This window comes from Nesoenas mayeri (genome assembly GCF_963082525.1).
Source record: "Nesoenas mayeri genome assembly, chromosome: 3".
Classification (NCBI taxonomy): Eukaryota; Metazoa; Chordata; class Aves; order Columbiformes; family Columbidae; genus Nesoenas; species Nesoenas mayeri.
This window is the reverse complement of record NC_137544.1, coordinates 111702418-111804831: the sequence shown is the minus strand read 5'-3', so window position 1 is coordinate 111804831 and position 102414 is coordinate 111702418. Positions and strand designations below refer to the sequence as shown.

Below are 102414 nucleotides of genomic sequence, written 5' to 3'. Positions count from 1 at the left end.
GGGGTCTTTCCCGGGAAAGTGGGGGGTAGCCTGGCACCAACGGAGCACTCTGTGCCCTTTGCTGACTCAGTTGCTGGGTTCTAGCCACACCATGAGCATGTGGTGCAGCTCTCAGACATAGGGACAAGGTTTTCTAATCCCGTCTGCTAGGCTTTTTACACCCATGAGAATAAGACCGGTATCCTGAAAGGTTTAAGGACGTGGTGAAGTCACCCCAGCAATCCTGTGTTTGAAGAAGGTGCTCTGCAAATCCCATAATGACCCTCGTGTGGCATGCTTGATCTGTTTCGGAAGAGACACTTTCCAGGCCCAATTCTAAAAATGCACTTCCAGTTTTGAAACATAAAGCTATCATGATGACTACAGATACCTGCCTGCATGTTGTCATTCAGCCTGGATTAGTTCTGGTTGCTGTTGAATTAAAACAAATTTCCTGGTCCTAGTCTTGGCTTGTGCAACCCCTGCTTCCTTTTCTGCCAGAATACTGGCAAAGCTCATCTATTTTTAATTGTAGCACTCAGCTTTAATGTAAGGGCTGTGATCATCCTGGGAATGCAACTTATAATGCTCTTTGATGACTATGGGAGATCACTTACACACATGCTGTCACACATCCTGTGAAAAAGAACCAGAAGAGCATCTGCAGGAGCTGAGGTGGTTCTTGTGACTTGTGTCAGGGCCTCTTTGGCAAGCGTGGCCTCTGCAAGGGGAACAGTGAGCTTGCCCTTTCCCAGGTGCAACAGCAAGAGCTCAAGACCCTGTTTTGCTTGCAGCAAACAGCACTGTGCGAAACCAGCTCGGTATGTGCTATCACACAGTAGCGTACCCAGTGACACAAGCTGAGCTGGGGAAACACCGATGTGTGCGATTGCACAATAGCCAGCTGCTTCAGCTGTGCTGGGTGCTGCTGGTTGTCAGTCCGGACTGGTCTCCTCTGAAAGCAAAAGAGTGGCAGATTTAAAGCACAGAAAAAGTGCTTTTATTCCTTCAAACCTAAGTGTCCCCTTGGGGACATGCATCCCAGATGCAGCCTCGTGGGACTGCAAAGGACAGCAGCGGGACTGGTGGCTTTGGATGTGCCTTGGGCTGTGCATCAGTGCAGCCTTTTAGGGAGCAGCATTAGCCACAAGCCCCTGTGCCTGCATCTTTACGTTCCTGCCTTGATCACCCTGAAAGCTGCTGCCCATATTCTTCCTCCTCTCTCCAGCCCTGGCAGGTACAGTCCTTCCCATGTGAGCAGGTGCTTCGCAGAAACCAGCCCTGTTCACCTTGCTCAGCACTGGCTTGTGTGGGATGAGGTCAGGCACTGGCTGGGGCTGCACCCTGCTGAGGCTGAGTAACTGGAGGCCAAGTGCCAGCTCTGGCAGTCAGGAGCTCCCTGCCTACCCCAACTCCAGCCCACCACCAAGATGTCCCTTGTCTCTTGGTTGCTGCTGCGCAGAACAATGGAGACTTGTCAAAATGAGGGGATGGTGGCAGGTCCTGGCGTGGAAAAGGGAGCTGGACCATCAGCCTGGTATCTGAACCGTAGAGCAGGAGAGCTGATGCTGGTCTTCCCGCATGAAAAGCATTTGGATCCAGAGTAATTGCTCTTCCATAAAGCAAGGTACATCCAGTTCCACTGTTTGCTTTCCAGTGGTGGATGTGTGTGCCTGGGAGGAATAAGAACAGGACAAGCAGATGTGATGCTGCCCAAGTCTCATACAAGTTGCGGTTCAGAGACTTTAAGATTAAGAGGTGTCATCCTTGGATTTTTCTTCCTTTAACCTAGCTGCATTTGAGCTCACATAGGCTTCCAGCACATTAAATTCTTGCGGGAAGGAGACCCAAGGCTCAGCCGCACACCGTGAAGTACCACGTGTTTGTTTTGAACCTGTTGCCTGATGACTTTATATGAGATTTCTTGCGTTACAAGAGGCAGTGAATTACCATTTCCCATTCCCCTTTATCTGCTGCTCTTGATTTTGTTGCTCATGTGCCCAGCTGTCTGTCCTTGTCTTTCTGCCCCGTAATGTCTGCCTGGCTCTGCTGGCAACAGAGGATGCGTTTGTGGCAGCAGCAAATGCACCAGCAAATACTTGGTTCTGCCACCCCTGCTGCGGGCGGGCCCAGCGCTGCCGTGCAGGGGGCTGAGACATCTCACATCCTCTGCGTGGGCGCGAATGACCTTACAGATCAACTAGAAAAACGCTTTGCTGCTGGCAGAAGCAACTCCTTTGCAATTTAGCAATGCCTGCAATATTATGATGTTTTCATTTCGAATGCTTTTGCAGATTTATTGTCACTTAACAGATTTGAGGCAGGAGTAAATTATTAATCTGCTCTGACTTCTTTCCTCTACCCTGTCTACATACATAATAACTCCTCTGTACTGAGATCAATACTGATCTAGTCTTTTGGAGTGATAACTCACACCAGGATCATCTTATTTTAATTCTTCCTAGTGGAAAGGTCTCATTTAAAGGTTTCCTCTGGGCAGCACTTGCACAGCACACGACGTACTCCTAAGGATTCCTCGTGAGCGTGATGCACAAAACACAAGCGGCATGGAGAGAGTAGGTAGGAAATGTCCGAAAATGTGAACTATCAGTAGATGAAAGTGCAGTACACGGTTAAATCATTTGCAGTGAAAAGATTCCTTATGTGTATTCTCTACTAATAACTCCCAAGATCATCCTGTCTGCATATTTATAACTCATTGTCTTTGTCCTTGTATTTGTTTTTGCTTCAACCCTCCCCCCCGATCTCCGCAGTTGTTTTATCTGACTGTTTCTCAGTCATGTTTGCTGTGGTTATTATTTTTTTCAAGATGTTTCTATTGAAATACATGACTTCTAACGCATTGAACCACGTTGGCTGGACTCAGGCCCTACAAAATGTGGTTTGGGGTTTTTTGGTGATCTGTTCTTCAGCCGAGATAGGGTAACCCTTCGATTTCTCCTGGAAAATGATGGAAATGTGAGCTGGTAAAGGATGAAGGAGGAGCAGTGCTTTCCTGGGAAACAGCCACAAGAAGGATGATGCTCAGATCTCATGAAGCCCCAGCACCTCCCATGCCTCAGCACTCTGATACCTGTAAAATAACTTTTTAAATACAACTGCCTCACAAATGGGATCTACCTGTACTGTTGCTTTTGGTTGGCTGCAATTTAGGAGCTGAATGAACACAAAGCCTTTAGTGCTTCCATATCCTCTTCTTTCCAAAACAATAATTTTAGCTGATCCCAGAAGGTTTTAAACAAAACAAATGCATGCAGCGATATTCTAAACTTGCCTGGATGCAAAGCTAAAAACTGCAGCTCGCTGTCATGCGCTCTGTAGCAAAGGAATTGAGTCAACTCATCCTTTCCAAAAAGCCCATGCTTTTTTTTTTTTTCCCTGTTGTGTGGGAGGAGAGAATTAGTTATTCAGGGGAATGAGGACAATTAAAAGCAAGCACAGCTTCCAGTGATGCCATCATCTGTTCTGTTAGCCCTGAGCAACACACAGACAACCTGGCTTATTAATTGGCCTCTTTTTCTCTCTGGCCTGTGCTTCCAGTTGGCACAGTGGCTAACATTTCCAAAAGTCTCTGTAGGACTGCAATGCAGGCATGCTTGCTTTCATTTTGTCTGGACAACCACCCGAAATGTGACGTTAAAGGAAATGAAAAGCTCCAAATTGCAGGGGATTTGGATGTTATGGTCCTACCTCCCCAGCTGGTCTTTCTGTGGAGTGTTGCCCTGGACTGGTGACATGTCCATGAATCCCATCCTGGGATGAACCTGTGATGCCACCCTTCACCACTGCTGCAGGACAAGCTTTGTCCAAGATGGGTTGCAGGGATGCGGGTACCTCCCGCAGGCTGTGGTCACAGTGTCTGGCTGGGCAAAGCCAGTCTCAGGCTTCGCAAAGTTGCTGGGGCCTCGGTTCATTTAATTTGCTTACTTTGCATCTAAAGGGGAGCTAAATCAATCAGAAGGTCTTTTAAATGCCACAAAATTACATGGAGCATGGATATTTAATGCTTTTTCACTTATTCGTGTTAAAAGTGGCTTCAGAGCAGCTTTGCGGAGAGACAGGGTAAGCGATGCCCAAGACCTCGGCTGCACCGTTGCTCTGGGTGCTTTCAGTGTTACTCAGCAATTCTGCCAGCGTCACTCTTTATCACTTGGAAATCTCACTCTGCCTGTTCTCGAGCAGGAGAAGCAGAAGGTGTGTGCGAGCGCCTTTGGGCGTCGATGAATCAGTGCTCATGTCACACTCCTTGGCAGCTCCTGGCAGTGAAAGCCACCGCCGGAGCTGGGCAAAGCACCTTTGCAAAAGCGGGGCTTGACTGGAGACCGTGCCAGCCCTGAAGGAAGAAACATCCCAGCCTCTCTGTCCTTGAACCAATATTGCCAAATGCATAGATTTTCATACTGTGGGGGCCTGGGTTTTAGTGGTCCTCACAACAGCATGAATATATTTATAGACCATGTGTGTCTGCATTTTGTTGTATTTTTATCTTCATGGGGCTAACAGTTAATAAAGCCAGGCTGTATTTATGTTTCTGCAATGAAAGATTTTGAATAGTATCATGCAAGAGGCTCTGCTGGCCCAAAACAATCTTTCAGGCTGTAATTTAGGGGGCTAATTCACACTACAGAAGTATAAGCATGGGATGTCAGAGGTTGGCTTCCCCAGGGCACAGCAGAGGAAGAGAAGAGCAGCTATGGGAGGCCCCAGGGCAGGGGTGTTTAACCCATGTTTGCTCTTGGTACTCAAACAAACCAGCAGTGCATCGAGCATGTTCTGTGCAGCAGCAGTTTCTAAATGACTTTCCAGGGCCGAGCTTGCCACCTGGCTGATCCTTACATCCTGTATCTGTATTGTCAGCGATCACCTCGTGTTTGCTCCCAGATCCTGAGTGGCAATGCGAAGTGCTGTCAGGTCCAGGCGCCTCCCGGGCAGTTCTATCCCGTTCATGGCAAAGCCTCCACCAGGGAGCCGTCAGCTAATGCATTTAACATGGCCCTTTCTGATAGGGGAGAGTGCTAATCTTTTAATCATAACGTCATTCTGTACTGAGTCAAATGTCTTACGAAACTCCATTGCCACTGCCCTTTTTCTGCCAAACTTCTTATCTCAGAGGAAAGCAGGTTTGCCAGATGTGAATTTTTCTTCCAAAAATACCCACGTTGATTGGCATTATGTTATTTGTCCTTTACGTGTCAGCTCTGATCCACTTCCTCGTTATTTTGCTCAGTATAGGTGTCAGATGAGCTAGTCTAAAATTGTAGTTCTGGATCTCTTTTGAGTACCAGATCTCAGTGCCTCTACAATTTCCCTACTATTTCAAGGGAAAAAAAGAAAAGGAAACCAATAAGGGTTCCCAGGTCATATCAAACTTGTTTTTCATGAGTTTTAGATGCAAGCTTCTTTGTATCAGCTGATTTCAAAACGCATTGCTTGTAATCATGGATCTATGGAAGTCCTCTCCCACCTTAGTTTGCCCTATGGCAGAGTCATTTCTATCCAAATCCTGTTTGTGAGTGTTCATCTCCCTCACCCTTCCAAAATCTGCCGATTAATGGAGAATATATGACCTCTCCGGGTGGCCTATTCCTACATTCAACTATCCTCCCAGTGAGAAATTGCTCTTCATCTTGAACTGAGGGCCCCTCAGAATGAAAGTTTAAGCAAATTACTGCTTGTTGCCTCCCCAGAGGATGTGGAGACAATAGTTTTTAATTACTCGTCCTAGCAGCCTCTGAAGGCTGTGAGAACGTCTCTTCTCAACCTTTTCTTCTCTATGCCAATGCAACCTTCTGATCTTTCTTTGTAGGTTGTGCTTGGCAGACTTCTAGGTCCTTGCTTTTGTTCCCTGACCTGTCTTCAACTTTGCCATGTCCTTCTTGAATCCCTCTACTCACTGAGTGAAGTGAGAAGGCTCCTGCCCATGTCCTGCATGCTGTATGCCTCTCCAAAGACTGTGTTCTCCAGTGGGGAAAAGTATCCTGACAGTTCTTTGTTTCAGTACATTTCTGCCTAATTGAGAAGCATTTCAGTTTGGGGTGCCTGAGCCTCAAACGCTCGACAGTTTGGATGTTCTACAGAGTCCTTCTTTCAGATTTTAACCACAAGGTGAGAGGGATTGCGCACACCAAAACAATCCTATGCAAGCAAATATTAGTCCTGCTGGCAGCATCATTGCTGCACCCAGGAGTGGGGCCGTGCACCCCTGCAATGGGGGTAGAGCAACTGCTGCCCTCCAAAACATGATGGAGAGGCCCCCTCCCTGCCACAGGCTCCTGTGCTTCCCTGGAGCATCCTCAGTTCACCGCTCTTCTGCATTAGGATCGGGCCTACGCAGGCTTTACACAGCCAGGCTATTCCTGTCTTCCCCGTGACACCAGCTCGCTGATGGAAGAAGCCAGAACTCATCAGCTCCCACTCTAACACTCTAATAAGTTAAACTGAAGAGCAAGTTGAGACCGAAGACTGACTTACCATTTGGGGGTTGTTTTGTTTTCTTAAATTAAAAAAAAAAACACAAAACAAAACACAACAACACAGCCCAACACAAAAGATTTTGTATTCTAAGCACTTATGCACAGTTTGGAAACAGAGACATTACAACTTTCTGCAAAAGAAACACCTGTTATCGACCGATGGCTTCCCCTGCATGACACCAAATGAACTCGTCCAACAAATGGACCTAGACGGAAAAAAAGGGAGGAAAGGTGCCTAACAAGCCTTAAGCCTCTGCTATTCAATTTATTAAGATTTAATGATGAGCTATTAATAATGAATGCAGCCAGGAAGATGGGCAAGCTGCAGTATAATGGCCTCAAGATTTCTAGTTAGCCAGACCTGGGCTGGGAAATAAGAGGGCAGCTTTTAAAAGGATGAAAAGACTCCTCTGAGGGACAGATATAAGCAGCAGTCTGCAACAGTCTCTGCAGGCTGGGTTGATTGTCAGAAGAGTATTTTAAGTGTTTCTTTCATTAAAAGCTGCACTGGAGGTGGGTGGTGCGCATGTCTTGTAAGGAAAATATGATCATGAATGCCAAGACTTTGAGTATAACATAGGGAATTGGGGTCATTTCTTGCTGACAGTGATTTCCTGTGTGAAAGTAACTCTTTCTCCCTGCATCTTCCATCCCTGTACACACACAGAGACGCACCCTCCTGCCTCTTCACCCAGATTTCGGGAGTCAGTGTTCCCGTGGTGGTGGCTGTCAGGGACACACCGAGCCGGGGATATGATGAACATTACACCTTGAGCATAAACAAGTCACTCGCATGTTCACCTTGTAGTAACATTGTCTAGACTGTTTCCTTTGGTGGCTGCATGAGCCGGCGTTATTCAAGTGAAGATACAGCACATGTGTCACTTCCCTTTCCTAGCTGCCAGACCAGCTGCCTTATCAAAGAGAGAAATGGAGCTGGTTAGACATGGCTTGTTGCTGTAAGCCCACAGCAGTTGCTTTAGGATCATGTGGGTCTTTAAGATTAATTAATGCTGTATTTGGATGTCCCCCTAGATACTGATAATAGGTTCTCCAGTCCTGTGGGACCTCTCCCGTCTCACGGAGTTTATGAAATTATTCACTGGCAAACGTTTGATTGGTTTCTTGAAGGCTCCGGAGTAAATTTTACTCAGCCTTGCTGACTCTGAATTCCTCTCATCTCTCTTAACTATTGTTTAAGCTGTTCTTTTCCTCATCTGGCCTGTATTTCCTGTCTCTGGTTGTTAGTATGAAACATGTTAATAAGCATCTGGATGCTATTAACATATTTTGTGAGAACAGAAGCAGGATAAAAAGTAGAAATTGAAGGTAGAGCCTACATAGAAGTAAAGCTGTGTTCTTCTGTGTTTGCATCAGGAACAATCTCCTGGAAGAAAACCTCTTCGCACCTCTCTTGTCCTTACGAAACAGAGCACCAGGACTGATTAATACCAGTCGTGTAGGTATAAAAAATACAGTATGGACAAGGGAGTTGCCATGTGGCGACAAGAGATGCTTCCACAGGGTGTAGAGGGCATTAGAGCTTGCTGTGCCTGTGGTCGTCACAAAAAAACCTAATCCCAGTAAGCATTCCCGTTCTGGCCCCAAGCGCAGGGCATAAAAAGGGCCAGGACAGAAGAGTACTGATCACTTCTCTCCTTGCTTTTTAGGGCTGGGTGAATCCACAGAGCATATGTAAGGCTCTTTTGAACAGTCACCAGCAGATGAAGTAATTTGAGGCCTCGCCTACACCACAGTTTATTCAGCCAGCTGCTGTAGGTCTTTTAACAGAGGTGCTTTTTAATATGACACGAGCATCTTATTGAGTCAAGCACTGAAAAATGTCACTTTGATTTTGACATACTACCCACAAAGCATGATGTATTTTCTGTATATGTGTTGTTGTCAAGGTGAAGAAATGAATTAGCGTGGATTTTTAATTACTGTGATCTTGAACTCTGATATGAGTTGGAAGGGAAACATGGTCCTAGATGAATAAAGAGGTGGTGCAACAGCTGATCAGACCTCTGATGAGGAGCCAAGCCCTGCAAATCCAAGGAGGTGATTTCAGTCTTGTTTCTGTCTCTAGCTTTGCTCCAGTTGCTCCATTCCTACCAAGGCTTCTGCTGGTAGCAAGCAGACAGTAGGAGACAAGAAAAGACATGTATTGTTGGAAATCCAGGTACTCTTCTTTTCTGGAAATCTGGGGAAAGGCTGCCATCTGCTGTAATACAAAGCTGTTGCTGGAAGTAAATCAGGCCTAAATTAAACCTTAATAGTCATGCTGAAGCTGTGTTAGGGTAGAAGCAAGGTAAGACAAGCGAAGATGAACTGTGTGCTTAAAGGCACGCTGATGCTTTCCATGCAGATAATGCTCCTAATAACAGCTATTACCTGTTTCTACAAAATCATGCCCTTACAGGAACAAAAAAAAAGGGGGTCAACAAAACAAAAACAAAAACAAAAACAAAAACAAAAACACCAGACCTTTGTGGTCCCTATCTGCTTTAATCCCTGGTATTGCCAGTCAATGTCAGTGATGGGCAGAGGGGGACTGAGGCAGCAATGTGTGCAGCACTGTTCAGGCTGGGGTAGCTTGCTGTGAGGTGACCCTGTGCCACTTCCTCGATTTAATCTACATGCTCATGGTACCTCTACAGCTGTAGAATTTTAAAATGTACAAAGGTTTGTGATATCTAAGATTGCAACAAGTTATCTTAGCCACTTCTACATTACTTGGTTGGGATTCCTGTGGCTGCACCCCCTCTACTGGTGGACCTTGCAACCTAGAGCAGAGCGAAGTCTAAAACCATCTATAATTCAGGGCCTTTATCTGATTTTTGAAATGAAATCTGTGCTGAACCCTGTGGTAAAACTAGAATCAAAATTATAAATCTGCACGTCCCTAAGATCTCTGCCCTGCTTGCTTGGTATCTTCTTTAGACATCACCAGCTCACTCTGCTTTTTCTGTATTCTTGTCTTTTTTCTCACTTCCTGTCATCACTTGCTTTGAAATGGCACATTTTGACTCACAAGTAATCTCAGAAAGAAGAGCTTTTAGTTTGCCTGAGTAAAGGCAGACTGAGAGGCCAGAAAGAATTGTTCCAGATGGAGGTAACATGGAAAATGGTGGGAGTACAGGACGGGAGTTTCTGACACCCTGTTTTGTTTTATGAAAAGAAATTTATTGCATGGCTGTGGGATGGCAGCTCCAGCAGACACATGTTCCTGGAGTCCTTTAAGAGCCAAAAATCTCCTCTCACGCATGCTCAGATGAAAAGGATGCACTTAGGAGATGCAGTTTTTAAAACATTTGGGTTGTGTATTGTCTGCTTGCTTGCAGACACAAAACTCCATTTGCCAGACTGTGCCTAATACACTAAAATCCAGTAACCTCAAGATGTTTTGCTGCTCCTGGGACACGAAGGTGGTTGGAAACAGTGAGGTCTGTGAAGGAAAATAATTGATTTTTGGCCGTGTTTTGCTACAGTGGTCAGGAGGTTTAACATCAAATACTGCTGAGGAGCTGGTCAGATCAAGATGGTAGGTACTCAAGCCTAATGGTGGAAGCAGACAGGGAGAGGGATGTTACTAAAAGCGATGTAAATATTTGTCAGCAGTACAAAGGTGTGGGTCAGACTGGTGAAGACACTCAGGGTGAAAGGCAAACAGAAAAAAGAAATGAGAGAGAGATTGGAACTTCTTCAGAAGTATCACAAAGAGCAACAGGATTAGAGAAGGAGTCTACAGGTTGCAAAAGAAGAAGTCTTACTTACACCTAGCAAAGCTGGAGGCCTTGATAAAGCATCTTAATGCCCATAGATGATGTAAATAAATGCTATAGGTGAATTCTATACATATTAGGCCTGGTCTTTACACTGTGGTTCCTTGTTGCCAAACAGGAAAATCTCCTGTTGTGTTTTTCAATAGCTTCTTGTGTCACCATTTAATTTAAAAGCAAAGCTCTGTTTGAGTCCATGGTTGATGATACTGGAGTCGCTTCTTGGACCAGACTCATTACGCTTCCCTGAAAGCACCCCACTAGAATCCCTCCTTTTGTAATGTCGGGGTGGCAGTGGCCGAATTCAAAGGGAGCACTGTATGTAACAAAGCTAGCCTAGAAAGCTGACATAAAAAAGCCAGAGCCCGTGATGACTCACGTATTAATGTACTCCATCAGAATAAGCTGCTATCTGATAAAAAGTGCTCACTCCAGATACAGAAGCAAGAGCTTTTAATTTTATGCAGAGTCTTTAGTGGAGGCTGGCAGTACCAAGAAGAAACTGGGTTAAATGCAGATATGTCTGCAGCATGTGCTCAGGAATGACTTAAAGCCAGGAGGAGCTCCACTGCCATTGCAGACATAGAGAAATAAATGCCTTATCATTTAAAAGCAAGGGGAGATATTTCATATCCCTCTTTTATAGGTGTTCCTTACACTGTGGCAGTGTCTTGATGGAGTCTACAAAGAAACTGTCCTAGACAGAGCCACTGACGTCCCCTACTCTGATCCAGCCACTTTTCCTTCCTGCAGGCCCCTTCTCACACAGGCAGTAGTGGCCTGGCTCATTCTCACCTTCAAAGGAAAATGTGGATATTGCTCTCCAGGGTCAGATCAGACACCCATCCTGCCCTGTATATTGTCTCTAGCAAGGTTACAGCATGTCAGGTGGTGGCCCATGAGTGCAGAGGTGGGCCAGTCATCTGTCTTCTCTTCATGGCTCTGATCCTGAGCTATGTAGATAGCTAGTAGATAGCATTTGGTTGACATGATAAAAATAACCTTCAAAATTGTTGTAAGTGTTCATTTTGAAAGCTGCTAATGTCACCCTATAAAACTGCCATCCCATTCTGCATCTTTCTAAGCTCCTGTCTTGAAAGGCTTCTTGTGGTATTGAGTGCTATGCTCCACTTACTTACACAAGGCATTGAAATGTTTTCCCCCACTATTGGCATGAAAAATTCAGTTTTAATATCCCTTCGCATCACTGAAAACAAGGAGAGCAGAAACTCTCAATCTGCTTTATCTGCAGTGTTTATTATTTTACATATTTATTTTATATCCCTTGCTTCCTCCAAGGGTTCCTGGGGGACCTGCCCCTCTAATTGCATTTAATCATTATTTTCCTCGTATTCCTTATGGATCCCAAAATCTTCTTCACTTTTCACTTGTAGTACAAGCTGAGCAAGGGTTTTCTCTGAAAGTTTCTGAAAGCTGGTGGTACCAGGGCTCTGCAAGCAGAGACCTTCTAAAGCACTACAGCATCCAAAGAAAGGAGCCCAAATATTACTAGAGATTACCCAGCTTTTACAGTACTCGGCTACTAGTTCTGCCACCGAGCAGTAGTAAACATTTCCTTACTTTTTGTTTCCTCTTGCATTCTCTCATATCTGGGAAAATGTTGAGCTACTTTGATCTTTTTACCGTTTTTCTACATCACAAACTCCACTGTTTCCCCTGTTTGTTTCCAGGAAGACTCCACAAAAGATTCCCAAACCAGACTGAGTGTAGGAAAAAACCCTGTCATTCTTCTGTTATCTTTCAAGAATGCCAGTTTAACTCATGTATCTGAAAAAGTAGTGGTAGAAAAAGTTTCCTGGCTGAAACTACTGGGGATTGGAGTTGTTTACCTAGGAGACTCTTCGTAGGACTATGTCCCATATGCACAGGAATGCTTGTCGGTTGATGTCACTATGTATAGTGTTATGGCACTATACCACACTGGCAGTGCTGAGTCACATTCTCCTGCAAAGCCAACGTGGCCCTTGGCAATCAGTCAGAAGCAGAGATAACGCTACAGTCAGAAGACTTACCGTAAAAGCATACTTTACAGACATAAGTTGTACTCAAAGAGGTAGATAGTCAAGTGAACTATGATTGACTGACTCACAATGTCCCCACCAAACACTACTGGTAAAGAAAAGGCCATTCTTATCTGCAGAGATCCATCAGCGTGTTCAGGCTGTGAATACAAGAGTTCACAAGACCAGCCATGCTGTGTTATGGCTTAAGCCAGCCTTTCTTCTCAAAGTCACTAGAAATCACTCCCGGAGTATCCTACAGTCTGACGGGAAAGAGATATCAGGCTGGTCTGGCATCGTTACTACCACTGTGGTGTTCAACCAAAAGATGACAGTCAGAAAAACACGCAGCAGGAGGTAACTGCACGTCTGTCACCCTTTCCTTCTTGTTCATAAATATTACAGAGCATTAGTTTATTCTTCCCAAGCAGAACAGAGGGCTTTGCTGATGGTAGAAAATGCAGCAGAATAGTAACAACATTTAATTCAGAGATAACGTCAATGAAGCACAAGGTAGAAAATCAAACAATTAAGGTAGAAAATCACACAATTTTTTACTTACCCTGTGTGAGCAGATAACAAGACTCTCTTCATTGCAACTGAAAAACATTAAAGGTCATGGGAAAGTGCCTGGCTAAAAGGTCACTTCGAAGGTATGGCTTTCCCCTGTGTCTCTGGCACAATTAAACGTTGTGCATTTGAATGTACCTCTCTGGTGAAAAAGAAACACAGAGCTGAGGTTTTCAGCCAGATCAGTACTTCCTGGGCAAATGTCAACTGAAGGGTAGGTCCAGCTCCACATAAAGGTCATTTCATGCTAAGTGAGTGATGCATAATTTCTTTCTAAAGCTGCTCTGCGCAACTGACTGAGATTGATCTGGCAGGACATCTGCCCGTTTAAGGTGAAGATGCTTTGAGACTGGAGGTCTGAACCCCAGCAGCTGAGCACTGCTGCACAGCTGGACTCAACTCCTGCTCAGTTTACAGCCCACGACCAGACACATTGCAGCAGCAAGTGTATCAGCCCTTGGCTCATCCAAGGGAGGCACAGAAAATGGTACCCATGCTGCATCACTCACCTTCAGCCTCAGGCTAACCCATAGGGCTAGGGAGGAGAAACTCAGCTTACCACTGAGGCTGTGGGAAGGGCTTTCCCTTCTCAAACAGCTGCTCCTCTGCTGTGGACTCCCTTACTTTTTGCCTTTCCCCTCACTTCCCATCTGTCACTTTGCCAGTGGAAAGTGGTTATGTATGTACTCCCGGGTCCTTTTCCAGAAAGTCAGACTACCGACAGCAAACAATGGATTTGCTTTGGGCAAACCCAGATTTTCCATCTCAACTTGAGAGTGCTTGAAGGAGCCATGGGGACACCCTCAGCCAGCCCTGAGCAATGACAGGCAACAAGGCAGGAATGCCATCCTCAACCCACATGGCCAAGGAAATTTGTCTGAGACAAGGGTGAGTAACACAAACCTGAACTGCAATGGGGGCAGGGCTAACACAGCCTCTGTCCTTCCTCTGATGTCATTAACTTTTTCCACAGGAGTGAATTCTGCAGACTCAGTTTTTCTGCAATCTGCATCTATATCCAGCAATCAGTTTTACATTATGCTCTCACTTTATTGCAATTGTGTCATGTTTTGGGGGTTAGAAGATAGATAGACTCCAACTAGTGTGATCCCCAAGAAAATAAACAAACAAACAAAACTAAACCACGACTTTTTCACCATGAAGAGCTTGTCAAAAGTGTGCCTGCAGTCTGAAAACGGCTGAGGCTGTTACAGACAAAGAGATTTCTATTTCTGCCAGGTAGTGGAAAAGATGCTATGAAAATATTGTGAGTGATGTTTGCAGGTTGCTGCAGGGAAATTCCCTTTGGCTTATTAACAAGCATTTAATATTTAACATTTTTTTGTTGGTTGGGGTTTTTTTGGTTTGTTTTTGTTGTTTTGTTTTGTTTTTTGTTTGTGTGTGTGTGTGTTTTGGTTTTTGGTTTTTTTTTTTTACTGCTTTTGCTGTTACAGCTTCCAATAAATGACTGTTAGAGCCGTGCTGAGCTGATATTAATCCCAGCACCTCAGAAAGCCAAAGGTGGTATTTTGAAGCACAAGAAAGTACATGTTTATTTTCTAAAGCATGTCTAGGAAAGGTATAATGCACGCAAAGAGAGTGTGCCAGTGGTGATGATGATCACTGACACTGAAGCCAACACTTGAGAAGTAACAGTAATAGTAAACTAGTACTTTGTTCTGGTAGTGCCACACTTTCAAGTCTTAAACTCATTGTATAAATCAGTCACCTCTTGCAGGATGAGAGAGGAGATCAGGTTTCATTGCACCTTTGCATGCAAAGCAGCAAATGGTGCTATTTCAGCCTATGTCAGCATCTCCCGGACTGTCACGCACATGGGAGCAACTATCAGTGGGCCAGGCTGAGTAGCCAGCACTTCCATCCACATAGCTGCATGTCAAGCTATGCTTTCAATAAGCTTTGCAACAAAAACCTCAGTGCTCTGTGAGTTGTGAGTCACAAAGCCGTTGTAAAAACTGCCAGGAATATTCTGATGCAAAAAAGCTTGGGATCCGCAGCAGTAGGTTTAACTCTCCAGGCGTCGCAGCTTTAGGGTGTTAACTTGAATCAACAACAGCAACAACAAAAACACTCAAACATCCACTGGGGTGTGAAATGCCCACCTCCAAAAAGAGGTCTGGAACGTTTTACTTGTTGGAAAACAGCTGTATTCATGCTGTAAATAAAGAGGGAATAGAAGTTGCTCCCCCTGCCCTCAATAAATTGCGATGTTGCACAACTAGGGTTGCCAGATGTGCAGGCTGGGGCTGTGATCATCTCAGGGAAGGGTCCTGGGCTGATCTCCACCATGTAGACTGTCTATGAGTTTGTTTGGCTTTGTAGCATCAGGCTGGCCAGGGCCACCAGAAAGGTAAAGTAATCACAAGATAGGCATCTTAAAATCCTTATTTGTGCTCCATGACATTATGCAATATTTCATAATTTGAAACCTGGGGACCCATGGATGCATCCATATATGTGGTGGCCTGAGAAACTGAAATTAAGCAGTGAAAGCAGGAAAACTGCAGCCACAAATTTCCACTGGCCTCTGAGGCTAATTGCTAATCCTCCTACCTGCATCTCTCAGGTGTTCCTTTATGCAGTGTCTTAAGGTCTGTAGAGCTAACAGCTGACTTGAGCTCCACAACCCCACATCTGCATTGAGTCCTACAAATACTTGTGACCAAGGACGTTCCGTATTTGGGTCCAAAAGCCACAACTTAGCCTAGCGCTCAAGTCCGTGCTAATGCAAGGTGGGAGAGTAGTCCCACTGGAAATGGCAGCCCAGGGGTGTGATATCAGCAGCAACGTTCAGGTGTGACTACCTGTGCCGGTCTTGCTGCTGGAGACAAAGCACAAGCAAAACGCAGCCTTAAAGTGACACAGACACATGCAGTTCACCCTGTGAGCACAACATCCACATGCATGAAACCATAGCCTCTGCTGGGGGATGTACAATGGCTTGCTTGCTTACTTGCTTGCTTGCTTCAAATGTCCTGAATCTGGTTATCCTTTGAGATAAGCCTTTCACAGCCTGTGGTAGCAATGCCAGTGCCTATCTTTAGCCTGACACAGCCTTTTGCCATGTTGCAAACTGACAGGAGGAATTAAACGGGATACTGCAAGCAAAACATGCATCTTCCCCAAGACAGCCAGTGTCTGGAACACAGCAAATAATGTCCTTAATGCAGGGTTGTGTGGAGGACAAAACATCTCCCCAAGTCTCTTGTATTTTCATCCTTCCGTTTATTTTTCTTATGTGCATATGTATGTATTTTTCTCTCTTCTGCATCTACAGCTCGTTTCTCCTCTTGTAAAAACCCCAGCCTGCTGCACCAGTGACAGAGGCTGTAACAGGTATCAGCAGCTTTCTGTTGCCTTTAGTACATGTGGCAAGAGAAAAGCTGAAGGCAGGAGCCTGCTACTTGGCAGAGCAGCGTCCTGAGCCAAAGCATCAGGTCAGGCATGGCTCTCACAGGAGCCACCTAAGAGTCCCTGTGACCCCTAGGTGCCTGACCCCAGTGATTGCTGCTTGGGATTTCCTGGTCCAGAGCCCACAAAAAAAATTGTATGCAACAAAGGTCTGTCAACATAGACTACCAAGGAATGAAAAACATGTTTGGCCCAGCTGAGGAGACACCAGTCTGGTGTCAGTGCAGGGGCACACCCAGAAATGAGTTAGTCAGCAGTGAGCCAGAGTGTGAACCTGTGGATTTCCACATATGTGCATTTATAGGGCCTGTGGCCATGTGCTCATGTGCCTCTGCTCGTTAACGCAAATGGAATTCCTGCTATCAATTAATTAGAGCCTCCCTGTGTTTTGTTACCTTTTGCTGACTGCCGCAGTACTACAGCCGAGAATTTAAGTGTGTTTAAGGCACGAACAGGCATGAGGCTGTTATTGCTTAATTGCTACCTAACGTGTCGCTGTATTTCACCATCTTTTGTGGCTTGATGAAGAACTACAGGCTGAAATATAAGTCTGAACAAGTTACATAAGATGCCTACCTTGCAAATACTTCCCTCTCATTTCCCTACCTGCGAAGCCCTGGCTGGCCTGATGCTACAAAGCCAAACAAACTCATACACAGTCCACATGGAAGCATGTGAACATGGTGGAGATCAGCCCAGGACCCTTTCCTGAGATGATCACAGCCCCAGCCTGCACATCTGGCAGCCCTAGTTGTGCAACGTCGCAATTTATTGAGGCCAGGGGGAGCACCTTCTATTCCCTCTTTATTTACAGCATAAATACAGCTGTTTTCCAATAAGTAAAGCATTCCAGACCTTTTTTGGAGGTGGTCATTTCACACCCAGGTGGATGTTTGAGTGTTTTTGTTGTTCATTCAAGTTAACACCCTAAAGCTGCAACTAGCCAGGGGACTGGTGGGTATGATGCCTGATTTAAGTCTCTGAGCATGACTGTGGCCACCTGGCACAATTTCCCCTCCGCTGCGCGGTGCCGCAGCCATGGCAGGAGCAGCTGCAGTCACAGACCCTGGCTGCTGCGGCTCCCCTCCCCTCCCCTGCCTGCTCCGAGGGAAGCCATGAGGCCTCCATGGCCCTGAGACGACCCTGCTCCCCTCAACAAGGGCACTGCTGGGATGCACTTGTGTGAGCCCGTGCACTCCAGGCTGGCAGCACCTTGGCTGTGGGGCACTTTGTGGGGACTCCTGTCCCTTGGGATGGTGGTGCTGGAGCTGTGGGGCACTTGTGGGGTAAAGAGAAGCTGCTAAATTAATGTATACTGTGATTAAGTTACATCATTAACCAATTGACATGATAAAAGCTTTCTGACCACCTGCAAAACGAGGGGATATTTTCCAAGTTTCAGATCCTTCTGCATGACAAGAGGGAGACAGAAGATTAAGTGATATATTGTTTACAAGCTGTTAAGTTTATTTCTCCATTTCAGGGGATTCTCAAATGGCAGCACCTTGGCTATGGGGCATTTGTGGGGCCTCTCAAGTGATGGTGCCTCTGTAACAGCGGCACCTCAGCCGTGAGTTACGGTGTCCCTCGCACCCCAGGATGGGAGTGCTGTAGCTGTGGGGCACTTGTGGGGACTCCCACATGGCAGCACCTCATCCACGGGTGAAACAGAGAAAAAAAATTAACAGCAGAGTCAATTATACTGTTAAGCAGCATTCGTTATTTTCTCAGTGCTGGGGAACACTGGGGATCATCCTCCGTAAGTGCTCCAAAGACCGGATGCTCTTTTGTTGCTTATATTCACGTAATTATTACATATGCATTACAATTTTTGAAAACTTTGGAATACAGAACATCTATACTAAGAAATAATTGATAGTGTTAGTTACAATTGTATAGTTTCTTACTTACAGTACCTCTATTAATGATTAGCTAAATACAAACTAAGCACTCTGCTTCTAAACAATGTATCACTTAATTTTCTGCCTCCCTCTCGTCATGCAAAAGGATCTAAAACTTGAAAAATATCCCCTCACTTTGCAAGTGGTCAGAAAGCAATTATCTCATGTCAATTGGTTAATGATGGGTACGCCCTTTATAACTTAATCACAGTATACGTTGATTTGGCAGCTTCTCTTCACGGGCCCTGCCAGCTGGCAACACCTTGTCTGTGGGGCACCCACGGGCCCGTCGCACCCTGCGATGGCAGTGCTGTGGCAGTGAGGCACTTGTGAAGACACTGAAATGCTGTAGCTGTGGGGCCTCTCAAATGGCAGCACTTCAGTTGTGAGTCACTCACGGCGCCTCCCACACCCTGGAATGGCAGCACTGGGCACTCATGGGGACTCCCAAATGGCGGCGCCCCCGCTCTAGGACACCGCGGGATGGCACTGGGAGTCCCCCCCAGTCCGGCTGTGGGTGAATACACCTCCGCTCCGAGGCCGCCCCCACGGGCCGTCGCTGCTCCTGACGGGACGGAACCGCAACCCTGAGCGCGGGCGGGCAGGGGCAGCCCCTTCCGCCGGCCGCGGCGGCGGCTCCTCCCCCGGTCGGCGGGGAGAGGCGGTGCCTGGGCCCCTCCCGCCGCCTTCGTTGCCGCCGCCCGGGCCGCTTCCTGCGCCGCGCCGCCCTGCCCTGCCCTGCGCGGGGGGGAGCGACGTGTCGCCGCGGAGGCGCTGGCGCCGCGGTAGGCCGCGCCGCCCGCCCGGCGCCGCAGGTAGGCAGGGGGAGTTCCCCGCCCGGCCGGCCACCCGCCGCCAGGCCGCCGGTGCAGGTGCCTCCCGCCTCCGCCCGCGGCCGCGGGGAGGGGGATCTCACGGAGAGCGGCCAGGAAAGTTGAATTTTCCCGGGTGCTCTTTGTCTTTGCGGCCCGGGCGCGGTGAGGGGCGGCCCGGGGCCGTGTGAGGGACAGGAGGGTGTGAGGGAAGGGGCGCCAACTTTGAGGCGCGGGGGAATGCTGCACCGTTCTGCGTTTTTTTTTTTTTCCCCTGCAAATTTAGGTTTTGTATTTCCATGGTAACCCCCCGGTGGGAAACGGGTGGTGTCTGAACTCCGTGCACATCCCTGGCGGGGAGGCGCTGAGTGTGTGGAAGTGCCAGGGTTAAGCCAGGCTTTGCTGGGCTGCCCTGAGCACGGCGGTCGCCGCCGTCCCTCATGCGGGCTCTCCCCTGCAGGTCACCGACGTGCCGTCCCCCCAGCTCCCAGGCCAGGTGGTTTTCCGTGAGATGCGACAGGGAGAGATATGACGACGGCCTCCCCGAGATACGCCCGGCGTGTCCTTGCTAAGGTACGTCTGGCTCCGTGCGAGGCAATGCCGTGCGCGCCAGGTGTGGGTTTTGTGAGCAGCTGGTGCTGGTGTGGGAAAGTAACGTTTGGGGCAGGTGTTTGGGTTTTCTGTCTGTAATGCTGGCATGTGACACCCATGTTAATGGCGACTGGGATGGGGAGAGCTAAAGGATTTGTTGGTTCCAAAAAATGTTTTTTAGGATTGTGGTGGTTCCTGGGTTTATAGACAGTCCTGAAACTGTGTGCATAGACAAATGTAGTTTCTTACCTTTCCTTACTGTAATTTTTCAAAGACGGTATGTCATGATTAGAGAAATACCCATATGTGTTTGTAAAATACTGATCTCTTGCACTTTCAACAAAAAATTAACTTTCTCTCTATTTGACTGTCCAGTTTTGGACATAGTATTTTATTGATTCTCCTTTCCTTCTCCATTTTTCTTAACTTTTATCAGTACTTAGGATTTCTGTTACAGACCATCGAGTGATCCCAAACATTTGAAGTACCTCTTTTAAAGTAAATTAAAATATTTAGTTGCTTACTGATTTGTATGTATGCTTTTGAGAGTTCTAAGTGCAGGTGGTGTCCTGACTTTACCGTCTTACTGTATCTGATGGAGTCCTGACCAAGAAGTCGTCCTATGAACTTCTGTGCAGCTGTGCTCCTGTGCAACCACAGCTGCTTTGTGGCCCTGCGAAAAAATACTCTTACTAAAAAAACCTGACTGCAGTATGTTAATTGTTGTTGTGGCTGCAGCAGTTGCTACTTCAGCCTGAGAGCCAGTGTGACTCTTTCCCAAACTGTAGTGTAGACAAAAGCTATAGTTCCCTTGAAATCCTCTGGGCATAGGATGGTGCTTCTGTTGGGTAGGAAAACAATGCCTAAAGTGAACTAGTTGACAGGAGATCTATGGCTGTCTAAGCAAAAGCTGCTGTGAATCGTGTGGGCAGCCTCGCTAGTGAGGTCTGAAGGCATGCTGAGGAGCAGCTCTACCTCTCCCATCCCGTTTGCTGGTAACAGGATCCATCCTGGGTGTCCCTGTGCATTCAGTACTGTCTTTCTCTGTAGTAGGAGTTGGCACATGTGGAGGATTTTTGCCTTCATGTTGGCAGCACAAACTTCACAGGAAAGGAAGCGGATACACATTTCCAAGGTCGAACAGGAATATTGTTTGCCTGAGAAGTGTAAGGAGTCACTAGAGAGAGTAGAGAAAGCAGACCACAGACTTGCTTTTTGTCAGTTTGAGTGGCAAGAAGTTGGGAAATGGAATCATGTAGGTATCATTTCTTCTTTTGGGACAGCAACTCTATGTAGAGGCCACTTCTGCTTTCCTTCTTCAGACTTTGGGAAAGATGAGGACCTGCGAGTTTTTCAAGAAGAGTGAAGGGCCATGAACATATTATCTGGCTGGCTGGGAGACTCAGTTTTCTTTTGGTTTCTATTTTTTTTTTTTAACACTTTATTTTGCTTATTCCACGTTTTATTTTATGAATATAACATAGAGAAAGGGTGATCATGAGTGTATGTTCTACATATATATGATTAAGTCCAGAGAAATATTTACCAGCATGTCTAAGACTTGTCTTCCCCATATTTTTAACTTTTTGTACCCACCTTATTTAGGTTTAAAAAAAATATCTAAGTATTTTTTTTTCAAATGGTAAAGAATCTATAATGTATTTCTGATGTGCTCCAAAATGGCAGATTCATTTATAGATCAGATGTTCCAAAATATTCATCTTTGGATAGAGAAAAGGTAGGGTATTTCAACTGTTAATCTAGGTCTTAAATAAAGGAGCCACTTTGGACATGGGAGTGTGTTAGAGGTTGTTAGAGTTGGAGTAGCATATCTGGTGTTTTGTAATATGACAGAGTTCCCATCAGTTTTACACACTTACTGTATGCAGCGGTGTAAGACCTTCCTATCATTTTTTGGCATTCTAAATTACAATAACCATACTGTCTTTTGCGTTTATAGGAATATTTATACTTCTTGGAAATGGAAGCTATTTGAGGGATGTAAAGGAAGTGAGGTGAATAGGGGTGATCTGTTTCATGTGAGCTTCTGTTGGGCAGGTAGTAATACCACAAGAACTATCAACAGACATGGGTGGTACCCTCTGGTGCTCACTGAGGTGATGTCTGGATGGTCTTGTTTGCTGAGTACTGGCCCTGCAGAGTGATTTACTGCCTCCCACCAGTGGTCTGGCATTCTATGTCAACACCGCTTGATAAAACTTGGTATGAGATATGCTGTGCCTGCTTTTGGTTAATGCCTGGTCTCAGCTTTTTGCGTAATGTCAGAACTACTAAATATTTTTATCTGGCTCTTTCAAAGCTACTTGCAGTTTTTCAGGGCTTTGGTTAGGCTTTGGAAAGACATGATTCTCATGAAAAATTGCATTTTTAGAAAATTAGTTTCAGATTAACAGATTGAGCCTAACCCCACTAAAGACACCAAGTGGAGAGCCTGCACAAGGAAACTTGCTGTTGATGCGAATTGCCACCAGCTTCTGTCAAACCCCTGTTTTAAAATCAGGACCTTAGTGTTACGATTTTTGCTGTGGCTGGTGCAGTTCTTCTGCCTTCTCTCAAAATGTCACTACTATGCAGTCTCTGCTTTTGACAGACTTCTAGCTGAAATGCCTGACAGGGCTTCTTGATCTTTGTTCAGATGCATGTACTTCTGTGGAGCTATACAAGATGCTCATATTTCACCATTTTCCAAGGGGATAATGCACACTGTAATGCTGATGCCTGCAAAAATGAGTACAAAGTAATTTCTCATCTTGTGTGATAGTGTGGGAATCTAACCACAAGGCACTTTCTTTTCTGACATATATTTTTACTGCTTTGTTAATTGTTTCTGCGTGATTCTGCCACCCCTGGCATGGAAGAGCTTGGCGCATAATGACCTAAATATCTGTAGGAAGGTCTGTTCCTCCAGCACAGAATCTGCCTTCCAATTTCAAATTACTGTTCATCACTTGGAAGTTAGGTTTCCAGATGACAGGAAGTGCATTTGGTACATTGGGTGTATCACAGATGTTTCATTTAATCATTTTATTCAGTACCTGAATAAAAGCGAAATACTAGTTTTAAGATAGTTTGTCTATAGCGAGATAAATTGCTTTCCAATTTTTGACAAAGTGTTTGTGTGTTGTACATTTGTAAATTATTCTAAATAACGCATACATGCATTCAGATAATGATATGTTGTTCAGTGATGGGGCTTTTTGGAGGGATTTGTTTTCAGAGGATCTGATACTTGTATTTAAAGAAGTGAAGCTCAGCTAAAGTTTGGTGTGTAGGTTTTGTTTGTTTGTTGGGGTTTTTTTTAAATTTAGTGCTTGGGTGACTTCAGCTGGGGAGGACAAAAGAAAATGGTTCAAAATACAATAATACGAAAATCTGATGCTGTTTTACCATGGCTGTTTTACCTGGTAGTTGACCCACAGTGCTTTGCAGTGGGCTTGCAACTGTCTTGTTCTTTCTTTGTATTCAGATTACTTTTTTCTTTGCCTATTGCCCTGTGTTGAGGAGAGGGTTTTGAGATGGCATTATGAAAAAGTCAATATAAGGGGAGAGTGGTGGCATTACTCATTCGGCTCTACAAGTGCTTTTGCTTTTTCACAGTCCCCATTATGCAGTTTGCTGAGAAAGTAGCACAGTCTGGCTCAGCACTGTCCAAGGAATTACAGGGTATGCTGGATCGTAACAGCGTGTGTGGCTAAGTAGGGCTGATGAGAAATTGAGGTAACTCTCATATACCTTCTTTGTGAGGTTGCTTTCATCCCAGCAAGGCTCATCTATATGGTCATCACTCACGTTAACTTCACAGACAAGGTAGAGCCTCAGCGTGGGGACACAAGAATTGGGATACTATTAAAAGATGTGCAGGATGCACTGAAATACACACGTGCTCATGAATACAAATACATGTATACTTATGAGGCTTTCAGATTGGCCAGGTATACACAGACTTTTCTCCAACTTGTTTAAGGAGGTTTGATGTTGAAGAGTGCACTGAATGTAGATGGCCTGCCATAGGGGCAAGTCATAGCTGTCCTCCCACTCGAGCCTCATTGTCACCCTGACATTTATCTGCTTTCTGCTCTGAAACCCCAGGATGAAAATAGATGTTCAGAAAGAGCTTGAGTTAGCAGAACAGCTTCCGCAGCTTTAACCTCATTCTCTGAAACTGCTTAAACATTTCTGCTGAAAGCTAACCTTCTTGGCTTCCCTGCTGAGAGAGGGATGTCTGTCTTGGGCCACAGGGGCAAGTGTGGAAATTTTAGCCTGAGGAATTAGCTGGTTGAAATAAATTAAAAGCTTGTGTTAGTCCAGGCTGGTTCACATTGTCTTACAAAGGGGGTGTGTACTTTGCTCATACCATGGTTTCCTTGTTACAGGGTTAAATCCTGCTGATTTAACAAAAAGATCTGTATAATGGTAGAGTGGGAAACCTAAACTTTTGAAAGCAGATTAAGTATATTAGACCAATAACAGCATGTTGTTGGCTGTCGAGGTCCTGGAAGGAATCCCTTGTGCATTTTTCTCTCTTAGTTATGTTTAAGGTGTCCTTTTCCTTAGGAAGTATCTCTGGTATTTACCACTTCTAGAAATCGTGAAATATTTTGCTGTAGCATGACTTGTGGGTGGCTTCTGGTGGTTTTCTGTTTCAAAGGGTGTTGGGTAACCAATACAGTACTTTAAAATGTTTTGATGTCACTCTGTTGTTCCCAGACAAAGCCACAAAAAGAAGGGACTTCAGCATGCTGTTCATTTTGACCAAGAAAAGCTCATTTTGACAAAGAAATATCTCCTTACCTTTGGGATGCATAGTATACCTCTTGAAAAGTACATAGTATCCAAGTGTGGCTCATCATGTACTGTGTGGAATCCTTAAAGGAGAAGTTGCTCAGTGTTGTGTGGTCAGGTGGAAGCCCTGGGCTCTTTCCTCTGGGTGCTTAGTGTCTCTTCTTAGATGTCACTATATTTGAAGCCAAAATCAAGTTTGTAGAGCAGATTCTATGAATTAGATGAGGGCTGGAGCCAATAAGATCCATGTTCCTGAGTGCCCCTTGTAGTACCAGCTGACTTATCAAAACTGTCAATTGGTTCAACTGAGTTGAAGGTATTACTAGTAGCTTGTAGATTTATTTTCCCTTGTGAGGGAGATAACAGAGAAAGGAGAAAAATGGGTTTCTTTACTGTATAAATTGAGACTTACTTCAGGCACCTTGCAGGGATGATGCTGACTTAATAAATTCTGATTTGTATTGTTAATACTTGTTACAGCTTTACAATCTGAAGCGTGTGCACATGAGTATTTCCAGTAAAAAAGTTTAACTCATGTAAATCTGTTATCTTAAGTAGGAAATACAAAATTGGTTGATAATGCTAATGAAAAACCACCCAAGAATGAGGAAATATGTCGTTAATACCCATGAAGAGGTGAGGTTTCGTTTGCACCTTCTCTAGTATCGTGTTCATATAGAGATAATACTGGTTGTTTCAGTAGCGAGGACTTACTATCTGAAAAACAAAGTGTGCAAGTAATGCTCAGAATAATGGAAAGGCAGTTTCTAAAGAACTTTGTGCTAGTCTTGATACTTGAAAAACCAGGCATATACTCAAGAGTTGTAACTGTCCTGTGCAATGACTTCTATGTTGTTGTTTGTTGTGGAAATTTCTTCTGACTGCTGAAGCCTTGAGTGTGAAATGCAAGAGTCAGACAGTAGTCATCACAGAAACAACTCCTTAAAATTAATGTGATTAATACATTACTAACTGCGCAGATCTTCTACTTTGCTGACTGTACAGTATCCAGGCATGTGGTTATTACCTTTGTCATCACAGACATTTTATTGCATCCTGTATATCGTGCAGTTGTGTCATATCGTAGTTGCTAAGTATGTTCTTGAACAAGGATTTTTTTTTTTTAAACAGAGGAAGATGTAAGATTGTATTTGAAATACTAATCTTCATTTGTTCAGAATGTAAGAATTGTGCAAATTCAAATCATCAAAGCTGTTTTCATTGTTACAATGGTTCAATTTTTAAAAAGTTTTTAGATGTTATTGATGAGCAATATTAAGACATTACAGTGACAGTGTAATGTCATTTTTTTAACTAAGGAAATTAATATTGTATGTGAAAAAAAGATTTAATATGTTGAAGGCACAATGCAAATACAGCTATAATCTTCTAAGTATTTCCATCATTACTCATGTATCTAATCCCTAATGTTTTCTATTGTGTTAGTTTAATACACATTGCTAGACAAAATGTGAGTAAATTATGGGGATTACTGGAGAGAACAGAGTTAATCTAACCTGGTTTTAATTGTATATAATTTAAATATTGATGTCATTAAGTTACATAGTTGCAGGTTCTTAATCTTGCCTGTATGCTCTTCTAAGTAGGAGGCTCAGGGGACTCGAGATTTTATAATTCATTCTTCATAGCTTGTGTAGTTAACTACATTTACCTGCATTTCACTTGCATTTAAAGTGGAATGAGTCAAAATATTAGCAGTTTTGTTCTATATTAACACTGAGTTTCTTTTTTTTTTTTAGTATGTTTAAATCAGCAAGTTTATATGTTGTCATGTTTTTAAAAATGCTGATTCGGTGGTCTATAAAATGTAGTGTAGCACAAGGAACAGCTGTTCTGTTGGGGAATGAGTGAAGTTTTTTCAGTTGTCTGCAAGGTCCGCATATGCAGAAGGGCTCAGGTGTAGGGCAGGATTTTTGTCTTCGTGTAGACTTGTCGCATATTCCTTTGTAATTTGAATTTAGTTCAGGTAATTCTGTTTAGCTTTGTTTCTCTCTGAAGCTATACTTACTTGGCTGGTTTAAGGACTGCAGTTTGAGGAATGTCTGATTTGAGGCAGTACAAGTGGGTTTATTCCTGTGCAAATGGGGCTGTTCATTGAGGTTAATTATCCATAAGGCTCTGACTTATGAAGCTACTAGAATAGCTGTTAACTATGAATAATTTAGCACAGCATCATATTGCATGCCATTTAAGAAGGCCTCTGCCTGTGAATCCTTATATCTTGTTGAAATCTACTCAATAGTGTGAAGGTTGCTGCTTGCACTGATATTTTGTTGTACTCTCTTCATTCTGTTTTAAGATTTGTCATTTTACAAAGGCAATGTGAATATTTCATGGTGGCAAGTAATTACCTGTGCAAGAGTAGGTATAGTTTGTTTTCAAAAAGCTGAAGTATTGAATTAGTTTTCAGTGTTAAATTGTCTTTAAAATTTATTTTATATCTTGGACTGGCATAATGTAGTTAGCATTTTCTTCACTGAGATTTATGTAGTTGAGACAATTCACATCTTGAAGTATACTTTTAGGCAATACTTCATTGTGGGGGGTTAGGCTTGCAAGCAAGAGTGCAAGATTTCAGTGCTTTCTACAAATCGCCTTAGTTGCTCATACATCTGGCTAGAGCAGACTGTGTCATATTACAGAGGCTTTTTCAGGAGAAAAACTGCAAATACAGAACTTTGAAGCAGTTCCAAAGGCAGATAAATTAACTGTATGCCTTTAGGAGACTTGATCATTGTAACTTAGTACGGGATGTGTTTTTTAAAAATGCTAAAATATAGTGTTTTGTCATTATCATAAACTAGATTTTTCACAAGAACACCCCAAAATATAAGGGAAGAGCTTAATAAAGGAAGTAGCAGCTTTGGAAAGCGGCCCTTTAGAAAGGGTTCTTGTGTATTTTCACCCCTTTTAAAAGTCCCTTCTAAAAATGTCATTGGAAGCACATTATTGTCCTTGTCTTGTGCATTGTCAGGCAGAGAGGCAAGTGACCGTTAGCAGTGGCACCTGATGGACAGAATGTTGGCCACAATACATGCTCACAGTGTTTGTTAGTCTTTATGGGCCTGTGCACTAGGGTGTTCTATTACAGCTGTATGTATCTTAAGTCATCTTTAGGAATGTTTTCTAGGATGTGACCAACCTGATTTGGAAAGCAGAACACTTTTTTTTTTTTTTTCAATTGAAATTTCCTGTAATATTTGTGATGCTGTTAGAAGCTGACAGGGTGACGTACAGTTGTTCCTTGGTGCCTGCTTCAGCGATTAAAGATAAAATAACCTTTTATCTTTTTGTGCTCCTTCACAGGGTAGTAAGTAATTTAGGTCTCCCTTAATGATTGGTGGTTAAATGTTAAGATCTTACTAGATGTGTTTATTTCTCTTCAAAGGCAAGGGTTCAGATCAGTCCCTTTGAACAGGCACTCTTTGAGCTGTACATTATGGGTCTCTTTTAATAAACTCTCAAATACTTCTGCAGTTTACTACTGATTCAACTGATACTTTGATGGAAATGCAGCATTGTTTACAGGTGGAAAGAACTCATTATGTTGCTTAGCCCTGCTGTAAAATTTTTAAGGTTGGTTATTTTCAAATTGGGAGCTTGAAATTAAATGGAAAATTAGTGGGACTTTCCTTGCTCCTGAGATTTTTGATCTGTGTTTTAATTGTCATCTTTCTACAATTGCTTTTTATGTTGAAATAAACTATATTTATAGACAGCCGTGAAAAGCTGAATTGCCATTTTTCCTGATTCGAGTGATAAAAGATGCCTGTGTTCCATGTATGGCATGCGCTCATGCTTTTCTGGTATTCGTGGTATGCTGGTATTCTTCAGATTTTGACTTGTCTGAAATCTGATGATGATTTCAGTTACTATAAATCATTAATGATATATTCTATCTGCGGATAGCTGTTGCTGGGCTTGTCTGAATCGCAAATATAGGTTGCGGACCTCCTCCTTTGGAAAAAGGAGTGGACCTCCCGTTGCTGAGGTCCTGGCTTTTTTTTTTTTTTTTTTTTTTTTTTTTAACCATATTTTTTTATTCATGCTGTGTGCAAGAACAGGCTATCCTCCAAACCTAGGGGCGTGGGAGGAACCAGACTATAAAATTATATTCTGCCTTTTATGTTGGCATTTAAAATAAACTTTTCCCTGTTGCTGTTGAAATGTGTCAGTTAAAGTGTTGCAAGTTACAAAATACAATGTAGCTGATGGAGTGCCATTGTTTTGATACAATCCCTAACCAGAACTTTATTAAAGATGTTGTATTTATTGTTTCTTACTTAGCTTTTACCAAGTGGTGATTTTATGCAATGGCATCAAGCCACAGTTCTTCACCAGTGCCTCAGTCAAACAGCAGTGATGCTTTCTTCAAAAAGGAAATGGACACCACCAAACGCTTTCGACCTGTGCAGTCACTGCCTGATGTGTGTCCCAAGGAACCTACAGGTAACATCGGTCTCAAGGAGAGTGAAAATGCAGTTAAATTTGCTAATGCATTTACAATTGTTCAGTCAAATTTTCTCGTATACTGCCTGTAGCGTACTAAGCCATGGTCTTATTTCAAAGTGTGCTGTAATTCTACTTTATACCACCCTTTGTAGCAATGGGAGAGTCTTCCCATTTGCAGCTTGTTTTGACATGTCCACATTCTAGCTGGAATCTTGTTTGTGTGATTCCACAGTATGGCTATAATCTGTAGTACAGACAAGAAGAGAGTATATTCTGTTAGAGCCTGTAAAAATCCTGTCCAGTGTGCTTGGAGTCCAGCTGCATCACTTCTGTGAAACACCCCAGCCCTCACTTACTGTGGGAAATAAGACCAAGACCTGTCTCTAGCACTACCGTAAAACCAGGTTTTTGTCACAATTGTAGCTGCTGTGGTATACTAAAGCTTAGTTTATAAAAAGGGGTAGGTGGGGTAGGATCTTAAGAATTATGAAATATAATGCTAACAAATTTCAACTGTCATTCTGATAGAGTTCAGATTATTGAAAATAGTTTGTGGTTGGATTTTTTTTCTCTTCAGTACAAGCTAAGGATGTTGAGCTAAAATTTTTAATGAGTATGAATACAGCACTGTGTTCAAAACTTGTGTTAACCAATCTCGTAGAAGAAATGCAAGTTGAAGTGTTGCAGAAGGAGAATATTATGGGTCTTTTGCATTTTTCGTTGTGAAAATATAGTTTGCTTAAGAACTGCATTTTAGCAAAAAATACAACTTTGTTTCTCACCTTAACAAACTATCTTGTCTTTTGTGCTGCAGGCGATTCCAGTAATTTATGTGACAGCCCATCTCTAGTTGCGGATCAGCACAGATGGACTATTTATCATTCCAAAGTCAATCTCCCAGCAGCACTAAATGATCCTAGGTTAGCAAAAAGGGAATCTGATTTCTTTACAAAAACATGGGGAATGGACTTTGTGGACACTGAAGTCACGCCTTCATTCTACCTCCCACAGATCACCAAGGAACATTTTGCATTATACCAACAGGAAATCGCTCCGGTAAGAACCCAAAATCAGCTACACATAGTACTAGGGTCCAGAAGGAGGTCTGAGATCCTTCTGTTTAGAGATTGTCCCTGCTAGTAGTCCGTCAAACAGTTAGCTGACAATTAATTTACTCTTCAGTGCTTGTTGAGTCTTCATTAAGTATTTCTTGTTTTAAAATCTCAGTATTTGTATTATGGAAAATGCTATCTAAATTCTTTCTAGGCAGTTTTTGTTGTGTTGTTTGGTTTGCTTTGTTTGTTTGTTTGTTTTTTTGATTTGTATATCTGAATACTGACCTCTGTGCCAGGGCTTACAGTTCATATTTATTAATTCTGATTATGAATTCTTTTTCTGTAAGGATTATTTGATTGGACTCTACAGCGCAACATAGCATTTTCAGGCCTTTGGATCAAATATAAAACATGACTATGTGCTGCAAGTGTTGGAGAGGTTTAAGAGTCTCTGGTGTAAACATTTATATATGAAGCTCGTAAAACTATGAATAGGCCTATTATCTCAATGGCTTCTTTTGTAACAGGAAAATTTAAGCTACATCTAAGGACACCAGGGCCAGTAGGAGACTTCTACAAACTCTTAAAATACAGGTGTCAGTAAGTATGTAGTATTCTTTTTTTTTTTTTTTTTTTAACTGAAAGAACATGTAGAAGTCTCCCACTGTTTTCTGCTTCCTTGGTTTGTAACTTTATAATTTTTTTTGCTTTTACAGGATTGGCTGCAGGAAGTGTTACTTGTTTAAATCATAGTTAAACTGTGTGAAAGGGAATTGTCTAACTGAACTGTTGCCATTAGTTCACACATTCAAGAGCTAAAATGTTTAAGAACTCATCTGTTAACATTACTGTGTGATGCAGTGACTGCTAAATTTTGGGATGAGAGAACGGACCCATGATCTAGCTTCTAGCAGAGATCTAGCTGTTATAACATTGGTGTTCTTTAAAAATGTAATTTCTTACCACTATGGTCTCTTTGTTGCTTACACCTGTAATTAAAAAAAAAAAAAAATAAAATTTGAAGCTCAGCATGGCAAAGCAAGATGTGTGGTTTCAGCAAGGTACTCATTAGTAAGATGTGGAAGCAATTTCCACTTTGGTCTGATTTAATTTAGCAATGAAAAAGCATTCATTGCGTGTTAGTGCAATTTCTAGATTAGACAGCAAATAAATGTTTGGATACGTAATTGCAATTGATCTATGGTTATATCTCATTATGTAGACAAGTTATTACACCTCTTCAGTAACTTTTGTGTTAATATTCTCTTGATATATAAAGATGCAGAAGAAACAACATATTGGCTACAAGTTGAAGTTTTTGGTACCTTTTACCTGGACAAACATCATCTGAGCTTTTAAGAGGAAAAAAATACTATTGTGAACTTGTCAGAATTATTTGACCTAACAGAGTTATGTTTCACTGAAAATGTTCTCAGTGTACTGATTCAAAGAAAAGTGTGCGCTTTTTTTAAGCCTCAGAATAATTCTCTAATATATTTTCTCTTTTACAGAGAGAGAAGGTTCATGAAAGATGCAAGAATGTTTGTACTCCTAAAGATACCTTTGAGGGGACACTATTACACACGCACGGTACAGTCATAGCCTTCCTTTAGTCATTAAAATGTAGTTTCTTTTTTGCATCAGTATATTATAGCATTCAATAGTGAATACTATGATACACTGATCATCTCCTTTACGTGCTGGAGTGCTCCATGTGCAATAACAACTGCTGCTGCTTTAACAATAATTGAAATGGTTGACCAGAAGTATGCATGACCACTGCTAGTATTTTATAGGTCAAAATGCTTGTGATACCTGCTTTTAAACTTTCCTTGGCCTGATTGCATTCATGGCAGGTCATTATGTCTCCAGCAGTATTTTCTTTAACTTCTTTTTATTTAAGATCCATTGAAACTGTTGCATCAAATTTTTAGCAGCTGTTGACTTTGAGATGAAGAATGATGGTGGTGGGCTCTGTCTTCTTTACACTCTCTCATCAGATATTTAAAACCATTGATAAGATCCTCCATGAGCTTTTCCAGGCTGAACACTCATCTCCCTCGGACTCTTCTCATAGTAAAAATGCCGTTGTCTCTTAATCATCTTTGTGGCCCTTCACTGGGCTTGTTCCAGTACATCTAGGTCTGTCTTGTACTGGGGAGCTTGGAACTGGCCACACTGTTCCAGATGTCTCACTAGTGATGAGTGGAGAGGGAGATCACCTTCCCTCAACGCGCTGACAATGCTCTGCCTAATGCAGGCCAGGGTGCTTTGCCGCAAGAGTGCACTGCTGGCTCGTGGTCAGTTCGTTGTCTGCCAGGACCACAGGTCCCTCTCTGCAGGGATGCTTTCCAGCCTCTAGACCCCTGCAGTGTTCTGGTGCCTGAAGTTATTCATCGTTAGGGGCAGGACTTTGCATTTTTCTATGTTGAACTTCATGAAGTTTTGCTCTGACCAGTTCTCTGCTTAGTATTTCTCCGATTACTGTTAGCAAAGACTACTCGGCAAACTTCTTTTGGTGTTCCCAGCTGTAGCAAGGCTGAATTTTGAGATTGTTAAGGAAGTAGTTCAGCTAATACGGAAGTGGACAAAGGAAGGCTTTTGATGCAAAATCAAAAGATAAGCAAAAGGAAAAGAAACGCTCATAACCTGGAACAAACTTTTAATACTTAATCTATTTTAATGTATTTTCACAAAAATATTGGCACAAAAGTGTTCATTTGCCAATCACTGTTTGATCAGACTTGTCTATCAATGTCCACAGGTAATGCAGCAAGAAGTATTCAATAGTTTACTCCTTTTGATCAGGTTCTTTCAATCACTTTTCATCCTCCTTCTTTGTGCAAAAGGAAGCCCTTCTATAGGGTTTCTTTGTACTTGGTGTTATTTTGGAATAGCTGTTCATGAATGAGTCTGTTGGTGGCACTTATTGCAAAATGAAAGTTCCTTCTTCAGGCTTAGCTTAGTCCATTTTGAAAGACACTTTTGTTTTCTAAAAAGATAAAATTACTGTGTCACCAAAACAACAGTGAGCTTCTTGGGTAGATGGACATTTCCTAGTAGAAGCATCATTTGGTAAGCTGAAGCTCTGTGTTTACTGTGGTTTATTTTGTTAGTGTTGCTTGTCTAACTCTACCCCCTATGACCTGGCCTTTCACTTTCATAAGAGCTGTTCTGTCCAAAGACTGAGGACAGCAGGATGATTCCTAGGTTGCTTTTTTATTTCATTACAAATGAAGTAACAAGCAAATAAAATAGGAAGCAAGGATGTAGAAGTGTGGGAGATAATGCTGATGAAGCATTTAACCTGTTTGTGAGGGATGAGTAGATTGTCCAGCTAAGGGCATGTTGTTTTGAAATTCCTCACCTTTTTTGGCCTCAAATGTGCACCTTCCTTCATGATGCACACTAAGTTAATGAGTAGGGAAGGAAAACGGGATTTCAAGTGAACCTCAGAAGTTTGATTTTGCTTTTTCTTCAAGTTCTGCTGGAGCGCAACAATGCATCTCTTTTCCCAGCTCAACTGTATCATCCTCTGCAGTTGTCAGGTCAGCTTACTTCATGGCAAGGGCTACTTCTGTGCTACTTGCTCAGCATGCCTGGGACTGTCCTCAGTCCTCATTCATCCTTCTTGCCAGCCTTTGTGCCTCCAGGTGTTGTGCAGAAGTGGTTGTATGGACATCTTCAATCTGGAACATTAAAATTGGGGTGATGTTAGAGGGACATTTTACTGGCCGTTGCCAGCTGCTTGAACAGCATATTAAGGAATGTGAAGAATTAAGTAGATTGCTTTGTATCACTGACATTTTAACTGTCAAAGCAGCCAAGTGTGAGCACCTTTGAATACTCTAAGCATGAGACCTAAACCACAAAGAACAACAGGGTTTCAAAGAATTAGAATATTTCAGGTTGGACAAGACTTCAGAAGGTCTTTACTGAAACTGCCATCTCAAAGCCAGTTTAGCTATGAGGTCAGGCCAAGCTGTTGAGAGCTTTATCCAATAGGGCCTTTAAAAACTCTTAAGAATGGAAAGTATCTAGCCTATCTGGGCAGCCTGCTCCAGTGCTTCGATGTCCTCATAGTGAAAAAGGTTTCCCATGTGTTCAATCAGAATCCTTCATTTTAATTTATAACCACTGTTCCCTGTCTGCCCCCAGTGAGGAACCTGGCATCATTGTCTTGGAAAGTTCCTCATAGTGTTTAACAGTGTTCAAGGTAATTGTTTTCCATTGTTTGCTCATGAATGACTACTTGTATTTTGTTTAATTTTAGATAAATCCAGGACAGATCTGGAACAAGTCCCGAAGGTATGGTTCCTGTGCACTCAAAGCTTTTATATAGGATTTCTCACATGTAGTCTTGAATATATGAATGTACTCTGTTCTTCGCAGAAATTTTGTCCAAGCTAATTACTTGAGTGGATTCTCAGGAGGGTCTGCAGTGCTCAGAATTTACAAAACCTAAGAACAATATGTTTTTCTTTCTTCTTGTTTCCTGTGATCTTGATTTTTATCTTTCTTAAAGTAGAATACAAATGCCATTATTTTTTTTCATCTTTACTAGTTAAAACCTCAGAGCTGACAAAATTAACCACTCTGTGCTGAAAGAGGAAAGGGAGACTGAAGAGTTTGATATAACCTTGGATATTGCATAGTGTACAATTTAACAGTAGGTTTAACTCCTTGAACAAAGCCCTCTTGCAGATATGCTTGCAGCATATATGATGTGGTTTCTTTGTGACAGGTTGACAAAAGACATAACTCCAGATTCCATTTTAGTCTGAATATTTTTTTCTAGGTACATTAAGAAGTCAGAGTGTTAATATGGGTCAGCATCTCTATGCCAGTCGTGTAGGCTGTTACTTGAATAGCTGCAATGTTTAAAGTCCAGGAAAAAGAACCTTTGAGTGTGGTGTGATGCTATAGTCTCTGTTGAACCTTTTTAAACTACACTTCATAAATATAGGGAAAAGGGTACTAATGTCTACCTTGAAGCTCAAGGCCTGTACGAGTTTTGTCAGGTAAAAATAATGTTATCAGAGAGTTTTAGATTAATGGTTCTCTGAGATGTGTAGAGTTAATGTTACATGTTACTCACTCTTTCTGTGACCAGCATGTTTGCTGCACTGTGCTAAATGAGATCAGCTTGAGGCTCTGTTCCCTGCCCAGCAACAGTCACTACACTCTGACAGCTGCCTGGATCCCCAGTCTGGTAGAAGCTGTGGCCCCAGAAATGAACATATAAGCCCCTGCTATTGAAGAACGTTTGCTCTGATCCTTTAGAGGACCCACCTGTGGTTTAATGCTGCCTACATTTTCATGCTCAGGGTGTTCAGATTATCTTGGGTGCCTGATAACCTAGGTAATTTTGGAGCTGCGAATTCCACTTTTAGGAAGTTAAGACTTTGTCAGATCACAAAAACATTTAAGGCATAAAGTAGATTGGTTACAGGATCTGGAATGAATGTGTTTGCCTGGATAAATGAAAATTTGGGTTTTGAAAAATCAACAAATAAGGTCTCTGTTAGCTTCATGAAACAGGAGATGCGTTAAACTGGGGAGGAAAATGTAGAGGTGAGAGAGGTGCATTTATTTCTTTGTTTTTCTGTTTCAGATTTTTATGAAGCCAGATTTTGCCTTGGAAGATTCCTTAACGTTTAATGCCGTTTTGCCATGGTCTCATTTTAGTACTGCTGGTGGAAAAGGAAATCGTGATGCAGCTTCCTCTAAGTTACTTCAAGAAAAGGTATGATTTTGATACGAAACGTCATTATCCGTTGCAGCTGTTACTTCCTATAAAGAAACTCCACTGCTGCTGTTCTCTGCTGTTTGTTGAGACATTGCTGTTGTGGGCTTTATCTCTCATTTTACATCAGTCTGCAGATTGTTAATAGTCAATGCAAGAAGCATCTTATTGAAAGAGAACTTTTTTCCTTGCTAAATAAATCTATCAAATCATGTAAAAAAAATGACAATGAGTCATTTCTGTAGTACAAATAGCTGTAAAATGCCTGTAGAAAATCTACATAATTTTGGAATCTGTTTTCTAACTTTTAAGTTTCCCTTCTGTTTAACCTACTAAAGCTTCTAGGAAGTAGGGGGAGGGAAACAAAACCAAACAAACAAAAATGGGGGGGAAAAAAGTAGCGAGGTGAGGAATTTAAAACATTTAAGAAAAAAATAACATGAGATCTTCTGGAAGATGTTTCCAAATTTCTAGTGGTTAGTCTTCCTGCTCTTTCTCCAGATCAGGAGGAAGAGACAGACTGATGGAGGATAATTTGATCCTTCTTTGGGTTGTCCTCCACATCTAAAGTTGAAGGAATACTTCTTTGGAGTTTCTTGTGACACTTACTGTCTGAAGGTGAAAAAGCAGTGTCTGGCATATGCTTTAAACTCGTGAAGTGAGCCCAGCAGCAGCAGGATGGACATTCAACATGGACTTTGAATAAGGGAGACCCAGAGCACTCTCTGATGTAGTGGATTGAAAATAAGCCTTTGGATAGCTGTGAGCCACAGTTCTGTTGCCTCTGAAGCCACATGCCTGATAAACAAATTATTATTTTGCTTCCTGGTACTGAAATGGGCCCAAATTTGTTATTTTACTTTTTAAGACTGAACTGCACAAGGTTTACATTTACCATGTGTAAATAGGCACCCTGCTGCCATAATTATCCTTACCTCCAGTCACTGTTTTACAATAGAATTTGGAAAACTCTGCCTTAAGCACACATGTTTAGGCTCTTACTGCTTTTGCACTGCTGCTGACCTACTTGAACAATTTCCCTCTGACAGTTTTTTCTTCCTTACCTCCTCCTATGTCTCAACCTACATTGGAACTGTAAGCTCTTTGAGGCAGGTACTATAATTTTGTTCTGTTCTTCTACCTCACTTTGCATAATGGGGCATCTGGTTGGTAAAATCACATAAAGAAATGATCGTAATAGCCTTTTCTCTGATCCCAGTGTCACAGTCTGTCTCAGGTTTTCCTGTGGGCCAGGTGTGTCACAGCTCGTTGGCAGAGGATGTTTTGATTAAACGTATTACAAAAAAGACGAGTTTGCATATTGTATAAATCTCCAGTGTTAAATATATGCAGGTTGAAAACAACTATAAGAAGGAAACATTCCCCAGCTGATTTTGTTTCCATCTTTGGATGGGCCTTTTGAAATTCAGCATGAGGTTTGAGTGCTTAATGCCCCTTAGCAACCAGGTCGTCTGAGTATTAACATTCAGCTGAGTATCCTAATGCCTCAGTCCTATGAGTTTGCATATTCAGCATAAGCCAGAGCACAGCTTTTACAGCTCAAATAATAAGGCCAGTCCAGTGGCCTGGTAACTGTTCAACACAGAGAATTTAAATTTCAGATTCTAAACATGTAGGAATACTCTGGGAATCCTACAGTGTCAGCACACAAGAAATACATTTAATAGGAACTCCAACTGGTTGGCAAAAAACAACTGCAGCTGGTGATATCCTGAGGATTTTTGTACAGAGAAGGTGCTGCAGCCTTTTCAATGAATAGAGGCAATCCAAAGCCACATCATCAAGTATAGCTAGGCTGCATCTTCAACAACTGCAGTGACCCAAAGTATGTAGCATATATGGATGAATATATTGTTCTTACTTGCAAGCCAGTATCTAGAGCTGTCTCCTGGTTAATGGCCATATTTAACAGGGCCAGCGTGCAACCATGTGGTACAAAAGCTTTTCTACCTTGTCATTTTCAAGCAGGAGAGGCATCCAGTCAGCTGTCTCAAAGTGATTTTGAGTTAATTTAAAAACAAATTATCAAACCATGAAGGGTAGTTATTTGCTTGCTAATCTGACAAAGGGTTTTAATTTTTATTAGCAAAATTTCCTCATGATACAAAAATACAAATACCTTGAAAGTAGATTTGCATGATGCTAAGCTTTCCCAGTCATAACAACACTGTTTTTCTTCCTCCATCTTCTTTCTAGCTGAGCCATTATCTGGACATTGTGGAAGTCAATATTGCTCATCAGATTTCTCTGCGCTCAGAAGCATTTTTTCATGCAATGACCTCCCAGCATGAGTTGCAGGACTACCTCAGGAAAACCTCCCAGGCTGTAAAATTACTTAGAGAAAAAATTTCCAAAATTGATAAAGTAATGTGTGAAGGATCACTTCGGGTTTTAAGACTGTCCCTCACCAGAAATAACTGTATAAAAGCATACAATAAACTGAAGTTAATGGCTACTGTACATCAAACACAGCCCACAGTACAGTTGCTGCTATCTACATCTGAGTTTGTTGGAGCTTTGGACTTAATAGCAACAACACAAGAGGTGTTACAGCAAGAGCTTCAAGGCATTCACAGTTTCCGGTAGGTAACCACCTAGGAAACTAATAAATGCAAAAAGAGCTAGAATGTGTTTAGCATATGATGTTGGCTGAAGGTGTTTGTTTTACCTTTGTTTGTTCATTCTTGGAGGACGTAGTACAAAAGGTACAAAGTGTAAATGTTGGCATAAGCAGTGTGACTAATGCGTGTACCAGAGATAGATGTTTTTGTGGTGGTGTGGTTTGGTTGTTTTTTGGAGTGGGGGGGAGGAGGATTGGTTGGGGTTTTTTTTGTTTGTTTGTAGTTGTTGTTGTAACCCACAGCTGAGAGTTGGTTTCCAGGTGGTGATCTGCAGTCCTTATGCATGTGGCACAGTTCTTGCTACACAGCTCCACTCCAGGCCTCTGTCTTTAGCTACTGACCTGCGTTTGTGGTGTTACAGGAATATGCGTGGACCATGTGTTGAATAGGTCAGCCTCCAGCCTGTGCTTGTGCTGGAAGAAGCTTAGCAAGCAAAAGCTTGTGCAGAGCTATCAAAGTGTGGTCTGAGGTTGATGACTGGTCAGATGGGACTTGTTCAGCACTGTCTGCTCTTGTGGAGAGCTGTATTTACAGTGGCCCAGGGGTGCCTCCCATTGCTTTGTCTGACTGACTCCACTAGATGCAGATCTCCAACAAGACTCCATCCCATTGACCACAACTCTCTGGCTTCTTTCCTTCAGCCAGTTCACAGTTTATCTCACTACCTGATCATCTAGACTGCACTTCCTCAGTTTAGCTGTGAGGATGCTGTGGGAGACTGTGTCAAACGCTTTACTGAAATCAAGATGTTTGTTACAGTGATGGGAATTACTGAGTCCAGGGTCCTGTGCTGGCTGCTTCTGTAAACAGTGGATGCTTAGAGCTCCACTTGGGAGATGTCTCTGGACCGGGCAAGGTCCTCTGTGATACGCAAGAGTATTAATACAGTAGAATCCTTTTCGCTGATGTAAAGTAGGCTATCATAGCCATCATATACAGTTTAAAAGTGTGGTATGCAAAGCTGCCATTGTGGTATGATGCTAACAGGAGTATGTTAAATCAGCTCTGAGGCTTGCATCAACCTGTTGTGGAGTTGTATACTGAGTTATATATATATAAGTTGATGCTGCTTTTGTTTGCTTGTTTGTTTTGATAAAGGTTATGGTGGTTCCTGCAACCTGGTGGTTCCCAGCTTGCATCATAAAAATATGGTTGTTGCTCAGTAATTGTAAAATGAATATTCAGAACTTTATATGGTTGCTACTCTGGTGTGTCTGTTCTGATGAGCTTCTCTTCTAAAACCGCTTCTAGCTGGTTTGGAAAAAGACTCAAATTTTATGTAGAAGAGAACTCAGAAAAAGTCTTTAAAAAAATGGCTTTTTACATTAAAAAAATTAGAGAGCTAATAAACTATTGGGAAGAAAGTTTTTAGAAGCTGTTAGTCTTTCTTTTAGCTTAGATTGTCCACCTTCAGGCACCTCAGCACAGTTTCTTTCCTCTTTATTGTTTCTGTTCTCAGCCACTCGATTATGGTGCACAGCCCTTGTCTGAGTCACATTCATATTACCTTGATGTAGTGAGCGTACTTCTGCAACCCTGTGACAGCATCAGAATTAGTTGCGTTTTGTGATCGAGTAACCTACGTACTATATCAGCAGAGTGCAATTGTGTTGTCATCGTGATTGGTATACATGATGTCCCAAGAATGTGCCATTATTTGAAAATTGCAGTCAGATGTGGAATATATTTGCATGTAAATAGTCATCTTGTCTGTAAAAAGTGATTTCTTGAATTATGCTTTATTGGTTGGTTTGGTAGAGTTAAAAATAGTGATGGGAGTGGGAAATGTTCCCTCTGCTTTGGATATTGAAACTTCAGAAAGGTGAGTTAAATGCAGCTTAAGTCATCACCCATCAGAGATGGAAGTGCAGCTGAGGAACCCAGCATAGTTGTTCCTAAGTCTCACAGTGGCCTGCATGTATAGTGTGTCTGGAGAAATAACGTGCAATTCAAAGATAGATATCTTGATAAAACTTTTCAGTAGAATGTTGTGGTTTTAAAAATAAATCAAATTTTAAACATTTAAATTGATGCCATATACAAATACTCCATCTTTTTCCAAGAAATGTCAGTTGAATGTTGTTGCTCTGCTGTAGGCAAGAATTATGCAATTTTCAATAGAGTTAAATACCTGATTTATTTTAAGAAGGGGGTAACTTCTAAATCAGTATCTCGTTTTTTTCTAAACAATTAGTATCTCTTTTTCCTAAATAATTTGTATCTTATTCTTAAAAAAAATCTTGTTGCTTTAGTGTTGTGCATGACAGCTTGTAGAATTTGCTTGTGAACTGACAGCTTTAAATTGAGTCATGTCATAGAATCATTCAGTATAAAGCAGTAAGAAAACTACTCACATCATCCATATACAATAACTTTTCTCTTCTTGTCATGCTATACACAGAAAAAATGTCATTTGATTCTAGCTCTAGCAAAAAAATGAAAGCACCTTAATGGTGCTTTGAGATAATAAATTGGTGTCTTTAATCTAGATTAAATATCCCCAGTGATTATATGTATCAGTCATAACTGTATGGTTATTGCTTGCTAGTACTATAGGGTAGAGTTAAAGTTTTACATCTCTTTAACCTTTTCAAGTTCGTCTTTATAGTTACACAAAAAAATACTTAATGTGTTAACTAAGTCACAGATCTATACTGCCAATTTTTACATTGTTTTCACAATCCTTGTCGGGGTGATGGAGATACGGTAATTTTTTTCTTGCACAGGCATGCTGGCGTACCACAGACACCTGGAAAAAATAGTTCTCATCTGTGTATTTTAAAAGAGGTTTTTACCCTACACTCATAATTTTACATAGCAGAATTGTAGTATTCAGTCATTGAAAGGACCTGATGTGTGACTGGTACCTCTTAAGAGACCATTGCCAAGGTGTTTTGCTGGAGTATCAATGAAGGTTTGAGTTATTCTGGTGTGTTTCAGGGTGGAGTGATTTTTATTGTTGTTAGGGGCTAGAACATCTTCAGCAAAGTGGTGGTAGTGGGTGCTGGGAGCTCTTGTTGGATGTTTCCACATGTGAGGTTTGAGAAGGCAGGTTACCTTGTGTTTCAGGGTAGTTAAGCACAGTTACAGAAATATGTTACCAATGAGTATCTTTGTGCTTGCCTTTGTAAGAGTTTTTGTCTTGTGGGTATTAGTCCTGCAGTTAAGTTTTGCAACTCCAGTCATTACATTGCAAATAATAATCTTTAGTTTTTTTCTGTTGGGTTTGTTTTGAAATGTCCATGATGCAACTGGCTTGGATTTTCTAGAAGCCATTTTTGCTTAAATTAAATGTCCAGTTTGTCCATTCCAGCCAATTCTTGACCAACAATTTCAAAAGCAGGCACATCCCTGGTCATCTTAAAATTAAAGAAAATTAATGTGTTTAACTCAGCTGGTCCAGCTGCACCAATGCTAAATTAAAACCAGTGAGCCATGTGGGTTCATTCTCTCTATTTTGTATATGGGTTTATTTAAAATATTGCAGCTCCTGTTAATTCTTATTGGCAAGGTGTCTTTTTCTTTTTAAAAAAAAAGACAAAGCAGTCTGATTTTTACACATACTTGGTGCTGTCAGTGGAAGTTGGAAAGCCTGAAGTGTTTGACATCTTTGAAATTCCTACTTTTACTCTGGTAAAAGTTTCTCTAGCGGCACAGCTTTTAAAGACTGGTTGACATTTCTGATGTGAAAAACTTTCTTGTGGTTTTGTGTGACAACAGTCTGCAAAATATGGTTTAAAATCTGCAATACATGGAAAAAAATATTTTTAGTTTAGAATAGCGTAGAAATAGCAAATTTGAAAACTATTGTGTGTTCTCTGAAAGCCATCCTGTCACATAAAGCTATTACTGTGTCTCAGTCATGGGAACTGAATCTGTGACCACATTAAAAGCTCCATTGTTTGAAGTGGAGGAACTTGTGGACTGATGAGCTGAGGACCTGGACAAGCAAAAGAAGTATTGCTTCTTTTTAACACCTGTATACTGACAAGCACCAAGTGTTCTTGGCTCTGTTTCACTTCTTTGGGAAGAGAAGGTAATTGGCACCTTCTGAAGTGGGGGTAAAAGAGCCCTACATCCAATTTTTACCCTCCATCAATATTCAAGTCCACGTGTTTTGCTGCAAGGTGATGATGCCTCTGAACAAGGCATGATTTCAACTGCTCTAACAAGTGGAAGATTTGAGACCCCATTAAGCCTGCGTTGATTGCATGGAAATTACCTGCTGGGTGGTTATTTTCTTTAACTGTGAACTAATGATTCGTTTTCAGGTTGATTATTTAGCTCATATCTCAATGGCTGTTTTTCTTAGGCATCTTGGCTCACAGCTTTGTGAACTGGAAAAGCTGATAGATAAAATGATGATTGCAGAATTTTCAACTTATGCTCGCAATGATTTAAATAGACCCTTAGAAGATGATTGCCAAATTCTAGAAGAGGTATGTCTATTATTGAAATAAACTGTCTGATGAATATGTTTGAATCTTTAACATACTTAATTAGCATCGACTAATTCGCTCAGGTCCCTAAGCAACATTATCATTTTATTCATTTTATACTATTTCTCTTTTTGTCTAGACTTCCCCCACCCCCTGGCCTTTTTTTGAGTTTGATAAAATTAAATAATTGTAACTAAACTCATGGAACTGCAATCCAGCCCTACTTATTTTTTTTCAAAATAGTAAGTTCTTCTTTTTTCTGATTAAATGTATACTGAGTTCACTTCATGACTTCAATGTGTAAGTGGAGAAGAACATGGGCTGTTATCTACTTGACTGTAAAAATTCAGTTTTGCAGTGAAAGCTGATATTTACACATTGCTCTCATTCTGTCTCCCTGTGTGGGTGTTTACATCAAGCATATGGTTGCCCTGAATATGTGCTTCATTTGCAGTATATACTCCTCATTGCTTTCAAGATCATAAACATCTGAAAATTAGGCTATTATGATTGCTTTCTAGCCAGGAGAAGATTTTTCTGGATTTTGCCTGTACAATTCTTGAGTAATTGCTAGACCCTATTAACTGTTTAGTCTTGTTTCATCCACGGGTTTCGTGAAATTTAGTGAATGACAGTAGCACTTAAATCTTCCCATTTCTGCCCTATATTTTCTTCACACCCCCATGCTGCCATCTGATAGATTCTTATTTATGCTGGTGCAGTTGTATTTAGTGTCATGCTTGCTCAGGGTAAGGAAACTCTTTAGTCTGTAGAAATATCCATGTTTTTAAGCACAATTGGGTGAGCACAACTGAGGAACCAGGCATGAAAGAGGATGGGAGGGACTCCATGAGTTGTCATTGCTACGGGGAGCTTTGCATAGTTAAAGCGTGACAGTAGTCTTGAAGTGCTTTGCTGATTAAAATACTGTTCACCATATATTAGATAGGCAAACTTTTTTACTGCTGTGCAATTTCTTTAAATTCTTTCTTGTCCTCACTTTGATATTTTAGTGTGTTTTATTTTTAATTTTTTTTTCTTGATAGGAGAGACTTGTATCACTAGTATTTGGACTTCTAAAACAAAGAAAGCTGAATTTTTATGAAATATATGGAGATGAAATGATTGTTACTGCAAAGAACATCATTAAACAGGTAAGCCAAACACTTCTAACATAACTGACAAGGTTGCTTCAACCGCTTACAAACTATTTTGAAAGCAGTTAAGAACAACTCTGATGAAGTTTTTTAGTGGCTGTTGGTGTCTTGTTCAGAGCAGCTGATCTTGCAGACCCTAAGGACTTCCTGAAGCACAGAGGTCTGTTTGCAGAAAAGACCTGGAAGGAGTATGTAGCATTAGTACAGCAGATCACAGCTTTCTCTGTGCAATTACTGTAATTACCAAGGTTGGAAAACATCCTTGTCTTTTTCAAAGAGAGCAAGGTAAAGTAATGAAGATGGTAGAAGCGCTTGCCTGTAAAAATTATTTGAAAAATGAACCCTTGTCCACGTTGGTATTGTTATTTGAAAAGATATCCTACCCTAAATGGCAAACCAAAAATCTTTGTAGATAAAACGAGCTAAAACTGACAGATAAACCAAGTCTAGATGACTTCTTTGGGAAAAAATGCATGGAATATTTTGGCTAGCAACATGATGGCTTTTGTTTGCAAACAGAAACTCTAGACTGAACTTCTGAGTGTGTGTTTGGTACTTTTAATTTTACTCATATTTTTTGTTTGCATACATATATGAGAATATTGTGCAAGGGGTATTTTTCCTCCCCTAAAGCTATGTGATTATTTCAAGAGTCACATTCGGATATGTTATGAGCCACCTCTGATTTGTATGTCGAAGGCTGGGAATCAGGTGGCAAGTTTGCCAGCAGAAGACGACAGTTTCTCCTGTCCTTGTGGTACAGCATGCTGTTCAGAGCTGTGCTGGGAACCCAGCTTTTACAAGTCTGGAGGAGGAGCAAGATATTGATGATTATTATTATTATCATTAATTATTGTTAGGATTTTGTTTTAAGCCGGATTGGCTCCCCCAGTCCACTTCACATTGCAGCACCCTGGTTCTGTTGATCCAGTTGTGCAGGGTGGGTTTAAATCAACACAGTCTGATGTTGCTAGTAAATATTGTGGCAGAATTAGAAGACAGACAGTGATGCGTGGAACTGCAGCACTACTCTTGTAAGAACTTAGCAATTGTGTGAGCTTTCTTACTTGACCCAAACACAATTTAAATCAGGTTAAGTGCTCCTCCCCCCGAGCTGCTTGTTCTCTCCCCACCCAAAAGCGATGGGTCATTCTCCTGATCCCTGAAAGACTGGCAGAGGATGGGAGTGAGCACTACTTTCTAGTCATGCTGTATTACTCTAAGCCAGGAGAAACAAGAGCATACAGCTATGTGCAGCTGCTCTGGGCCTTCACATGAGGTGTAACACACACACACACACCCCCCCCCCAAAAAAAGAAAAAATAAAAGAAAAAAGGCATGAATACATAACACCAGGATAAAACTCTTCATCTGCCTGTCAGTCTCCAGGCTTTTCACTTGCCTGTGTTGGCAGTCATGAGGAGACGTTTTTTCCCTTAAATTCTCTGTTTAATTGGAAAATAGGCAAGTAGTGCTCCCTGTTTTCCTGCTCATTCTTGATCATAAAGTGCTTTTTCCATTCTGCTGGGAGTATTTGCCTTTATGTTGGATTCTTCAGGCATCACCTCTGCTCGGTAATCGACAAGATTCAATCAACTTCCAATGTGATTTTCTATTGAATGGGGAAAACAGGCAGGATCATAGTATTTCTGTGTGGTGTGTGCAACATGTTTGCATTGTGGCCTGTTATCTCAACTCTTAGAAATATTTTTCCTTATTAAAGGAAACTGTTTCCTTCCCACATCTCAAATGTGCTTCCTGCTCAATTGCGTTGCTGGTTAGTTTTAGTCAGGACATTAGTAGTTGCCAGGCAGGTGAAAGAGCAGAGGTTTGTACACACGGGATACACTGTGTAGTTCAGGAACAAGGATCTGCTTTCAAGATGCTTCTGTACTGATCACTGTTACTCAAAATGCAGGTAAGATCCATGTAGCTTGAGATGGTGGCTGTCAGTCACCATTTGGATTGTACATATTTACTTAAAGGCAAGATGAGTTTGTTCACTACTGACTCATTTGATCAGGTATTGATTGACATTTGGGAGAAAACTGCGATTTTAGTCTAAATTGATTTGATTTGTATCTAGAGTAATGTGAAAAGACATCACTGAACAAATTGCTGTAAAGCGATAGATATTTTTGAAATGAAAATCAGTTGTTCTGGAGACCTGAAGAAACTGGTCAGTTTTGTATGTACCAGTTGAAAAGCAAATGTCCTTTGAGGAAAGGCCACACCATAGCAATAAAGGTGTGGAAAAGTCTCTGGACAGAGGCAGGTGGTGCCCTGGAGGTGAAGAGGAGGACAGACAAAGAGCAAATACCATGTCTGCTAGGAGAGCAGTTGAAACTGGGTCTGCCTTCACACCTGAAAAGACAGGATGGTAGGTGTGTGCTTCCACACTGCCCTGCAGCTCTTCATTCCAGTTTAGGTTAGATCCCAGGTCCTGTATTTGAAGCTGAAAGAGGTTGTCAACCAGCATCTTACAAAGTCAGTCACTTTGGAAGGGGGAAGAATATGGATTCTATTCTTAAGTACGTGACCTGAGAGACAATTTTCACACAATGCTTAGCATCCATCCTCAGAAAAGCAGTTCCTTTTGAAGTGGAGCCTGTGTGCCTTCAGAGCTTAGTACACAGTTGGGAATGTTTTGATCATCTGTATTTTGCAAACAGATGTTTGGAGGGTTGGATTTGGGGGTTTCTTTTGGGCTTTTGTTTGTTTGTAGAGAAACAAGTTGTTAAATGCTACAAATACGTGTTTTCTTTATTTTCCTTTTTTAACTTAAGGATTGTGTGTGTTATGAAACTTGGCAGCAGTTAGAAGGAAGCTAAGATCTTGTTTTGTTTTGTTTTTTCCCCTTTAAATTTGACAGTGTGTGGTTAATACGGTATCGCAGATAGAAGAAATAGATACAGAAGTGGTTGTTAAGTAAGTATACAGTCAGATTTTTTTTGGTGGTGGTGGGTGGGCATAGGAGATGGGTGGTTTTTAGCATAGATAAATTTATCATTCTAATTTTTGCTTAAATTTCCCTATAATTAAGGGTTATCCCTCTCTCTCACCTTAAGCTTCTGCTCCTGTCTGCCTCTGTCAGAATATTGTATAATTCCTTTCTTGTTCAGATTTTAAGGTTACCTTAAATTAAACTTACCTTTAAAATAAATACTGAAATTCTGTAATTTTATGCATCTTATTGCATGAAGTATAAACTACTGTATTTAGGCATATATTTTTTTAACTACATGAAGGCATTCCCTGTTGTCGTAGTCTGGGATTTTGTATTAAAACGTGTCAGTAATTTCAGTACGTCCCCTATGGATGAGAATAGGAGCTATCCAGAGAGGAGACCAGACAACTTCAGACCCAACAAGTGGGTAGGCAGGAACCTCACAAAGTGAAATGACAAGTTCTGTGTCTTGGAAGAAGCAGCTCTTTACAAGAGGAGAGGCAGGAGCTGCACTGGCTTCAGAGCAGCTTTGCAGGGCAGGACTTGGGGGTCCTGGTGGAGAACTGGTTGTCCATGGATCAGCGGCGTGTCTTTGCAGTCGCAGCCTGAGCCATGTTCATGTAGCCAGCAGGTTGAGGGAAAAGACAGACATTGAGATCCAGAAGAGGTCACTGGGTTGGGTGAGGGCTGAAGTGGGAAATGTAGGAGGAGCAGCCAAGGGACCTCCAGCCTGGAGAGGGGAGAACTGCCCACAACTACCCCATGGGAAGGTTGCAGCAGAGCTGTAGACAGAGCCAGGCTCCTCTCAGAGGTGTGCATGGAAAGGATGAGGGCGAATAGGCACAAGGTGAAATGCTAGTGGAATCTTAAGAAAAATATGTTCCCTGTGAGGATGACCAAACACTGCAACAGGGGCCCAGAGAAGCTGTGTAATTTCTGTCCTGGGACACAGTCAAGCCTTGCCTGGTCATGGCCCAGCAGAATCTTATCTGTTTGGACCTGCATTGAGCAGGAGTTGGACAAGGCACTTCCAGAGGTCCAAGCTCCAGAGGCCCCTGCCAGCTTCTGTGTTTCTGTAGCTCTGTGGTTCATTTGGCTCAGCAAAGGGTTACCCCAATGTAAAAAAAAAAAAACCAGACCTGCTGATAAAGCATAGTGAGTGGCAGAATCTACCTGACATTTATACCCAGACTGGGAAAGACTGGGCACAGGGTCATTTTTAAACACTGGGTATTTCGTCACCATTCTCCAGTGTTTACTATTCTGCAAACGGGTCCTAACTGTGTATTACAGAGTTTAACTTCTGTTCTGTGACTGACTTTTCTGTCCTTTGCCACAACCAGCTAACTTGCATTTTAACAGCGGAAGTGATCTTATTGCAATGCAACAAAATAGGCTTAATAACATGGCTTTTGTAACACTTGCAAAATATTTTCATTTGATTTTTTCTGTAAACTTTTTTACACATGATTTCTGAAACTGTTATTAACCCCCTTCCCTCGTTGGCAACACATACTTATCCCAAGGAAAATAACATTATGCCCTGGAAAAAACTAAAAAACTAAATGGTAAATGCGAGGCTTTCATTTTTTTTAATATTATCTATTTTTATATACCTCTTTCCCCATTCTACTTGCGTACATTTTGGTCATCATGAATGTTGTCCAGGTGATGTCTGTTGTTCTGCCAGATAAGTCTACACAGTTTTCCTTATATTTACCATTCAATTTAAAGCATTTTTATGTGCCAGTAGACATCATAGCCAGTAAACATTTGCTGTTTACTGAACACTGCTCTTTTTTTAGGCTTGCAGACCAGATGAGGATGATGAATTTTCCTCAGTGGTTTGATTTACTGAAGAATATTTTTTCTAAGTTTACCATCTTCCTCAAGAGAATAAAGGTAAGACATTAATTTACCAAGAGCTTCACATAGTTCAGAGATGAAATGAAATGAAGTTATTTTCCATTTGAAGTCTTAAGGTGTTTGTTTTGCTTATAGAGTTTAAACTTTTGATTGAAAGAAGGATGTGTGATTATTGGCATCCAGGGCAAAAATGATTAGTGCTAACAAAGAGAGCACTGGAAAAGAGATAATACCTCTTGTTGCATGATTACATCCATTTCAGGCTGCTAGGGATTAGGACAGAACTTTTGTATGTGTTAGATTGCTCCAAATGAGGTTTCTTTCACCGTTCTCAGAAACATCTGATATTGGTTACCATCAAAGACGAATGGGTCTGTCTCTGAATGCTAATTATACAATAGAAAATAAAGCCAGGATTTAGTTTTATTTCATGGGTAAAAGAAAATGTTTCTCGTGCAAGCTTGTGGCACAGGGTTTTGTTGTTTTTTGTAATAAAAGTTATATTTGATTCCAGGCAACGTTAAATAGTATCCGTAGCGTGGTTTTCTTGGTTCTAGACAAGAACCAAAAAAACAGAGACCTGGAGGACACCTTACAAAAGAACTCTGCTAAAGACAGTACGGTGGACACAGAAGTGGCTTACCTGACTCACGAAGGCATGTTTATAAGCGATGCATTCGGCGAAGGGGACCTCCCATCTGTTGCAGCTGACACTACCTCTCAAAGAAACACTTCACCAAACAGCGAGCCCTGTAGCAGCGATTCAGTCTCTGAACCAGAGTGCACTACAGATTCCTCATCCAGCAAAGAGCAAACATCGTCTTCTGTTACTCCAGGGGGAGTGGAGATGATGTGAGTAAAATGTGCTGCCCGTCTGCACTTTGAAACATGTCAGAAACAAGGTGTTAGGTGCAGGTGGTTATTTCTGATGATACAGTACAAAAATTACTTTGGAAGAATGTGCTTTTCTACATAAGTGAAGGGGAATGGCTCTCCACCGCTGCCCCTAGATACTGCCGTCAGACTGTACTGTCCCCAGCTCGTCTTGGTTTCATTTGCCTCGCTTTGACGTATGTGTGGTGTTGTGGGTACTGATTATGTGACTTCTTACAGAAAAGGGCCCCTTCTCCATCTCTTCAGCTTTTGTAGAGAGAGGAGAGATGCAAGTCTCGCTTACATGAAAGACTGGTCATTTTGTCATGCCTTTAGCTGGCAGAGGCATCTCTGTTTCCCATGCATGTCCCCTACAGCTGTTTTTTTCTGTATTTATTTAAAGTGGTTTCATGGAACACACCTGGATAGATTCTAGAGAAAAATCTATTGCTCATTGTCAACTCTGTGACTTGCATGATTAAATAAATTTATCTCAGTGTGTTGGTAACGTAGGCACTGCTGCCCTGTGGTGCTCCACACTCGGCTTGTAACCTTTTTGTCAACCTTTTGTGCATACCTTATTCATGGCTGCAATTCACAGCTACCTTTGTAAAAGAGAACCAAGCATGATGTGTGTGGGACTTGGGCACAAGCCATTTCAAAAGCCAGCAGGTCTGGATACAGAGTTTTATGAAGCAAAATTGAAATAGCATGTGTTGCCCTGCTGAAAGATGGAAGATAGCAAGTGGCCTGATCGCTCTGGTGGATTGGTACTCAAGTCTCTGTGCTTTTGTATTTGAGCAACTGTCAGTTTTGATAGGCACCTGCCCCCTTCAAATCTCGATACTGGCCAAAGAAGATAGATATAAAATAAATATGCTGCGCGTAAAACAAATTCAGATCTATGTATGTCCAAACATCTGTTGTATGCTGGAAGAGAAATGCAATGTGAAGAGGAGTCCAAGGGGGTTACAGTGAGGAGCAGAGAAGAAGGGGGTTGGATTCAAACTGGTCTGCAGCATTTTGCCAAGTTGGCTAAAAATACTCCACACAGCTAGTGCTCTGGAGCAATAAAGTTGTTTCTGAGGCTGGCTGCATAATTTTGTTCTAAAATGAACTTGCTTCATCCCTCTTCTGCTTTTCTTTGCACATCTGCTCTGTGTTTGGAGCAGGCTAATAAAATTACAGTGTTACAGCAATATTAGTCCAGTTGCTGCTCTGTAGCATCCTGCATTTTCTCTCTCCTTTCATACTGTCAGTATGCTCCTTTTGAGCAGCCACGCTGGACCAGAAGATTGTTATCTTAACTAATTACAGAAATGGCAGAACTGTGCTATGCATTAGCCTCTAAACAGTGACAAATCACAGAAAGTTTTTAAGAAAGAACCAGCTTAGGAACCTGAAGTCTAGAGAGCTAATAGAATGACAGTCTATAGAACAAGGTGGTGAGGAGTGCAGATCACTTATATTAGGCCTTACACTTGCACTGGAAGAAAAATGTTGTTTTATCTGTCACCTCTTGTGATGCTCAAGTGTTACAGGAGCTGAGTAAATTTTAGCTCTATAAATGTTAATAATATTTGTTGTATTAGTAATGGCCATATTGTGTTTACTCTTAAGCCATTAATGGCAATCAGAATGTGAATTTGAAAAAAAATATAAGGATGTGCAGTTGTGCATTTCCTTGTTAGCGGGACTGACATGACATTGACAGCAGCTTAGGAGATGCCATCTGTACAAAGTGACTTTGGTCGTTAACTGAGTGCATTTGACAGTTGCTGCAAGGCTCCTTCCTTCTTCAATCTGTGAGCAGAAATACTTTTATATATGCATATATATATATGTATAAATTTATGCTCAACCAACTGGTTCTGTCATTTGTAGGATCAGCGATGACATGAAGCTGACTGACCTGGAACTGGTCAGGCTGGCAAACAATATTCAAGAGTTGCTTTATAATGCCTCTGATATCTGCCACGATCGTTCAGTCAAGTTCCTTATGGCAAGAGCAAAGGTAAGGCGCTTGGGTCAGACTGCTGTTGGTGTCTCATCCTTAATGAGGATTTACTCCAAGTTACTGATTTAATGAGTGAGACTTCTGAACTGGCATTCTCAACTGAAATTAAGTAACTCTTCCTGCTGCCACGGGCACTTGATGTTAATTAATGCCCACAGCACACAGGCATTAACATATCATGTCATTTTAAAGCAATGTGGGTTTCTGCTGCCTTTTTTTTTTTTAATACCCCTTTTTAATATTTTGACTTGCTGTCTTTGGAGATCCATGCAGAGAATATGTATCTATGACAAGGTAGCTGCTTGCACTGCAGTCTGCCTTCTCTGTCCCATGCAGGGTTAAATAATGTGCTTCTTAAAATACTAGAAGCCCTCAGACATGCTGACTGGTTATTTCTTTACATCTCTGAATTTTTGTGGTGTTATGTCGTCTTACAATGGTTTTCCTTTCATATAGGATGGCTTCCTAGAGAAGCTGAATTCCAGTGAGTTTGTTGCTCTTTCTCGCTTGATGGAAGGCTTTATCTTGGATACTGAGCAGATCTGTGGCCGCAAAAGTATGTCCTTGCGAGGAGCACTTCAGAGTCAAGCCAATAGATTTGTGAACAGATTCCATGAGGAGAGGAAGACGAAACTAAGGTATCTCTGGGTAGAAAACCTTTATGTTGTTACATGAATAATTTTATCAATTATAAGCCAGGCAAACACAATGTTCTGTTGCCTAGAACACTAGTAAGCCAGTTGTACTTAAGAGCAGGGGGTAAAAAAAGCTGTATTAAACCCCAGTTGTTTTAAATTGGTTTAGATTTTTACTGTTTCCGTAAGTTAATTTCTTCAAACTAGGTTGTTCTGCAGTTAATAAGGACAGTAACAGCTACAGGATATACCCAGAAATGACACTGAAGGGCAGGATTTTGTCTCGGGTTAAGTAACTTCAGGATAATTGACTCTCAGCTGTGTTTTGTGGGGTGTTTTCTGTTTGTGCTTGGTTCTGTTTTGTTTGTTTGTTGGGGGGGGGGGGGGGGTGTGGTGTTGTGGTTTTTGTTGTTTTTTGTTGTTTGTTTGGGGTTTTTTTAAACAAAACAGCAACACACAAACAAAACAAACCACAAAAAAACACACAAAAAAAAGACACTAAAAAACCTCACCACAACAACAACAAACAACCCAAAACCCCTCCAAAACAACCATTTAAAGAATTTCACTCCACTTGGGAACAGCCTTCTCAGTAATACACATCAAGTCTTTTTGCTCTCATCCATCAAAAGCTCTTAAAATTCTTGCATTTACCTGTTACTTCTGTGGCAGTGATCTTGTAAGGACCTTTATTGCCTAGTGTTATCTTTTGTCCTTTGCGACAGATTGAATGAATAAATGGTGAGATCTTCTGTTTTGCTACTGCCAGTTGTTGGGCACTTCTTTCTAATGAAGATGAATGACATAATGTTAGTCTTGATTCCACAGAATTACAGGCAGAAGAATTTCATTTTCTCAGCCTCCTCTCTTTTGTGTTTCTAACTAGCCTGCTCTTGGACAACGAGCGTTGGAAGCAAGCTGAAGTTCCTGCCGAGTTTCAGGATCTTGTCGATTCGGTGTCAGATGGCAGAATTTCTCTCCCTGAAAAAAAACCAGCAGGTATGTATCTAGCAGTCCTAGTGTTAACTGAATGTATTATCGGCAAATGCTGCTGTTGAATGTTGAAGGACATACTCTGTCAGTCTTGATCTGTGCTTGCTCCCTGCCTTCTGGGGGCATCAGAAGGAAGTTGATACTTTTTTTTTTTCCTTTGTTTACTGGTGTTGAAACTTCTTGTGTTTACCTTAAAAGATTTATTTATTTTTGAGAACTCGTTTAAGTATTATCACAGGGAGGGAGCTACTTATTTCTACTTATTTTATATGAGTATTCCCAGAGTAGAGTCTTACGGTCTTTGCACAGATTAAATCTTTCCTCAGAACATACCACTGAAGTGTTGCACGTGCATGTGTTCAGCCCTCCTCACTTCTTCCCACTACTTCATCTGCCAGTTGTTCAAATGAGAGGCAGCACGACATGTGGCTGCTCATGGAATTGAAAACTCATGTACATTCCATTATTTACCTTGCCACAGAAACCTCATTTGACCTCAGACAAGCCACTTTTTTACCTCCTTGTGCCCCATTTCCCCGTGCACAAAATGGGAATGCATAATGTGTTCGGGGATATTCATGCAGTATTGCAGCAATGAATGTGTGTGAACAGCTAGAAGAGGAAGAAGACATACATGGAGGGGAAAGAAAATGACAATAGATAATAAGGAAGAAAATACAGTAGTGTCACAATGGAGAAACATCAACCCTCCAAAAGGAATATAGTAGAGACGGAGAGCACATTAAGCAATAATCACTCCAATTATGGAACATGACACCAAAATACCCTCAATTGACCACTGCTCTTAAAGGAAGCTCTTTCAGCTTCCTTCAGGAAGATAGGAAACTGGTGGCATCAATTTTAGCATGAAAAAATGCATTAGTAAGAGCTTCTACTATGAAGCCGGAGGAGGAAGTGGTTTGAAGCTGAAACATTAATGTAAACAGCAAATAATTTGAGAATGTAGATTAGAAAACCTAGTGACTTTTTTTTTTCTTTTCTTCTTCTGTTTGTAACCTGTTGTATTTGAAATTTCTAGGTCCATAGTAACTGTGGAACTTTGGAGGATTTTGATCTAAAATCCCAGCAGATAATAAAGTAACTTTACAGTTGGTAATAATTATGATGAGTGGCCAACTGTATAAAAAAATATCGTAAAAGAGAGCAGTGTTCCAAAGATTGATTGTGATTTTTTTCAAGCCTTAGCAAACGAACACTAAATTTTTAGAAATAAGCTTTTTTTTGGTGGTACTTTTCAGTTCAACCTATCTCTTCCTTTTTTTGCTACAATGTCTAGCTACTGAAGAAAGAAAGCCAACTGAATTCCTTATTGTTGAAGGACAAAAATATGCAACAGTTGGGTAAGACATACTCTTTTCTATTAGCAGTGGGTTAGTTGGCAAGAGCTTTTGAATAGAACTGTGATGAACACTAAAGGCTTTATCAATCTTATTTAAATTAAAAAAAAAAAACAAACCCACCTTCTCCTTACACAGACTACTTTCTCTTTAGTTCCCAAACAGTTATAAGACATTGCAAGCTCTTCTGTCCATTAACGTGCTGTTTCTTGTATAAATGACTAGGCTGAAATTTATGGTTTCATTTGAATATTTTTTTTCTCAATTATTTAATGAAAACACAGAGTCATGAAAATACAGTTTTGTCTTCACAGCACACTTGTTATTTCTTGTATTAGAGGTTATCTCTGGCAAAAATCATAGAACCATAGAATAGTTTGGGTTGGAAGGGACCTCCAAAGCTCATCCGGTCCATCCCCCCTGCCATGAGCAGGGACATCTTCACCCAGATCAGGTTGCTCAGAGCTCTGTCCAGCCTGGCCTGGGATGTCTCCAGGGATGGGGCATCTACCACCTCTCTGGGCAACCTGGGCCGGTGTTTCATCACTGTCATTCTAAAAAATTCCTTCCTTTTGACTAGTATGAATCTCCCCTCCTTTAGTTTAAAACCATTCCCCTTGTTCTGTCACAACAGGCCCTACTAAAGAGTTTGTCCTTATCTTTCTTACAGGCTCCTTTAAGTGTTGAAAGGCCACAATAAGGTCTCCCTGGAGCCTTCTCTTCTCCAGGCTGAACAACCCCAAAATACATGAGTCCACTACTGAATGATTACTTATCTCATTCAGAATAAGAGATAAGTTATGGGCTTTCTCAGAAGCTGCACATGCTGTTTCTTGGTATCCTGATTGCTCTGGATTGGAAAGTAGTTTCTTAAAGCTGGTTGTATCACAGATGTTTTAAAATATGTAATACTCACATACCACTTTCATTTAGGAGCAGCTATGTGTCCAAAGACTGAGAGACTTAAGCATTAAATATGCATGAGAGTGTTTTTGAGGAGGGAGTAAAACTTGGAAGATCTCCCTCCCCAGAGTTCTAACATCAGTTTAGCCCAAATTTAAAAGTTCTGATTTACATAATGTCTTTGACCAGCAGTCATTTTAGGAGTTGCTTCATGGTGGTGCATTATTGTTCAATTGGAATGTAAGTTGATGGCTCAGAACTTTGGTGCCAGCCAGATGATATCACTGTAAAAGAGCATTTCAGGTTATTTGAACATGGTTTAAGGAATAAAATTTACTTAATAGATGATGTCTTTGATAATCCACCTCTGCCTGTTTGAAACTTGTTATATTTACCTCTATGAAGCAATGTTAGCTTCATGTTGGTGCAAATACTTGTTTCAGTTCTACACATTTCTACATACAGTTTCATTGTATTTAAGCAAATAAAATGCATTCATGAAAAAAAGCTTTGATGTTCCCCAAAAATTCTCTAGGTGTTTATTTGCAGTTGATTGCTCATCATCTTTCTGCACTCTAGTGCCTAAAGGAAAAAAGAGATTTAAGTTTTTGAAATGTTAGAATATCTACTCTCAACATTAGATATTGCCTTAGTTTTCCTGTCATCTTTGTATATGAATTCAAAAGAGCATACCTGCTGGAGCCTTCCCAGTTTGATCCAGTAGCTCCCAGAGGCTCCAGTGCCTGCAGAATTCAGGGGAAATTACGGGTGTTGAGCATCTTTGAATATATGATACTGTCTCTTCACAGCTGCCTTCTCTTTTTGTGACTCCTTAGCATTCATTCTTTCCAATGGTGGTTGTTGTCTACATTCAGTGGATTTTTATACTTGCTCAAAGTTGGCCAGAATTATACAGTAGTATAAGATAAGAGCTTTGTATTTTTTGTCCCCTGCCAACATCTGTATGGAGACTTCTAGTTCCACAGTAGCTTTTTTGGAAATTAATAAGTTATACCAATCAACCTGAGAGATTTTTCTCTCAGAAGTTAAGTACTTTTTCCATGCACCATCCTGTGGAATAGGTATTCTTTATAACCATCTTTATGTATATCTTCTTTGATGTTCTACTTCAGATCATGTGATGGGTTTATTTAATGCTGTAATCTTTAGCATTAGGTAGCTTTCTATCAAGATGAGTGTCCTGTGTTTGATTTTTTTTTTTCCAGCATATTCTATGCACTGAGATGACATATTTGGCTGTTTCCTCTCTTGTAGGACAGTATTGCTGTTAATAAGAATAATCCTCGAGTACTGCCAGTGTGTTGATAACATTCCTTCCATCACCACTGACATGCTTACCCGCCTGTCTGATTTACTGAAGGTATGACTCCAAATGTACCATCTGGGAGTATTTAAGGTGGAGAAAATGTCTTATTCTCTGTAATGCTTCATGTGCTTTTCCGATTTCATATAAATGATATAAATTGTCTAGAAATGATTGTGTTTGTTACTGTGCCGTAAGGTAGCCTTTTAAGCTAAGGGCATTAAAGATGTCGTTTGCGTGAATTAACTTTGGGAAGGCTGTCTTTCCTCTTCTTTAGCTGGAGTATTGGAAATCCCATCTAGCAGTGTTTGTCACAGCTGCCTGTCCTTCAGGCTGGGTGTAGGATTAATGCTTCTGAAGAAAAAGCAATTTGATCTCAGATGCCACAGAGATATATCTATGTACAGGAAGGAAATTAATCCCTTATTTTTTTACAAGTCAGTAGAGGTATAGTCAGCAGAAGCATGAAAAATAGTGTGGGATGAAGCTTCTGTTGTAAATGTAAAGATGATGGAAGACCAGAACCTTTTTGTCATTTATTTCTCGCTAGGGAAGTGCAAACTCGGTAAAGCACAGATACTGCAAGATAATAGAAGTAAGCAATAGTAAAAGGAGCACATGAATGCGTCTTGAAACTGTCATATATATATATATATATGTATATATATATATGTATATGTATGCTTCAAAGCCTAGCAGTTAATTTATTTGAAGGTTTTCACATGTGTCTCTGCTGCCTACAAAGGTTATGTCTGGTATTAGAGTTCTAAACATAGGCATAATCTGTAAAAGACGAACAGATTCTACTCTCCAAAAGTGTATTTTATGTAAGATGGGGGACAGGAAACGCAGCCTAGAAGATGGACTTTTAAATAATCTTCCTGTTGGTGATTCTTACCTGAATAACTGGATGCAGGAACACTCCTCCCCACAGTCATCATTCAGATTCATCCACAAACCTTCTGCTTTGAAGGCACTATCCAAGGCAAAGCAGTCAGTCTGGAACTGGGAATGTTCACCTCTTGTTCTCTAGATGCTGCTTCACTCAGGTCTTACAGCACCTTTTTGCAGGTAGAATAGCAGTAGATGCTTTAAACTTGGCCAGATTTGCATCTCTGTGTTACTTCTCTCTCCCTACCATATCTTGTTCCGTCTAGCTCTATGTAATTTGTGTTTTATTCCTTGATATTCGTTTGTCACATGCAGTTAAATTATTGCATTTCCTGTCTGACAGCAAGGTGCCATCAGTGATGACAAGAGCAGCTAGCAAAAACAAAAGCTCATTTATTACATTTTGAACAAAACAAGAGCCACCCAAGGTGTCCTTGCAGGTTGACAGCTGTCAGAGCTAGCAAATTTTGAAGGTAGCGAGAGCTAGTCTTTATTGTAATGGAAGCTGCAAAGTGTTCCCTGGTAGTGAAATTCCAGGCCATTTTGAACTGTGGCTGCAACCAGAATGAAGTGACACCTGTGTATGAAGAAAAACAGGTTTGTTATTACTGGAGTCATTTAGCTGGTGCAGGTAAGAGAAGGTAGGCAGCCATGGTGCCAGAATGCAGAAATGCTTTCCTCCAAGCAGTCACAAGGAGGAGGTATTGCTCTTTTGATGTTTTGGGAATGCTGCTTCCTTGCTGCTTTGTCTGCAGCAGGCCATCTGGTAACAGTAATAGCTACAAAAGGCAGGGGGAGAGTACAAGTGCCTATCATCCTTTATAGAGCATGTTTTTAAGGGTCTGCCGTGCAGTCAATCAGTTGGTGCTAACCTGAGCTAAATACCTCAGAGCAGCTTTAGGCTGTGTAGGATGTATCTGTCTGTTCAGTGGGTCTACTCCTGAAGTCCACCAGGAGGCACAAGTCCTGGTGTTTGAATGTCAGACAGTTTCGGATCCTGACTGCGGTCTGAGAGCAGAGCAGGTTATGCCTCTCGCAGGTTGGGGCCACATGTAGCTCAGGTTCAGTTGCGGCACTAGGTCTGGTTTGCTTTTCTGGCCTTGGATACACCATGCTGGCAGAGTGGTTTGCAGTGCTCACAGCATGTCCTCTCTGCTCCTTAGTTTTGTGACTTACTCCAGCTAATAGAACAATTTTTTACTATTTTTACTCAAGGGGGGTTGAAATTTTCGGTTTGTTCCTAACGTTATCATGGAGCAAGACCCACAAAGCGGGATTGTGGCCCTACAAAAGAGGAGCACTATGTGAATGAAAATTTCCTGTGTTGCAGACGCAAGCTGCAAGGGCAACCTCATCACAATTCTTTGTGAATCTTTCTTTGGGTGTAAAAGAAAGGGTCAGCTCTCTGTAGGTTTTGTCTCCCAAGTTCCACCCCAGGACAGTTCTGCTCAGACATGAGCCCTGGCACTTCTCTCCATTCAGAGCAGGAATCGGGGACAGCAGCAATGGCTCTGCTGTCTCTACTGCATCATCCAAGCCAGTCTAGAATTTCTGGTGTCTCAAGCTGAGTGGTGGACCAAAATTCCAAAATAAGACAGACTATGCTAACAGGAACTGTCTTAGTGCCCAGAGACATTGCTGGCCTGTGTGCATTTAGTGATAACTTATTTTGTCCCGGAACTAAGCTAGGAAGATTGTCATGAGTCATCCACTATACCTGGAATTCTTACAGAATTGGTTTTTAACATGGCTTATCATCATCTGTGTGCCATTTCTTAATCTCAGTATTTTATAGTGTTACAAACACAGATTCAGCCACTTCAGAAGCAGAGAGTTTTAGTGCTTTCAAGTTTTCTTTAACATCAGCGGTGGGGAAGGTCTAAAGCCAGAGCAGAAACTTATTCTTTTGATAATTTCCATCCTCATATTGCACTTGTCTACTCAGCAGCACTAGTGAGATCCTTACCCTTCACCCAAGGCTCTGGTTTGTGAAGTACATTTTATGTATTTCTAGTATAAAACTATTCTTGTGTACAACTTTCAAAGTAAGGCTGAACATAGCAAGTCTACTTTTACACTGAGAGAGGCCTCACCCAAAAGTCTCATAGAGAAGCAGAAATAATTCCCTTAATTGAAATCACTGAGCCCCTGTGTTTTTAACAACAATATCTCTGCTTCCCTGCGCTGAAACACTGCCTTGAGTGCTTTGGCATAAACTGGGTCAAATAAATAGTATGGGCCAATGACTACTGCAAGTGGGGAAAAAGTTCCTTTTGTCTTATTAGTTAGGAGTCCTGGACTCCTCTGTAGCAAGGAGTATATGGAAACCCTGGTACTGGCCTTCTTTTATTTTGTAATAATCTGCTTAATCTTGTGGAATTCTATTGATGGTATTTCTAAACTGTGGTTATGTGTAGTTGTTAAAGAGTCAGCATAAATTTCCACTATCTTTTTCTTACAGTATTTCAACTCTAGAAGTTGCCAACTAGTGCTTGGAGCTGGTGCATTACAAGTTGTTGGTTTGAAAACAATCACTACAAAAAACCTAGGTATGCATTTCTATATTTAAAATGTCAAAGCTTATCCAAAAAAAAAAAAAGAAAAAGAAACAAAAACAACACCTAAACATATATAAGCTATGTTTGTGTTGCGGTGCCATGCATGGAACACAGAGGGTGATAAGATCTTGCTGGTTAGGGGGTAAAACGTATAAAAGCCAGTGAATTGTCTGATTAAGGGGTGCACTGAAATCCATCACATTCCTTTGCTGTCTACTGGATCACTTTAAACGTAAAGCTTGACTGTGTCACTTGAAGGAAACATCAGAACAAATATGCAGACTAGGAAGTTTTCCACAAAAATCTTTTGATTGTGGGAAGGTGCAGTTACTTTTTAAGTGATGATGCTGGCATGCTTGGGAGCTGCTTAGTGTTCAGATCTTGAGATGGGAGGTACGTAAGTAGAGGAATGCAGCCAGACCCCGTCTCCCTGTGCATTTTGCTGAGCTGTGCTGTCCTGTCTGCCCTGTGGTGCTGTATTCTGCAATGCCGTGTCCACACACAGCTCCTGCGGGTTATAACCGCGTGTCAGTAATGCGCGAAATTATTCCTGTGGGTGGCTGCAAGTCAAAGATTAGTCTCTATGTGGCCGAGTGTCCTGGCGCAGTCAGGTAACTTAGGGCTCTGTGTCTCTGTGCTGAATCCAAACTATGATTTAGACTTTAGAGTTCCTCATTTCCAGTGTACAGCTGTTTAGCTGAATTGCCAGCCCCCAAGTTACCTGCCCGGACTGCTTCAGCTGCTCTGAAAAGCTGGGGAGAGCTAGGTGCCCAGTTCCATGCTGCAGAAAAGTCTAACATGCTACTCGAGACCCCTAGTTTTAAACAGTCTCCTGAAATTAAGAGCCTTTGGTGATAGGTTGAGCAGGAGTTTGACCTTGCAGTTCTCATGTGTCAGCGCGTCCTGATGACCAGTCTGCGTTTCCCTTTTTAAAAGGGAATGACTTGAGGCAGATGAGTTGAGAGGCTTTCCCACCAAGGGCCACAGGAGCAGACACAAGTGAGCTGGGCCAGGTCTTTGCTTCAGAAGCATACACCGCATTGGCCAGTGTGGTGACCAGCATGTGTCCTGCTGTCATCTCAGGACCTGATGGACATGGGAGAAGCTCAGGTCTCAGAATCCTGCCAGGAGCTGGCTCTGTGCAGCTCAGCACTGGCGGGACAGTGTGTTTATTATACGTACACCTTCTGCAGAAGTAGTGATTCCTTGGGAATGTGGCTGCCGAGGTTAGGTAGCTGATGAGTCAGGTCTTTTGAGATCTCTCTGTCTGTGTGTGCTCAGAGCTCAAAATGTCAAGTAGACACTTAAAGCCTCTCGTAAAATTAGTCCCTTATCCCGTATCTTACAGAAGCTGGATGTGAATAGCCAGGTGTTAGCCTGGTGTCTTCAATGGATGGGGTTTCCCAACAGAAACAAATATTGTGTCAGATCTGTTATGTTAAAGGAGATACAGTCTATACAAAATGACTCTTCCTCTTTAATAATTAAGCTATTTTTCTCTCCCTCTCTCGCTTCTGGATTTACAGCCCTTTCTTCACGTTGCCTACAGCTAATTGTACACTACATTCCCATTATCAGGGCTCATTTTGAAGCTCGACTGCAGCCAAAGCAGTTTAGCATGCTCAGGCATTTTGACCACATTATGAAGGTAATTCTTTTGGCATTTCCTAATTAAGTGCAAAGTTCTGCTTTTCATCTATGCTCTGAAGAATATGAATGTTATTATATAGTAAATAAAACCTGCTTTCTTCCATTACAGGATTATCACGACCATATAGCTGAAATTTCAGCAAAGCTCGTTGCCATAATGGATAGCTTATTCGACAAACTATTATCAAAGGTAATGATTTATGGAAATAATTATACACTCTGAATAGCAATTGGAGGTCTCATTGTATACAGTCTAGATGTTTCAAATGGAATATTAAACTTTCCTAATCAGGAGTTTTTTGAACTTCTTTAAACTGTATAAACACAGAGCTCTGTGCTGTACTTGGGAATGTTTGTGTTAACATTTGCCACCTGGGTGTCATTCACCTTCACCCCCAGAAAAAATATTCTTTGTTTACCTCTTCAGCTGTATCGGGAATGTTTTGGCTGGCGCAGATGCTCTGTGTTTGGAAACTGAAGTACTCTCCTACCCTTAGCAGTTTTATCCGCTGACAGCTCTTGTCTGCAGCCAGGCTGAGCCAGTTCCTGCTTCCTGCTCTTCCCCACGGTGCCTCTTTGGAAGTGGGGAGTGGTAATTTCCTGCAGCTGAGGAAACACCAAAAAACTGCTGAGGAGGAAGAGTTTTTGGAGGGGAAGGACCAGCTCTTATGTTTGGCTGCAGACCTGGCTGGGGCTAGGGGTCTGTGCTTAGCAGTTCCTGCTGCATAGTAATGCTACAGCTGTCCCATGAAATGCTCTTAGATGATTTTTGTTGTTGTTGTTGTTGTTTTTAACACTCATCAGGGGAACAGGTTGGTCCTGGGCTGAATCCAGTCTCTGACTAATCTTGAGGTGGAATACACTGAGACTGCCCTGAGATGGGACCTCCTGGGCCCACAGGTCTCATGGATGAAGTTCATGAGCTTTTAAAGCTTAGTGTTTTGCTTTGGATCTCATGTGCTTAAAAAAAGGGGGGATGGGGAAGAAGCTGGTTTATGAGAGAAAATAATTAACTCTTTACTGACTTGATTGACTGGCCATGGCCAACCCCTCCTTGTCAGAGCTCTTGAGAAGCACAGAATGTCTCTGGTGGAGCAGAAGGTGGGGAGAGGCTGATGGGGGCTGCAGTGGGGTGGCTGTAACAGGCAGCATTTCTGTTATTTTATTGTTTATTTGATGTTGTGCTTTATCTTTTCATCTGTTTCTTTGGCTAATGAAGTGTTACCAAAAAGTGGGGTGGAGGAGGGGAGATACCCAAAGCATTTAAATTAGGATTCCCTGCCCCCTGTTGTGTTTACACTTCTAAAAACATGTTTATGCCCTTTTCTAAAGATCCAAATAGTGTTCTACTTATTTGGGGTTTTTTGCCCCACACAAAAATACCCGTTCTCTGAAGTAACATGGCTTTTTGGTCACTTTATGTATTGAAAATAAAAGACAAATGCAAGAATTTAGATTATTGATAGTAAACAAGTTAGCCCACACCAAACCAGTAGCACAGTTTCTAATTCTTGATAATAGGTACTAAGTATCCATCTCTCACTGTCCTTCCATCTTTACAGCCCATTCTCCTCTTGTGAGCTGGCACAAGTTATAAACTGAGAATATTCCTGTCCCTTAGAGCTCTTAAAGGCTTGGGTGACAGTGCCTGGCTCACATGAGTGCAACCCACACACTGCAGGAGAAAAGGAGACAAGACTATTTGTTATTTGTCTCCATTCCTAACATACCCCATAATTTGGCTCATCTTGTTTCTGAAATAATGAAATCCTGGCATTGAAGGCTGTGAAGCACATAAAACCAGGAAATTTGCAAACGGGCATGTCAGTGCAGCCGTGTCAGCGTGTTCTTTGGGTTACACATTTTTGTGAGAGTCCAAATATTTCAGTGCCTTGTGGATAAAGTGGTTACTTGCTTTAAAGTGTATAAATCTGAATGAGTAAGCAAGCAAGTTTTGTAGTGGCACATGTCCAGAATGCTTTAAAAACAAATACTGCACCATCTAGAATCATGCTTTGTAGGAGACAAACCATTTGATCCAGTGGAAGGGACATTGACCTGGCTCTTGGGTAACATTGGCGAGTTAATCTTGCATTTCCCGCAGGGAGCCACGTGGGACAGGAGCTGCCATCCCACAGTGAGACCTGCGCTCAGCGGGCGCTTCACAGCAGCATGGACAGTTCCCAGCATCTGTCTGTGAACTTTGGCAGGGAGATAAAACAGGATCCGGGGGTATTTAACACGGCTATAATTAACAACTGAAAAAGGCGTAGGTTTTTAAAAAGGGATAAATGTTCATAGAAAAAAAATCCAGCGTGGGTTCTTAGCTTCTCTTGGAGCTTGCCGTCTTGTGACTGTTTGCTCCAAAGAGCTGTAAATTTTTGTCTGATCCCTCATGGTATTACACACTGTTGACCTTAGCTGGAGATAAAAATGGCCAGTGCCTCACAGGGCTGGAGCTCATGTTTCCTTCTGGTGCTATTGCTTTTCCCCATCACAATGAAGAGTTTGATTTGCCTGTAGCTGTGCAAGAGCCATCACTGCAGCTTGCCGGTTCCCTTTGGCTTTACAACATGCTGGTAAACTGTAAATCATTTGTTGCTCAACTCTCATGTCTCGAGGCACAATCCTGTATGCTGTGCAGGGAGCAGGGCTCCTGGAAGCAGTAAGCACTATTTGTCTGCTACTTCACCTCTTAAGTAGCCATCGGTTTGGCTTTTCTGTAAATGCTTTCTCAAAACTCCCCCCCCTTTTTTGTTTTCTCTCACACTCAGGCAAGCTTTGTTGTTTTTCACAAGTCAGACTAGTGTGAGAGCGTCTCCTCCAAGGTGTTCGTAAAGAATTTAGTTATAATGATTTGGTTCTTCCACTGAGTTGTGCAAGGCCCTTTGGGGAGGTGTCAGCTGACCAAAGGTGACCTGCCAGTGTTTAACCCAGGCCTGTGCTGGCACAGCCTCTCCACCAGGAGCTGAAGAGCTGGCTTCAGTGTTCCTGGGACAGTTTATCAAAGCGCTTCTGAAATCACATTCTAATCTTCCCTATCCAGGATGGGGATGTAAGGATTTTGTTCCCTTTGTAGCAAATCTCTTACCATCTGGTGGTTTCCAGTGTCTTGTTTCTTGGATCTCAGTCACCAGGAGAAAGGATGTTTCCTACTTTGATTCCAAGGTATTTCTGCCCCATTTTTGTGGGGTTTTCGGCAGTTTTATGTGGCCAATATTGAGTTTTCAGAAGTTTCCGTTTCTTTATGCTTTCCTTTCCTGCTTGCTTCAGAAATTTGGATATATGTGATCTTAGAGAAGTATTCTTCTCTCATTAAGTACTTCGGGGTGTATTCATCATTGCTTGTCTGTCCCTGACTCACACAAATCTGAAGGAGAGGGCAGCTAGCAGGTCACATAGCGTGTGTGCCTCTGTGTAGCTGGCACAGTGGTTATTCTCTTTGCATCTGTAATTCTTAGGGTAATGGAAACCAACAAAAGATAATGAGCAAAGAGAAACTATGCAAACTAACAAAGATGAGTAGATGAAGTTGGGTAATCCTTAGATTTCATACTGGTTTGAAAGTTACTATTTGCTTATGAAGCAAGAACTGCTAAAAGATTGTTTTGTGGTCGTGCTTGGCTGAGACAGATCGTGCCCAGTGGGCGTTTTGATTTGTGATATGCTGAATGATTTGTGATGTCATTAGCAATCAAGGGCTTCAGATGGCTGTTGGAAATTCTTCTCTATAAACGGATTGAAGGTGGCAGAAAGGACTAACTGGTTGTGTTTTCATTTGCAGTATGAAGTGAAGGCTCCTGTTCCTTCAGCATGCTTCAGGAATATCTGCAAGCAAATGGCAAAGATGCATGAGGCTATATATGATCTCCTTCCTGAGGAGCAAACTCAGGTGAATGTTATTTTTGAGAATCATGTAACACCTCCCTTGCAACTGCACATGAACTCAGTAACGAGAGAGACTTCTGCTTTTGGGGGGGGAAAAAACTGAGTCTTTGCAAAACCCACACATTAAAGGGGTTGGCAGCAGTCATGCAGACAGCTCAGTCTGAACTGAAGGAAGTGTTTGGACGTGCAGGGAGAATGATGAGACACACAAAAAGAACTGTCTGATTCCAGGATTTTAAGCTGCATTTTAGTGTCTAGAGAGGTGAATCTTCACTTCATGAATTAGTGCTGAAATTCTACACAAAGGGCAACATTTTGGGGCTCAAGTACTGCCCTTTTGGGGAATTCTTCTGTAATGCTGCTCAAATGCGGCCTGCTCAATGCATTATGCGGCCAAACTGTACCAGATGTGCTTTTTCAGTATTTTGCTGCAGTTACTGCTACTGCAAAGTCGTAAATCTAAGGACAGGAAGGACCGATAGTCACTGAATGCACTAAATTGTAGTTTCTCTTTTGCACTAAATTAAATGGTACTTTCAAACTGTTTTTCATTATTTCTCTTAGAGAAAATACTTTAAGTGGTTATAGTACAGGGAAGGGGTTTATCTTCTTGCCTTAATACAAGTTGCTAGATGCTTCAGACAACAGGGAATTAAAATACATGCTCCAAACATGTCCTCTAAGTGCAACACATAACAAGTGAGGCTGTATACTGTCTTGTGTGTTAAATCGTAAATGGCCAGAAAGATTAGGAGGCTGAAGGACTGGCAGAAAGCAAAATCACATGAATTGTAAAACCAAAACCGCAGATTGGTGATTTAAGGTGTTTGCAATGTATTTCCTCGCTGTATGCAGTGATGCAAGTGTGGGGATAGTTCCTTATTCTGGTTCTGTGGCTTCCTCTAGATGTTGTTTTTACGAATTAACGCAAGCTACAAACTTCACCTGAAGAGGCAGCTGGCCCACCTAAATGTAGTCAATGATGGAGGACCTCTGAATGGGTATGTTTGGGCACTTCTTTTTTACTGCTTAATTTAAATAAGGATGCTTTGTCTTCTGCAAGGAAGTTGTGATTGCAGATGCAGCCATGCTCTGTGTTTTGTGTTCCATTTGAAGCTTTCTTACAGTAAAAGGACATGACTTGTGCCTTTCCCATAGTAACCAGGAATGCAGTGAGCCTGGTAATAGATTGTGATTTGGGTATTGTCCCACTGGAAACCTGCTGTAGGTTCCCTCAGTTTGCGGATTGCTTTTTCTCTTTTTGTGTGACAGCAGTAGCCACAGTTTGATTCTCAAGAGTTGCGTGGTTCATGAAGCAGTTTTGAATCATGGATGATGACTCATGCTGCTAGCAAAGTAAAAATAGGAAAAAGTGGTATTTCTCCTGTGCAATGGGCAGCTTCTCTACAGAAATAGTTTTTACAGCAGAACTAAACTTGAAAGAGAGATTATGCTGACAGAGCTTTTCCCCTTTCCTGCCCCAGCCCAACCCTCCATCACCAAACCAGGTCAGTGGTCCCTCTCCTGAGAGGCTGTGCCTAACGTCCCACACCTCCTGGGGAAGCCTGCAGCCTCTTGCAGGCTGAATCCCGTTGTAAGTTGGATTGTCCTCTGAAACAATAAGTCTTGTAATCTTTCTTAATGACCTAGGGTTATTTATTTAAAGTGTAGTAAGGGTGAAATTCACTCAGCCTACCCACATGCAAGAAGGCATTGTCTTAGGTTGAAGAAGCCAGAGAAGGAAGTTTATAAGTGTTTCAAATCTTGCTAGAACGAAAGAAGGCATTTGTTTCTGTCCAATTTATGCTTAAGCTTATTTATCCTTGTCCTCTGTGTGTTTACCTGGAATGGTTTTCTGTACTTGTGGTGTATTTACAAGACAACATGCACTTGCCTTTGGTACTTAGTAATGCATTTGTAAGCCAACAAGCTCCCTGGAGTGGGGCTGCAGCACCCAGAACACGTTGGGGAGCGTTTCACCCTTGGGTTTCTAGTCCTGAATGGTGTGATGCACTGTCTTCCTCCTGCTCCTTTGGGTTTGCTCAGTGCTTGTGGGTGGATGGCCTGAATGTGGACCCCTTTTTGATAGGAGGGTTGGTGTGATGTGCTGGTGGTGCATTTTCCGGCACAGTCATCCTGGCTGTCAGGAGTGTTTCAGCAGCCACTGGAAACAGTGATGCCCAAGTCTTGTTTCCTTCATGGCAGCAGTTACTTAATTCAGAACGTAGCTTTCCCACAGTGTGTCGTCAGGGCCTTTTGAAAAGGGAAACATCAAATGCTGGATTTCACTTGCTGATATTCCAGCAGTCTTCATTGACCTAGTTTTAAACCTGCTTTCCTGATCTTCATCCTGTTTTAGACTGCTTGTTTCTGTAATAACAGTAAAAAACCAGGCCTGTGAATCCTGGTTAATTTTTTTTTAAACTATGAAAATACAATTTTTACTCCTACATCTTGCTTCTTTCTAACTAGAAATATCATGATCATGTTTCTGTCATCCTTAGATACATTGTAACGATGTATGAGGGATTTTAACTGTATAAAGTGTTACAAGCAATGTAACTGTTTTGCTGTTAACCTTCTAGAATACAGAAGTTAATGTTGCAATAATTAATATTCTAAATTCACGTCTAGAGAAGCCTGGCATTACAGCAAGAGAACAGGAGTTTTAGATGCCTAATTCCTGATGACTTTTCTGAACTTGTTGTTTGATCTCCTTTCCCTATAACTAGTTTTACACCTAGCAGTAACCATGGTATGTACCTGTAAAATAAACCACCTTTGTAGCATTGAGTTTTGAGCTGATACTTAAAATATCTAATCCAGGCTTAGTATTACAACATTTATTGTTGTAATTGTGTGCCCAAATCATAGACAAACCCTGGCTGCTTTTCTGATTACTCCAGATGGATGCAGTAGGTTCAGATGCTGACCTTGTTTTTATGTTTCACTGCAGACTGGTTACTTCAGATGTAGCTTTTTACACTGGAAACCTTCAAGCTCTGAAAGGCCTTAACAACTTAGACCTAAACATGGCTGAAATTTGGGAGCAGAAGAGGTGATAATCCACTGCGAGCAGTCACTTGGCTCTGACAACAGACCGACTTTCTTCTAAGCAGCGCGATGCCTGTGAGGTGAATACTTAAGACCGGAGCCCAAGAAAGGGCACTATTGATAGTTGGGGAAACTAGACTCAGAGTGAGCTGCAGGGAGTGATCTTTTCAGTGTCCTTCAGCAAGAAACAAGTGATCAGCTGTCTGTGCAATGTTTTTTCATTCTCTCTGGAAACAGACTCAGGTTTCTTTGGACCAAATCCAAAAGAACACATAGCTGTAACACAGCTGTAGTTGTCTAGAATGCTCTGTATATCTTTATATTAAAAAGATGCTTTGCATTTCTTCTAGTGCAATGAAATTCACATGGTGTCCTACCTTATTTAATGATGGTACAACATAAAAATCTTGCAGTTGGAACTCTGTAGATAATGTTTTTCTCTATGAAACTATGCTGTTCTAAAATTTATTTTTTTACAGAACTTTATATAAATAAATGTCTTTTGATTGCTGGCATATAGGATTCAGATTTGTTAGGGAGCAGTCCTGTTTTTTCACAGCTGGGCTCTAAACTGCCATCTGAAGAGATGATTTCTCTAACAAATTGTCAGCTCCCTGAAGCCATTACCTACAGGACAGAGTTGTGAAATGATCATTTTAACAGTGGGCTTCTGGTGGAATTCAAAGGTAACAACAAGGCTGGTGTGGGGATGGTTTCCCGCAGTCACCCACCCAGGATGGGGCATCGCCACTGGCAGCAGGGTCAGGACAGGGCCATTCAGGACTTTGCCAATTGCTCCAGAGTTCTCAAGACACAAAAGCAGTGTGTATAAAGACAGAGGACACAATAAACAAGGCAGGAAAATAAAGTTTTTAGGCTGCTTATAAAAGGTTACACCATTAAGGAAGGTGCAACTGAAATTAATTTATTGAAGAGGTTTTTTAATACTACCTTTTAAGACTGGATGCTGCCAGTACTAAGGAAAAGTGCCTGTGTATTTCACCTCACACCTCTTTACCTAACCATAGTCTGAGTGCCTAACCCTGTGCCGATTATGTACAATGGAATGGTCTACTACAGTGTGTGTGCGCGCCTATGGTTTCTTCAGACAGGCATGCTTATCTGTTAGCATAACAGATGTCATTAATTGTCAGTCAAAATAAAGCTATAAAATCACAGTTGTTTTTAAAGACCAACTTCTTTAATGATACATACCAGTGTTATACTAAGCTTATAAAATAAAGTTGTCTGCATGTAAATACAAGAGAAACATTAAGAAATCAATAGTGATCAGGATAGGGATTTCGATTCCTGTACAAATTTAGAAATGACTCAATAGAAGATAAATTAACATACACGGCTGTGACAATATGAACATGGGTGTAGTCACTGTGATCCATTTATTGAAAAAAGAGGGCAGATTAAGATATCAACAGGAAATCTAGTCTTAAATGGGATGTGAAAAAGCAAACACCACACGTGGATACTGAGGCATTATTCTCAAGTATTAGATTCTTTGGGCAAGTTTTGAACATCAACAATTCCCACTCTCACAATACAGAAATGGAGGTATGGACAGTCTTACCCCAGTATCTTGACGTACAGTTGGGATAGGACATCCCACTTGCAGGTTGTGGGGGTTAGAGAGCGCTAGAGGTCGGGATGTTTGTGAGCACATGAAATACAGGGGTTTTTAACAGCCCATTTAGCAGTAGTGAAACTTTTGGTTTTCAACTGTGCCTGCCACTTATACTTCATAAAAAGTCACATGAGTAGCTAACTGCATTGTCCCACATGTATTGCTTCACAGCTTTATTTCTGCAGTTACAAGCAATTCAAAACTACTACATGTTAGAGGCAAGCCTCTTAACTTCTTATCAAAGAAGATCTGTCCATCTTACCTCAAGACAAACAGTATTGCACTTCAAGGTTATATTAACTGAGTTACAGAATCTCTTTAAGGACTGAAGCATTACTTACGCACATCCATGGCGCTATGTGTCTGCTTAAAAAGATAAGCAAGAGAAATTAATTTAAAATTAATACTGCAGGGTACTGTGAAGATGACAAAGCATAGGCCCTCTGTGTACTTATATTTCTAATGCTTTAAAGGTTCTTCCTTTACAAGGCTGGTTCAGCACAGCAGCCTACAGAACTGACCCTGACTCAGTGGTCCAGGATCCGAAGATTGCCAGATACAATTTTGTTCTCTAGTAGAGCTCCAGCTGGGATGTCAATTCTGTCACCATGATTTGCAATGATGATAACTGTTCCCTGGATTTACAGGAAAGAAAACAAGTGATTAGAAACTTTGTATCAACTGTTGACTTACAATGGGCTAGAGTAGTGTTGTTCTGGAGGACCAGTTAGATGTCAGCTGTAACAGCCAGATCCTAGATGGATTTAGTTGTATTGTTTCTGCACAGACCTTTTTTTTTTTTCCCCTCCCACAACAAAGATTTTAAGCAATATTGAAAACACTGTAATTGCCAGCATACTAGATACTATCAGCTTACAAGCAGAGTTGATGCCTTCTTTGAAGATACACGCTTGCTGTAAGCGCTTTTATCATGTCTGCTTGCTTTTAGGTGGAAAAGCATTACCCACATCAGTATGTGATGGCAGAGCTCACCATGTGTTTGCTGTAAGCAGAGCTCACCCTTACAGCTGTAAGGCAAATATGCAGAAAGAGCTGGGGACAGATGCCTGTGAGTGTCTGATAGTCCCCTAAGTGTTGGCTGTTGCAGCCCCACCTTGCACTGGTTTCTGTCAGCAGCTAAACTGGCCTAGACTGCTACAGGACCACGACAACAATCTGCTGGATTGGCCAGATCCTAAGGAAGAATTTGAGAGAGAAACTGATTTGCTCGGCTCCAACATTTACTAATAAATCAAGAACCTCAAACTGATGAGAAACAGCCTGTGGCTATGAAGCCGTTTCTGGGAGGCGTTCTGTAAGGCCAGGCAGTAAGTGCCTCGTAGAGCCAAAGGCCAAAGACATAAGCATTGTTTTGAAATGAGTCATGAGGTCTGTGGTGGTGTCAGGATTCACAGACAAACCTCAGCTCTCCCTGGGACTGCACAGAGAAGCAGCTCTAGCAGTCACACCTCACACTCCTCCATAAGGATCATTCTTCATTCTTGTCCTCTGCAATCCTTAGGCTGGTGACTTAATTCCCAGGAGCGCTTCCATGGACTGTGCTTAAAGGCACTGACCTAGGCAGGATCAATTACCAAGGAGCAGGGGTGCTTATTGCAGGAGAATACTGCTCACACACTCACCTTTAATGAAACATTCTTCCCAAATGTAACATCACCTGAAACCGTGAGATGATCCAGCTCCAGCATGTCTGGAATACTTTCAAACCTCCGCAGGTAATCTTGAACCTTTTGGAGAGAAGGAAGAATAGAGACAGTTTAAAAACAAAAACATCTATTTGTGGATTAAGACAAGCATGGGAGCTTCCTGAAAACTCCTTTCGGGGATCATTGTGGAATCTACATATGACAAATACAAAAGTTGCTACTTTGAAAGCAACATGGTATTGTAATTTCTGTCAGGGATGACTGAGGAGCAGTAAGGGTAGTATCACACCAAAGCTGGGCAAGCTCTAGAGAACACACACAGCCCAATTCACTCTTTCTTTTCCTCAGCTGACAGGGTAAAGGAACACCCAGCAGCAGTGTGACATTATGCACATATGTTGAGTAGTTTGTATTCTAACAGTTCTTCACAAAGAGCAAAAAGGAATGCCCAGATGGCCAGAGGTAGATAAAAACCTCTCTGTTAACATATGTATTGCTATGGACTATGGTTTTTATTCGAAGAGATAAAAACAAAGTATAATGATAGGAGTTTACCTTTGTGAAAGAACTTCCCAGTTTGACAAGAGGCACTGTTGGAAATTCACGCTTCTCACTCATTGTTAAAGATCCTGCATTAAGGCTGTACAAGTTGGACATCACAAGCAAGAGATCTGACGTGGTCTTAACAGGCAGAAAACGACTACGAGGTACGTTTATCCCCAGAGAGTTCTCAAAACTTTTAATAGCAGCACCAACTGCAGTCTCCAACTGGATAACATTCAAGCCTCCATCCAGAGTCTGGAAGAGAAAACCCAGGTGAACACAACCCGCAGGTAACAGCACTCAGAACTAGAGACGTCAGAGCTCTGCATTTACTGACAGACCGGCTCCTACTTGAAGGCAGCAGTCCCTGTCTCATTACCTAGAAATAAAGAGTTCTTTTGAGTCCATTTCCTCTAAAATCTTCCTAGCTGATTACCTTTGGGTTAACAATGATCTCCATGTCAATAGCATTCTTCTCTTGCAGCCTTTTAATCGCAGACAGAGCAATCCACAAATTGTTGGTATTGAATATTTTGAATTTTGACACAGACTTGAATTCATCCACGTGTGCTTTTGGGACCTGAGCTATCTCCACCAGCCTCAGCTTGTTTTCATACTGTGTAAGCGTGCCACCCTGCAAAGGTCAAAAAAGAACATTTAAGTCCTGTTCATGAGATGCCAGAAAAACCCGCCCCTCATCCCAAGCAGATACACTGTTTTGTTGGCATTTAAAGTTGAACCTCAGTGAAAACTTGTGTTCAGCTACCAGGTTACTAATTATAGAGTATGTTTAAAGTACAGTCAGAACTGTCAAACGATCATCTTCCAGCACTCCAAGACAGTTAATTATTTTTGTGAAAGTTGTTGAGAATCTTTTGCAAGTGCTGCTGTTATCAAAAATCACATTCAGCAGTACTTTGCTGGATTACAGAGCAAAATTAAATTAAATCTAATAGTTCTGTATTGCACCACTTACTAGAGAAACAAGTGGTACTTCTGTAACCCAAACTGCATTCTTACAGTGCACTTCTGTGGGTTTATAGGACTACGTCAGAGCTTTCTTCATATTTAACGAATACAGAGAAAAATCATGTTTCCTCCCCATTCTCTTATTTAAAAGAACAGGCAAAGTCCAGTTACCTGACAAATTACCACATGCTAGAAAGATCTGATATGTGCTATAAATGTCTGACAAGGTGTCAAACCTGGACTCTGTACAAAGTCAAGTGGTCAGGGCAGGAGCAGATCGGCAGCCGTGCCAAGTCTAGTTGTGCAATGCACACCTTGATAGCTGGGTGAGTGGCACAGGCAGTTTTCAGTCCATAAAGGTAAAAGCGCTGTATCCCACCCCTCAGAGCTCTACTTTAACCATCCCCAAACTTCTCCCCTGGAAGTGACAGTCTGGAGAAGGTGTTGAGGTTTTGACCTGCAACCCACAAAAATCACTTGTGTGTTCAGCCATCGGTCAAGTCCAGGCTGTTGCCCAGAACCTATGTCAAATTTGCTCCATGAATCAGAACTTCATAAAGTTGCTGATTTTGTGCATCTCAAATTAGGTCACAGCTGATGTGTTAAATGGTGCCTAAAAATAGCTGTAAGAAGATTTAATCTACGTCTGAAATGAATTCAGACGTAGAAGAGACAAGGGGCTATTTTCACCAGCATGCCAGGCATTCAGACAGACCTGCACAACCACCTCCCTTTACCTTCACATCCGCCCTGGTTTTGTTGGTGACTTCCATGACAAATTCACAGCGTTTTCCATTGGGTGGGTTCATGAGGTGGTTAAGAATGTAAAGGTCCACAGTGGCACCCAAGTTATCTATATTGGATACAAAAATATATTCCTTCCCCTCCGCAATGAGGTTATCCAGCAGACCAGAGTTATAAAAACTGGCGTAGATGTCTCCATGGCCTGGGGGATACCAGCACTCCGTGTTCTCTCCTGAGTAAGATACATCCTTGGCTATTGGCAGCAGAGTTTCCTTGTTAATTCTGGGATACCTGGGAAGTCAATGGGTTTTGTTAAGTTCTCGCCAATGTCAGACTAGCATAAAGAAACACAAAATACAACAGTAAAGGTGCAACTATATGGGCTTTTTCACACAGCTTTTGAAGCTCTGCTTTCTTGATCAGTGTAAGTGTTCTGAATTGAAAGACCCATCCAAATACTGGGCTGTCACTGAGAAGCAACAGAATGCAAATTCTCATTCAAGGATTTAAAGCCACAGTTCTGCGATAATCCTGTAAACCAGCTTGCCCCTGGCACACAGATTCAGAGCTCACCAAGCCCGCCTCTGACTCCACCAACCACTTGAGAACAGAGTTTGTTCTTGATAAGGAAGCCATGCTCTGCTGCCCTCCAGAGACCAGGCATCCAACAAAGCAAATTCAAGAATCACGAGGCCAGCATCCGGCACACCATTATTGACGTGCTTCTTGGAACTGTGCCCTCCTCTCCCAAATTTTAATACGCTGCTTTTGACTCTGCTTAACACCCTCACATCTCAGTCTTTCAAAGAGCCTCAAAATAGCGACTGAACATGGGCACAGAAGACCATTGCTACCTCAGCATCTCAAACCAAAAACGCACACCATCTGGGCTACGCAGAAATGCAAGGTAGCTTTTCCCTTCACCCCAAGTGGAGAAGTTTTTTGATACCTGCTTTGATTAAAAGTATATATCTTCACACGGCTGTGACTGTATTTCTGCAAGATTTTCTTTGTGTCGTCATCAGTGTTGAAGGAATTCATGAGAACAAGAGGAACATCGGTGTTGTAGGATTTGTTTAAATGCTGAGATGGGAAAGAAATGGTAAATTCAGAATATATTATTAGCTTTAACTCTGACACCTATGATTTTGGGAGAAAGAAATGAGATAAAACAGACTAGAAGTAATAAATGCATGACATAAAAGAGAGATGCTTATGCCAATGCAAAGGATAATAAATCAGGTAAAGGAAAACAAATCCTTGTGAGTAGTCAAGTCAACGTAAGGCCCACATTAATTAATGTATAACTAATCTTTCTTTTTAAATCTGCATTGAGATTTAAAATTTGAAAAGCACGACACCACAAAATGATTATTTTAAATTTTAGGCTATTGTTGATTACAAAAAAGGCATTTTTTCCCCCAGATTACTGAAGTCTGTCAGAGTAAGGTTTCAAAACTTTCTCTCCACAGTAAGCACTTGAGCCTTTCTGGCAGGCTACGAGATGGACAATAGAATCAATGAATGTTACAATGTTAATTACTTGTGCATCTGTAAAATGGAGCTGAAATACACAAGAGCATTTCCATGTGGACAGCACAGCAAAGGGGAAAAAAAACAAAACACAACAATGAACAACAGAAAACGTGACAGGATTCCATCAGAAATAAGAGTGTACAGGAAAAAAGATACTTCCATGAGTTCAAAGGTTTGTGTGTCATGTTGCCCTCGTCTGCTGGGCAGCATTTGGGATCATTAACCTCCAGTGGTGTCGGAGGCTTCTGCAATGACCCTTTTAAGAAAGTACCCATAACACCAAAGGATTAGGACAGCATTAGTTGTATATAAATTTAAGGGTAGTATAGAACTGTCAAACACACACAGGAGGGTCACTCCGCACCGACACCACACCAAGGCAAAAATTTTTGGAGCTCCAGAAACACTGGAACAGGCACACCAAATTTCCTACTCTAATGACCACGTCATCTGCTGTAAGAGGAATATTCTGCATTAAAAACATAAGCTGAAACATCCTCTCAACACCAACAGATGTTCTTTTCTCTTACTTTTCTTTCTTTAGAGGAAAATGCCAGCAATCACTTCCAGCATGAGAGTTTTAACTGAACAAGGAATTCAGAGCTGCTGTTAAGAGCTTTGTTCTAATGCACATTTAAAAAACAACAAAAAAAGAGCTTTTAAAAAGCTAAGCTTGGATTTGCACCTGCAGGAGTCAGACACAAGCCCAGGAGTCAGCCACACCAGGCTGGATTGCTTGTGTTTCTTGACACAATCACCACCGCCCAGGTTGGTGCGCACAGAGTGAATTACTCCTCTGCAAACATGCGTGGGTAAGAGCTCCATTGCCAACTGTTCCATCTCTTATCCACGTGTGCACACCACTAATGCCCGTTCTTTCCACACAATTTTCCAGCACCAACGCTGCACCCGGCTCTCATTTCCCTCTCCTCTCCCTTTTGGCAAATCTCCACTGGGATGTTTCTTAAGGGGTCATACAGGAGAAGCCCAGTGTCTCACTTCCTCTGGCACAGAAAAGCGATGCTTTATCCCAAAGTACAACTCTGAAACCTGGCAAACTCAGTGACAGTGGCATATAATATAAAACAAGAACTGGATCCCAACTTCCCCTTACCCCAAAAATGCAAAACCCGTACAACCACTTAGCGGGCTTTGCTTTAATTACGATCAGATTAGTCAAGGAAAATACTTCCGTATTGGCAAGAATTTCTGCTCTAGGTGGGTTTCAGATTTGGTCCCAGCACCCAGGCCCCTCAAGTGTCTACAACAATCCTTCAAAGCCCTTCAAAAGTTACCTCAATCTGCTGAACTGTCAGATCCAAGAAGGTGTTCTCATTCCGCACCCCAATAAGACTTTTTGGGCCTTTACAACCCATGCTCGTGCCCAAGCCGCCATTTAGTTTCACGACCACCAGCTTGTTCAAGACAGAAGCGATGTTATCGGGCAGTCCTCTGGCCTTTATTTTCTCATAAGGCTGGATCTGCGAAGGAAAAAAAAAAAACAAGAAAAAAGCATCAGTCAGACATTTCAAAGGAAACTGCTTTCTCCCAAAACCCTGCAAGACTTAAAATTTGGCAACAATAGCCACATTTATTTGTATGATTTATGATACTTAAGATTTATGACACTGAAGAACATTTGCAAAATTAGTTCTACCATAACCTGATGCATTGTAATACAAACAGTCCAATGTGTTACTACTCTTCCAATGGCACACTACAAAGAAGAAGAGTTCCTAGTTCTTATCCTGCTATTTTCTGAATGTGTTCCTTCCAATCCCTAACATTCTGTGATTCCATGTTCATCCAGCTCACATGACACCCTACAGAAAGTCTTCTACCTGCCCATGGCTGTATCCTACAGGCTGACAGAGTAGTGGCTGCATTTGGGGCTAATGATGGAGAGCAAAACCAGGCTTGTAACGACAGTGTGCCTTGCATTAGGCATTACTTGCCTCCTAATCCAAAGCACCTAAATCAAAGGAACAACAGTAACAATGCAATGATAAATATCATGCCAAAACTGTTAGAGCAAAATCAATACAATTACCCTTTAGCCTTCTCTTCTAGAGATTTTCTTTTGGAAAAAAAAAAGCCTTGGTGTTAAAGTGCCATGGGTATTCTAGCTGTAAGAAAATGATTTTAGTTCTGATAAGGGGCATGTAAGATCCACAGCTGATTTCCAAAAACAAATACAGAGTAGTTCTCAGAACTGTGTTTGCTTCGGGCAAGTCAGGCTGGGGTTCCAATGGAAACTTGCATTGCACTGGAACAAGAGTCATACATCTTACTGGGATGTGTGGGGGTAGGGAGGAGAGTTTGCACAATTTCAGCATTCCACAGGCAGCGGAGTAGAGCAGATCCCTTGCACTGGGGAAATTCTGCCTTACGCAGAATCTGGAAAGCTTACGGTACATATTTAAAGATAAGATCACTCCACAAGTTACAGCATAATGATTAACTAATCTCTGATTACTCAAAGAGTGGAAACTGGCCCAAGGAGGAACATCTCAATGCAACTGCTTAAACTCATTCAGTTTAGAAAAAATTCCCAGTGCGTAAGGTACATACTCCAAAAAAGCAAGCGATTAACTTAACTTGAAAGCCCTACTTTCTCACTAAAATATTTTTTACTAATATGAAAACATTAAATACAAGAATAGCACCATATTATCTGTTGAAACACTAGCTGTTGAACATTAAAAATATATGTCAATGTTGTGACTTAACTTTTGGCTCAGCAGGCAGTGTTACTGGGGAACAAGACAAATTTTGGTAGTTTTGTGATGTGTACCCATCAAAACAAAGAGATGCAACTAAAACAATGAGGCTTGAAGCGTAAGCCCAGTAATTATTTTCTTTTAATGTGATTTCTAAAGCTACACTCTGTGCAAATGCCAGGAACCTTGCTGCTTGTTTCTGGCAGGTACTGAGAACACAGGCACCCCCAGACTATAACTGTTCCCAGGAGAACAGGTAACATCCAGACCTGCTCAGGACCCTACATAAGATTTAACCACCACATTAGATAGAAATGTTTCCATCTACCTGCTTTTAACCCAGTTCTCGCATTCCTACCTACCAAGTAAGTTCAGGCTTAATGTACTTCTCCATGTTTCAAAAGCAGTAGAGGTTCCATATGCCAAAGAACCCTGAGACCATGTTAGGCGTAATGCACAGACTATCCTCAGTGTAAAATTCTCATTGCATTCAAGATAAATATAATGTAGCTTGTAAGTGTAAGAATTAAAATGAAAATCTTAAGTATTTAAGCTACTACTTTCCAGCTAAGTCACAGACATGGTAGTTGAACAGGTTTTATTTCTCTTTCTGCAGACCAAAAGGTAAACATGGAGTTATCATGGCTCAGGCAGCAGCTGTAACACAACCTCTGCTGCAGTCACCTGCTAACAATACATTTCTCCTTAGAGAAGAAAATTAACTGATTAAACAAAACAGGTGATGTTGGCATGCTATTATATTTCCCATTTAATCTGCAGAGAATGCTAGTCATAGGAACAACAAACTGTTTTATAGTCACTGATAAGCACACAGGTTTGTCAGTAAAATCTGCAGAGATAGGTGAAGGACAAGGGGGTGGAAACTTGCCAGCAAAGGCTTTAACTTGAATGCTGACCTTTGGACAACCAGAACTTCGATTCCCAAAAATTTACCTACGTCACCACAACTCGATTCACACATCTAAGAGAGAAAGTTTTCAAACAAGGTTTTGGGAGGGTCCCAGCAGTTTGACAGTAGGTGTCTCAGTTTCAACTTTGTATCATAAGATTATGAAATAAAACACAACACTTAAACAAGAATGCCTTACTCAAGTGACCCAGGCAAAAATTACGCTACATCAAAATGATGGCTCTAGAGTTCTGCTACCTTGAACTGAGAATTAAAAAGAGCTTTCTTACTTGTTAACTAGCTGGTTAAAAAACAGCACTCCAAGACCCTTTATTAAAAAGGCTGACAGCTTTAAGTGCGTGGCTTAACTGATAATGTCACAACTCTTTATGAATAATTTATGCAAATCCCTATTATAGGCCAAATATGTTACTGAAAGGTATCTTATTTGGACCACTTTGCTAGGGAAGCAACATGGTAAAGCCTCCCCATTCCAGCTTTCTCATGTGAGGGTGTGACAGCATTCATTTTAGGCAAAAAGGTTCTTTATCTAGCAGTATCAAGAAATCAAACAACTGTTCTAATCACAAATACGTCTTCACCATTAGTCACACAGTGTCTAGAGATAACAGGATTGTGCCATGTATTACTCCAAGAAACACAGGGTACAAAATACCATGAGCAGAAGGGAAACATTAGTCCATTTTTGCCTTGCTTTTTTCTCTCCGTGACCACTCCCAGATTTACTGGCTATGATCTCTGGCCAGCTGCAGCCTTCCCCCATTCTCCCTTTTCTACCCCAAACCCTGGCACAGCTTCCTGCCTCCAGGCTATACATTCTGCTCAATTGCATCATCTGAAGGCGAGAGAAGGTTGAAATATTAAATACAAGAGACAACTGAGGTTGATAAGAAGGAGGAAGGTAGAAAATAAGGTGATGGCTAGAAATGAATGGAGTCCCAGGGCAGAGGGGCAAAAGACCCTAAACCAGACCTGGAATAATGAGAAAACACAAAACAAACTCAGTTTTCCAGTAGAAAACTCTGTTACAGGGCTTGGGCCTGAGACTTCACAGAAAATAATAGTAATGCCCAGTAACACAAATGTAAATCTATTAAATTTTACCAAAATATTCCTCTGCACGTTTTAAATTTAACGGCAGCATTTTAGAAACATCTCCACAGTCCTGCTTCAGCAAAGGCTCAAAAGATGCGCAACCCAGGATAAGCAAAATCAGGAGTATCCAAATGTGGCTCCAGAGCTGTTCAGGTGTGACTGCGCCCTGGGATACAAATCCCCACCACGGTGCAGCCCCGATGCCCAGCCTGGCAGCAGCTCCCAGGAGGGCTGTGGTGGGATCTGGCCCTACACCCAGGTCTGTCCTGCACGGTGGTTCTGCACCCTGGGGAGCAACCACCAGCTCAGGACCATGAGCTGCCCCAGCAACACCTCTCTGAGGTAAAGCACTTAAAAGATTGTTTTTGTTTTGTTTTTGGTTTTTTTTTTGGGGGGGTGCCTGTAAACTTAGGAGCTCAGTATCCTTGGAAATCTACAAAATGAGTTTTGTTTGGGTGTTAAGGCAGCAGTCTGTTGTTATGCCTCTTTTTAATGCAGAAGATGAATCCATAAACTCTAAACAGCCCATAAAATTTTTTTTTAAAGTTTAACTATACTCAGTTTTCTGTTAAATATACAGAAACATCTGTACTCATATGAAGTTGTGATGTTACATGGGGAGGATGTAAACCATCATGAAACAAACCAGTAGCTGTTGATTTGGTTGGTTTTGAACCTGCGTGTTCTCCCCAAAGATGTGCAACACAGCAGCCTTGATGGTCCCTGCCCCTTACAGGGGTGAAGAGGGAATAGAACCAGAACCAACCTCGTAATGGTTATACTACTTCTTGTACTTATACTACTAGGGCTTGTACTCCTACTTCCCCCCCACCAGAAGTGGTGGGAGATGGAAGACAGGAAAAGCCAACTCAACAACAGCAGACTAGGTGTGAGGTGAGAAACCAGATCTATCCATCTGTGAGATCTGAAGGAAAAAGTCCTCCTGGCTCTTCTCCGTGTAGGGATGGCAGGAACCTCCATTTCTATATGCATTCTGAAATAATGTTCTTCCTCCTCTGTGAGCAGAGCTTGCTCTCCATGGCCCTGAGCTCTGTTCTCATCAACCAAAAGTTATTAAGTTACTCATATATGTCACTTGCATCTGTCCTCGTTTACAACGTAATTCTGCCACATGCCACAGCTCTTGGAAGAACACCAGGATGAGAAGGTTACCAAGCTGCAGCAGCTGTAGCAACCTAGATAAACATTGTGTCAAAGCCACTTCCTTAATACTCACATCCACCACCCTCAAAAAGGACCATTTCAGATTGCCCACACAAGCACTTTATGTTACACAGGAACACTACAGCCCTTCATCACTAATCTTACAACTGGCAATAGGGTTATTCAGCTAAATTAAAGACAGAGAAAGCTTTCAAGTCTGCAGAGTTGTTTTATTTATAATTTAGCTGAGAAGCTCATTTCTTCCAGGAAGTCAAATGCAGAGAACTAGGAGGCTAATATTTAGGGAGAGGTTTGAAAAATAAATAAATACATACATAAATAAATAAACCAACAAACACCAAAAAACACGAAACCAAACAAATAACAAAAAAAGAGCCAACCAAACAAAAAACACATAGAGAAGACACAAAAAACCCCACCACACCACACACAACAACAACACAGAACACATATGCACACAGCTTATCATATATGCATGTGCTGTTCGTACACACAAGCATACTCTTTGAACTAGGGATGGCTCCCTTGAAAATATTAAGAGATGAGAGTAAATAAAGACTAGAAAAGTCATCTGCTTCAGATTATACCTGCAGTACCTTTCCTTAGTTGGACAAACAAGCCAGATTATGAAGTATACTCAAAGGGAATCTTCACAACAAAAATTATGTCACTCACATAACTGTGCCTCAAGGGATTTCTCATCAGCTGGCCTGAAAATATCATCACTAAACACTGGAGGTTTATGGCGCTTGTCACCAATAAACCAAAGTTCCTGCATGGCATGCCATCCATAAAACAGAAGCAACTGACCTAAGCAAAACACTGCACAAAGACAGCAGCAACAACAGATCAAGCAATTAGTTACCAGCAAGCAGTTCTGCAACCAAAAAGAGGCACACGCCAGACTGGCCTTGCATCAGTGATGCCTTAGCATCCCCAGATGTCTCTGTTCATGCAACAGAGCACATCAGTGTGACTGAAATAACACGTAGCAAAGCCAGGGCAGCAGCACTGCCCGCTGCGATCAGAGTCATCTGTTAAAACAGCACCCACCACACTTTCTGTGTGAAGACTTCAGCACTCCCAAACAGGACCGTGTGGCAAATAAGACAACTTGATCTGTTCCCCAGAGCTTTGCCCCAGGCAGTCGAGGGCAGGACGCTCCTGCACTGGCACTGTACTGCCACTCGCACTCACCGCCATGAGCGTTTTCAGAGGCTATTAGGAATTAAGCAGGTGTGAGGGAGAGAATCTGAAGGTCACAGAAGCTGGTAATGCCTGGATGAAAACCACAGCAACAGGTTTACATGTCAGATCTGGCCATCGACTCACTGCAGATCCAGAGGACAGGACAAGTCAAAGGAATCTTTAACAGAACAGGACATTTTTTTCATTTGAGATTTATTACTATGTGGAAGCTGAAGTAGGATGGAGAAAGTGAGGATACAAAGAACTGCACTATTTCACTTCCAACTGGAAACGGCACCATTTTCAACAGTCATGCCAAGCTCTCACAAAGAGAATTTAGACCTCAAGTACTACCTTACAACAGCTATGGCCATGCTAGACATGAATAACAGGGGTACATTCTGTAAGCTTGAGGTAAAATTATTTTCATGCAGGAGAACTGAAAGTCCTTTGCATCTCATGAATCCCTTTGCTTCCTTTTACCCTTCCTTTCCATTAAAAAGAAGGCTACATAAAAGAAAATCCTTTAGCAATCTTCTAGATATCATACAAGGATCTTTGATATAAGCAGGTTCGCAGAATGTTAATATGCAAAAATCAAACGGAACTGGAGCTTTTTGATCTAGTGCAATCCCTCTCTTATTCCAAATGCATATCCGTTCAGGAATACCATCTGTTCATAGTTAGTTTATTCTATCCACAGTTCATTTATTCTGCTGTATTTTCAAGAGGAAACATGCAGAATAAATGAGAGAGGCAGGACATGGATACAGCGTTTCAGTGTTGCAGGATGCATCTGAACAAACTATAGAAGGTAAAAGATCCTGAAGTTTACCAGCATGGATTTGTCAGAAAGGCAGGGACAGCTGATACAGCGCAAGAGGTCACGAACTTCGGACCTGACGCAGATATCCAATTCCAAGTGCGCACCGAGAGGAATTAGCACACATGCACACATACTCCCAGTTCTTATCTAAAGAGAGTGCTGCCCAAACTACTATGCATTTTTAACCCTGTAACTTCACGTATCCCTACGATCCCTGTACTCACAGACCCTTACCTCCCAAAGGTCAATACTGAAATTAGCCACCCAATAGTCATGGCAGCTACAGGCTGTTAGCATCAGACCACTCACCCCCTGCCAAAAAAAAAAAAAAAATATATATATATATATACACACACACATAAAAGAACAAACCAAAACAAAAACAAACAAACAAAACACAAAAAACAACAACAACAAAAATATCCCACCACACCACAAACAAAAACACCATAGCCACACAGTGCTGCCATTTCACAGAGGACATACACAGGAACTTCATTCCAAAGCCCCTTAAAACTTTTCAGGAACAGAAGTATGCAAAAAGCAGAATCTTGCTGTGTTTTGTCAACAGAGATTGTGTTCAGGCTAGGTAGATACATTGAAAAATAATAGTCCTGCTCATTAACGAGATGATAAACAGTGATTTTAATGTACTGTAGGTATACCAGAGAGCTTAATGATCAATTCACTACCAACAGGATCTACAGAGATGTACACTCAGTGCTTGGCACAGTTTGGCAGAGAAATGTGACTAGATCCTCTCTCTTTGCCATCACTGCCCATCCGCAGTAAGGTAAATACCACTCCGTATTAGACTGCAAACAGATGTAAAACATTTAGGTTCAAGTAACTGAGTGGGATGTTGAGTCACACCCATAACGTTCAGACACCATCAGAACAGCCAAAAAAATTATTTTGACTTTCAAGTCTCGCTACGTTCTTCTTGCATCACTCACAACACAGCTCTCCAAAAAGAAGGTCCGCCACTGAGTTCAGGGCCAGATTGCCTTGAAATCTGCTGCTTCTGCTAAAGCACCAACCACCCTTTAATGCTCACGCTAACATGCCTGAAACTAGCTTAAGCAGAAAGCTCAGAGTAACGTCCTGATGAAGTTAACAGTTCCATCCAGGCCCTCCATCAAAGATTTAGTTTGTCAGATGTTGTATCGGCTACAATACAAAATTTCTAACTCAGCCTCGTTAAACATTTCAGTTTCTTTTGGCATAAGCATTGTAAATGACAACTTGGCAATGAAGCCCTGGGTCTTGATGGGTCTTTAATTCAGAGAATAACAAATGTCAAGAACTCAAATTCAAGCAGGATCCTTGCAGCATCAGGACTGCTGGATGCCAGTGCTATCATCTAGCAGCTCCAGTCATGTGCAGGCACTAATATGCAGAACCACCGCATCACCTGTGAGCGTATACACAAGCATAAGTAGTACTCCACAGTAATAAAAATCAGTTCTTAGTCTCAAGGTTTGGAACACTAGACTTGACAAGTAAGTGCTGATGGGGAAATCCTTCAGGAATAAAAACGGGCAGGAAAGAGACAGTTTACAGACACATGACTACAGCATCACTCATTTGACATGTATCTCAAAACGTCGGTTTGGGATTGTTCTAAGATGACATATCTAGCTTCTTTTGGTTTTGCAGACAATGGCACAGAAGTGATTTTCAGAACAGTTTGCATGAGGAAATGTTAGGAGTTTGACTAAGATTTCAGAAGCATACTCTTACTGCAAGAAGGTTTGGAAGAGTTTGTTAGAGACAGACAAAAGCAGTATCAGGGCTGTCATAACGGGTAGACAGGAAAGGAATACATCCATATTAGTCAACATTAGTCAACAAGGAAATACTTAAGCAGCACCAAGGGACAGTTTTGGAAATAATACCACATGAAACCTTAAAATCTGTTTCCAGAGTTTAATATTAGGAAGATGTTTTGATTTTGAGTAAGAACATGACATTCTTTCTTTTCCTTCATGGTATAGTTCATTGAGATGACAACTTGAGCTGCAGACAACAATCCAGCCACTGGGGAAACAAACCTCTATCAGCCAAGCTCCTTTAACATTCGCACTACTTCGGATGCTTTCTCTACATCCTAGATGAGGTTTTCCATTGCTATTCTGAGGTTAACTTGATCACTGCATTTCCCTCAGAGAGTCCAGAAGGATTTTGCTATTGCTCCCAACTCAAACAAACAAATCACTGCAATCTACATCAACAGAAGTAAATTACACTTGCCACACCCACATTCTTTACCTGGTATCCTTGCTAATGGGCACTTTAACTACATATATTTTCTTCTCTGAAGACTATAACAGCAATGGGTCCTAAATATGCCAGCTATCATTTTAAGCCTTTGGACACATGGAAACAAAGCATCTGGGAGGAAAAAGTCAGAAGTTTACCAATACAGTGTGAAATGGGTAAAATCTTCTGTTATTCTTGTCTGGAGCTTACAACTTGCTCATCCATCGGTATTAGTTATTACACTGAAAACATGGAGGTCAGAGATTAAATCTCCCATTGCAGAGAAAAATGGGGGCATACTACTAGACAATAATTTCTGTTTCAGTGCGCTGACAGAAGCCTTTACTTGTTAGTAGATACTTCAGTAAAGAACAAAAAACTGCATTCAAAGAACAAGTAGAGTGGATAACACATTAGATGACCCATAGAAGTCTGATCAGAAATCCTGCTCCTGCATAGCACAGTCCCATGGCACGGGGCAAAAGCCTGAAAACACCCTTCTCACTTAACCCAGAACTCAGAAGTACCTCATGTAAAACAGAAAACAAAAAGACAAAACCTATAAATGCAATAAACTATTTGGGAACCTTTAAGCTGTTCAGATAAAAAACAAAGCAAAACAAAACCACACACACCCACACAAACAACTTTGGCACATTACTGGATGCTTTTACTATATATATATATATACGCACATATGTATGTGCATGTATATCTTATATACCTTCACACCTGCACATATATACCTAAACAGATACTTTGAGGTCTATCAGCTGAAGATTACACATGCCAGAATACTCAGTGCTTTGGACTCATCAAGCAGCAAACCAATTCTCCAAAACAATCACACTGTGGAGAGTAGGTCACTGCTTTCCAGGCCATGATACATGTAGTGCAAGATTCTCAAAAGCAGCTGAGCACCGCACTACCTCATAAAACAAGGTTGTCCAAACAGGCAATAATACATCACTTGCAAGATCACCAACCAAACTTCCAAACAAGACTTGTGTGTACCATCCTCTGTGCGGTTCTAACAAGATCAAAAGGAGAGTACACTATGAGTTTTTATAACTAGGAAAAAACTCAACTAGAGCTGAACAAAAGCACTCAGAGGAAATCTGCATATATTCACAGATGGACACCTGTTCCAACATGAAGGGTTTAGAGGGGAAGTCAGACAAGGAATGGTTAAAGTCACTTAGTTTGTTCAACTATCAACTTATCCAAGGAATCCAAAAACAAGACATCTTTATTATGAAGTGAAGAAGGCATGGAAAGATGTTTGTTTTCCAGGTATTTCTCCCTAGCTTTCTTCTGTGACATTTACCAAGCATGATTACTTGATTTGGGGTTCGTGTTAGGAAGTAAAATTTCCTCCAAGATTGTGTATGCATCTCACCTAAGCCAAAGTGACCAGCGACCCAAAGTTGCAGGAGTCTTACTGCTTTTGGTTTGTTTGGTTTTGTTTTCCTTTTTGTTTACTACATAGCTAACACAGATGAGAATGAGCTAGTGCAGGCCATAAGGAAGAAGAGGGATACTCTTTCTTATGTTGTCCTCCTTCCCACCTTATGTGACCTTAAGTTAGACCTTTGTCTAACTTCTTTGGGTTTTTTTAAACTGCTTGCCTTGCCTGGGAATCTCTCATCAGCCAATTTCAGTGCCTTGTCATAACTCTCCTGTTTGACATTTGCTCCCAGTGTCCTACCCAGTAATTTTCAGTCCTTTACATAACTTGAAAGTTTTTCCACTGAAGGTGTGCAAAAGTTTAAAAATAGACAATAGCTCTCCCTCTCCACAAAGGAGCCTATTCACTCGCATCAAATTCCTGTCATTTAATCCCAGGCCTTATCTTGACACAGAGAACAGTTTATTTCTTTCATTGTTGCAACTACCCTTTTACATATTTAAAAGACTTACCACTCCCCAGACTTTCACCCCCTCTAGACTAAAAGCATACCCCTTTTCTTCAGCCTTCCTTGCAAGTCACGTTATCTAGAACTCAAATTTCTCACCTTGGCCTCTTTATTGAAGGTGGATTTTTCTCCCCAAAGCAACACTTCATTCAGTGTTACAGTACAGAAGAGAGAGACATCACACATTTTTGAAGTTAAAAGAAAACACTCAACCTTGAAAAAACCCTGGACTTGCTCTAAAACAGCATCATTCTTCAGCACTTTAGAGAGCAGCACTGCATCTCTTCTGGAAGTAACTAGACAGCCTGCCTTTCAGTTGCAAACAGAGCCTCAATTGAATCACCACAGAGAGGCTAAGAGAAAGCACAAATGTGTGAGGATACAGAAGCCCTGCAATATGCCAAGATCACCACTCTGGGAAAAGCAAAGATTTGTAGCACAACTACTGTGCTAGTTATGAAAGAGTCAAAAGACAGCCCAGGGCCATAGCTGAATCAATAAAATGGGGTTAGGTTTAATAGGAAGTGTTTATTTCCATACCAAACAGTGCTGGTAAAAAAAACATTTAGTGCTTTTTCAGCAGCAGCTCAAGTGGCAGGTTATAAGTTATAAAAACATACCTGACGTTAGAAAATTACTCTGAAAACCCTCACTTGTTTCAGATTCCTCGCTTTTACTGAGCCGCTATAGATTACAGAAGTTGCTAAATGAGCTATATAAGCCAGCCCACTTGCCATATGTCCCTTTCAAATTATTGAGCAGAATGGATTGCTGGAAACGGTCCCATCTGACACACTCAACCTCCTTCCATGCGCAGGAGAGAAAGGGGAACAACAAGGGTCCTACCTACTTCACCTCTACCACAAGTTACCATTTACAGCAGAAAAGGCACCAAATGGTAAGATGGCATCTGCCCAATTTTGTTCTCCTGCTCACGGAAGAGCTAACAAAATAACAGCAAATAACTTGACACATATGTTATGCAGGACCTTATGTTCATGAACACATACAACGTGTCAATAAATAATTTTTTTCCAGTTTGAATCGAAGGTGTTGTCCGACATGATTTTACAGAACCATGGCAGTTGTATTCATTCTATGGGCAACTACATCATTTGATACAAGTAGCAAATCAGTTTTATGTTCTCTACAGACTGTCACTTCATTGCAACTTACAGAATCTTCTGGGGGTCTCTGAATCTTCCCCCAGTCCACAGATGGTCCCTTTTCTTGTAGGAATCTATGAAATAGCTTCTTAAATCCTTCCAGGTCCTTCTTAGCATGCTACAAAGAAGAAATACATTAGTTAACACTGCTATTTAATGCATACCTATTCAATCACAGAAGCATTTCTACAAAATTGGTGTACAATCTATTCAGAAGAGCAATTTTATCAGCACTGAAGCAGAGACATGCTAAAATTCAAGTAAAATTCTAAAAGGTACCAAAAGCTCATTTTCACTAAAACTCAAGATACAAAACCAACTTGGACACCTAAAAGACAAGTCTTTAGTCAAAACCATAACCATCAGAATTTGGCCCAATCTGACAGACAGCAGCTTTACCCTTCCTTTCTGTAATCCATTAAAGATTACACAGAACCTTTAATAACTAAAGATGATTAAACACTTAATAATAACTCTGTCACCCAGTTTATATGGAAATGAAAGTCTCCTGCTGCCATTGTCACCATGGTATTCTTCCACACAGAATCAGAGCAGGTCTTCAAAATAAGGATTGCAATATTCTGTGATTTGCCTCCCTGTATAATTTTTGCCTCCATTTCCTGTATCTAATTTATCACGCTTTGAGTTCTGTCCACATCATATGCCTTACCTCTAGCTCATTTGAAGGTGCGGTTGCAAGTATCTTATCAAGTTCTACTTTCATTGAATACTCCAGCTCTTGTCGAATAACTTCCTGAAACTGTGAAGTGCCAGCTTGAGACATTGCTTTGCTGAAATCTTAAATAAAAATACAAATATGGGTTAAAGTAAAAAGCAGAAAACTTACTTAGACTACAAATAGCTTTCAATTTTCCTTTAAAAATTAATAAACTCATATATCTAGTCTCATTTTATTACTGTGCTAGACCTCCAGGAATATAACTTTTTTGTTCTTAGTAACTTGGAGGACAGACCTTAAACTGGGGCCACAGAACAGCAACCCTTCTCTTGAAGCTCAAGAATCCCAAAAGGCCAATGATCCATCTCCAGAAACATCCAAAAATCCACCGCAGTACACTTTTTTGCCAGACAGCCAAAAAAATTCCCATCCTACCACATCAACATACTTCAGGAAGTAAAAGTGTGAAAAAGCTTTTCATTAAAAAAATTCTTTTATGTAGAACATTGTGATTGAGGGTATCCTTCTGTTCACATAAGCAAATAAAAACATATGCTTTTATTATTTATACATTACACTTTCACACGATCTTCAGTTTGTTCCAGTAAATATTCCCTTATTTTATCTTACTATTATTTTCACACTACAGCATGCATTTCTGTTACTAAGCAACCTAGAAAATTAGTCTGTCTATCACTTCAGCATTTGTTTTGCTTTTGAAAGCAATAAGCTCCACAAATGTGAAAAAGAGCAGATATACAAATGGTTTATATAGTAAAGTCCACATCATAGAAAGAAATGGGAAATAACATGACTTTATTTTCCAACAGAAAGCACTTGAAGTGAGTGCGTTCACAAAAGATATTCTAAGTATGTTCGCTAAAGACCTCGGTAATTTAATTTCTGCCAAATCCCTTCAGTAATCGCTTCTCCGTAACACAGAGTGATGTATTGCCAAATATAGCTGGATTTTAGAAACACCATGAATACTAGTGCAAAAAGGGACAGGAAGAAACTTTGCAAGTGAACAGAGTGATACTGCCAGAAAATATTGGTAGAAGATGGACATGTGTTTAAAGTTCACTTATTTAGAACATGCATTAAAAGGCTATTCTATCGAGAGGGTCTAAGAAAGCCAGAGGTAGTTCATTTTAATACCATTTTTATTTTATTTTCTTTTTTTAAGCAAAGTATTCCACAGCCTCAGAGTCAGTAACAGTATCTAATCCTTGCTTTGAAGCCCACAGAAGCCATTTTCCTGACTGCACTGTTTTGCAGGTAGGGGAGAGGGGAAAAAAAAAAAAAAAAAAAAAAGATAAAACAACAGACAAGTGCTGCAGTGCACATACTGTGTGTAGTGCATCACAGGGGAAACACCAGTTCAAGATTAACAGTACAATGCATAATAGGTTCTTTTTTTAATCAAATGCTTCATTTAGTAGTAAAAACAGGTAATAGTTGAAAGTCTGTTAGGCATATCTTTCCAGGTCAAATATGTAAAAACAGACAGCTCTTAGCACCTCCTCCTCCTACAGTAAAATGAAGAGGTTTATGGCAGCTTAATACTTTCATACCCAACTGCTACAAGTCCTGTCTTTTCATAAACACATTTTGGGTTGAAACGCGGTCTAAACTTCCAGAGAAACAACCGAAACAACTGCTAGGGGGATACTTTCATACATGTAATACATGACTTCTGTTACAGCAACAGTGGCCATTTCTCACAGATCATCAGCCTGTAAAACATGTGACCCTCCCAATATGATGCAACACATCTCAGAAGAAACTCTGAAAAACATCAAGTATTCAACAGAGACTGTCATTTGTGCTGTTAAGCGCATTTAGGTTAAAAAAGAGACAGCGAGCAACCTTCCCAGGCTACCATGTAAGTAGGAAAATCTTGTTCGCTCATATTAGCCAAAAGACTTGAAGCTACCAGACAACAACACTTGGAGATTAAGTAATATCACAAAGAAATCAAAAGAAAAAGCCACCATAAAAGCAAATATGTAATAACATTCCGGGTTTGTTTTTTATAATATTATACATTCTCCATGACGTAATCAGCAAACGCAAAACACATTGGATCACCCATGTCCTTGCAGAGAAGCAAAGCAAACCTGTTGCTTTTTCCAAACACCAAGTGCCGAGCACACAGACCAGCCAGCTGGAGGGGACATTCCCCCCCAAAACCCAGGCTGGCAAAGCTACCAGCACCAATGGCTGCACCCTTTGTTGGCAACTGAGGATATTTACGTTTTATGTAGACGATTTAACACCTATTGCAACCACTCAGTCTCATTCAGATTCAACACGCTAGGGCACAGTTGCTCCGAGAGAGCAATGTTAGTGCTATTACTACTATTATTATTTTGAGGAAAAGGAAAGGAAGGACATGGCTGGAGTCCCTAAAAACATGGGTTTGTCTGGTGCAGGAAAAGTATCTATTCTGCATACATGAGAATTTGAATACTGTAACTAAGCAGCCAAGAGAAATAGCAACCCAAAGCTTTTCTGCTTTTAACATGCCACTGCAAGGTAGAGGCTTTCAAGCATTTATCTTAAGAGATGTCCACCAGATTTGTACTAGATAGGGATCTACAGCACTCTCTGAAGGCTCTCCAGAGCAAGACCACAAGAACAGCATCGGTGCATCTGCTCCAAACTTAAATGAACTTGGCACTCGTTCCCATGCTGCTGCCCCTCAGAGTTCTTGGGCAGAAGCTGGTGTTTATGCACCCCAGCCTATTGCTAGCAGAAAGACAACCACAGCCCTGTAACGAGCTACTGTTAAATTTAACAGCACAAGTGAAGGTTTATTTCCCTTTTCACCCCAGCAATGAGGAAGTAGAAAGGCCAGTGCAACTGCATATCTGAAAGCAATTATTTCCTACGGACAAGTAAAATTTCCTCAGGCTATAACGAAAAATAGTTATCATGCCTCTAAAAATCAGATGGGAGGCAGGGGTGTTGGACAATGGCAGGAAAAGATTTCCAAGGGTACATGTGGCCATAAACTCCCAAATTATTTATAAAAAGAAATGCCTCTTCCAAGCTATTTTGCAACCAAAACCTCCTATTTCAGCCTAAGTCCACTTCTATGGGATCAGTGTTCTTGAATGTCCATCTGAAGGAAGAAAAGAGTGGGATAAGGTAGTGTAAGACTCTGGGGGGAACAGCCCACATAGGAAATTGGCACAGACATGATGAGCATGACTAAATAGTTGAGGCTTCAGAAAACATAGGACTTTGCAGAAATGACCACCCAGGATATCTTCAGCAGAAAGTGCTTCCTCATGTAGTACAGAAAGGACAGTGGTGGTGTCTGACACGTGGGAAGTTTCAAACCCTCCTGCCCCCACTGTTATTTCTAGCACGCTTTTGTGCTTTGCTCTCACTGCTAACCTGCCCCCTGCCCTCACAACATGAACTACAGCACATGGCAGAGTATTTGCAGATTTACAGTACATTACTTTATAACTGACATATGAAAAAAAAAAAAACCAAAATATGAGAAGTCAGATCAAGCTAATAAAAAGGTTATCTTACGCTACCAGAAACAAAATAAGGGACACAAGAACAGAACAGCAGTGATACCTTATTTAGGGGTATTTCCTTTCTGTCGTCCCTCTTACTCTACATTAACAATGCAGAATGCATTAAGATTGGTTAATTTTGTTCATTAATTCACTCAGGAAAGAACTTCAGTGCCTTGCTACTCAGCATACAAGGACCCAGCAGAGGAGGGAGTCACAGGAAAGTCAGACAAGAAGTCTCCTCTCGAGAAGTCCCCTCTCTTGTGAAGAAACTGGCAATCTTTTGTGCTGAGGCTTATAAATCTTAATTACTTTTGCAATCTAAGTAACTATACAGAAAGACCAACAGCAGAAAATTATTTAGGCCTACTTGAAGCCAGACTACTTGCATAAAAATCAAGAAGGGTAGCCAGCGAGTTAAAACACGAAGCTGAACTCTAAATGCTCTACCCTTGAACTCTGTGCTGAGGGTACCAAGTGAATGCCTTAACCTCCACCAGCTCCGCTGAAAGTTCAAGGCAATTTTTATCCCTGACAAGGATTAAAATCTCTTTAAATACTGACAACACATAATGATAAATATTATTTTGTTTGATTTTTAGAACTGAACATACTCACTCAGCCTTTACAAACATTTTTATTTTCCTACTACTAGAGACAAAATTTGTCAACATATGTTGACTGAAACACACATGAAGTGAAACCTGTACACCTGCTCTCTCCTTAACAGATGAGCATGTTAGCCTGAGCTAACTCAGAAGTTTGCAACGTAGGAAACAGTTCTTTCCAGCAGCACGCACCAAGATTTTACGTGTTACGGTCAGACACAGTTGGACTTCTCAGTCTAGTAGCTGATCCTCATGCTAAAAATATCACTGGACTTCGGCAACATGTTTTAGTACTACAGGTCTGATAAAAGAGCACTTAAAAGGTGGTTACTTTTTTAAAAAGCTTTTAGGATTCTTAAATTCTTGGTTATATTTTAAAAACTGGCTATGATCTTTACACAAGTGTCTCCAGCTTTCAGTTTCATAAATAATAGCCCATGCCTGCAAGATGGCTACCTTCAGCAGTAGGCTGAGATAAGCCAATTCCATTTAAAAATTCAGAAGGCATTTTCGTAATATATTTTACAGCAAGAAGGGGCTCATCTCAATAACTTTCAGATTGGCCACTTGAGCAACATGAGTGCGACACTTCCCTCTTTCAGCTCCACATTTTGCCCAGGTGCCACAGGACATTTGCAGATAGTTGGTGGATTTACACAGCAAGTATTGCACAGTCCTGGACGTCCACCGGGTGAGTGACAGCGATTTCCCAAAGCCTGCGGAGGCTCTCTGTTTTCTGCAACATCAAAGTTCACATAGGGAAAGACCTACTCATGTTCTTTCCACAGGTGGAGTTACATTTGTGGATAGGCCTGCGTGGATTTATGTTAAGGAAACCTACAGGCACAGATTTCATTATGAACAGCACACATGCACCATCAGGAATATCCGAAAGAAAACTGCCACAGCAATGCACCAAAGTAATTTTTCCTCCTGAAATGACCTCTCGTAGGCTGGTTCCCTGTTTCGCAATTGAGGAATCTGAAACTCAGACCACGTACACCCACGCTCACACATGCAGAGAGTAAAGGAGAGTGCCTGAGCCTACTGGGACCAGAAAACGCCAAAATATACCCCAGGCTATATAAAAAAAAAAGAGTGTATGCGCTCGACCTCAGTGCTCTTTCTCCCTCAGCTTTAACAGACCTCGCAGTGAAGAGGGGGGAGATTTTCACTTGCAAGATGTCCCAGTGCAGTCCAGGTCCTGCCCGTGGATGGGAGCCCTGCCGCTCCAGCCGCCCCGTTTCCCCGTGCGCCGGTACCGCACGGGAGAGCCGCGCACCCGCCGGGGGACCGAGCGGGGTGCAACCGGCCGAGGCCCCGCTGCCAAATCACCAGTAACACTCTAAGGAAGCCCCTGCACCCCGCAACGGGGCTGCGATCGGGCTGCTGCACCTACCGCTGCTTGCGATACCGGGCTACTGGAGAGAAGAAGGAAAGAAAAATAAAAATAAAAATAAAAAAGGAGAGATCTACGTATACAGAACTGAAGAGCCAAAAAGCACAATTACAGAACACGCCAGCTTACCTTTCGCAAAAGACGACATTTTCGCTCTTTAATAAAATAAATACTTTGCTCTTATAAATACAGACCGGGCTGTCTTTGGGGGGTTTCCGACCCGCAGCCGGAGGGCAGACTGCCGCCCCGCGCCCCTGCGGAGCCTGGCCAGCGGCGGCGAAGCGGCGAGGCGGGACAGACGGCGGCCCCGCTGGGATCAGCCCTCCCGCCGCGCTGGCCCCTCAGCCGAGCAGTCCCTGCCGGGCCGGCGGGCGGGAGGCAAACCCCGAGGAATTTAAATTTCATCAATGAAAGAGGCGGACCCGCCGCGCCCCGGGTTTCGCCACCCCCAGCCCTTCCCTCCCCTCCGCTCCCCCCTCCCCTCCCCTCCCCGCCAGGCTGGGCCGCCCGCCTCCCCGGGGCTCCCGCGCGGCTCCTCCCCGCTCCCGGACGGGACAGGCCGGGCCGGCACGGCCGCCCCGCGCTCCGCGTGCCCCGCGCGGCCCTTAGGCCGGAGGGCGGCGCCGCCTCTCCCTCAGGCGGCGGAGGGGCCGGGAGGGGCCTCCCCGCCGCCCCCTCACGCCGCCCCGGGGAGGAGAGGGGGGGCGGCGGCCCGGCTGTACCCACCTCGTCGCTGCCGGCACCGCGGGGGGCGGGGACGGGCGGGGCGGGGCGGTGGCGCCGAGACCCGCGTGCCGCGCGCTCCCCCGCCCACCTCTTTCCTCCCTCCCCCTCCCCTCCGTCGGGGGCGTGGTCCCGGCCGCCTTCCCGGCGGGCCCCTCGCGGCGGCGGCGGCGGAAGTGGGAGGGGACACTGTCCCGCCCCGCCGTTGGCGGGAAGGAGGGGCGGGCCGCGCGTTCGCTGGGTCGTGGGTCTTCGCGTGCCGGGGCGCGGTGGCGGGAACCACCGCGGGGCCCCATCCCCATCCCCGGGACCGGACCGGACCGGACCGGGCGGACGGCGGCGCTTCGCCCCCCGCCGGTCAGCGCTGGGCGGCCAGCGGGAGCGCATCCCCGGGGATGTGTCTCGTGTGTGGATCTGGGCGCCATGGTCAAAAAGGATGTAAGGCTGCTGGAGAGTGTGCAGAGCAGGGCTGTGGAGATGGTGATGGGTTTGGAGGGGAAGCCCTATGTGGAGCGGCTGAAGTCCCTTGATCTGTTCGGCCTGCAGGAGACTGAGTGGAGAATTCATTGCAGCTGCAGCTTCCTTACAAGGAGAGGAGAATGGGCAGGCACCGACCTCTTCTTTTTGGCAACCAATGACAGAGCCTGAGGGAATGTCAGGAAGATGTGCCAGGGGAGGTTTAGCTTGGACATTACGAAAAGGTTCTTCACCCAGAGGGTGGTGGAGCACTGGAACAGGCTCCCCACGGAGGTAGTTGTGCCCCCAGCCCTGACAGTGTTCAAGAAGAGACTTCAAAACACCCTTAGACACATGGTGTGAACTGTGGGGTTGTCCTGTGCAGGGACAGGAGTTGGACTTGATAATCCTTGTGGGTCCTTCCAACTCAGGATGTTCTATGGTTCTATGATGGTGTAAGGCTGCATGTGGTGCTGGAGCGTGGGTGCTCCCCCGGGAGCTGGCAGTGGTGGGACAGCGTGAGACCTCTACAAAAGCCATTCATGCTTCACCCCACTGCTTTCTTAGTGCCCTTCAGCCCCACAGGAGACGTGGAAGTAAATCATGGTTACTGTTATCCATGGTTTGAGGGTGGGAGCTTTCAAGAATCATGGAATGGTTGAGGTTGGAAGGGACCTCTGGAGATCATCCAGTCCAACCCACCTACTATAGCAGGTTCACCAGAGCAGATCACACAGGAATGTGTCCAGGCAGGTTTGAATGTCTCCAGAGAAGGAGACTCCACAGCCTCTCTGGGCAGCTTGTTCCAGTGCTCTGGCACCTCAAAGTAAAGAAGTTTCTCCTCATATTCAGATGGAAGCTCCTCTGTCTGTGCTTGTTGCCCCTCGTTCTGTCATTGGTCACCACTGAAAAGAGTCTGGTCCCATCTTCCTGACACCCACCCTTGAGATATTCATAAATATTGATAAGATCCCCTCTGCACAGACCCAGCTCTCTCAGTCTCCTCATAAGAAAGATGCTCCAGGGCCCTAATAATCTTTGTAGCTCTCTGCTGGAGTCTCTCCAGTAATTCCTTGTCCTTGAACTGGGCAGCCCAGAACTGGACACAGTACTGCAGGTGGAGGCTCACCAGGGCAGAGCAGAGGGGGAGGAGAACCTCCCTGGACCTGCTGGTCACACTTCCTAATGCACCCCAGGTACCATTTGCCTTCTTGGCCACAAGGGCACATTGCTGGCTCAACAAAGGGGCTTGAAGCCAAAATTAGAGACAATTTGGTGCAAGAGAGCTGTAACGTTTCTGATTTATCAAGTTTATTGTGAATTTGGGCACCTCTGCCCATGGCTGAAAGGCCTTTCCATTCTGGATACCCTGAAACATTTAATGCTGTGGAGATCAAACACTGACGGAGCATCTGCAGCCAGCGAGGAGGTGCCCAAGGCAGAGCATTGCTTCTGACCTCGGCTGCAACTTCCCACTTTGTTTAATATTTTTCCCATTTTCACTTGAACAGACTTCCCAGTGGTGGCTGGGCTTCCTCCTTTAAGGTGTTGATACCCAGTTATGGCAGGAAAGCCTGTGCTCCTGCCCATGATAAGCACTTTCTAGCACCCCATAGGTAAACCACAGCACCATGGTTTTTTATCAGTGGGTGGGAGCTGATGGCACAAAGTCCAGTGCTGGTGGGATGCAGCAGCCCGGAAGTGCTGGGAGCAGATACTGACTCTTTTTAGACTTGAAGATGAGAAACTGGGCTCCATCAAACACTGGGACTGGCAGCTCTGCCCATCGGGGTTTAGGATGCATAGGGACTGGCTGCTCCATGCTGGACCGTCACCCCATGGCAGTACCTGCAGAAGGGAGATGCCTCCAATGTCCCTCTGCAGACCAACATGTTGGCCAAAGCCCACTTCAGCTGGTGGGGTGGCTCGGTGCACCTGGCTTTGCCATGTTTTGGAGAGGCAGGGGTGCTCCTTCCCTCGCACCAGCTCTATCTGGGCTTATATGTATATACGTGCTTGTATAATATGTAATTCAGCAATACATGTTTGAGTCATTCAGTGCAGACCTTTACACCAGTAATAAGGAAAACAAAATGTGCTTGGACAGCCCCTTATATCTAAAGTGAGTTGAACTGCAAGTGGGACCCGTGCCCCATTTACACGAGGAGAGGGGCATAGGAATTGGTGGGGCACTGCTGAACCCTACTTTTGAGAGGTGGATGGGTGGGAGACACAGGCAGCCTTACCTGGGATATGCAGAGTGGGCTTCATCCTGCTGGCCAAAGCTTCCCATAGGGTCTGCAAGGAAAAAACATGCAACTCCCAGGATGGGCCATTCCGTTCATCTCGCATTTGAGTCTATCCATTTCTTCCTCTCGACTTCAAAGAAGACTAAAAATACAGAGACCTGAAGCGCTCCATGAATTTTATATCCAGATCCGCCTGAAGTGGGGGCACCCCTTTGCACTTTGTACTGCCAGATGAGTGCAGTGGCTCGCTGCCTTTTCCTCTTCAGGGAAAATGCTCCTCTTTTACCCCGGATCCACCAGCAGGAAAGTCCTGGATTCACTCTGGGACTTCAGCAAAATCCTGATCCTTCTGTCCAGACATAGATGTGAGCTTGCCGTTACCTTAAATACAAGAGCAGCCCCACTTCTGTCCTTGCACTGCTAACTAAAACGCATTGATTTAAACCTGGTGCTCCATTCCAACAACTAACCTCTGCTACAATCCCACACCAAACACCTGCAAGCCAAAAACATAACCTAGATGATCTCCAGACAGTACCAGAACAACCCTTTTATAGCCATCCTTTTACAGGATAATTACAGGTATAACTTACGGGTGATAAACAGGGATAACTTTTTATCTGCCTGCAATAAAACTAATTTCAATGACCCATCTCACTGTGGTGGAATGAGAAAAAAAATCCTCCCTCCTTCACTGAGTTTTATGGAAGTAAAAAATCAAGGCTAAGCACTGATGGTGTCAGTCAGGTCACTGCATCACTTAGGATGGAGGTAACCAGAATTAACCCACGCATAAATGGCAAATTTTGGTAAAACTCTGAGTGCTCAGATCTCTGATAGCATCTTTTTAGGTAGATTAAGAAAATTAAGCTGATGGGGCTGATTGATAGGGTCTGTCTGTCTGACCCTGCAATTCCTCCCAATTCCTTCAGCAGGTGTCAAATGTCCTTGGCCCTATTTAAAAAAAATAAACTAATTGCCCAGGAGCTAGATTAAAATGAGAGAGACATTTTTCTTGCAGGATGCATGCAAGCTGATGCATACAGCCTCCTGATGGTGTTGCTATTCGGGCGGCAAGCCCTGCTCCTGAAAACATGAGTTGAGGATGCATAGGGAGCAACGTGCTGGCAGCCCATCCGTCTGCACTGACATTTTGGGTTAAGTAAGTAGCCATAGAAATGCCCACAACAAGAGGTCGAAAATGGCCCAGATTAAAAAATAAGCTTTTGGTCTCACCATCTCACCCAGGTCATTCAGCATCTTCCAGGAATATCAGACTGGACTGTGTAAGAGTAAGCAACAATGGGAAAAAGGCACCAAACCCAAACTGCCACTGGGTTTTATGCTTCATAAATAAAATGCCTCATAAATAAATTTTAAAAAATAAAAATAGTGTTTTCCTTTGGTTTCATCACCCAAGAAGCTAACACCAATGCGAGATGCTGCCAAAAGAGCTGGTCTCATCCTCCCTTTATCTAGCCCTTCTCCCCATCCTGCTTTTGGCTCAGTGCTGGTGGGTTTTGGCTGGACAATTATCTTTCGTATGGGTTTGTTTCTGGCACAGTGTGAAGTGGAGGTGAAAAAGCCCTTCTGAGTACACAGCATCATCCCTTCATCTCCCTCTCATGTATTCCTTCCTTAGCTCTCTCCTCTAAGTTTCCTGCTGAGGACATTTATTTTCCCTCCATCCTGTCCATTTTTCAGCTACTTTTTTTATTGACAGCTAACTGCCTCACCCAAGCTCAGCAATATCTGCACATAATGGAAATTTTGGTGTTTATGAGGGAAAAGACACAGCACAAATATCAGGGAAATGTGGCCAGGAGGCACTTGGAAAGCAAAGGTGAGAACATTTTAATTTACTGACTAGTGAATAATAGAAAAAACCCTTTTCTTTCTGTCCTCCAAATTATATGAATAGTAACACAGATGCTTTGCAGACATTTCTCTCTTAAGCTGAAAAGTGATGTCCCAGGTAAGTTTATTTTTTTCCCTGCAAGGTGAAGCAGCATCCGTGGCCCCACTGGCTGGGCAGGGGGAGACCCCATCCCCATCACGCCCAAGCTCTTTTCCTCAGGAACGCCCTCCCAGGCCATTTCAGAGCAGGGGATTGAGCCTAATTTGTGGCACAAGGGTAGAGCAGGAACAGCCTGAGGCTTGGCTCTGCCAGGAGCAAAGTCCTGGCCACCCTGGCAGGGTCTGGTGTGCAGCCAAGACTGAAAAAAGAGGGATGAAGGTTGCAGCAGTTAGTATTTTTCTTAATATTATAGGTCTGCCGTTCCTCTGGAAAGATCTACCCTGTTTTTTGTCCCCTGGGTCTTGCTCTTAGTAAAAGCACTGTTTAATATTCCTGGATATGTATGTCTGCATAAATATAAAAATATATATGATTATATGCATCCTATATATTTTAATATATTGTATAAAGGTATATTTATCTATAACGTAAATATACATATATAAATACAGGAATTTAAATATGCATATATGTATTATATACATATAATACCAGGTGATGCATCTGGGCATCCAGAAAAGCAGACATGCAACACACATCCCCAAGGATCTGTGTGTATATATATATTGCGATATAAATATTTTTAAATTATTTTATGTATCTTGCTAGATATATGTTCTATGCAATTTATACATTATTTACATGTATAAATATAAGAATAATAATATGAATAATAAGAATATGCACATAAAATATATTAATACAAAGTATATTAATTATATAGGATATATAATTGTGTATAGTAATATATTATTATAAAAATATTTTTAAGTCTCTTTTTTCAGCCAGGATTTTGGCAGAAAGAGTCAGTGAGTGGATGGGAAACAGTAAAAATCAGACTCTATTAGATTTTTGGCTTGGGGCATGCAGGGCACTCCTGTTTGTCCAGCGCATGCAAACACCCGCCTGATGGATTCCCGGGTTGTTCTGGAGACTCATTTCCTGTGACCAACACCCATGTGCAATATTTCGCAATGAGAAGAGGCTCATCAGTGAGCACCGTCAGTCCCACTTCAGTTTTCCCCTCAAACTGCCTCTGTTGGCTGGGGAGCAGCCAGGCTAAAACAATATGTGCTCAGGCACAAGCTTGGGAGGATGTAAAGCACTGCATTAACAAATTTAATAGCCCCAAACAGATCAAATATTTCAAATAGCATCACTAAAAAATATCCTTCTCAGGCATCGGTCCATGATACCCCAGGAATTCAACATAGGCTGCAGAAACCCCAGACTACATTCTTCCAAAATCTTTCCCCAGCATTTAAAAAGGTATAAAAATCCCCAGTCTATGGCTACCAGCATAAAGCTGCTCCAGCACTGAACCAGGTGCAGCTGACTAAGGGCTGTGCGAGCAGGGCACAGGCAAGAAGACCCTGTAAGCAGGGCTGAGCATCCCAGCCGAACTACTGAGGTGCTTCAGCCAGTTGCTGTGCGGCCTTTTCCTGTTTTTTAAAATTAAATTAAAGTAAAATTAAAAAAAAAAAAAAATTCTATGGCTTTCTCTCT

At 42.1% G+C, this 102414-nt stretch overlaps 2 protein-coding genes across 3 annotated transcripts; one reads left to right on the top strand and one right to left on the bottom strand.

Annotated features, from left to right (window-relative positions):
• Positions 1-18866: 18866 nt before the first annotated feature.
• On the top strand, positions 18867-70000 carry VPS54 (VPS54 subunit of GARP complex). Its single transcript, XM_080342287.1, has 24 exons — positions 18867-18994; positions 19452-19564; positions 28694-28855; positions 29673-29914; positions 31425-31503; positions 34187-34221; positions 35528-35659; positions 37877-38262; positions 42614-42740; positions 43787-43894; positions 46770-46825; positions 48650-48746; positions 49225-49562; positions 51468-51597; positions 52057-52238; positions 53122-53234; positions 54526-54589; positions 56765-56870; positions 60166-60253; positions 61789-61910; positions 62022-62102; positions 65697-65804; positions 66707-66801; positions 68757-70000. The coding sequence occupies exons 3-24, from the start codon at positions 28720-28722 to the stop codon at positions 68860-68862; spliced, it is 2931 nt and encodes a 976-aa protein (XP_080198413.1). The 5' UTR covers positions 18867-18994; positions 19452-19564; positions 28694-28719; the 3' UTR covers positions 68863-70000.
• Positions 70001-70113: 113 nt separating this feature from the next.
• Positions 70114-95930, bottom strand: UGP2 (UDP-glucose pyrophosphorylase 2). Of its 2 annotated transcripts, none has more exons than XM_080342243.1 (10): positions 95211-95930; positions 89912-90039; positions 89252-89359; positions 77248-77433; positions 75366-75499; positions 74410-74707; positions 73140-73337; positions 72716-72958; positions 72137-72241; positions 70114-71128 (listed from the first exon to the last, which is right to left on the bottom strand). In XM_080342243.1, exons 2-10 carry the CDS (start codon positions 90023-90025, stop codon positions 71021-71023), a joined length of 1494 nt encoding a protein of 497 aa, XP_080198369.1. In that variant the 5' UTR covers positions 90026-90039; positions 95211-95930; the 3' UTR covers positions 70114-71020. The 2 variants fall into 2 exon arrangements, with proteins under 2 accessions (XP_080198369.1, XP_080198368.1); XM_080342242.1 differs by having other exon boundaries at positions 95593-95930.
• Positions 95931-102414: the final 6484 nt, after the last annotated feature.

Excerpts from the sequence above, each read along its gene's own strand:
- VPS54 (XM_080342287.1), top strand. The coding sequence starts at position 28,720 with ATGGCATCAAGCCACAGTTCTTCACCAGTGCCTCAGTCAAACAGCAGT. Across the intron at positions 43,895-46,769 it reads CAAAGAACATCATTAAACAG|TGTGTGGTTAATACGGTATC; the intron begins GTAAGCCAAACA and ends TAAATTTGACAG. Across the intron at positions 61,911-62,021 it reads ATTTTGACCACATTATGAAG|GATTATCACGACCATATAGC; the intron begins GTAATTCTTTTG and ends CTTCCATTACAG.
- UGP2 (XM_080342242.1), bottom strand. Across the intron at positions 72,959-73,139 it reads AGATCATTGTTAACCCAAAG|ACTCTGGATGGAGGCTTGAA; the intron begins GTAATCAGCTAG and ends TTTCTCTTCCAG. Across the intron at positions 72,242-72,715 it reads TGGGAAGTTCTTTCACAAAG|GTTCAAGATTACCTGCGGAG; the intron begins GTAAACTCCTAT and ends TCTCTCCAAAAG.